The sequence below is a fragment of the Muscardinus avellanarius genome (assembly GCF_963383645.1).
Source record: "Muscardinus avellanarius genome assembly, chromosome: 3".
NCBI classification, from domain to species: Eukaryota; Metazoa; Chordata; class Mammalia; order Rodentia; family Gliridae; genus Muscardinus; species Muscardinus avellanarius.
In genome coordinates, this window is record NC_137788.1 from 21,705,403 (window position 1) to 21,848,378 (window position 142,976).

General features: G+C 50.8%; 1 protein-coding gene across 1 annotated transcript; it reads right to left on the minus strand.

Moving 5' to 3' along the window:
* Positions 1–34,941: 34,941 nt before the first annotated feature.
* Positions 34,942–95,296, minus strand: SLC9A1 (solute carrier family 9 member A1; the record flags this gene model as incomplete). Its single annotated transcript, XM_080692104.1, has 12 exons — positions 34,942–35,279; positions 35,789–35,861; positions 36,578–36,679; positions 36,824–36,938; positions 37,107–37,280; positions 37,372–37,442; positions 37,864–37,953; positions 39,107–39,309; positions 41,285–41,502; positions 42,483–42,733; positions 46,154–46,614; positions 94,942–95,296. The coding sequence occupies 12 exons, from the start codon at positions 95,294–95,296 to the stop codon at positions 34,942–34,944; spliced, it is 2,451 nt and encodes an 816-aa protein (XP_080548230.1).
* Positions 95,297–142,976: the final 47,680 nt, after the last annotated feature.

A 142,976-nucleotide genomic window follows, 5' to 3' on the forward strand; every position in this document is an offset into this window, starting at 1 on the left:
GTTATTTCTTATTTGGAAACAGGGTCTTGCTAAGTTGCCGAGGCAGGCTTTGAACCTGCTATCATCCTGTCTCAGTCCCCCAAATACTGAGATTACAAGCATGCACCACTATGCCCGGCTCGCACTTATTATTTCTCTGTGATTATCCTTCCTAGATTCTGATACCAGTGTAGGGGTCTCAGAGCCACTTAAAATGTGGTTTGGCTGGGCTTGGTGGCATATACCTGTAATCATGGTACTTGGGAGGCTGAGACAGGAGTAAAGGCAGCCTCAACAACTTAGCGAGATCCCTGGTTCGTTCTTTCTTTCTTTCTTTCTTTCTTTCTCTCTCTCTTTTTTTTTTTTTTTGGTGGTATGGGGGATAGTAACCAGGGGCATTCTACCTATGAGCTACAACCCCAGCCCTATTTTTTTTTTTTTTTTTTTTTGGCGGGTCTGGTGATGGAACCCAGGGGCATTCAACCTCCGAGCTACACCCCCTGCCCTATATTTTATTCTTTATTTTGAAACAGGTTCTCACTAAGTTGCGGAGGGCCTCACTAAGTAGTTAAGGCTGTCCGAGAACTACGATTCTTGGGTTTCAGCTTCCTAAATGCTGAGATTACAAGCATGTGCCACCACGCCCGGCTCCCCAGCCCAATTTTTTATTCTTTATTTTGAAACAAGGTCTCACTGCATTCATTGCAAAGGGCCTCACTAAATAGCTGAGGCTGGCTACAAACTGTGATTCTCCTGTCTCAGCCTCCCAAATGCTGGGATTACAAGCGTGTACCACCACACCCAGCATCCCTGTTTCAAATAAAAAAATAAGGGCTGTTAGTGCAGCTTGAAGGCAGAATGTCCCTGGGTTCAATCCCCAGTACCCCCCCCCCCCAAGAAAAAAGAAAAGAAAGAAAAAAAGAAAAGGAAAAGAAAAAAACAAAAAGTGGTCTAAGAACACTAGCTTCAGAATCACCTGGGAAGCCGGGCGTGGTGACGCACGCTTGTAATCCCAGCACTTGGGAGGCTGAGACAGGAGGATTACGCAGCTTCGAAGCCAGCCTCAGCCACTTAGTGAGGCTCTCAGCAACTTAGTGAGACCCTGTTTTCAAATAAAGTATAAAATAGGTCTGAGAGCAGAGCCCGGAGATAGAAAGCCCCTGGGTTCCATCCCCAGTACCACACACACAAAAAAAGAATCACCTGAGAAGAGTGTATGAATAGGTCCCAGGGGCAGGGCTGGGAAGTTGTCTTCCAACCTGCTCCAGGGTAATCTGAATACACAGCAAAGCCTGAGGACCACCACCTGAGCGTGTTTAGCTGCAGCCTCATCCGGCCCCTGAAGTCCCAGAGGCTTCTAGAGCCAAGTCCTCATCCTGCCCCTTCCCCTCTCCCTCCTCCGGCCACCGCCCTAGCCTAGTCCCAGCACCATCCGCTGAACCTCTGTTCCTTCCTGGCAGGAGCCCGGCCCCTGGACAGTGTCCGTCTCTTCTTTTGGTGCTATCTCTTCTTTTCTCTTACTTTCATTTTTTTCCCTGTTTTGATTCTAACACTTTTTTTTTTTTTTTTTTTTTTTTTGGCGGTACTGGGGTTCCTGGAAGCCCTTCTACCTCCGGGCTACACTCCCAGACCTATTTTATATTTTTGAAACAGGGTCTCTTACGCCAGCGCGGCTGGCTTCCAACCTGCGCGATCCTCCTGTCTCCGCCTCCCAAGCGCGGGGATTACAAACCTGCGCCACCACGCCCGGCAATGAGACCCTATTTTATTTTATTTTATTTTTTATTTTTTTATTTTTTTGGTGGTACTGGGGTTCCTGGAAGCCCTTCTACCTCCGGGCTACACTCCCAGACCTATTTTTACATTTTTATTTGGAAACAGGGTCTCCTAAACCAGCGCGCGGCTGGCTTCGAACCTGCGCGATCCTCCTGTCTCCGCCTCCCAAGCGCGGGGATTACAAGCGTGCGCCACCACGCCCGGCTCTAACACTTATTTTTAAGTTTATCATTAAAAACTCTTTTGTGTTTACATAAACAACCTGAAACTCCTTTTTGGAACTGGGTGGTGAATAACCAAATAAGGTAATGAATTTCCAATGTCTCTCATACTTGGGGTTATTAGTCCCCGTGCAAATGGGCCTAATGAGCATTGCACTGGGATTTTTAATTATCCTTAATGAGCTTCCAAAATTCATGGTGCGTAAGAAGGTGAGGTTGAGCGTTACTCAAATGGCCCATGAGTCAGGCCTCCTGGTGTGTACGACCTGGCGCTAACCCTTCCCACGCGGACTCTGGCCCCGGCCATGTGACTTGTTTTGGCCAGTTGGATAGCAATAACCGTGACACAGAGGCCCCGCAAGTACTTCTGCTTTGGGGTCTCCTGGAGCCAGAGTGTGAGGAAACTGAGCCCAGACTTTCTATCTTCCGTGAGGATGAGAGGCAGGTAGAGGGGAGGTCTAAGCAGCCCATGGTCCCAGCTGAAGCCAGCCCATGGGCATTCCTCTAGCTACAGGCAGCTCCACAAATAACCCCGGGGGGAGGGGGATCAGCAGAAGAGGGAGTCAACCTACAGAATCATGAGTCATGGAAATAATAAATCGTCACTGTGTCTAGCCCTAGTTTTGTGTGGTTTGTTATACATTAGCTATACATTAGCGGCTAAATGGTGTGGGGTCGCAGTAATAATCACCAAATAGTGTTTCCTTTTTTTTTTTTTTTTTTTTTTTTTTGTGGTACTGGGGATAGAACCCAAGGGCATTCTACCTCTGAGCTCCGTCCCCAGCCCTATTTTTTTTTTTTATTCTTTATTTTGAAACAGGGTCTCACTGAGTTGCAAAAGGCCTAAGTAGCTGAGACTGTCCGCGAAGCCATGATCCGCCTGTCTTAGCCTCCCAAATGCTGGGATTACAAGCGTTCGCCACCACGCCCAGCTTAGTTTCCATTTTCAAACAGGGTCTTGCTAAGTTACCAAGCACTGGCTTGAGACTGGGATCCTCCTGTCTCAGCCTTCTAAGTGCTGAGATTACAGGCCTGTACCATGGCACCTGGCAGAAGCAGGGACATTTTTATCCATGGGCTTGCAGAGGAGTCTGTACTTAGCATGGCTCAGCAGTACTGCCACAGGCAGCAGCCCAGTTGGGGTAGCTGCTTATCCTAAAATGCCTTTTTTTTTTTTTTTTTAATTAGAGAGAAAAATCCTTCCCAGAACCCCCCATAGACTTCCCCTCCTGTTTCACTGGCCAGAACTGAGTCACATGCTCCCTCGCACCCAATCACCAGCAGAGGTGAGTGAGAACAGATATGATTCTCTTTGACCAGTCATCCGATCCTCGCCCTCAGGGGTAGATGGATGCCTAGCCCTCTCACCTGAACAAAACAGGCTTGCTTTTAGCCAGGAAGCAAGGGTATGCCCCTCGGCAGAACCCAGGCCTTGCTAGAGCCTGCCAGCCCACTGAGATGAAAAGAAGGTTGGCTCAGATCCTGTCCCTCACTCTCTACAAGACTTCTGCAGTTTCTCAAGCTTGCAATTGTGTGGCTCGGGTTTCCTGCGTCGGCTGGATTTTAGCAGCTGTTCTCATTATTTCTGCCCTGGAATCGACTCACACGCAGGAGGCAGCCATTTCTTTTCCCAAGAAACCTTGAACAGTAGGCTGCTCTGTGAGCAGAATCCCACTGGTAGTCTGCGGGCCTGGGGAAGAGGTACTGAGCTGCCTGGCATGGATGATGGAGGGACTGGGACATCCTAGTCCCTAAGGGCTGGTTTCTTCCTCACTCATCCCGCGCCCGCACCAGCAGAGCTACCAGCTCCCCTCTGCCTGAGGTCCTCCTTTCAGCCCCCACTGCGGCCCCATGCTCCCAGCTCCTGTGTGTGATGCCAGCGCCAGGGCTCTGCCAAGCACTCTTCTCCCCAGTGCCTGCTGCCAGGCTGCCTTTGCCAGGCCAACACCAACAGGACCTTATGACAAAAGGGCTGTTTATTTTGTGATACTGGGGATTGAGCCCAAGGATGCTCTATGTATTAACTACATCCCCAGTCCCCCTTCTTTGGTACTGGGGATCGAATCCAGTGACATTTTATCTTTGAGCTACAACCCAGACCTTTTTTTCTTTCGTACTGGGGATGGAACCCAGGGACATTCTATCTCTGAGCTACATCTTGAGCCCTATTTTTGTTCTTTATTTTGAAACAGGGTCTCGCTAAGTTGCAGAGGGCCTCACTAAGTAGCCAAGGCTGGCCACGAAGCTGTGATCCTCCTGTCTCAGCCTCCCAAGTTCTGGGGCTACAAGCATACGCCACCACTCTTGGCTCCTCCCAGACCTTTTTTTTTACTTTTTATTTTGAAACAGAGTCTTGCAGGCCAGGCATGATGGCACACAGTTGTAGTCCCAGTACTTGGGCGGCTGATACAGGAGGACCACAGGTTAGATTACAGCCTCAGTTAGTAGTGAGACTCAACCTAGTGAGATCCTGTTTCAAAATAGCTGGGAGGTATAATGCCCCTGCACTCAATCTCGAATAACACACACACACACATACACACACACACACACACACACACACACACACAACCAGGGTCTTGCTAAGTTGCTGAGGTTGGCCTTGAACCTGACATCCTCCTGTCTTGGCCTCCCAAGTGGGATCTGAGGGTGATCCAACTGTGGCATCTGTCACCCCACTGATTACCGGGGTTGCTTAGCTGATCTGGCTGGCTGGGTGGGTGTCCCCTTCCTCCCTTACTGCCCCACGTGCTTCCCTCCCAAAGTTGCAAGCTTGGTCAGTTGAAGAGGAAGGCCTTCCCTGATAGAGGAGGACCATGCTCCAGTCAAGGGTTTACTTGTAGTCCTGCTCCCTCCTACAGCCTCCAAACAAGCTCTCCAAGGGCCTTATTGATTTATTTGCATTTGCTTTTTGTGGCACTGGGATTGAACCCAGGGGTGTTCTACCTCCAAGCTACACCCTCAGCCCTATTTTATTTTTATTTTGAAACAGGGTCTCACTTGGTTGCTGAGAGTCTCACTACTTGCTGAGGCTGCCCTCGAACCTGTGATTCTCTTGTCTCTGCTTCCCAAGTACTGGGATTGCAGGCGTGCACCACCACACCCACCTAAGGGCCTTTTATTTAATGAAGCAGGTTCTGCTCTCCTTCAGAGGAAGCTGTAGTTATAAATAACAACAGCCCCCCTCTGGAGTCCTCTAGGAACGCTGGAAACTCAATTTCAGAATGAGGCTCAGGCAAGCCAGGCGTGGTAGCATATGCCCCAAATTTGGGAAGCTGAAATAGGAGGATCACAGGTTCAAGGCCAGCCTTGGCAATTTAGCAAGGCCCTCAGCAACCTAGTGAGATCCTATTTCAACCCAAAATGTAAAAAGGGCTGGGGTGTCGCTCCGAGGTAGAATAATGCCCCGGATTCAGTCCCCAGTACCAGAAAAAGGTGGAGACGGTCACCTTGCTCGCATAACTCCTCAGAGTCCCTGGGAGGTCAAAGAAAAGAATACAGTCGCTTTTGCTGAATCCCAAATGGTAAAATCTCACTGTTCTACAAAGGATTATCCTTAAATTTTCTACATTTCTGTCCCCCAAGCTGGTGCCTCCACCTCAGACACCTTGGCACTGATAAGTTGGGTCTTGTACTCGCGTGACTTTGTGTCACATGACCTCTGCACGGGCAGGGGGTAACCCCCGCGAGAATTGGGCGTTCCCGCGAGTAAACCCCCATCTCATGAGAAAGGAGAGCCCGCGTCCTCAAGCTTCGGACAGGTGTGCGGGCCCCACGGTGCCTCGCCCTGATCCCCCGGAGAGCCGTGCCATTAAAACTTTACATGCCACGTGTACCGGACCTCTCTCGTGTTTTTCACACTCCGCCATACTCACTTATTTTTTATTTTACTCGCATAATTTTTAATTTTACTTAAGAGGCACCTCGGTGGCTCACTCCCCTGGCCTCCAGGCTCTCTGCTCCTGGTTCACAAACTTCAGTGATTCCCTTAGGAGCCTCCTGTGAGATTCCGGGGATCTAAAGAAGCAGAAGGGACCCTTGCCCTATTTCACAAAAGCCGTTCCACCTTCTAGACTCTGACTGGGACCAGAACAGCTTGGCCCGAAGCCCAGTCAGTCTTATCTAGGCCTCTAGAGGCAGAGTCCTGCCCCAGCCCCCAAACCCCCAGCAACTTAGGTGTTTGTAGCATCAGCCCCAGGCCTTGGCTGACTCCAAGGAGCACCCCCACCCACAGGTGGGCTCAGCCCAGTGTCCCCAACATGGGGGACTCCCACGGCTGCCCTGTGCTGCTCCTTCTGCCCAAAGGTTTGACCACAGGCGGGACCAGAGCCCAGTGGCTCAGCTGTTCTGGTTGCTCAGGGCAGGGAGGAAGGAGCTGCACGGAGGAGAAAGGAAGGGCGGCAGCACAGGGCCTGAGAACTCGAGTGCGGCCCTGGGCTGTAAGAGCAGGAGTGTGTCTTCTCCTTTCCCTCTGCACAGCGTCTTGAGTAAAACCTCACACACAGCACAGCTCACACCACAGCTGAAAACACAGCTCACACCACAGCTCAAACTAGAGCTCACACCCACCGTTCACACTAGAGCTCGTACCAGAGTTCACACCATAGCCCACACCACAGCTCACACTGTCGCCTGAGCCTGGGGTTGCGCTGGGCAGGGAGAGATGTTTTCCAGCATTTGACCTTCACCTCCAGGGCAGAAATAAAGACAACAGCCTCAGGAAATCAGCAGATGCTGGGAAGCCCCACTGAGAACATGTGGCCACAGCTGGGGTTTGCATACATCTTCTTCCACTCTGTGGGGTGGAGCCTGCAGCTGGAGTCTGAGTTACAGACTTAGCCCTTTCCAAACCTCGGTTCTCAAAGCTCAGCCGCGGGACCAGCACCATCAGCAGAATGTGGGCACTTGTGAGAAATGCAAATCCTTTCCCCCCACCCCAGATCTTCAATCAAGCTTCTGGGGAGAGGTCCAGAAATCTGTGTTTTAACAAACCCTCAGCTGACTCCGATGCACTTGCCGCTTGAGCCCCGCGGGTCTCTGCTAACGGACTGATTGGTCCAGGTGTCGTGTAACCTGGGCATTCCCATTCTCTCTGCCGGTGTTCATTTGGAGCAGGCGCAGGACCCCATTCTGGTCAACAAGACAGAAACAGGTTTGTGGAGAGACCCCCACCCCTGACAGACAAGAGAGCGGCGAGGAGGCGCACTGCCTTGTCCTTCATCATTGCACGCTGTTAGAGGCCGTGGGGCAGGGGGTTAGAAGTGGGGCTCCACAGCCAGGCTGAGGGGTGCGCCTCCTGGGATGGAGAGCAAGGAGAACAGGACAGACAATAGCCATCAGAGCAGTTGGTATTTACCAAGGCCTTTCATAGCCAAGCCCAGTACAAAGCGCCTCACAGTGTCCATCACCCTTCTTGTGTGTTTTGGGGAGGCACTGGGGATTGAACCCAGGGGGGTTCTACCTCTGAGCTACATTTCCAGTCCCTACCTTTTTTGGAGGTACTGGAGACTGAACTCACGCTATCTACCTCTAAGCTACATCCCTAACTTTTTAAATTTTTTTTCTGTTTTATGGTACTGGTGATTGAACCTAGGGACATTCTACCTCTGAGCTATACTTCCAGCCCAATTTGTGTGTGTGTGTGTGTGTGGTACTGGAGATGGAGTCCAGGGGCATTCTACCTCTTAGCTACACCCCCTCACCCAACCCCCTAGCTACACCCCCTAGCCCTATTATTCATTTGGCGCATGAAACCCGGGAGGATTTTTTTTTTTTTTGGTATATTTTTTCCCCTCTTTCTGACCACAGGACTCTCCCACCGCCGGTCGCCAGTCGCTTGCCCGTGAGGTCCCCCAGTGGTGCTGGCTCGCAGGCACAGCCCTGCTCGCTGCCGCCACCTTTGTTCCCTCCACTGCTTGCAGGCTCCGTGCAGGCGCTGATGAAACCTCCACCTAGCCGCTCGGGCCCCTGGCTCAGCCTCCACACTTGCTGCGTGCATGGCAGCTACTCGGGCCGCTGCATGCCGGGCAGCCACTTACCCAACACCTTCCTTCAGGCTCAGTGCTCCTATCGCGGCCCAAACCCCACCCGGGGCCATAGCCGCTGGCGCTGGCCAGCACTGCTCCGCTCTGCGCTTTGGCACTAGGTAAGGTCCCTCTTCCCTTGGTCAGCGGGTTCCAGCTTTTTGCCTCCAGACTTGGGTGCAATACCAGTCCGCTGGGACCCAAACCAAGCGTTTGGGGACCCTGGTCTTTCAGTCCATTGGGACCATTTGTCCTAGACTCCTGTGATGACTGGGTCATCGGTTCGAGAACCCCTGTTCCCAGATGTTTAACAGGATTATTGGGGACTCCTGTGTCCTGTTGTTTGTTCTCGCCTGGACCAATTATGGGAAGCCAAACTTCCAAAATCTCGCTACTAGGTTTGGCAGGAGAGTTATGTCCAGAATGGTTAATGGCTTGCGGTGGCCTGAGGGTAGCAGTCTAGATTTTAAGATCTGGACCGATCTCAACAACTTTTGTAAGCAGTTTGGCAAATGGTCAGAAGTCCTTTATGTTCAAGCTTTTTTTGGTGTGCATTCAGAATTTCCCCTGCCCCTACTGCCCAAGTCAGCACAAACGCCACCTGGCAGTCTTTCTGGGTTACAGGCTAACTCGCAGTTGCCCACACCAGCCTGCAGTTTTGCTAAGTCACAGGCACAGTCGCCATTTTGTGGTGACACGTGGATGCGGGAGTCTGACCCGGCTGGGTTACAGGCGCCACTTTCCGAGGACCCTGGTCCACAGAATCTCTCCTCATCACCCTGGCCACCATCCTATTCCAGGGAAGCCTCACGTTCTAACCCTCTCCTTTCCCCCCGACTGTCCTCCCTTAAAGAACCAACTCAGGAGGCTTTTACCTTCTATACCCTCTTAGATCCATCTACTGAGGCAGGATATGTGGTATTGGCAACTCATTTTATTGGGCAATCAGCCCCTGATATTTGAAAAAAATTTAAGAAAGGCTGAAGACGGTCCTCAAATTCCTATCCGAGATTTGGTGAACATGGCTTTTTAAGTTTTTAATTCCAGAGAGGAACAGGCGGAGGTGGAGCGTACACTCCAACTTTGCCTGAAGGCACATTTGCAGGCCCGAGCTCTGGTAGCTGCCTTGTGGCCAGTGGAAGAGGCTCAGCCCTCAGGGCGACGAGTGCCACCTAGGGGTGGAGGACAGCAACGACAACTACCTCTGGGAGCCTGTTTTAAAATTGGACTCAATGGTCACTGGGCGCGTAGCTGCCCTCAGCCATGTCCACCAACCAGACTGTGCCTAGCATGTGGCCAGGAGAGACACTAGAAAAGTGAGTGCCCTTGGAAAAGCAGTGAGCTGCAGGTGCCTCAACCCAGGGGGACCACCCTTCCAGACTACGCCCTGCCGCTGGCCCTACTCGGCCTGGCCGAAGACTGACGGCTCCTGGACTCCTCAAACTCGATCCTCCTTGCCAGACCAGGGTAACTCTCAAGGTAGCGGGTAAGCCAATCTCCTTTTTGGTTGCCTACTCAGTCCTTCCATCCTTTTCAGGTCCCTGTTTTCCTTTTCTGACCTTGGTACAGGGGATTGAAGGCAAGCCATCTTGTCCACGTACTACAGGCCCTCTTTTACAGCACAAAATTGCTCTGCCCGTGGCTCAGGCCGGAGATAGTCATTAGCCTAATACATAATTCCCTACATGTGGGAGGTACGGCGCTTAGGCATTTCCTAAGCCCCTTGTTTTATTCTCCTTTCCTGCAATAGCTGATTAGTAGAGTCAGTGCCTCTTGTTCTACTTGCACTGCTATTTCCCCTTAAGGAGGCCTTCGCCACTCCTTTCCTACCCACCAAATTAAAGGACACTTGCCAGGACGGGACTGGCAAGTTGACTTCACCCATATGCTGTCTCACAAAAAACTAAAATATCTTCTTACCATGGTAGACACCCCAACAGGATGGGTAGAGGCTTTTCCCTCAAAGGACAAGACGGCAAGTGCGGTGGCCAATGTTCTATGCTCAGACGTCATCCCTTGGTTTGGACTCCCTAATTCCTTATAGTCTGATAATGGACCAGCTCTTATTTCTAAGGTTACTCAACAAGTGGCACAGGCCCTTGGCATTTCTTGGAAGCTCCACATCCCATATCAACCGCAATCATCAGGAAAGGCACCTTCTTAGGGAACATGCTGACCGGTATCTTCCCCAACCTGGGACTGAAGAAGCAGCTCCACACCCTGAAGTCAAGGCTCTTAAGCCATGGGATCAAGTCCTCCTCAAGTTGCTTCAATCAAAACGTCTCCAACCACGCTGGATCGGGCCTTTTACAGCGATCCTCACCACACCTACTGCAGCCAAACTGCTGGGGGACCCCAACTGGCATCACCTTACTTGGCGAAAAAGGGCTCCGTTACAACAGCCTCATGACAATTTCTCTTGTACAGTGTTGGGGCCCACTAAGCTCCATTTTTCTTGGCATAATTCTCTTTAATGCTTTTATTTCAGCAGGTCCACTTGTTTACATAGTATGGAGCTCTCCCTCTCCGGATGCCAGACAGCCATAAGTATTAAACTCTAAAATCTGTTACTGATGCTCCTGACCCAATAACATGTTTTCCATTTGACCAGACTGACCCATACCCACTCACTGCTGAAAAGAGTGGTGAGTGTCTCTTAGGGAAAATGCCGCTATTACATTAAGGATTCTGGTCTAATGAAGAAAACTGCTAAAAAGGGTGGTATAAGTCTCTTTCTCAGGAAAATGTTGCCGTTATATTAATAAGTCTAGTGACAATCTACTTCATATCTAGAAATGCTCCAAGGGCCAGCAGCTGCTGGGCTCCTTCCCTTCCAGGCAAGGGCCAATAGCTGATGGGTTCCTGCCTTTCCCAGGACCCACTCCAATGATTTGCCTTTTCTTTTAATAGCTCTCATCTGTTAAAGTATTTGAACATGCATTACCAAGCTATCCAGCGTAACCTTCGACTCCAGCTGCAGCCATGCTCCCACCTGCCCACTTCCAAAGGACTCGACCTCTCCCGGCCAAGGGGTCCCCTGTGAAGTCCCCTGACAGCAGGAAGTAGCTTGGACTTGGTCTCCGCCCTTTATCACCAAAAGGCATGGATGATAGGTCGGGTCCCCCTCCCACCATGTGGCCCCTTGGCGGGGACAGGAGGCAGGACCCTGGAAGCCAGAAGCGGAGATATTGCGAGACTCCGGGTGTCATGAGACTCCAAACATCGCAAGACAGACTCCAGAGGTCGCGAGACTACAGATGTTATGAGAGAATCGGCATGCCTATAGAACACTGGTGCTTCCGCTCCACCGTGTGACTCAGCCGGCCGGCTGGGACTAGGCGCGACTCTCCAAACGTGTGGCTTGTGGTCCCTTTCCCCACAGCCGGCTGACTCCCCGAGGGTGCCGGGTCCAAATAAAGCAGCAGCGTTTGATACCCTGGCTGGTGTTTTACCTCCTTCACGACTCGCTAGCTCCATTTCAACATTTCAGGTTCCATCCCCAGTACCGCAAAAAAAAAAAAAAAAAAAAAAGAAAGAAAAAGAAAAAGAAACAGGGTCTCACTAAGTTGCTGAGGCAAGCCTCAAACCTGCAATTGTGTCTCAGCCTCCCAAATACTGAAATTGAAGGCATGTGCCACCATGCCTGGATGCATCCCAACCTTGTTTTTTTTTTTTTTTTTTGTAGATCTGGGGATGGGACCCAGGGGCATTCGACCTCCGAGCCGTACCCCCAGCCCTGTATTTTAATCTTGATTTTGAAACAGGGTCTCACTGAGTTGTGGAGGGCCTAAGTAGCTGAGGCTGTCCACTAACTGTGATCCTCCGGTCTCAGTCTCCCAAATGCTGGGATTATAAGCGTGCACCACCATGCCTGGCTCCCAGCCTTTTATGTGTGTGTGGTACTGGGGGTGGAACCCAGGGGCCTTTTACCTCTGGCCTACACCTTCCCAATTCTATTTTATTTTTATTTGGAAATAGGGGCTTGCTAAGATGCTGAGATCCTCACTAAGTTGCTGAGGCTGGCTTCAAACCTGACATCCTCCTATCCCAGCCTCCCAAATACTAGGATTACAGGTGTGTACCACCACATCTTGCTTTTTAAAAAATTAATTAGTTCATTTAATTTTGGCTTTGGGGATTGAACCCAGGGCACTCTACCTCCAAGCTACACCCTCAGCCCTATCTTATTTTTATTTTGGAACAAGGTCTCCCTAGGTTGATGAGAGTTTCACTACTTGTTAAGGCTGTCCTCAAACCTGCAATCCTCCTATCTCAGCCTCACAAGTGCTGGGATTATAGGACTGTGTCACTGCATCCAGTTAAAATTTCTATCTTTTTGATAGCTTGACCATCTATCATTTATTTCTTAAAACCAATTTTATTACTCATAAAGAGAAAGAGGTGGGACAGAAGGCAGCCCTCTGGGAGCAGTTGACCCCTGTGGTGCCAGCACCAGCTGCTGTCACTGGGGCATCTCACACAGGGGCGATGGCTGGTCCTTGGCCCCTGTTGTGTGCTCACAATGAATGCTTGAACTCTAACCCCCCACCCCTCCAAGGCCACGCAGCTGCAGAGCTGAGGCCCATCCTTCCACAGAGCTGTGCTCTGCTCTTCCACAAATTGTATCCAATTCCCGAGTGGGCAAAGGTCGGACCACACTTCCTGGCCTGGTCTGTGCTGGGGTGCTGGCTTAGGGAGCCGGGGTGGGGCTAGGACAGCAGAAAGCCCTCTGATAGTTGGAATTCCTGGAAACTTAAAACACTCATTCTGTTTGTGGTGTCAGCCCATGAAACAGGAGCAGGTTCCGACTTCTCAGGCCACAGCTCTGAGCGTGTGCGGGAGCGTGGTGGCTACAGAGGGCTGCAGCTGCAAAGCCCAGCTCTGCCGTGCCCAGTCTCGACACCGAGGGCCAGGCCTGACCTTTGCGACTTTCGTCTTTGGCTGTTGGTTATGAGGTTGTCTGACGTTATCTGAGTAGCTGTCTTAGCCCAGAGCCTGACTCATGGAAGGTGCTTACTGATCTACACTTATTATCATTATTATTCAACAAGTGTCTATGAGGCATCTACTTTGTGCCCAGTACTGTGCCAACTGCAGGCCCAGCGATTGTACTGTTAGGCCCAAACTCTCACAGACATAAGAATACAGCGCAAGCGACGCCCGGCGTGGCGGTGCACACCTGCAATCCTAATACTTGGGAGGTGGAGACAGGAGGATCCAGCTTCCAGGCCAGCCTCAGCAATCTAGCGAAGCCCTCTGCGACTTACTGAGACCCTGTCTGAAAACAATAAATTAAATAGTGGTATAGCTTAGTGGTAGACCACCCCTGAATTCAATTTATAAACACACACACACGCACGTGCGCGCGCGCACACACACACACACACACACACACACACACACACACACACACACACAGAATTTAGCAGAAGCAGGAAGCCAGAGCTAGAGCCGGGCGTGGTGGCCACGCTTGTAATCTCAGCATTTGGGAGGCTGAGACAGGAGGATCGCGGTTCACAGACAACCTCAGCTACTTAATGATGCTCTCTGCAACTTGAGTGAGTGAGACTCTTTTTCAAAATAAAGAATAAAAAATAGAGCCAGGCATGGGGGCGCATGCTTGTAATCCCCGCGCTTGGGAGGCAGAGACAGGAGGATCGCACAGTTTTTTTTTTTTTTTTTTTTTTTGGTGGTACCGGCGTTCCTGGAAGCCCTTCTACCTCCGGGCTACACTCCCAGACCTCTTTTTACATTTTATATTTGGAAACAGGGTCTCCTAAGCCAGCGCGCGCGGCTGGCTTCGAACCTGCGCGATCCTCCTGTCTCTGCCTCCCAAGCGCGGGGATTACAAGCGTGCGCCACCACGCCGGGCAATCGCACAGTTTTGAAGGCAGCCGTGCTGGCTTAAGAGACGCTGTTTCCAAATAAAAATATTAAAAAATAGGTGCCTGGGAGTGTAGCCCCGAGGTAGAAGGGTTTCCAGTAACCTCAGTACTACCTCCAAAATAAAAAATAAAATAAATAATAGGGCTGAGGGTGTAGCTAGGAGGTAGAATCCCCCAGGGTTCCATCCCCAGTACTGAAAAAAAAAAAAAAAAAAGGCAGAGCTAGAAGTGCCCCAAGAACAAACAAGAAGGTACACGGGATGTAGGGGCTTAAGTGATGGGGGCATCTAAGCAAGACTTCCCTTGGCCTCGCTCATGGGGTGCCCCGCTGACACCAGGTTTATAATCTTCAGGGCAGCACCCGCGCGTCCTCCGGCTGGCAGGGCCCGGCTCTGTCGAGTGCTGGGAGCACCGTGCCCAGGTCCGGGAAGGAGCGGAGTCTGATCTGAGCTAAGCCAGGTTTTTCCCTTCTCTCTGGCCTGTGAGAATGTGAGGAACGTAGGGAGTGAGCAGGCAAAGTTAATCTATCTTTCTTTCTTCTTTTCTTCATTTATTTGTATCGGGGATTGAACCCAGGGATGTTCTATCTCCAGCCTACACGCTGGTCCTTTTTATCTTTTACTTTGGAATGGGGTCTCACTAAGTTGCTGAGGCTGGCCTTGAACTCAAGTTTGAGAGCCTGTAGTCGTTTTCTTTTTCTTGTAAGCCTCAGGGAGCTCAGGAGTCCATTTTGGTCCATTTTGATGCCGTGGGTAGAATGAATGCAGGAGGGACTGGGGGGGGGGGCTGGAGGGCTGTGGGCAGGGGCTGTGCCCGAGGGGGTGCAGGGCAGCTCTACCCCTGGGCTTCCTGGGTTGGGGACAGCAACCCTCACACCCCGCCCTCCACACAGCATTCTCTGCAGGCCTGCTGGTGCCATCTGCAGCCTGGCGCCTATGGCACAGGGAGTCCCAAGGACAAGCCTCAGCTCAGGCCCTCGGCTCCAGCACATTGCTGCACCCACCCCTTGAAGCATTGTTCTTCTGAGACAGCCCTGCCTTCGCTAAGCCCGAAAGCCTCCCGAGCCACCTGGGGACCATGGGATGAGAACCAGTGCCACCTGACCTTGCCACAAAGGCAGGTGTCCTCAAGAGGAAAGGGCGCGCTGGCCAGGGACCAAGTGCAGACCCATCCCTAAGCCAGGGGAGCCGCGGGGCAGCTGGCTCATTCCCACAGTCCTTCCTTGGCCTTCTCAGCTGCCCCTCCCTCCTCCGGCACCTTACATACTCATCCCTAGGCCCAGCTGACCGAGGGCTGAACACTTGAGACTGCGCCATGCTAAGAGCTTGGGGGAGCCGGGCGCCATGGCTTTCAGCTAGAACCATAACAATTGGGAGACTGGGGCAGGAGGATGAAGATTCAAGGCCAGCCTTAGCAACTCAGCAAGATCCTGTTTCAAAAGAAAAAAAAGACAAACAGCTAGGGTGTAGCTTGTAGGTAGAATGTCCCTGAGTTCAATCTCCAGTACCACAAAAATGAATAAATGAATGAATAGGGCTGGGAATACAGATCAGTGAAAGAGTGCCCCTGGGTTCAAGCCTCACTGCGTGTGTACGCGCGCGTACATACACACACACACACAGCTTGGTTGATGCTCACAGTAATGGTGCCAACCAGAACTAGGGGGCGGAAGTGCTAGCAGGCACTGGATCCTTGTGAAGCCGGAGCCATCAGGGAGCAGAGCCACCGGCCCCCTAGTGAGGAGGACTGGGCGGTGGAGTGGGGTGAACTCTGCCCGCGGCGCAGCGCGAGCCAGTGTCAGCGGTGGCCTTGGGACCCGGGATCTTGCCTCATCTTCAGGCCCTCATTTTGGGGGTGGGGGGACTTGAGCACCAGCACTGCCCCCTCAGGGACAGGGAGCCACTGGCCCCACTTGCTAGTTGCCAGGCAACCCAGGCTGAGCCTGCAAGGTCATTTCTCAGACACCCCTGAGCTTCCGCAGCCTACGAACAGATGGTGCCGTGTGAGCCGGCCCGGCACCAGGCGAGGAGGAGCCTCCCGGGCGAGCCTGCACCTGCAGCCTCTTTGTCTGGACAGAGAGGTGCCCTGACCTCAGGCTGGCCCAGAGGGCGGGGCCTCGGGAGGAGGGAGAACGGAGGATTCGTGACTAGGTGCAGGATGGGTGCTGTGTGACCAGACTCTCAGAACAAGCCTGGGTTGCAGAAAGCATGCTTGTCCGAGCCAGGCCAGAGTGGTGGTGCACGTGTAATCACCGCTTGGGTGGCAGAGACAGGAGGACCACAGGTTTGAAGCCAGCCTCAGCAACTTAGTAAGGCCCTCCACAACTTAGTGAGACCTTATTTATTTATTTATTTATTTATTTATTTATTTAGTGGAACCCAGGGGCTTTTCTACCTCCAGGTCTCACTAAGTTGCTGAGAGCCTCACTAAGGAGCTGAGGCTGGCTTTGAGCCTGTGCGATCCTCCTGTCTCAGCCTCCCAAGTGCTGGGATTACAAGCGTGGCCACCACGCCCGGCTTGTGAGACCCTGTTTTAAAATAAAAATATAAAGTAGGTCTGGAGGTGTAGCTCAAAGGTAGATGACCCCTGGGTTCCATCCCAAGGAGAGAGAGAGGGAGAGAGAGACTGCTTGTCCCTCATGACTGTTCACTAAAGGGGGCCCTAGAGGAGGCACCTTTAGTCATCAGGTGCCACTCTGTGCCCTTCATCTAGACAGGACCTGGAGAAGATTTGAGAAGGTCTCCTTTCCCAGCCACAGCCAAGTCTTGCCTTTGGTCTTTCTCTTTTGATTTTTTGGTACTGGGGATTGAACCCAGGGGCATTCTACCTCCAAGGTACACCCAAGCCCTTTGTAATATTTTTGTTTTGATTTGAAACAGGGTCTTGCCAAGTTGTTTGAGACCCTTGCTAAATTGCTGAGTCTGGCCTCGAACCTGCGATCCTCCTGTCTCAGCCTCCCAAGTACCGGGATTACAGGCCTACGTCACCACACCCAGCCTGCCTTTAGTCCTTGTAATTGTAATGAGACTTAAATGTTAGAATCAGAGACCCAGGCCGGGTGTGGTGGCGCAGGTTTGTAATCCCAGCATTTGGGAGGCTGAGACAGGAGGATCGTGGTTTGTGGACAGCCTCAGCTACTACTTAATGAGGCTCTCTGCAATTCAGTGAGACCCTGTTTCAAAATAAAGAATAAAAAGTAGGACTGGGGGTGTAGCTTGGAGGTAGAATGCCCCTGGGTTCCATCCCCAGTACCTAAAAAAAAAACAAAAACAAAAAAAAGAATAAGAATAAGAGACCCAGACTGTTCATGGGGCTGTTCCCGTCTTTTGTTCTGATTTAAGCAGCAGTGCTAAGCAACACTCGACTTTTATCCCCAGAAGCAGAACAGTCGGAACGAGGTTGAGACTCTTACTGACTTGAGGCAGGTGCTCGGGGTGCCCTGTATGACTTTCTCACCTTATTTGAGATACAAAGAGCCTTAATCTCTTAATAGATGCATTAAACAGCAAGCCAGCATTTTTTTCCCCTGGACAAGGACAAATTCCCTTAAGGATTCTGCAAACTCCACACGTTCTCCCCCCTTGTCGCAGTGCGTATAATTTATCTCCTGGTATAACTTGCTTAATGGTCACAGTTTGTTAATTCCATCTGCTCCCTAGAGGAGGCCGGAATGTTCCATGGTGGTCCTGGGTGCTGAGAGTCTCAGAAGCCACAGCTGCTCCAGGACCTAAATCAATGTGCTCAAAAGGCCAGAGATCCGGGAGGCCAGCGTGGAGGCTCGGCTAGGCCTCCACGGCTTGGACTCACCGAAGCCGGCCTGGCCACCAGCCCCTCAGGCAGCCGAACCTGCGCCCTGGAGGCTCGGCTGTCTGCAGCCTGCCGGATTACACCACGGCCTTCCTTCCTGGAAGTCAGTGATCTGTGCAACCACAGGAGAGCCCTTGATCGGGGTTGGATCTGCTTGCCCAGACGCCCTGGGTGGCTCTGCTACGGACTTCTTTTTTTTTTTTTTAATTTTATTTTATTTTTAAATTTATTTTTTATTGGTGCAATGTATTCATACATCATAGTGGTATAAAGAAAATACTTTTGTAGACATACATGCACATCTCGCCCAGTTAGCCCCTACCACGATCCCCACCCCATTCCCTCCCCATCCCTCCTTCCCGCGCTTGGCTTACTGGTTGACATCTAGTATTATAGCAATTTATACAATATTAACATTGATAATCTCACATAACAGTTTCATTTGTCTGGTACCAAACTTTTGATGACTTAAAGATAACATTTCAATATTTCTTTTTGCTTTCTTTCTTACCAGAGAATATTTTTTTCTTTCTTTTTTTTTAGGTGAAACTATCATACATTTATTTATTTATTTTTCAGAAAAAATCTATCCTGATATGGAATATGGACTCTAGATACCCAAAACAGTCTCAAAGAAGAACAAAGCTAGAAGATGTATATTTTCTGATTTCAAACCATATAAAGCTACAATAATTGAAACAGTGTAGTACTGTTCTAAAGGCAGATATATAAACCATTGGAGCTAAATAAAAGCCTAGAGATAAATTCTTCCATACATTGTCAAGTTATTTTTGACAAGGTTTCCATGAACTTTTGGTGGAGGAAATACTAGTCTTTTAACTAAATATTGTTGAAAAATAATAATAAATGAAAAGAATAAAATTGGACCCTTACCTAACACATATACAAATATTAACTCAAAATAGATAAAAGACCTAAATATAAATCTTAATACTATAAGCTTTTAGAAGAAAATCTGGGTCATAAAACCTTACAACATTGAAACTGGAAGTGATTTCTTGGATATGATTTCAATGGCACAGGCAACAAAAGAGTAAATAAACTCCCTAAAAAATAAAAAAAATATTGTATATCCAAAGACAATGTAAACAGAGTTAAAAGTTACTGATCCTCTTCCAAGAGTTCCTCCTATGACCCATTTCTCCCTAACTCTCACATATTAGGGAATGCTACGGACTTCTTGACCCCATCAGCAGGTGCACTGCGTGGCCTGCTCGCCCGCTGAGAAGCTCGGTGCGGGATGAAGACACGGGACACCGGGCAGAGCCCGCGGCCTCGCCGTTCTTCCCTCGCACCATCCTCAGGACCAGGGGCCTTCTGTGGGGCTGATGCCCGGCGGTGGGCCTTGTCTTGGTGTGAGCCGAGACACACCCCCACCTCGTGTGGCCCAGGTGTTGTCACCACCTAGACCCGGAGCCAGAGGTGAGGGGTAGGAGGAGTTAGGGGCTCAGAGCAGAGATGCGCAGGGCAGGGAAAAAACGGGACGAGGATTGGAGCAGACTTCCAGAGAAGACACCGGAGCTGCAGGTGCTGCCTAGAGCCGGCCTCCACCCCAGGGCTTCACTCAGACTCCCTCAGTCTCCAGTCGGGCGGTGAAGACGGCGCAGAGGCACAGGCTGCTGTGCGAGGCAGTGACGTCCCCAGACGCGTGTGCACTAGGGGAAGGTTTCCAGGCGGAATCAAACTCCTATGCGCAAGACTCCACACTGTTTTCCACTTCCAGGAACAGACCGATCCAAAGCAGTTTCTGGAACTTGACCTCTTATCATGGTCTTCTCTTAAACCATACCCCCACGGTCCTAAATAAACCTCTTCTATTTTCCTATTTGTGCTTTCCATTGGAAATCCTTTAACAAGACTCTGAGAAGCCCAGTGAGATCCTGTTTCAAAACCAAAAATAAAGCCAGGCGTGGTGGCGCACCCTTGTAATCCCCGCGCTTGGGAGGCAGAGACAGGAGGATCGCGCAGGTTCGAAGCCAACCGTGCGTGCTGGCTTAGGAGACCCTGTTTCCAGATAAAAATGTAAAAATAGGTCTGGGAGTGTAGCCCGGAGGTAGAAGGGCTTCCAGGAACCCCAGTACCACCAAAAATAAATAAATAAATAAATAAATAAATAAATAAATAAATAATAAAAAAAATTAAAAATAGGGCTGGGAGTATAGCCTGGAGGTAGAAAGTCTCTGGGTTCCACCCCCAGTACCACAAAATAAAATAAAATAAAATAAAATAAAATAAAATAAAATAAATAAAATTAAAAAAGGGTTGGGGGTAGCCTAGCATGTTGGTACACATCTGTAATCCCAATACTTCGGAGGCTGAGACAGGAGGATCGCAGGTTTGAAGCCAGCCTCAGCTACTTAGTATGGCCTTCTGCAATTTAGTGAGACCTTGTTTCAAAATAAAAAATAAAATAGGCCTAGGGGTGTAGCTCAGAGGTAGAATGCCCCCGGATTCCATTTCCAGTACTGAAAAAAAAAAAAAAAAAAATTGGAGGCTGGGAGTGTAGCTCAAAGGTAGAATGTATGTACCTGGGCTCAATCCCTAGCACCAAAGAAGAAATGTATTAATTTTGCATAAATTTCCAAATATGTTTGGGACAAAGTTCTTCATAAATAATATATTTTTATTTATTTATTTTGGTGGTACTAGGGTTCCTGGAAACCCTTTAACTTCTGGGATACACTCCCAGACCTATTTTATACTTTTTTTTTTTTTTTTTTTTGGTGGTACTGGGGTTCCTGGAACCTTTCTACCTCCGAGCTACACTCCCAGACCTATTTTATATTTTTATTTGAAAACAGGGTCTCTTAAGCCAGCGCGGCTGGCTTCGAACCTGCGCGATCCTCCTGTCTCCACCTCCCAAGCGCGGGGATTACAAGCGTGCGCCACCACGCCCGGCCATAAATAATATCTTTAGTTTAAAAACTTGATTGCAAAATATAACTCACACATAGAAAGGTGCATAGAACATAAATGCATAGTATAATGTGTAATTACAAAACAAACATCTGTATTCACCACCCAACTCAAGAAATGGCAGATTGCGGGCACCGCAGGGATCCCATGCCCTCCTTTCCCTAGAGGGTAATCAAGCTTGTGTTTTTATGATAATCTCTGCCTATCATTATGGTTTTATGGTTTTTATACTTCATCCATGCTATATAACATAATTTAGACTTTCTGTTTTTGAACTCTGTGTAAATAGAATCTCAACTTTTGCTTTTGTTCACTTAGTATTGGATTTACACTCTCTATCCATGTTGTTGTGAATTTTTTCACTGCTGTTTTTTCACTGCTGTTTAATATTCCATAGCATGATTCCAAAAATTTTATTTATCCGTTTTATTACTGATCCACATTTGAATTGTCACCAGTGCAGGGCTGCCAAGCACTTCTACTGTGAGCGTTTTGCACACATCTCCTGGTTCACGGCACGCGCACTGCCCAGGGCATCCTCCAGCTGAAGTGGAGTGGTGTCTCTGGCTCCTGCAGCATGAGTGTTTCTGGTTGTTTTGTGGTGCTGGAGATTGACCCCAGGGCATTACATGTGGTAGACAAGTGCTCCACCACTGAGCTACATTCCCTGCCCTCGCTATTTTTATCTTTATTTATTTTGTGTGTGCGAGTTTCTGAGGATTGAACCCAGGGACATTCTACTTCTGAGCTATGCCCTCAGGCCTTTTTATATTTTATTTGGAAACAGGGTCTTGATGGGTTGCTGAGGGTCTTGTTAAGTTGCTGAAGCTGGCCTTGAACCTGCAATCCTCCTGCCTCAGCCTCCCAAATGCTGGTACTACAGTACAGGCATGCACCATCACAACTGGCAATAGTTCACATTTTATTTTATTAAAAAAATTTTTTTTGGTGGTACTGGGGGTGAAACAAGGGGCTTTCTACCTCTGGGCTATGCCCACAGACCTATTTTATATTTTATTTGGAAACGGGGTCTCACTAAGTTGCTGAGAGCCTCACTAAGTAGCCGAGGCTGGCTTCGAACCTGTGCGATCTTCCTGTCTCAGCCTCCCAAGCGCGGGGATTACAAGCGTGTGCCACCACGCCCGGCAATAGTTCACATTTTAAACTATTAAAAAGCACAATTTGTTGAAATCTTTGGGGCTTAGAATGGTGTTTCTTTAGAGAGCATTTGCATTTTTCTATCAGGTGCTTGGAGCCTTGTAAGCTCAGGACCGTTTTAAACTAAAATAGATCAGTAGATCTGAGGTGCGTGGAGGGTAACATGAGTGTGGAAAGCAGTTCTATGAGAGGAAACAGTAGGATGCGGCTTCTCAAGGCTGAGTTTTCTTCCTGTCCTTTGTGGTACCCTTATGCATTTCCCCAGGGGGTGAGGGATTGGTTTCTTCCAGTTCACATGGGGCGTGTGACCCTTCTGGGTCTCCTGTGAGATCCCCATGTATTAAGTTCTGGACTTTGCCAGCCTGCCCGCCCTGAAGCCTCTGTGCTCCTGGCTGCGGCCTTAGGGAGAAGCAGCTGTGCACCTTGAGAGGGAGCCGCTCTTCCAGAGTCAGCGCTGGTCCTTAGCTCAGCTGGCTTTCCAAGGACTTGTTGGTTGGTAGGAAGGTGTTTGGGAGGCTGAGACCGGAGGTTCGCGGTTCGCGGACAACCTCAACTACTTAGTGAGGCCCTCTGCAACTCAGTGAGACCCTGTTTCAGAGTAAAGAATAAAAAATTGGGCAGCGGGTGTAGCTCAGAGGTCAAATACCTCTGGGTTCCATTCCTAGACCTGCTAAAAAAAAAAAAAAGGAAGATGTTTTCCAGGAACTGCACTCTCAAAGACTTCTGCACTAGGATGCTAATTGGCAAAGTAGTTAAAAGCTAAAAAGACCTTCCACATTCAAAAAATAAATGATTAAAACAGGGCCAGGTGCCACAAGCCTGTGATCTCAGTACTTGGGAGGCTGAGACAGGAGGATCACAGCCTCAGCAAAAGGTAGAATGCTCTGGGGTTCAATCCCCAGTACTGCAAAAAATAAAAACGGTTGGGGATGTAGCTCATAGGTAGAATGTCCCTAGATTTTATCCCCAGTACCATAAATAAAGGACAATGACTTTTTAAAATATGACCAGAGGCTGGGCGTGGTGGCACACGCTTGTAATCACAGCATTTGGGAGGCTGAACTGGAGGACCGTGGTTTGTGGACAGCCTCAGCTACTTAGTGAGGTCCTTTACAACTCAGTGAGACCCGGTTTCGAAATAAAAGAATAAACAATAGGGCTGGAGGTATTGCTCGGAGGTAGAATGCCCCTGGGTTCCATCCCCAGTACCACAAAACAAAACAAAACAATAAAATATGACTAGAGTTGGACTGAGGGTGTAGTTCAGTGGTAGATCACTTACCCAAAGTGTGTTCCTTCCCAGCACTGAAAAAAATAAAACTAAAACCAAAAACAAACAAAATACCTACAATAGATTGCCACTAAAAAAATGAAAAATGAGCTGGGCGTGGTGGCACACGCTTGTAATCCCAGCATTTGGGAGGCTGAGACAGGAGGATCCAGGTTCACAGCCAGCCTCAGCTACTTAGTGAGGCCCTCTGCACTCTGCAACCCTGTTCCAAAATAAAGAATTAAAAAAAAAAAATAGGGCTGGGAATGTAGCTTGGAGGAGGTTGGAGGTAGAATGTCTCCTGGGTTCTATCCTCAGTACTGAAAAAAAAAAAAAAAAAAAAAAGAAAAAAAAAAAAAAGAAAAGAAAGAAAGAAGGAAAGATAACACCGAAGTCTTTCTGGTGGAGACTTCTACAACCCTGTTTCAAAATAAAAAATAGGGCTGGAGAAGCCGGTTGTGGTGGCTCATGCTTATAATCCCAGTATTTGGGAGGCTGAGACAGGAGGATTGCACAGGTTTGAAGCCAGCCTCAATTACTTAGTGAGGCTTTCAGCAACTTAGTGAGACCCTGTTTCCAAATAAAAAATACATAAGAGGGCTGGGGGTGTAGCCTGGAGGCAGAAGCCGCCAGGGTTCAATCCCCAGTTCTGCGGCATCTCCACGTGCCCTCTCCTAAGTGGACATGGGCTTCCTGTTCCTCAAACCTGCTCTCTCTCTTCCTCATCTCACCCGCCTGGGGACTGGAGCCAGGAACCTGCTTTCCCCTCGCACCCCAAGGTCAACCCAGGAGAGCCCATCAACCCTCCTCTAATCCACAGCGTCTGCACCAGGCACTCCATCCACCAGTGCCCGGCACCATCGCATCTTCCTGCACCTCTGCTCCAGCTCCCAACTCCCTCCTGCATTCCAGACCCCCGTGGCCCATTCTCCTTACGCCCAAAGTGATCCTTGAGAGCATAAATTCAGTAATTTCCCTTCTTAAATCATCTGCACAATTCTCAATGCGGGTCAAGGCCGGTGCAGTGTGACCAGTGCTCCTCCCGGGCCACGCCCCCTCGCTCTCCACACCCGGGCACCCCTGGCCTTCTCAGCCTTCCCCAGGCCAGTCCTGTCCACCGCTGACCTAACACCCGTCTCCCCAGCACTCCGTGGCTTCCCTCGGCCAGTCTCCCTCTTCGGCCCACAGTCGGCCCTCAGCTCACTTAGCACATGGCATCTCAAGTCCTGTGCACCCCAGCACAGCACCCCTGTTACACCTTTGCAGGGATGAAGGACTCATGGGGAGTGGACCCTATGCTAATGCAGGGCAGAGCCGGCTCCCAGCAAGCGTGTGTGTGTGTGTGTGTGTGTGTGTGTGTGTGTGTGTAACTGGAGATTGAACCCAGGTTCATTCTACCTCTGAGCTACGCTCTCTAGCCCAATTTTATTTCCTTTTGGAAACAGGGTCTCACTAAGTTGTGGAGGGCCTGCTAAATTGCAGAGGCTGGCTTCAAATCTGGGATCTTCCTGTCTCAGCCTCCCAAGTACTGGGATTACAAGCGTCTCCAAGCCCAGCTCCCAGTAAGCATTTATGATGTCACCTCTGGGGCAGGTGGCTAAAACTTTTTTCTTTTTTTCCTTTTTTTTTTTTTTTTTGTACTAGAGAATGAACTCAGGAACTTTCTACCCCCAAGCTACCCCTGCAACCTTATTTATTTATTTATTTATTTATTTATTGCAGTACTGGGGATAGAACCCAGGGACATGCTACCTCTGAGTGACACCTCCTGCCCTATTTTTTTTTTTTTTTTGAAACAGGATCTCTCTGAGTTGCAAAGGGCCTCACTAAGTAGCTGAGGCTGTCCAAAAACCCATGATCCTCCCGTCTCAGCCTGCTAATGCTGGGATTCCAAGCATGCGCCACCACGCCTGGCTCTGGCTCCCATTTCTAGTGTTCAGTGGCACAACCTCTGCTGTCGGTGGAAACAAATAGGCTGAGGCTCTTGTCAGAGCCCTGCCCTCTGCCAGGAGCAACCCTCCGTCTGCGGCAGAGGCTAGGCTGAAGCACACCAGTCACCACACCATTTCTGCTAAAATTCACACACAGCAAAGCGGGACCACAAGACAGGCTGAACCTCGGGGCTGGGGCTGGCTGCTGGGCCTGGAGGGCTGGCCCAGGGACCCAGGGCAGGTGGCCTGCTGAGGCAGTGAGTCCAGTGGACGGGACACACTGGCCCACAGGGGATCTGGAGCCTGGTTCCACAGCCCCTTCCCGTGCAGAGTGCGGCACACTGCGGCCTGGAGAAGGATGTCTGTGCTGAGCGCCGCTTTCCTGGCGCTCACACCAGGCTCGCACCGGGCCTGTGACGGGCGGGAACTCAGAATGGCTGTTACCTGAGGCTGGGCGTGAGCGTCTGCCTCAGCCGCGCTTGGTGGGGGCAGCTCTGTGGCCTGCTCTCCACACACACACACACACACACACACACACACACACACACACACATTCATCACATACACACAGGGCACATACAACCATACCACATACACACCATACACACACACTATACACCTCATATACCACACACACACTACATACCACATGTATACATGACACACACCACACACACCAAACACACGGCACCCACGCGCACCCACCCCGCCCCGCGCCCCGCAGGGCAGCGCTCTGGGCTTGTTGCTGAATGCACAGGAGCAGCTGAGCCTCGGTTTCCTTGTTGATGAGATGGGCATCGAGTCACACACTCCCCTCACCAGTCTGTCCCCACTTCACCTTTCTGTATTCTGTGCTCGGCCAGGAGGCTGACCTTTCCCAAGCCCGCAGCTCTCACAAGTTCTAGGGCCTTCCCTGGCTCCCAGGTGGAAAGCGCTTCCTGCTGCGGGAGGTGCTTGGCCTGCCTCGCGTGGTCCCTTCGGCTGCGCCCCTGCTCTGCAGGGTCCCTTCCTCAACCCTGCCCCATTGCCCCATGAGTGTGCCCCGTGACCCAGCGCCCGGCTGCTCCATAAAGGCACGAGAGCGGCCTGGGTTTTGGGGCCCCGAGGGAAGGCTGGGCTGCTCTCGGGTCCCCATGGGTGCGTGGACACACTCCTGGGTGGGGCTGGGGACGGTGGAGGTCTGTGCACACGGCGGTGTCGCGGTTACTCACTTTCCACCCAGCAGCGGCTTGTGACAGGTGACTAGTAAGATGTTGGCAGATTGAGTGGCTGCGGCACTTAGTCACTATGGCGACAACAGTGACTAAGAAATAGTGACAAAGACCATGGCGTGGGCTTCTGACTACATCTGATTGCCCTAGAAACGCACACAAAGAAAAGGACGGATTGAAAGCCTTGAATTCCCAACTCGGCCCGAAGGTGGAGATTCAGAAAGGCCCAGCGTTCCTGCGGTGCAGCTTGGAGATAGATAGCCCCTGGGTTCAATCCCCAGAACCCAAACCAAAATCACACACACACACACACACACACACACACACACACTCTCTCTCTCTCTCTCTCACACACACACACACACACACACACACACACACACACACACACACACAGAATGGGACCCCAAGACATGGGGTGGGACCACATGGATAGATCTTGGAACATCAACACCCATTATCTTCCTTTGGAAGGCTGCACTGCACCCCGCCCTGCAGTGAGGAAGGCGGTCTTTCCTTGTGTAAAAGTTGTTCAGTGGCTTCACTCGGGGGCAGTTGCTTTGCAAAGGGACACTGGATTCTCCAGGATGCACCCATCACCTCTCCTGGCCTCCAGGCCCACAGAATCAAATCCCGACATAGCCCTGTTGCCGGGCGTGGTAGTACATGCTTGTAATTCCAGTACTTGGAAGGCTGAGACTGGGGGATTATAGATTCAAGACCAGCCTCAGCAAGTCAGGGACGCCCTCCACAATTTAGTGAGACTTGGTTTCCAAATAAAACAGGACTGGGATGAAGTCTGAGCAATGCTGAATCCCTAAAGAAACTTCACAGATCAGCGCCACCATCACGGAGCCTGAGTTAGAGGGCAGCCCTGCCTATCCTGTCCCAGTTAGCCCACCTATTTGGCTGGTGTCAAAGCCAGCCGGCCTTGGGAAATAACTCCAGGTGACTGGAAAGCTATGCCCCAGCCCTTTTTATTTTGAAACAAGGGCTCATTGAGGCTGAGTCTCCTTAAGTTGCTGAGGCTGGCTGTGAACCTGCGATCCTCCCGTCTCATCCTCCCAAGTACTGGGATTACAGGCATGTGCCACCATGCCTGGCTTGATACAGTCTTTGATCCCAGATGCTTAGTGGTTCCCCTTCGTGTAGCAGGGACAGCAGTAACCTTGTCCCGGTCCCTTGGGGACTCTGCTGATATCTATCACAATATAGCCCAAGGGTCCCAGTTCACACTGACACAGCTCAAAGCCCGGTGTCGGCCCATTACACTGGCGATATGATAGTAATCCGTGAGCAGAACACTGGACAATCTAGATTCTTCATGAAACATGTTTGCCAAAGGAAGAGGAATAAATCTCACAAAATGTTAGGGGCAGCAGGCATGAAGCTTCGGGGATCCAGTAGGCCAGGGCAAGTCAGGATCTATTCTCTACAGTGAGAAACCAGTTGCTGAACCTTATGCTGAACCCTGTAAAGAGGCACAAGATGGGCCTTTGGGTTTTTTTTTTTTTTTTCTTTTTCTTTTTTTTGCGGGTCTGGGATGGAACCCAGAGGCATTGGCATTCGACCTCTGAGCTACAACCCCTGCCCAATTTTTTTATTCTTTATTTTGAAGCAGGGTCTCACTGAGTTGCAGAGGGTCTCACTAAGTAGCCGAGGCTGTGCGGGAACCGCGATCCTCCGGTCTCAGACTCCCAAATGCTGGGATTACAAGCGTGCGCCACCACGCCCGGCGGGCCTTTGGGTTTTCAAGGCTGCTTTAGCCATCGGCTGGAAACCCGTGAGACTCTGGGTTTTGAGTGAGGCCGGGAGCAAGAGAAGGCGCTGAAGCAGGTGTGGGCTACAGCACGCTGCCCTGTCGCGTGAGCATTGGGACTGGGGAATGACCCTGGCACAAAGTGAGGCCGTGTGGACAAGCCCCGATACGAGACTCGCGGCCCAGCTGCAGACCCTGAGGCTGGGATCCAACTGTGCCTTCTTCTGCCAATAGCCATTCTCCATCCCGAAACCCGCTCACACTGAACCCGACAGAGACAGACGCCTGCCTGCGGGGCGCCAAGTGACTCATGCAGCCGGGACTGGAGATGACCTGACCCACCTCACGCTAAGCCGGGCGCATGTGGGGCCCTTCTGCTCTCACAGCGCGTGTGCGTGAACCGGCCAGAGAGCTCCAGAAGGCACGAGCAATCTGCATAAGCAGGTGGTTCAGATTCCCTGGTACCACCTCAGTCTCCCTCCAGCCGCACTCGGCAAAGCTGCTGTGACCCATTAACGCAGAGCAAAAGACACCTGCACGGTGCGTGTTAGCAGCACCACAAACGCCACGACTGGCCCGGTGAGAAACTTGGCCAGCTACTGCTGACTCTGAAGAGGGTGGGGGCTTCTAGTAGCGGGACTGGGCACAAAGCAGATTCCCACTAGCGCCTCCCAGAAAGGAACGCAGACTTGCCAACATCCCAGTTTTAGGCCAGAGAGACTGTTTTAGATGTCTGAGTTCCAAAGTTTGTGGTCATCTGCTCCAGCAGCCACAGGAAATGAACATACATAGGCTGGACACATTTCCCTCGCCACACCCGACCTGGCTGCCGGCCTTGCCGAGCGCCCAGGTCGTCAACAGCAAAGGCCAGGCCATTCCCGGGGCCCCCAGGCCTTCCGACAGTTCTGTGGGCCCAGGCCTAGTTTCGTATACACTAAGACTCGTCTTGCCTTTTTTCACTGTCACTCTTTCAAGAGGGCAGGAGGAACCTTCTAGAAGCTACACGACAGGGCACGGCAGATGGAGTACTGAGGACGTGAGAACCGAGCTTCTGCGGGGCGAGCCAGGCTGTCAGAGGATGCGTCTCATCATTTTTGTTTTGAAAGGCACTTTCATTAAAATGTTATATTTATATTAACATGTAATGAGTTAATCTGCTTTATTTATTTATTCATTTATTTTTATCTATTTTTGTGGCACTGAGGATAAAACCCAGGGGCAGTCTACCTTTAAGCTATACTCCCAACCCAATTTTATTCGTTTTTTTTTTTTTTGAAGATTTAAAGAAGTTTATTAGAAAGATAGAAATACAGAAAATAGAAATACGGCCCCATGCCAAAATGGCATGAGAGGGTGACTCGAAATGAATACACCCTCATTCGTTTTATTTTGAAACAGGGTCTAACTAAGTTTCAGCGGGCCTCTCTAAGTAGCTGAGGCCATTCACGAACCTGCGATCCTCCTGTCTCAGCGTCCCAAATACTGGGATTACAAGTGTGCATCACCATGCCCCACTTAATAATTGAAAGCTTTGTTTTTAATTTATAATCTGGCAGAATTGATGGATATATCACATACAAACAAATATCCTGTAGGATCCTTAACACTTTCTAAGTGTGAAGAGCTACTAAAATAAAAAACAATTTCTGGGCCTGATAGTACACACCTGTAATCCCAGTACTTGAGAGGCTGAGATAGGAGGATTGCAGGTTTGAGGCCAACCCCAGCAACGTTAGCAAGGACCTCAGCAACTTAGTGAGATGAGACCCTATTTCAAAAATAAAAAGGAGTCAGGCATGGTGGCGCATGTTTGTAATCCCAGTACTTGGGAGGCTGAGACAGGAGGATTGAAGGTTCATGGCCAGCCTCAGCTACTTAGTGAGGTCTTCTGCAATTTAGTGAGACCTTCTTTCAAAACAAAGAATAAAATACATTGCTAAAGGTATAGCGTGGAGGTACAATGCCTCAGGTTCCATTCCCAGTTCCTAAAAAATAAAAGGGCTGGGGGTATAGTTCAGAGTTAGAATACCTCTTAGTTCAATCTCCAATATTACAAAATAAAATAAAATAATAAAAATAAAGCAGGGCTGGGGGTGTAGTTCTGAGGTAGAATGCCCCTGGGTTCAATCCACAGTATCACCACCAAAAAGAAAAAAAATTGAAGCCAGGCTTCAATTCAAACACGGGGTGGTGGCACACACCTGTAATCCTCATACTAGGGAGGCTGAGACAGGAGGATCATAGGTTCAAGGACAGCCTCAGCAACTTAGTGAGGCTCTCAGCCACTTAGTAAGATCCTGTTTCCAAGTAAAAACTAAAATAGGGCTGGAGGTGTAGCCCATAGGTAGAATGCCCCTGGGTTCCGTCCCCAGCACCACACACACACACACACACACACACACACACACACACACACACACTGCTGCCTTAGAGGGAGCAGCGAGCCCCAAGGAGCACTCTGTGGCACCTGGTGCTTCCTCATCTCAATGTCCCTCTGCTATCCCGCCTCTGGCCCACCGCCTTATCTCATGGCAAAGGATGTCCAGTGGTGGACTCACCCGAGGCCCACACTGGCCCTACACTGTGCCCGGTCAGTGCCAGTGGGGAGCCAGCACCTTGTTGCTGGTGGGCAAGAGGAAGTGTTTGCCTGAAATCAGCTGCCATATCCACCTCGCAGAGCCAGGATTCAGAAGTCTGGACTGCGCGTTGACCTGGGAGTGTCTTTGCACTGTTTTTCCAAATTGCCCACTAGAGGGATTTTTGCCTCCTGTCCCCTGACTCTGTGTTTAGGGGGTCGAGTCCCTAATACCCCAAAGGGAAAAGAGTTCTAGGGAACCCAGATATGGTTCCTTTAAGTTGGGAGTGTCCCCCCTGGTCGTTTTGAACTCTGTGTGTTGCTTAACCAAAAGTGAGCGAAGGGGTCAGCCAGGAGGATGGTTAGATTGAATTACCAGAAGGAAAATAATAATTCCGGCCACACAAGGGGGAAGGGCAGGAGGACTATCGCTGGGACCCAGGAGACTCACCAGCTGCCTGCTCGTGCTCTGAAGTCCTGTAATGGTGCTCAGTGGGAATCGGGCAGCCGCATGCACATCAGAAGAAGCTCAACAATAAAGATCTGGGACGTCCTGCCAGATACCACCCTGCCAGGCCGAGAGGAGCGTGGAAGGGGTGGGCGAAGGGCGCTGGGACTGCTGCCTTAGGCTTCGACACCAGCTATGAAAATGGGGGCCACTGTAGGTTTCTGCTATTTGTGTCCCTGTTGTCCCAAAGACTAACAAAAAAATTTTTATCCCTGGGGACTGAACTCAGAGTCCAGAGGCATTTTACCTTGAAGTGATTTTATTTTGAAACAGGGTCTCAAGAAATTCCTGAGGCTGGCCGCAAACCTGTGATCCTCCTGCCTCAGCCTCCTGAGGGAGGAGCCCTTCCCGGTTTGGCTCCTTCACCTTGTCTTTTCAGTTCTGGGGTTGTACCGTTTTCCTATGGTGAACCCCACGAGGCCCCGTCCCTGGTAGGTCCCCAGAATCCTGCCTTTGAGTGTCCCAGGCGCCTCCTGCTGGGACACTCATGTGGGAATGCAGTGTGCCCCTCTGCAAAGTCCTGGCACAACTCACTTCAGAGCCTGAGAAACAGCTCCTTCTCAGGTGCCAGGCGGGGAAAGAGCTTTCCAGGATGCCAGGTTCCATGGCTGCAGGTGAGCCCAGGCCCCACTGCCCTCTGGTGGTCAGTTTGCAGAACTGCACCTCAGGGGTCTAACTTCAGCTGAACTGAGCCCTTAGAGGCAGCTGAGCACATTTCAGGGGTTACTGTCCCTTATTTGACAGGTGAAGACACAGGGCTGCAGTGACTTTCCCAGGTGTGTGTGGTGTGTGTGTGTGTGTGTGTGTGTGTGTGTGTGTGTGTGTGTGTGTGTGTTACTGGAGACAGTGACTTTTCTAGCTCTGTGTGTGTTATTGGAGATCAAATCCAGGGTCATTCTTCCTCTGATCTATACCCCAGGCCTATTTTACTTTATTTCAAAACAAGGTCTATATTATGGAGGGCCTCACTAAGTTGCTGAAGCTGGCTTTGAACCTAAGACCATCCTGTCTCAGCCTCCTAAGTGCTGGGATTACAAGCATGCACCATCATGCCGGGCTTGACTTCTGTAGTTTAGGGACCAAATCTTTTTCTTTTTTTTTTTGCACTGGAAATTTAATCCAGGGGTATTCTAACTCCAAGTTATACCCTCAGCCTCCCCCCCCCCTTTTGTGGTACTGGAGATAGAACACAGGGGCATTCAACCTATGAACTACACCCCTATTTTATTCTTTATTTGGAACAATGTCTCACTAAGTTGCAAGGGGTCTCAATAAATTGCTGAGGCTGTCCTCAAACCTGCAACCCTTCTGTCTCAGCCTCCCAAGTTACTGGGATTACAAGTGTGTGCTACCACATCTGGCTACCCCCAGCCCTTTTTTTTTTTTTTTTTTTGGTGGTGGTACTGGGGTTCCTGGAAACCCTTCTACTTCCGGGCTACACTCCCAGACCTATTTTATACTTTTTTAAATTTGGAAACAGGGTCTCCTAAGCCAGCGCAGCTGGCTGGCTAACCTGCATGATCCTTCTGTCTCTGCTTCCCAAGCGTGGGCATTACAAGTGTGCGCCCAGCTAATTTTTTTTTTTAAATTTTGAAATAGGATCTTACTAAGTGCTGCAGGCCTGAGTTGCTGAGGCTGGCCTCGAACCTGAGATCTTCCTGTGTCATCTTGAGTACTGGGACTACATACATGAGCCACCATGCCAAGGACCGAAACCTTAACCATGGGCTTCAAGGCTCCGTCCGTGTCTCCTCTGCTGCCACTCTGTCCACCTGGAAGCCTTTCCCAGGTCCCAGATGCCCACAGCTGCAGCGCCTGTGAGATCATTTGGAAGTTCCCCGAAACCTCTCTACCTGGTCACCTCAGCGCGTGTCGGCCTTCTCTAGGGGATCCGTGCTCGGGAGCCCGCTTCCTGTGGCTCACGCACACTGGGTCTTCCACGGTCATGCTTCTGTACTAGGCTGAGCGCTCTGAGAGCAGGTGCCTCCTGCCTTCTCCCCTCCCCTTTTTTAGGGTAGAACCCAGAAATAGTCTACCTTCAAGCTACGCCCCAGCCCTGTTTTATTATTATTTTTTGTGTGGGGGTTTGGGGATGGAACCCAGAGACATTGGACCTCCAAGCTACACCCCCTGCCCTATTTTTTATTCTTTATTTTGAAACAGGGTCTCACTAAGTTGTGGGGGGCCTCATTAAGTAGCTGAGGCTGTCCACGAACTGTGATCCTCCGGTCTCAGCCTCCCGGATACTGGGATTACAAGCGTGCGCCACCATGCCCGGCTCTTATTTTTCTTTTGAAACAGGATCTTGCTAAGTTGATGAGAGTCTCACTACCCGCTGAGGCTGCCCTCGAGCCTGTGAGCCTGCGGTCTTCCTCTCAGCCTCCCAAGTCCTGGGATCACAGGTGTGTGCAGCCACGCTGGCTTCCCTGCCATGCCCCCGGGGCCTGGTACGCGGCAAGGACCACACCAGCAGCTGATGTGCTTAAGCACGCCTGTGCCGGCCTTTGAGCACGTTCCTCTGGTCCCCCTTCCTGAAGCCCCTCGTCCCCAGGAAGCAGTCCTGGACTCTATCAAAAACTCACATTGATTTATTAGAATATGAAAAAGGTTCCGTTTCTTTGTACAGGCGGCAGAGCGGCGGCGGCTGTGGTGCTTTGTACATGGTTGTCGGCGTCACTTTGCATGGCGACTCCTGCCCAAAACAGCACTTGTGGACAGATGGGCTGAGCACCCATGGCCCTGTCCCTGGAGAGGGACACTCTGACTATTGCACGATCCTGAGGGGAGAGCGCGGGGGGCACCCATCGGCCTGGGCCGGGCCACGGGGGCGGTGGGTGAGGAACGTGTGCTGTGAGCCAAGGCCCCTGGGCCAGGGCTCTGTCCACCGCAGCAGCCCCGGCCGGGCAGGAGACCCTCGGGGGCGTCCCCCAGGCTGGGCTCTGCAGCAAGCTGGGTCTGCACGTGAGGAAGAGGATAACGGTGGAGTGGGGGAGTAAGAACAGATCAGCAGAAACCCAAGGTTCCCAAGAGCAAGACGGAGGCTGGGAGGCCGAGCCTGTGACAACCTGGAAGATGGCTGGAGCCACCTCCAAAGTCAGAGCCTTGGGCAAGAGTTAAGAGCCCAGCGGCCAGGCTGAGGAGCAGCTGGGGGAGGGTGTGAGACAGACAGGCATGAAGGAAGAGGGGACTCTGGAGCAGGAACAGGGTGAGGGGCAGAGCCCTGGCTGGCCAGGCGTTCTCAAACGCCCTAAAAACAGGAGTGTCTCTGTGCAAGTAGACTCGTACGTAGAAGTGCAGACAAACAAAACATATATCGGCAGCACGTTCTAGAGCCCTGGGCAGTCCCTCCCCCAGCAGCAGCCCTAGAAGGGCCCAGTGGTCCCCATCGCTGGAGTCCACTGTCCAAAGCGCCCCAACTCCCGGCAGAGTTCAGACACGCGCCTGGCATATGGCAGGAGCGGCGGGGACTGCCACGGGGCGCCAACCCCTCCCCCGGCAACGTGTCTGTGCCCCTGGCGCTGGCCAAAGGCAGAGGCCTGAGCTCGTCCCTTCCCTGGGAGGACCCCAGTGGAGCCAGGGGCTCTTTGGTTAGAAATGAAGATTGGTCTGCAGGAGGGTGAGGAGCGGAGGAGGTGGCCCTGGTCCACTTAGGGAGCCTGGATTGGGCTGCGGCGGGGCCTGCCTCACCACCCAGTAGTTCTGCCAGGTGGGTGGAAAGACAGTTCCGTTGGGGGCTGCTTCCCGGGAGGCAGGGGAAGCCGTGCTGCGGTGAGGCATGGGCCCAGCTGCCATGCGTGCAAGGGCAAGGACCCAGGCCAGGCAGGGCGAGGGGCGCCCTTGGCTCCCCACGGCCCCTGCTCTGGTGGAGTCTGTGGGATGGGTGCTGCCTCCAGACCTGGAGCTACTGCCCCTTAGGGATGAAGGGCTCCCCTTCCCCAGGCTCGGGGTGGGGGCCTGGGTCACTGAGGCAGCGCTGTATCCTCTGGGAGCTGGGGCTGTCGCTTGGGCCAGGAGTAAAGACGTCGTCGGTGCCTGGGGATGAAGGCTCCTTGGTCCGCATCATGATGACCCCGTCCTCGTCCTCGTCTTCCTCGGCTAACCTGGCTGGATCGCGGCTCAGCCCCAGGACCTTGCCCTTTAGTTCCTCGTTCACCAGATCCACGGACTCGGGAGACTGCGGGGAGGCTGGGTCGATGGTGATAACTGGTAGGTCTGCCTTCGGCTCATAGGCTAGTGGGTCTGGGGACGAGAGGCAAAGGCTGGGTCCGGCAGGCCTGCCTACGTGCCTGTGCCGCGTCTCCAGGGGGCCCCTCGTCCACACCAGTAATTTCCAGAGCCTCCCACGAGTGCAGCCACTCCAACGTCCCCAGCTTCTCTCGCCTCATACCTCTCCTTGGACCAGGTGCCCCACGGTGTCCCTCCACAGGTGGAGAACATGGGCGCCTCCCCAGGTCCGGCCTATCCCGGGGCCGGGTCTAGGTCTGCAAGAAGGCCTGCCCCGTCCCCTCACCAGGTGCACCGTTGGCCCCCAGCTCCTGTCACAGCGCCCACCACGAGCCCCTGGGGATGCAAGCAGGGCCGTTCTGCCCCTCCATCACCTCCTAGCCTTGCCAGAAGGACGTGGCCCCCGGCTTGGGAAGAGGGAGGAGGCGAGCGAGGAAGCAGCCCCCCACTGGCTCCGAGGCCCCTTCCTGTGGGGGCTTGAGCTTAGGAGGTGGAGGCACAGGGCGCCCCGCTCCAGGCCTTACCTGAGCCGATGCGCGCCCGTGACATGGTGGGCGAGTCCAGCTTGTGCGCTGGCACCGTCAGGTAGTTGTTGATCTGACAGAGAAGAGACTGGTGAGCGCGGGCGGCCGGGCGCGAGGAGCCCCCCTAGACGGCAGCCGAGGCCAGCAGTCCCTCAGGGGGCTCCTTCTTGGGCCTGCACCAGCACCCACGCTGGCATTTTAGGGGCCCTCGGGGCTTGTCCAAGGCTCTTAAGCAGTGTGACCCCCCACCCCCAGCAGCATCAAACATTCTTATATTGCCAGCTTCCAGCTCCAGCCCACGCCGGCCCCTGAGGGTCCAGACCAAAACGCCAACTCAAGGGAGACAGCTGGGCCCTGGCTGGCCCGCGGGTACCTCCCATCTAACATGGCACAACTGGCCTGGCTTCCACCCTGCTTCAAACCTTGTTTCTCCCTCAGGATCCCCGACGGCAGCTCGGGAAGCTGGAAGGCCTGACACAACCCTGCTTTTCCACCTCCCTTGGCCCCGCCTCCAACTGGTGACGGCATCTTGTTAGTTCTACTTCCTGTGTCCCCTAAACCTACCCCCTTCTCCCCCTCCCCTGCCACGGCCCTAACCCAGAGCATCCCAATCCCTCCACGTTACTCCCCTGGGGTTAAGCCTAAGCCCTCACACCAGGGACAAGCCCCCTCCGACCGACTCCTCTCAGTTGCGAGAATGAACACATCTTCTCGGGAGGGCTTGGTGGAACACTGCGGGTACAGGGGATTCCCCCCAAAGGTGGGGGCTGGCTCTGGGGAGGCACACACCTTCTGCTCCAGCTGCCGGGCCTTCTGTCTCCGGAGCAGCATCTGGTTCCAGGCCTCCTCATAGGGGTCAGCTACCAACGTGTGTCTATTATAGGACCGCAGCTGTAGGAGTAAGAGATGTCAGGGCAGGCCCGGAAGCTGGGCCTGGAAGACGAGGGCCAGGGAAGCGCTGGGGAGCGTGCAGGGCCAGGCTGCACATGATGGCCGGGACCCTGGTGTGGGGAAGCTGGGCGGGGCAGCCCTCACCCGCTGCCTGGTCTTCTGCAGGTTGTTCCTCAGGATTTTGCGGATCTCCTCCTCCTTGTCCTTGGACAGAGCGGGCAGGATGCGGTCAGAAGGCACAGACTTGGGGTTGATGTTCCTGGGACAACAGGGCGCACCTTAGCCCCCTGCTCTTGTGGCCGTGGAGCCCGCTGGGCTGGGCCCGGAGGCCACACTGGGGATGGCCCAGGCGGCTCCAGGGCCTCATGCTCTTTGCGTGGCCCGGAAGACCCCCACCCATGCAGGGCGACAGCGCCGCGGTACTCACTGTATGGAGACGGTGGAGACGGCAGAGGGGATCTTGCCCATGCCCCCGCTCTCCACCAGCTCAATGGCCTGCTTCATCTCCATCTTGTGGTAGAAGGCGATGAGCTGGGGCTCCTTGGAGCGCTCGCCAGCTATCAGACACTTCTTCACATACTTCTTATTAAACCGGTTGATCCTGGTGGGGGAGGAGAGAGATGGATGCGGCCAGCTCCTGGGCACGGGACGCCCAGGCCCTGGGAGACCCTCCCTCCAGGTCAGTCACCTACTTGTCCTTCCAGTGGTGGTGGCCATAGTGACCACAGATGTCCTCGATGCCTGTCAGAAGGTGGTCCAGGAACTGAAATGGGCCCAGGGGCAGGTCAAGCCTCACTACTGGGCTCCTGCCCTACCCAGACCTCTGACCAGGACCCCACACCCGGCCTTTCACCCCAGCCGCTTCTCCACTTAGCCCAGCCTGTAGTTCCAGGAGAGGCCAGGAGGCGGCGCCCACGCACCACTCATCCTGAAGCCCAGTGGCCTGACTCCATCTCTCTTCTCCCTCTCTCTCCCTCCCTCCCTCCCCCTCCCTCCCTCTCTCTCTCTCTCTAGGTGCCAGCTGAGCCCCATCCCCAACGCACTAGTTGGAACCCAACGCCCGGGGCAGATTCCAACTAGAGAACTAGAGGCAGAGATAGCTGCTCACGCCACAGCTCCCCGCAGCGAGCCCCTGGCCTGGGGCTGAGGGCCCGCCCCATGCTCCCTAGCCCCTGCCGCGGTACCTGCGTGTGGATCTCCTCGTTAATGGAGCGCTTCGTTTCCTGCTTTTTCTTCACAGCCAACAGGTCTACCAGGGGCCGGATGGTCATGCCCTGTGGGGGCAGTGGGTGTCAGGCTCTTGGGTGCTGCTACCTGGCAGGGGGCAGCGCAGCCTCCCCCTCCCCCAGGGCCCCTGTGGTGGGCGCCTCTCTGCTGGGGTAGCCCCTAGTCTCCCAGGGGTGCCTGACCCCCCCCCCCTTTTTGTGGTACTAGGGATTAAACACTGAGGAATCTATCACACGCTATCCCCCATCTTTCTTTCTTTTTTTTTTCATTTAACTTAATCTGGAACAGGGTCTTACTAGGTTGCTGCAAATATTGCTAAATAAAACGGCTGAGACTGGCTTTAAACATGTCATCCTCCTGTTGCAGCCTCCCGAGTCCTGGATTACGGACATGGCCACCAACCTACTTTTCTTTCACCTTTTAAAGGACAGAAAATACACCCAGCCCCTGGAGGGTTCCCTGTATTTTTCCTCTTGAGAAGGCAAAGATGTGTCCCATCTTGGGTTCTGTGGAGGATTCATGCCAGGAAAGACAGAGGGAATGGGAAAGACATGGAGACAGACCCACCCGAGGTCAGAGCCGGGCACAGCAGGACACGCGCCCCACCCCAGGCTATGCTTCCTCGGGGACGAGGGGCTCTGGGGAGAGGCTATCAGCTAAGCCTGGGTCATTGAGGTGCCCAGAAACACTGCCCGACGGCTGGAAGGATTCCAGGGGACATCCAGCCTCGGCCCCTCACCTCGCAGGGCAGGTAAAGGCGACAGAGCTGGGAGGCTCTTTCCCAGGGTCAGCCAGCACGCGGCAGAGCAGGGTCTGACTCCAGGCCTCCCGCTGCCTGGCTCAGGGACCCGTTGCCCAGGCCCCGCTGCTGTCTCCTCTTACAGACGCAGAAGCCGAGCTCCAAGATACCAAATCACTGAAGCCCTGCGTGAGCTGCGGCAGAGGCAGATCCGGGCCTGCAGACGCTCCCGCCCCTCAGTGAGCCGGGCCGGGCAGGTTCTGATCCCGCACTTCACAACCACTCTGTTTGGCAATTCTCACTTTTATGCCTGAGGAGACTGAAGCTGCAGAGGGGGGGTGGCGGCCCCGGCCAGAGGCTGGGACAGATCCCACAGCCCTGTTTCTAGTGACACGCCTTCCTCTTTCTACTGCAACAGTCGGGGCCCCCAAGGCCAGCGCTTGCCCAGCCAGCCCCAGCACCTGCACGAAGACGGTGAAGAAGATGACGGTGATGATGGCGGTGAGGAACAGGTCGCACATGGGGAAATGCTTCTTGTCCAGGAGGTAGCCCAGGGAGAAGGCGATGGCACCACGCAGGCCCCCGTAGGCGATGATGAACTGGTCCTTGGGGGTCAGCTTCACGATGCGGAACTTGTTGATGAACCAGGTGAGGCCCAGCACGCCTGCAGGTGGGGGAGGAGGGGCAGGCTGTCCCCAGCACGTGCACATCCAGGGAGCCTTCACCACCAAGCCACCCAGTCACTCATCCCCCGGGCCCTCAGGCTAGGGCACCCAAGTCCCTCAACACAGTGGCTGGGTAGATCCTTCAGGGGTTTCCTGGCTGGAGGCTTGGGAGACATCGCAGAGGCCTCCAGTGGCTGCAGGTCAGGAGGGGGAGGGAAAAGATGACATGAAATTGGTCACAAGTTGAAGCTTGTTAAATATGATGGGCTCGTGGGGGGTTGTCATCCTATTCTCTTTTCTGTCTGTTTGACCATAGTAAAACATTAGCATTTTCCCTAATAGAACATTTTATTTATTTATTTATTTTGTGTGGTACTGGGGGGTGGAACCCAGGGGCTTTTCTATCTCTGGGCTATACTCCCAGACCTATTTTATACTTTATTTGGAAACGGGGTCTCACTGAGTTGCTGAGAGGCTCACTAAGTAGCTGAGGTTGGCTTCGAACCTGTGCGATCCTCCTGTTTCAGCCTCCCAAGCACTGGGGTTACAAGCGTGCGTCACCGTGCCAGCTAGAACATTTTAAATGTGACTGTGTGTGTGCGCACACACAGGGTACTGGGAATTAAACTTGAGGCATTCTACCTCTAAGCTATACTCCCAGTCTGATTTTATTTCTTATTTGAAAACAGGGTCTCATGAAGTTGTAGAGGGCCTTGCTAAGTTGCTGAGGCTGGCCTTTGAACCTGTGGGCCTCCTCTCTCAGCCTCCCAAGTACTGGGATTACAAGTATACACACCAGGCCTGGCCCTAATAGATTTTTTTTTTTTTTTTTTTTTTTTTTTTTGTGTGGTACTGGGGATGAAACCCTTCTACCTCCGGGCTACACACCCAGACCTATTTTTATATATTTTAAAATTTGGAACAGGGTCTCTTAAGCCAGCAAGGCTGGCTTTGAACCTGCGCGATCTTCCTGTCTCTGCCTCCCAAGTGCGGGGCCTCCCATGGCCAGCTAATAGAATGTTTTAAAAATGCGGACTGGTTCTAACCTCAACCCACAGAATTAGAATCTCTGGAGGATCAGGATCAGGAACAACAGGATTTTAAAAAGTACTCCAAGTTGTCGGTTATGGTGGTGTAGACTTATAATCTGAGTATTTAGGAGGCTGAGACAGGAGGATCACAGGTTCGCAGTCAGCCTCAGCAACTTAGTAAGGCTGTCCGCAACTTAACCCTGTTTGAAAATAAAGAATAAAAATGGGGCTGGGGGGTGTATCTTAGAGGTAGAATGTCCCTGGGTTCAATCCCCAGCAACATACACACTCACACAAACACATAAAAAGTACTCCAAGTAAAAGAGACTCCCAACCAGGCTTGGGACACAGGCCCAGCACTTGTCTCAAGGGAGGTGAGTGAGGTCCAGAGAGGGGCAGTGGCCTGACCCGGGAGTGGGTGAGGGGCCCCTGGCACGCAGGAGTGGAACCTGGGCGGCCCGGGGCGGTGAAGGCTGGAGCCACAGGCAGCTTTGTGAGCGCTCTACAGTATCTGTGCTGTGACAGCCTAACACGGCTCAGGGTCACGGACCCGCCTCAGGAGACCAGCAGGCTCAGAGTCAGAGGGTCTGAAAGACCCCTTCACGTCCTCTCCAGGGATCAGACTCACTGTGAGCCCCTCAAGGGTCCACTGTGACATTAGCAATGTAGAGAGGAGGAACAGGAGCCGCGTAGGGCCCCTCCAGCACTGTACCACACCCCCCGCGGCCAGACTTCCACACGCTGCAACATACATGCGCGCACACCAGAGCCCAGATCCTCCACATAATGCCCCTCTCACACACACACTAGAGCCTAGCCCCTCCACACACCGCAACACACACTGTACCAGATACACACCCCGCAGCCCAGCCCCTATAAACATACACACAGCCTTCCCACACCTCAACCTCCACCCAGGCTCGAGGCCCACGCCCAGCCTCACCCAGCACCCGGGCGATGAGGCAGAAGAGCAGGGTGCTGATGACGAAGGTCCAGTTCCAGTGGTGGGAGCCGGCCACAGTGGAGACGCCCAGGAAGATGAAGATGAGGGTCTCGCTGACGCTGCTCCACATCTTGAGGAAGTACTTGATGGTGGTGTGGGACTTGTGCGAGATGTTGGCCTCCACGTAGGGCCGCATCACCACCCCCGAGGCGATGACTCTGGGTTAGGGAGAGCGGGCGGCAGTGAGCGGCAATTCCAGGGGCGGGTGGTGCAGGATGAACGGTGACTGTTCACTGAGCCCCCCTCGGGCTGGCCCCTGCCCTCATCTGATCCGCACATTGACCCCGCAGGGCGGGAGCATCCTTACATTTTCCAGGTGAGGGCTCTGACGTGTGGAGAAATAGTCACCGCCCACTGTCAGTGCAGCAGGCGGAGGTGCTGAGAGGGCACCAGGCTCTGTCCAACTCCAAGGCCTGTGCCTTCTCCCACGGAGAGGATGACACACTCCATGGGCCCTAGGGTTATTCCTCCAAGAGTGACCTGTTCCCCCCCACAGTACACGAGGGTCCCCACAGGGACTTTGATCTAGGGGGTGGCCCAAGTCCTCCCAGCCGGGCACTCACAGAGCTCAGCTCCTGCCGCCAGGCTTCCTCCCTGAGGCCCAGAGTCCCGCTCAGTCGTGCTGGTCTTCCCAGCAAGGCCCTTTGGCCCTCACTGCCTCTCCACACTTGCCCACAGCACAATGGAGGCTCAGGACCTCTGACACTCGGGCTGGGAAGCCCCTCTGGGGGATGTGGGGGAGGGCACATAGGAGCCCAGGTCTGCCTCCAACAATGGGCTCCCTCTGAGACAAAGGGAGGAAGTGGCAGGCTGAGAGCTTCCAGGGCTTTTAGCTGGGCAGCCCCGTTCTGCCCGCTGTGCCCTGGACTAACCCTAACACAGGCCACTCCTGCCTCATCTACTCCAGCCTGGAATTCCCCCTCCAGATTCCTGAACCCCGCAGAGCCCGGTGGAAGTGCCTTTCTTCTAGAAAGCCTCTGAGGACCCTGATCATTTAAATGGCTACCAAGCAGGTCTGGAGCCAGGAGCTCCTGTCTCCTGCCAGCAGCTAGAGGCTGGGACCTGGGGAGCTCCCTTGCAACTCGACACGCTGGCCATCTCCCCTACCACGCCTATGGCCCGCTGCGCCCGGACTCACGCCATGATACCCGACAGGTGGAAGATCTCGGCGGACAGGTAGGCCATGTAGCTGTAGAGGAAGACGAAGAGCGGCTCGATGACGCGGATGTGGGACGTGAACCGGGAGGTGAAGGCGGCGATGACCCCGTAGACCACGCCCACAAACACTCCGCCCAGGGACACCACGAAGAAGCTCAGGAAGCCGAGGACGATGTCCACAATGCCCACACGGTCGTAGTTGGCAAACTCCTCAAAGAGGTGGTACAGGACCTGGGGAGGATGTGCAGGCTGGTGGGCGGGAGGACGGCGGTCCCCGGGGCCGCTCCCACCCCCGTGGACCACGGCCAGGAGAAGAATCCACATGGTAGCAGAGAAAGCATCAGTACCGAGCAGGTGCTCAGGACCTTGGCCGGCCGAGGGGCTGCCCGGCCTGCGGCACGTGGCACTGGTCACCAGCACGTGCGATGCGGCTGGATCCCCATCCCCGCTGCTCCCTGGTATGTACAGGGCCAATTACTCAGTACCCCTGTGCCATAAAATGAGTTCAAAAGAGTACCCAAGTTACAGGGCTGTCGTGAGGATTAACTTAGTGAAGGTAAGTGCTTAGAACCATGCTGGTGCAGTGTTGGGCACTACTGGTGCCATCAAGCCTGCCTCTCTCGCCGTTTGACCTTGCACAAATCACTCTCCTCTCTAGATTTCAGTCGTTCCTTCAGCACAAAGCAGGGAAGTTCAGACAATCAATTAGCATTGGATTTCTTTTCTTTTCTTTTTTTTTTTTGGTGGTACTGGGGGTGGAACCCAGAGGCTTTCTACCTTCAGCCTATACTCCCAGACCTATTTTTTATATTTTATTTGGAAATAAGGTCTCACTAAATTGCTGAGAGCCTCACTCAGTAGCTGAGGCTAGCTTCGAACTTGTGCAATCCTCCTGTCTCAGCCTCCCCAGCTCAGGGATGACAAGCGTGCGCCACCGCGCCCGGCTTGCATTGGATTTCTTAACCTCTGAAAATACACACGTCCAGGCCACACCTAACCAAACTCTGGGCAGGGCTGAGAAATCTCTGCCGACGAGCCCCCAGGTTCAGATGCCATGGAGCTGCAGGTCCTCTGAGGCGTCCCATCTCCTGGTCAGGGACACCGAGGTCTCAGACATCTGGGTGGTATTGTATATACTCTAAAGCCCTTTGAACCATACTTGACAATTCACAGCTTCTGGAGGGAGGCAGATCAAGGATGCCTCTTTCCTTGCTAGATGGAGGCTCAGAGAGGTGAAGCAACATGCCAGAGGCCCCAGCCCAGCACCAGTGGGACTGGGCCCAGAGTCTGTTCCCTGATGGCAGAGCTCCCCGGCAGTTCGGCTTCACAGTCCCACTCTCCCCAGCACTGCGGCTGCTTAACCAAATGAGTCTAGTCCTAGGCAGCTCTGCCAGGGAGCATCTAGGGAGTTTCCAGGCCTGCTGGGCAGGGGGGAAGGGCCTGAGAAGCTATGAGCAGGAACTCTCTAAAGCCCCAGCACCCGAGCAGTCTCGGGAGGCAGGAGGTCTTGTGCATGCGGGTGAGCTGCACCCAGTCATGAACCTGGTCCAGTGCCTGGCAGCTCAGAAGCAGCTTTACTGTCTGGGAGATGGGGCATTCATTCACGCCCGGAGCTCCAAGAAAGGCCAATGTGGGCCAGGCCGGAAGGGCAGATGCCGGGCACTTGGTATGGCCTGGCCCACAGCCGTCTGGGAGACAGGGCGGGGCGCCAGCAGCAGACAGCCTCGTCAGCAGGTGCGCCCTCAGCCTGGGCTGCCCCGAGGGGGCTCATGGGTCCTCCCGCTCTACCACTCGGTCCGGCAGGGTGGGTACCGAGGGCCAGGGACCGTCAGTGCAGGGGAGAGGCGGCGTGGCGTAGGCCCGTGTTGGGCTGTGCACTAGGCTATGTGGACTTCCCCCGGCTCCATCGCTTGTCAGCTGATGGGCTTCTCAGTGCCTGTTTCTTCATCTGAAAACACTGGGGTGATGTAGGGAGTGTCTGTGGGATTGATGAGGCCACACACACCAGGCAGGACGCGCTCAAAGGCCGGCAGCCGCCAGACCAGTTACCCACTTGGCACAGCACAGCCTCGGCTCCTGGTAGTGGCCACTTGCACGCACACCTGGGTCCTGTGGGTGCCTCTGGCTTCACAGACACCAGCGAGCGAATTCTGTATGAACCCGGGGAGGACAATGGGCTGGCACTGCAAGCCCTGTGCCACGAGAAGGGAAACTGAGGCTCCTGTGACAACCCGGGGCAAGAGCTGTGCTGGAGGAGACAGGATGGAGGCCTGGGGCTCTGCCCTGCCCTGAGGAGCCGGTGAGGGGTGGGAGGAAGAGGACGCTGGGGCCACAGCAGCCAAACACCACGGCCGTCTCTCCTTGGAGGTCTCTTCCTGAGGCTGGGTGACCAGGCAGCATGTTTGAGGGACCGGGCACTGCACACGTCCTTGCATTCTCCTGTGTGTGCAGCTGCCGTCTGTGGGCTCCAGCTTAGGAGGGGCACCTGTTTCCTGAGGAAACCCGCAGGAAGGCGCGTTTGGCCTGTGCTGGGGTACCTGTCCTCTCTAGGACCTAATGCTCTACCACTCTGCAGCTCTCAGAGGCGAGGCCCAGAGAGGCAGAGTCACTTGCTGAAGGTCACACAGCAAGCGGCTCATCACTGGAACTTATCCCCTTCCACACGTTTGAGAGGCAAGGTCTCTCTCCACAGTCTCCACCCAAAAGCTCCGCACACACCACATTTTAACTTACAACTGAAGAGTGGAAAGGCCCCTCAAAGATGAAGTGGGCTGTAAAGAGGAAACTGAGGCACAAGGAGGATAAGTAATTTGGCCAAGAGTACATCAAAAAATAAGTCAAAGAGAAAGCCTGACCTAGCAAGGACAGAAAGTCGAGCCTTGAGCAAGACAGACCTGATTCTAGCACACTGGGTCAATTCTTTTTTTTTTTTTTTTTTTTTTTTTTGTGGTACTGAGGATGGAACCCAGGGACATTCTACCTCTGAGCTACACCCCCAGCCTATTTTTTTATTCTTTATTTTTTGAAAAGGTCTCACTGAGTTGCAAAGGGCCTCACTAAGTAGCTGAGGCTGACCACGAACTACGATCCTTCTGTCTCAGCCTCCCAATGCTGGGATTACAAGCGTGCGCCACCACGCCAGGCTCTTGGATCAAATTTTAGTTCTATTATGCCCTTTTGTGTGCGGGAGGTAGAAGGGAATTAAACCCAGGGACATTCTACCTCCAAGCTACGCCCTACCCCTTTTTACTTTTTTTGTCTGGAAACAGGGTCTCTCAGTAAGTTGAGAGGATCTCTCAGGATCTGAGTCTCACTAAGTTGCCAAGGCTGGCTTCGAACCTGTGATCCTCCTGTCTCAGCCTCCCAAGTATTGGGATTACAGGTGTGTGCCATCATGGCTGGTTGGTTCTATCACATTCTAGCAAGTTATTTAACTTCCTTGAGCCTGTTTCTTCCTCTGTAAAACGAGAACGCTGCGTCTCTCAGGTTGCCCTGGGGATCACATGAGAACCCTCGCGGACACGGCGCTGGGCACACGGGGGCGCGAGCTGCCCTTAACCGTGTTTGGTGGCTCTGAGCGAGTGGCCGCGGGCCGGGCCTGGGCTCGGGCCCGTGTTCTGCGTGCGTGTGGGCGCGGCCCGGCCCCCTCACCACAGTGACGGCGTCGTTGAGCAGGGACTCGCCGAAGACCAGGATGTGCAGCAGCTCGTTGATGTGAATCTCCTCGAAGACCGCCAGCACGGCCACCGGGTCCACGGCCGAGATGATGCTGCCGAAGAGCAGGGTGTCGAGGAGGCCGATGTTGTTGATCTGCTCGCCGCCCACCAGGCACACGGCGTACATGAGGCCGCCCATGAAGAAGGAGTTCCACAGCGTGCCCACCACGGCGAAGATCAGGATGGTGCCCAGGTTCTCTGTGAACTGCCGCAGGGGCAGGAAGTAGCCCGCGTCCAGGATGATGGGCGGCAGCAGGAAGAGGAAGAAGACGTCGGACTGCAGGAAGGGGGGCGTCTCGCCCACGCCCTTGATCAGGCCCCCCACCAGCAGCCCCACCACGATCAGCAGGCAGCTCTCCGGGACGATGTTTGAGATGGTGGGGATCACATGGAAACCTGCGAGGGGCGAGAGAACGGGAGGCCGTGGGCTTTCGGGGGAGTCAGAACAGAGGCGGGGGCAGGGCGGGGGCCAGGAGGGCGGCTGGCCAGAGGTGCACAGGCTTGGTCTCAGAAGGCCGCTCTGTTGCTCTGAGCCTCGGCTTCCTCGCCTGTAAAATGGAAGGACAATACCAGCTTCACAGGGTTGCGGTATGAAATCGGTGACGGGGTTTTTCAAGTGCTTTTCTCAAAGGATATTCCCATACATTCTCGGTCACCAAATCTTGGAAAGCAACAGCTCCGTCTGCCTCGAGAAGGCAGGAATTACAAATTGAGTCTCAAGGCGCCAGTACCTAAGGCTGTCACCTTCACCTGGACCCGGGGCATCTTTCCAGACCCAGGTTCGGGAGATGGGCTTGAGCGCCCCACAAAGAACAGCAGTCTACCGACTCTGCGGAAGGCGGCCAGTTCCCCGCCGTGGAGGTATTGAAGCCGAAGGCAGACAACAGATGGTGACGTGCATGGGAGATAGAAGCAAGCACAGAAACACCAAAGAACATCAGTGCGGGAAGGAACCCAGGAACAGTAAGGCCTGGGGTCTGCAAACCTGCCGAGTGGAGTGCGTGCAGTGACCTCCAATCCCAGGCGCAGGTGGCAGATGTCTGTGTGTAATCGCGCCATGCTTTCCTGCGGAGGCGGCGGAGCTGCGAGACAGGGCTCTGAGAAGTCGGCGGCTATCAGCCAGCCAGGCATGCGAGACAGAGCCTATCTGCCACCCTGTCTCGAGCCCCACCCCACCCACTCTAAAGATGGGACAACTGAGGCTAAAAACCAGGAAGGGATTTGCCCAAAGTCACGCAGCAAATGAGTAGCAGAACAAAGAGGGGACGCAGGTCTGGCCTGCCAGTTTCCATCAAAGAGTAAGTGTGTGTGTGTGTGTGTGTGTGTGTGTGTGTGTGTGTGTGTGTTGTATGTTTACTGGGATTCAACCCAGAGAGAGGCACTCCACCTCTGAGCTACATCCCCAAGCCCAGCTAAACTTCATCATTCTGAAATTCAGGCTTTCCCAATCTTAGTCCAATAGAAGCATCTATGGGTCCCTCTGCCTGGGACCCACCAACCATCTATCTCCACAAGTTGGTCACAGCCAGCATCAGCATGCCACTCCATTGGGGCCCACCTTGGGACCCAAACCCAGATCTGGGAGGCAGCAAAAACCCTGCCAGAGAGGGCCTCTCCAATGCCAGGTTTGGTCAGAGCCCCAAGTTTGCTGAGTTTTCTTTTCTTTCTTTCTTTCTTTCTTTCTTTCTTTCTTTCTTTCTTTCCCTTCCTTCCTTCCTTCCTTCCTTCCTTCCTTCCTTCCTTCCTTCCTTTCTTTCTCTTTCTTGCAGTACTGGGGATGGAACCCAGGGGTATTCTACCTCTGAACTATACCTCTAGCCCTATTTTTTATTCTTTATTTTGAAACAGGGTCTCACTGAGTTGCAAAGGGCCTCATTAAGTAGCTGGGGCTGTCCCTGAAAAACAATCCTCCTGTCTCAGCCTCCCAAATTTTGGACTAGAGTGGGGAGGTGGACAGAGAAGACCTAGGCATCCAGCTGCATACTGAGCCCCCAGCTGTGACCTGTCTGGCCAGGCTTCTGTGCCTATTGCCTGGGCCCTTGGGAAGGAGGGAGCCTTCCTCCCCATGGCCAGAGCCCCTACTCCTCTTGGGTGCTAATCTGGGCAATGCCACCATGGCTACAAGTCAAGGCTCACACTCAAAACTTCATCCAGGCCCAGGCTCCAGCCACAGTGCTAAACTCGCAGGAGACACTCAAAATGTGCTGGGAAGCCAGGTATGGTGGTGCACGCTTGTAATCCCAGCATTTGAGAGGCTGAGACAGGAGGATCATGGTTCACAGCCAGTCTCAATTACTTAGTAAGGCCCTCTGCAACTTAGTGAGACCCTGTTTCCAAATGAATAAAAAATAGGATTGTGGGTGTAGCTCAGAGGTAGAGTGCCCCTGGATTCTGTTCCTAGTACCGCAAAAAATGTGCTGGGAAAAAACATATCTCCATTCCAGGCTGGGTGTGGTGGCACACACTTGTAATCCCAGTACTAGCACAGGTTTGCAACTAGCCTCAGCCACTTAGTGAGACCCTGTTTCAAAATAAAGAATAAAAAATAGGGCTGAGGGTTTAGCTCAGAGGTAGAATGCCCCTGGGTTCCATCTCCAGTACTGCAAAAAATAAAAACAGACCTGCCCCCAAAGTCGCCTCTTGCTGAAAAGCCCGCCCCACACCCAGTCTTTGGAGAATCCTCCAGTAACACCCCTCATCCTGCCGGCAGATGCGCTGGGAAGGGTGAGGGCACGTTGGTTCCAGTCCCTCTTGCTGCAGAGGGTACAGCCCAGACTTTCAGGAGTGCCTGTCACCTGGTCTTGCCTGTCTTGTTCTCCCCACACTCCACCCTTGCCAAATGAGTAGTCCTTGGTCTGGTCACTTTCTCTGTCACCATCACTGCACCTCCACCCCAGGGTGTGGCTGGCCCGAGTGCTTCAGCCTCCTCCTCCGGGTAGTGTTCCGCCCACCCATCCACCCAGGTCAAGGCAGGATTCGCTCTCTCGGCTCCTCTGTCCTTGGCACCACTGAGATCAGGCAGCCAGGCAGGAGTGTGAGACAGGACCATGCACCGTACTCCAGAGCTGTGCTACCCTGACCCTGAGGGGAGATAGGAAGGCAGGGAGTTGCTGTACTGGGGTCCTAAATGCTCCCCAAAGGTCCATGTTCTAAAGGCCTGGTCCCAGGGTGATACCACTGGGAGATGGAGGATCTTTAAGGGGCAGGGCCTAGCGGGAGGTCACTAGGTCAGGGAGTGTGTCCTTGAAGGGGACTGTGGGAGCGCTGGCCCCGCCTTGCTCTCTGCTCCCTGGCCTGTGATGGAATAGTTTTGCTGCCTCACCACAGGCCCAAAGGAATGGAGCCAATCATGGACTGTGGACTATGGGCCAAAATAAATGTTTTTCTTTTCCTTTTTCTTTTTTATGGTTCTCGAGATTGAGCCTAGGGGCATTCTAGCTCTGAGCTATGCCCCAGCCCTTTTTTATTTTTATTTTTTGTGGTACTGGAGATGGAACCCAGTGGTATTCTATCTCTGAGCTAAACCCCCAGCCCCATTTTATTCTTTATTTTAAAACAGGGTCTCACTGAGTTGCAGAGGACTGAGAATCTGTAATCCTCCTGTCTCAGCCTCCCAACTACTGGGATTACAGGCACGCATCACCAGGCTGTGCTAACATTTTTCTCTTTATAATTTGATTGTCTCAGGTGTTTCATTATAGTGATGGAAAGTAGACTAATACAGCCATTTAGGGAAGTAGAGTTCTTGGACCCTCCTCAAGTCTCCCACACCCTGCCCAGGAGTTATTGTTTATTTATTTATTTATTTTTTGGTGGTACTGGGGTTCCTGGAAGCCCTTCTACCTCGGGATACACTCCCAGACCTATATACATATATATATATATTTTTTTAAATATATATATATATATTTTTTTTTTTTTTTTTTGAAACAGGGTCTCTTAAGCCAGCACGCTGGCTTCGAACCTGGCACGATCTTCCTGTCTCCGCCTCCCAAGTGCGGGGATTACAAGCGTGCACCACCACGCCCGGCTCCTACCCAGGAGTTAGCACCAACAGCTGCCTTATGAGAAGGCAGAGTCTAAACAGAGAGCCTGGACAGGCAGATGGAAGCTCCTACCTTCATCTACAGGGAAAGCTCAAAAAAATGCCTCCCACCCTCTGTGCCATTCACCGGCCCATCGCAGAGGCCCTGGCCTAGGCGTGTCAGGCGGTGGTCAGGGGGCCAGAGACAAGTCAGCCTTGGGGTCCTGGGGTCTTGCCTCCATGCTGGGCCTATGTCAGGAGCCCGGGGATCCCACCCATCTCCGTGCCCTCTCACCACACCTGGCTCCCCTCAACCTGGCGTGTTGAGAGGCCTCTGGGGATGTGGGCTGGGAGAGGGCGTGTGAGGCAAGCCAACGCAGTAAGCGGAGGCTGTCCCAGACTCAAGCGCCAGTATTTCCTCTGGGCTGGGCTGTGCTGGGCACTGGGGACAGTGAGGTGGCTCAGGTTCAGAGCCTCCCTGAGGAGCTCAGGAGCTGAGCTCATGCTTTTCCAGACCACGGGACTGCCGCCACAGGGGAGCAGAAAGCTGGCACTCTTTTTTATTTTTTGGTGGTACTGGGGAAGGAACTTTTCTACCTCCGGGCTACATTACCAGACCTATTTTATATTTTATTTGGAAACAGGGTCTCTTAAACCAGCGAGGCTGGCTTCGAACCTGTGTGATCCTCCTGTTTCCACCTCCTAAGCACGGGGATTACAAGCGTGCGCCACCAACCCGGCAAGCTGGCACTCTTATGGGACACATGAGCAACTGCAGTTCTGGGGCGAGCTGGACACGTCCTGCCCGGCCACCTAGAACTGCATCCAGAGCCTCCCGAGCAGCAAACGGCATCTCTTCTCCTTAAGCCAGCTCCCAGGGTGCCCGTGTGGAGCCCTGTTCCTGCTGCAGCCCCCTCCCCCAGCTTTCTGCTTGGTCCAGCCTCCCAGTGACCAGCAGGAGCTCTGGCCTAGGGCTGGGCCCAGGCTGCGGGGGAAGGCCTAGATTGGCTCTTGGCTTCTTGCCCATGATAGCAGCATATTACTGGAAAAGTGAGGGCGAGTGGATCGTCAGAAGGAGGCTCCTTCAGCACCATGGAAAGGAGGAGCACCTACGGCCTACTCTAACTTGTCCCTTTCCCAAGGCCTAGACCCCGCCAATCATCCCACCCTATATCCCTGAAGAGTCCCCTCAAAATACAGGAAGCTTGCTGACACCAGGTGTGCTGTAAAAGGCAAGGGAGAATGGAGGGCTCCCTGGTGTCCTGACAAAAGCCCAGCACTGAGGTGAGTTCCCAGGATGCCGGGAAATGAGGCAGGACTTCCAGGGCTCAAACTTGCGGCAGAGGTGATGTCCGTAACCAGGATGGAATCGAGGTGGGGCAGAAGCAGTTAGACTCGGGTCTAGAGACCCGAGAGCCGGACAGAGGTCAGAGAGCATTTCATTCTCCATTACGTGGTCAGGGAAACGGAGACCTGAAGAGAGCCAGCGACCTGTTAGTGGTCACGTGACCAGCCCCACCACAAGAGCCCCGATGTTTCAAGTCCAGAGATCTGCCCCAGCCACAGGCGCCCTGTCCTCCAGGAGCAAGGAGGCAAGCAGGTGAGGAATTCAGCATCTCCAGCCCTGGCACAGACCCAAGTTCAAGGCCGGCCTCCCCTGGAGGAGAAGGGGCTGGCTGAGAGATGTTTCTCGTTCCATGCGGTGTAGGTGGCAGTTTGAACACGTGTGCGCACACACGCAGGGGCGTGCTGACAGACACCTGGGGTCGGTGCGGGCTCCCAGCCCCTCTGCAGCTGCTCTGCCCTTGCCTGTGAGAACGTCTCATCTACGTCTCTCAGATCATCCCCATCTGCGAAGACTGGCACAGAGGAGCAGGCAAGGCTGCCCCCACGGCACCCTCGGTTGCCAGGGTGACCCGATACTCCCAAGCCCACTTCCCACAGCCCTCCCCTGGCCCGGAAGTCAAGGGGGCATGAGTAAAGAGGGGCCTCTGAGACCCACCAGTGCTGGGGCACTAGGGACCTCGGGGGGGGGGGGGCAAGGGGCTCTGCCGCCCTACTTCTGGACCTGAGGACTTCCCTGGGCTGCAACTCGGCCAGGTCCCGAGGGATTCCTAGTTGCACAATGATTCCATTTCTCTAACTCCCTCTTCAACTGCCCCGGCAACCGGCCTCAACTACAGATAGCAACGAAAGGTAATACCTCACAATGAGAGCCCAGCAATCCAGTTTACAGCGTGCATGCCGACTCTTTAACTCACTGGCTCCTCACCCAATTTTTTTTTTTTTTTTTTTTTTGCAATACTGGGGATGGAATCCAGGGGCATTATACCTCTGAGCTACACCCCCAGCCCTATTTTTATTCTTTATTTGGAAACAGGGTCTCATTAAGTTGCAGAGGGCTTCACTAAGTTAGCTGAGGCTGGCTGCGAACCTGCAATCCCCCTGCCTCAGCTTCCCAAATACTGGGATTACAAGCATATACAACCATGCCCGGCTCCTCACCCAATTTTTTTTTTTCTGGTATTAGGGATGGAACCCAGAGGCATTCTACCTCTGAGCTACAACCCCAGCCCTATTTTTTATTCTTTATTTTGAAACAGGGTCTCACTGAGTTGCAAAGGGCCTCACTAAGTAGTTGAGGCTGTCTGTGAACCAGGGTCCTCCTGTCTCAGCCTCCCGAATGCTGGGATTACAAGCGTGCGCCACCACGCCCGGCTTCCTCATCCAATTTTAAAGTAAGAAAACAAAGCACAGAAAGGTTAAGCCACTTGCTTAAAATCATAGCTAGTAACTGGGATTCAAAACCTAGGGAGTCTGGTTCGAAGCACATGTCCCTAGCTACTCACTGCATTATCTCTACTTTTATCCTTGTTTTGTTTCCAAGGGAAGTGCCTGCAAAGGGCTGAAGAGGCCCAAAAGCAGCTCCCCCAGGTCCAGAGAAGCCATTTCTCTTCCTGAGCCCTTTCTTCTTCTCCAGGGAAGGCTCCCACTGCTCCCACCTCCCCCAGCAGCCTAGTGCAGTCCTTCTGCCTCTGAAGCCCACCCCTCCCGGAAGCCCTCTGGAGTTCACTCAGCTGGCAGGGTCAGGCCTTCCTACCAACGCTTAGAGAAGCTGGTCGGAATAATATATTGAAATTTCTTCCTACCATCGAGCTCAGCCTTGAGGACCAGGGGGAAAGCTACGCTGAACTGGCAGACCCAGCCACGGCCCCAGCAGGTTCCCAGCCAACTGCAGGAGACAGGCAGGGCGCCAGCCACCCTGCCTTGTGTCGCCACCACCCGCAAGCTGCTGTCCAACCCGGGCGGGCAGTCACCAGCCAGCGGGTCATCAGTTTTGCCACTTGATAAATGACTTCTTGTCTGGAGTACAAGAAGTGATAATAACCAAACAGGCCCGGGCGGTGGCCACGCCTATAACCCAGCTACACAGGAGGCCGAGGCAGGAGGACCGCAAGCTCCAGGTCAGCCCAGGCAGCTTGGTGAGACCCTATCTCAAAGTAAAATTTTAAAAGGGGCTGGGGACTGGAGGACATTATGCTAAGTGAGATTAGTCAGTCACAAAAAATAAGAAATCAGATGCTTTCCCTAATATGTGAGAGTTAGGGAGAAATGGGTCATAGGAGGAACTCTAGATGAAAAAGGAAATCCTATAGAGGAGCAAACAAGACAACCTAAAGGAGGAGAAAGGAGGGGGGAAGAAGGAAAATCTCTAAAACACACAATGTACTTAAACATATCGAAGCCAACCACTAAGCCAAGCAAGGGAAGGAGGGACGGGGAGGGAATGGGGTGGGAATTGGGTAGGGGTTAAATCTGTGATGTGTACATGTATGTACACACAAGTTTTTTACCCCAATATGATGTATGAATATAATGTACCAATAAAAAATTTTTAAAAAAAGGAATAAAAAATAGGGCTGGGGGTAGAGTTCAGAGGTAGAATGCCCCTGAGTTCTGCAAAAAATAAATAAATAAATAAGTAGTGCAAATAAATAAATAAAAATAAACAGGACCAAAAAAAAAGGGGGGGGCTGGGGTCAGGCAAGGTGGTGCATGGCTGTAATCCCAGTGCTTGGGAGGCGGAGACGGGAAGATCAGGTTCAAAGACAGCCTTAACAAGATAGCAAGACTTGCAGCAACCTGCTAAGACCCTGTTTCAAAACAAAAAATAACAGGGGCTGGGGGTGTAGTCGGAGGCAGAACGCCCCTGGGCTCAATCCCCAGTGCCACAAAGGGGCGGGGGCTGGGGATGCTCAGTGACAGAGCACTCCCGGGTTCAGTCCTAGAGAGAGCGCGTGTGCACAAGCCTTTATCTTCCAAAAAGTCTAGCACAGTAGCCTGCACGTAGCAAACAGGCATCTGGGTAATGAATTCATGAAAAACAAGGAGAGAAGACAAACAGGCCGGCTGACTTCCCAACACGAGGGCTGTCGTGAAGACTGAATGAGATGGCGTGTGTGTGTGTGTGTGTGTGTGTGTGTGTGTGTGTGTGTGTGTGTAAAGCACTTGGTGCAGTACTGCTGTGCGCGTCTGGTCTCATTCCCACTCTGTAACCGGGGCTATGATGCCACCTTCCAGAGCGGCTGTGTCACTGACGTAATTTAATTAGACCTCCTGGTCCACAGCAGTTAATGAATAATGCTTTTTTAAAAAATGTAATCCAACAATGCCCACTCAGGGCTGCATGTGCCGTGCTCTACTTGGAGACACAGCCTCCAGCCTGGGTGAGGACAAAGGCCCCTACGGTGTACAGTATGGGTGCGAGGGCTGGGCTGGGGCTCGCAGCCTCCTCTCATTCCGTCTCATACCCTGACCCCCATCCGACAGACGAGGAGGCTGAGGGTTCAGGGAGGTGAAGTGCCGTGCCCGCGGCGCCCGGGCTGGGAAGCGCGGTCATAATTAAAACCTAGTCTCCTAATTGCCAGTTCTTTTGTGCCATGCCGCTGCAGTGAAGACTAAGCTTGTCAGGATCAACAGGAAGAGAATTTGAGTCTGCAAGATGCCTCCCCCACAAGAACAGCCATAAATAAATCTGCTCGGAGTACCTGGGCAGGAGCCGTTCCCATCTCCAGAGTCAGGCTCTCTGTGTACCTCCTCACATTCCCCAATCAGCTCCTCTGTTTCTTGCTTGTTTCAATCCAAATTTCAGGAATTCCTACTAGGTTGGGGAGACAGAGTCCCACCCCCCACCCAGGACCTTCAGGCCTGGATGGGAAAGGAGCAGAAAGGTACCTGGATACGCCCGCAGTAATGTGGGACCGCTGGGGGTTAAAGAAAGCTGGGGTGGGAGGACCCAGGTTCCAGGCCCAGTTCTGCCCTCCAGTAACCATGAGGTGGCAGAGATGACTGATAAAAGATAGGTAAGGACGTGGAGCGGTGCAAGGAGGGGTGGCAGAGTAATCCACAGCCAGGTGTCTGGCGAGGGAGACAGTTCCGGCCCCGCACGGTGGTGGTGCCAGGCTGCAATGGAGGCTGAGACAGGAAGTCACAGGTTTGAGGCCAGCCCCAGCAAATTAGCAAGACCCTTAGCAACTTAGAAAGACCCTGTTTCAAAATTTGAAAAAGGACTGGGGGTACAGTTTGGAGGTAGAATATCCCTCGGTTCAATCCCCGGTACCCACTCCCCCAACCCCCTAAAAAAGGATGTATCAGAGGCAGGTGTGTTATAGTCAGGATTTCAGGGTCAAGCACCTCAGCACTGGACAAGCCCCCTCACAATCTAGAGTCCCTCTCTTGCCAGACCCTTCTCTTCTCACCCGCCTACCTCCATCAACCCCAATACCACAAGTTCCCCAGCCCCACAGTAGGAAGGGGTCACCTTGAGCTTCTACCAAATCCAGATCAGGTGTTGCCTCCTCTGGGAAGCCTTCCCTGCACCCCACGCTGGGCCAGGAGCTGAAAGTTCGAGCTGTGCGGGTGCTGTGAGGCCCCCAGCACACAGCCCGCTGCCCTGGGCCCTGCAAAGGTGACCCCAGGGAGAGAGACCATGGAACAACGGGAGCTTCCTGCAGGGCTGGAGTCTGGTCTCCAGCGTGAAGCAAGAGTGAAACTCAAGTGCCTGGAAATGAGGCCAGGCAGGCCGTGGAAGGACCTGAGGAAGGAACTGAACTGCCCCAGCCTTCGGCCCTGAATGCCCCCGACCCACCCTGCAGCCACGTTCCACTGCCGCTGGCCTTAGCCCAGGTGCTCTAAGACCCACTTCAATACCCCTGCCCCACTGTGCAGCAGCACTTTTCTCGGGGTCCACAGGACCTCCCCAAGCCCCAGAGCTCACCATAAACCCAAGCTGAAAGAACCCCACCGAGCCCCTCCCCCGCACGCAGTGAGGCGAGGATGACTCACCCAGGGGAGGGAGGACAGGGACCAGGACAGCAGTAAACAGTGTGTGTTGACAAGAGGAGGGACAGCAGGCAGCTGTGGCCTCTGGCCAGGGAGTGGCCGGTGGGGGGTTGCTTGGAACAGGTGGGATAGGGCCTTAAACCTTAAACTCCTGGTCCTCGGCGCTGGACCTGACCTCTGGTGGGTGACCACGTGATATGCACTGGCTCTTGTTGATTTTCCCAGAATGGAAATATATTGTTTTGGTGATTTATTTATTTATTTATTTAGTACTGGGGATTGAACTCAGGGGCATTCTACCTCTGAGCCACACACCCCCAGCCCTATTTTTTTTTTTTTTTTTGGTGGTACTGGGGTTCCTGGAAGCCCTTCTACCTCCGGGCTACACTCCCAGACCAATTTTTTTATATCTTTTATTTATTTGGAAACAGGGTCACTTAAGCCAGTGAGGCTGCCTACGAACCTGTGCTATCCTCCTGTCTCCACCTCCCAAGTGCGGGGGTTACAAGTGTGTGCCACCACGCCCGGCCCCTCAGCCCTATTTTATTTTATTATTTATTTTTTTGTGCTGCTGGGGATGGAACCTAGGGGGCATTCTACCTCCGAACTACACCCCCAGCCCTATTTTTTATTCTTTATTTTGAAACAGGGTCTCACTAAGTTGTAGAGAGCCTTACTAAGTAGCTGAGGCTGGCCGCAAACCCAAGTCCTCCTGTCTCAGCCTCCCGAGCACTGGGATGATAAGCGTGCGCCATAATGCCCGGCTATTCTTTTACTTTGAAGCAGGGTCTCTGTAAGTTGCAGAGGCCCTCAATAAGTAGCTGAGGTTGGCTTCAAACAAGAGCCAACGGTGGCATGTGCCACCGCACCCAGCTTGCTTTGTGATTTTAAGCAAAAACCATGGTCATTTAATTTTTTCCCTAATAGTCTATGTCATATATAAGAATCACCTGCCAGCAACCCTCCCCCTCCCTTTTGCTCTACCCCCGCCACGGCCCACGCTCCCGTCCAGTTCACATCCACATCCTTAAGTTTGTTATGTGGACTATAAACTCTTCTGTACCTCTAGTTTTAAAATTACCCGTAAATGGAAGTTTTGCCATAAAGAAACAAAAGATGTTTGAAAAGACATACACTGTATACACATTTTTAAATAGCCATGGGCCCCCCAAATGTATGTGTATATGTATTTTATTTTCTTTTGTTTGAAGTGCTGGGGTTTATGGGTCTCATGCATGCTAGGGAAGGGCTCACCCACTGAGCTACATCCCTAGAACTTAATACGTACAATTTTGGTGTTTTTATGTATCAGTTAAAGTAATTTTGTGTGTGTGTGTGTGTGTGTGTGTGTGTTTTCCTGGGGATTGAACCCAGGGTCATTCTACCTCCAATATACACCCTCAGCCTCATTTTATTATTTTTTTTAAATTTTGAAATGGCCTAAGTTACTGACAGCCTCACTATAGTTGTTGAGGCTGGTTTCAAACCTGCAATCGTCTTGTCTCTGTTCCCAGGTACTGGGATTACAGGCATGTACTACCATGCTGACTAAAAATAAATTTAATTACAAAATTATGGCTAACAGTCAAATTGCTTCTGTGGGGCAAGGACAGCTCTAAGCACTTTACCACTGTATGTCACTTAATTATCTCAGCCACCCTAAAATAGTCAGTACTATTACCATCTCCATTTTAAGATACATAGAGATGGTCAGAGTATGACCACTCACTTGGCCCAGAGAAACGCAACCAAGGCTACAGAACTGTGTTTCGGAGGCACCTGCGGCGGGGCTGGCCCATCCCCCTCCCGCAGCCAGGCTTAGGTCTGGCCTTGCCTGTCCTCCACAAGGGCATTAGGGTGAAGGCCGGTTTCCCACGCCCCGTGTCCTCTCGGGAGCCCAGGCGGGCCTTGCCTGTCACTGGCAGTGGCGCCTCGGGACCTTGGCCTCTGGTCTCTCTTTACCTTCACCTAACTTGGTAGCACCGCTGGCATTAAAAAAATCTAAATAAGCTGGGTGTGGTGGCGCACACTTGTAATCCCAGCATTCAGGAGGCCGAGACAGGAGGATCACAGTTTGCAGTCAGCCTCAGCTACTTAGTGAGGGCCCTTTGCAACTCAGTGAAAACCCTGTTTCAAAAAAAAAAAAAAAAAAAAATAGGGCTGGGGGTGAAACTCAGAGGTAGAATGCCCCTGGGTTCCATCCCCAGTAACCCCCCAAAAAATCTAAATGACATTCCTGGCAAAGAAGCCCCTGCTTGGCTCTCCAGAATGTAAACACAGAAGGTTGGAGCTGGAAAAGAGCTTAGGACTGATCCAGTGGCAAGAAAGGGTCCTTGGATTCCGGAGGCCCTGGTGTGTGGCTCCCTCCCCACCCCATGCTGTCGCTGGCCTGTCCCTGCCTCCTGAGCTGCTCTCAGGACCTGCGGCCATCTCAGGAGCTCCAGGGCCAGTGTGCTCCATACCTGGGGTGTGCCGAGGCAGAGGAGAAACAAAGAAAGAGTTTCCCTTTCTAGAAACTTTAGAGCCATGGGAAAGCTAGATTTTTCTTTTCTTTGGCGGGGGCAGGGAGTGAGGAGGGTCTAGTGTACGAAATGCAAATTTGAAAGGAAACTAAAATCAAGTTTACCGAATATCTGTTGTTCTTAATGTCTCTTCCAGCTGAAAGTCGTTTAGCCTAGAAGCATAATGATGTATTAAATCCATTGTACGTAACCTGCTCAAAATATCATCATGCTTGGAGATAGAGAGGTGGGGTGTAGAGAGGTGGCAATAGAAAGCAACACAAAGAGAAATCCTACAATTTCCAGGACAACTGCCCTGGAGAGTGAGTCACGGTGTCCCATTTTCAGCTGCGATGCGGAGGGGGAGGGGCAGAGGTGGCGCTGGCCGGGTGGGGACTGGGCCCTCCTGCCCCCCACCCAGCTCAGTCGGCTTTGCGGGGTCTGTTTCATGCTTTGCAGTGTCTGTGGACGGTGATAAAGAAGGGGTGCCAGTCACCCCCCAACATGGCCATTTTGGTGACTTAGAGGACAGAGGTTGGCGGGGGCCAAGAAGATAGGGAGCTTCCCAGAGGGGGTTTGGGGACAGGGGAAGACGCAGGAGCTGAGGGCTCCTGACAGTGGCTCTCCTTTCTCCGTCCCCAAACCCGCCTCCTTGAGTTGCTCAGGGTCCAGCCGGGCACCAGCTGGCCTCCTTTCTGCCTCTCACGTTCCACATCCAACCATGGGCAGAGCTGCTGCTCTTCCTGCTAGATGCCCGCCCGCCCGACCCTTACCACCTTCTCTGCTAATGCCTAGCCACTGCAGGGCAGCATCCGCATCTCCTTGGATCCATCTCCCTAGGCCATCTCCTCCGGTCCACCTCCTTGTCCACTCTAATCCCCAGGCACTTCCTATGCCGGCCAAGAGTGAACTGTTTTTTGGTGTGTGGTACGTACCATGGATGGAACCTAGGAACATTCAACCTCTAAAATATACCCAACCCCCGTTTTATTCTTTAGTTTTGAAACAGGGTCTCACTAAGTTGCAGAGGGCCTCTCAAGTTGCTGAGGCCGGCTGTGAACCTGCGATTCTCCTGTCTCAGCCTCCCAAGTACTGGGATTACAAGCCTGCACCACCACACCTGGTGAGAGTGAATCTTTTAGTAGGTCAGATGCACTTTTGAAAGGGAAGGAGAAAACCCCGCGGAGACTTTCCCCACATGTAAAGCTCCCCTCACTCTACAACCAGCTTTCCCGGCCTCCTTCCTTTTCCTTGAGCATAAATGTGATTCCACGTGGGGACCCCTCTACCACCCAGGGGGATGGCAGCCTCCCTCCTTCCCTTACCTCCGGACCACCTCAGGGAGGTCCTCTCCTGCCCCAGCCCTCCCCCTGTCTTTCCCAGGTGGCTTTGTGAGGGGAGCTCCCCGGGGCGGGTGGGACAGGTGGATCTGGGGGCAAGAGCTGGGGCTCCTGAGGGGTGGCTCTCATTTCCTCATCCCCAAGCCTGCTCTCTCTCAGCTGCTCAGGCCCCAGCCTGTCTCTGTCACTGTTATGTCCCTGGCACCTATGGCACACAGTAGGCCCACGGCTGCTATCTACTGAATGGATGACTATCTCCTGCCTCATCTCTGTCTCAGGCTATTGTGAGGGGTCAAAATACGAAAGCACCAAGCAAGCCACAGACCCCGTCAGGATGGGCCAGCACTGGCCCGGCCCCCGAGGCCTGCACAGCCGGACAGGCAGACGTTGGAGGGGTCGGTGCACACCAGACGCCAGCTGGTTGGTCTCCCCTCCAGACCACGGCAAGTTCCTCCCGCAAGCAAGTAAGGCCGCTGCCCTACTGCCTCTGACTTTTCTGCACTGAGCCCAGAGCCGGGTGCACGGGTGGAACAGACTTGGTGGCTGCGCCTGGTTCTCATCTGAAGGTACTCTCCAGCATTTGGCACAATGCACGTCCATGCTAAACTCCACCTGGGTTGGCCTCCACCTTGAAGAAGGTGAGCTGCGGCACGGGGAGGCAGAACGGGGCAGGGAGAAGACTGCTATGGAGAGCAGAAGAGATAAGGCTGGAGAGGGAGCCATCACTCAGATGTCTTCCTCCTCACAAGGTGGACAGCCGACGACGAGGAAGTGAACTCAGAGGACTCCAGAGACACACCAAGGTCACGTGGGTGGCAGTGGAGCCCCATCACCACCCCAGACCTGACGACTCCCAATCTAGTGCTCAACCAGGTCTTAAATATGCTATGGGGCAGGGGAATTCATAACCAGCCCGATGAGCCGGCAGAACTTCAGGGCTCTGACCTGGGAGTGATGCGGAAGTCCTGCCCACAGGCACCTCAGGGAGGAAGTCATGGGAAATATCACTGGCCACCCTGGGGTGGGACAGCTGTCCAATGGCTAGCATTAAGTCTAGGCTCAGCAGTCGGGCCTCTGCAGGATCCCAGCAGGATGGGCCAGCCCTGCCCTCTCTCCTCCAGAAAGCTACCTTCAGAGGGATGCAGGGGTGGGTGTAGCGGCACAGGCCTATAATTCCAGGGGCCCAGGAAGCTGAAACAGGCCAGCCTAGTTGAAGACCCAAGTTGAAGGCCAGCCTTGGCAATTTAGCCAGACCCTATCTTTAAAAAAGAAAGAAATTAAAAGGCTGGGGATATAGCTCAGTGGTAGAACACCCCTGGGTTCAATCGCTAGTACCAGGAGGAAAAAAAATTATGTACCTTAAGTTGGAGACAAAGAAACCACTCAACTAAGGCCCAGCCCCATCTCTGCAGCCCCACCCCCAGGCCCGCTGACTTCCACCCACAGAAGTGGAGCTCAGCGCCCTGTCCCCGGCTTCGCCAATTTCAGGTCCAGCCTGGCCACTGTCATCTCCAGGGCACCGAGGGAGGCTGAGGGAGGCGGAATCCCTCTAAGCCCCATGGAACAGGTTCCTTGTCACTGGTCAAACTTCCTTACAGGGACCATGAGTAGAGGCCACCAGAGCTGTGGCCAAGGCAGGCTTTGTAAAGGCCGAACGTGTAGGTTCTCGGAAGCCCTCGGCGCAGGGTGCCTGCGGTAGGGTGGCAGGGCTGAGGCACCCACCTCCAGGCAATGTCCCTGAAGTTGCCCACACACGTCTGAAGACAGGCCAGCTGGCCGAGCCCCAGGAAGGCGGGGGCACAGGGTGCATGCTTGGAGGGCCTCCCCTGCCCCTCTGCCTCGCCCTGGGGGCAGTTTGCCACTCACACCTCTATGAGCCAGGAGATGTACAGCACGTACAGCGTGGACAGGAGTGCTGAGCATGCTCAGAGAAGGCTGCCCTTTAGAGGACACTGCAGAAAATGACGCGGACACGGCCAGCAGAGGGCCTTGGTCCCCAAGCCAGGAGGCCCCAGGGCTCAAGACCTCTTCTGGAGCAGCAGAGGGGAACAAGAGGCCACAGGAGACTAGAAGAGGCAGAGCCTCCAGGACCACACAGTCTAGCCTCTTCTTCACAGACATAAAGAAGAAAGCCCAGAGAAGGTCAGGGACTGGCTGGGGCCACCAGGCAGAGGTGGCAGAGCCGGGAGTCAGTTCAGGACGAGCTCCCTGGAAACTGTCCTTGCCTAGAAGATGGATCAACCCTCACACCACATCCCCCTTGTTTTAACTAACCTTCACAGAGCACTGGACCTCTGGTACCTTGCATACCTTAACCTCCTGTTTCTCCCGCAGCTCTCTGACACATTACCTTCCTCATTTTACTGCTGAGGAGACAGAGGCAGAGAGTGGTGAAGACTCAACGACCCCCCCCTCAAAAAAGAGACTCAACCTGGCCCCGCAGCCTGGGGTATTTCTGACTGCAGAGCCACGGCCTCCAACTGCTGCCGGCAGCTCTGCACCCCGGCTCTGGCCTGTGCTGAGTCGATGGGCAGTGTGGGAGGAGGAGCCGGGGCCACTGCCTGCTCTCTTCCTCTTTACCACTGGCCCTTCCGAGACCAGAACTGCACCGACGTGCGGTGGTCGTGTGCCCTGACGGGGGAGGCAGGAGCCGTCTAGAACCTTAGTGAGGGGGGGGTAGACCTTGTGACAGCACCTCCCAGGCCCAGGTCAGCCTGTGGCTCTGCTTAACACCATGTGGGCTGTCCTGGGGGACACTGCTACACCCCACACGAGAAGGGAGCGCTGCCGCCAAGTGCCGCTCTGTTAGCCGCAGCAGTGCCATGAGGCAAACATTACTGTTTGCGTTTTCCAGTAAGACAAACAGGCTCAGAGACTGCAGAACTTGCTCAAATGACAAACAAGCCGTAAGCAACCAAACTGGTCCTGGATCCCAGGATTGCTGGACTCCAGAGGCCAAGCCCTGCCCTCCAGGCCTGGTGACTGCCTCCTGCTCTCACTCTGGTCCTGCGGGCCCAGGTTCTGGAAGGAGAGCGGCTGGAGGTGGGAGCCCCTCTGTGTGGAGTGGAGCGCAGAGGGCCAAGGGGCTGAGGTGAGAGGCCGCCTGCCTGTCTATCCGCCTGCCAGCTGCCCCACCCCCGGAAGCAATCATGCCGTGCCCAGGAAGGAGATAAGGAACCCTTTGTCAGCATCTGCTTCCTCCTGCTCTGGCTGACTGCTGGGCCTGCACAGGGCCCATTGTGTGACAAGGCACCAGCAGGCTGCGCACGCCTCCCCACGGCAGGGCAGGGCAGGGCCAGAACCCATGGTATCAGAACTTGGGCAGCAGCCGCTGCTGGGCAGGACGCAGAGGGTCTGAGACTTGGGCATGTTACTCCACTGGGCTTAGTCACCCAGCTTCCTGTGAGAGCGCAAGGATGTGGATGCTAGTGAGAGCTGGCCTCTTAGTCCCCACGCCTACCACACCCATGTCACAGGTGAGGAGGCGGAGGCAGGTGCTCAAGACCACCTGGCTAGTAAGTGTGGGGCCACGCTGACTCGAGAGCCGGCCAGGCCCACCCTGCGGGGCATGTCTCAACAGTCCCTCATCTGTACCACTGAACAGGATTCGGGTGGAAATTTCCTCAGTGCTCCAAAGGTAGACATGACTCCGAACGCCCCCCGGAGCAGTTGAGGCCTCACTATGGCAACAACAATAGTTGTTGTTAGAATGGAAAGAACACTGTTCCTCAATGCCAGTACCTCCGGCCCTCATCTTTCAGAAGGTTCTAAACCTCAGCTGGGTGTGGTGGTACATGCGTGTAATCCTAGCATTTGGGAGGCTGAGACAGGAGGACTGTGGTTTGAGAACAGTGTTGGCTACTTAGTGAGGGCCTTTGCAACTCAGTGAGACCCTATTTCAAAATAAAAGAACAAAAATTATGGCTGGGGCGCTGGGCGTGGTGGCGCACACTTGTAGTCTCAGCATTTGGGAGGCTGAGACAGGAGGATCACGGTTTGCAGCCAGCCTCAGCTACTTAGTGAGGCCCTTTGCAACTTAGTGAGACTGTTTCAAAATAAAGAATAAAAAATAGGACTGGGGGTGCAGCTCAGAAGTAGAATGCCTGTGGGTTCTACCCCCAATGGCACCTTTTTTTTTTTTTTTTTTTTTGCAGGTCTGGGAATGGAACCCAGGGTCATTCCACCTCTGAGCCACACGCCTAGCCTGATTTTTTATTCTTTATTTTGAGACAGGGTCTCACTGAGTTGCAGAGGGCCTCACTAAGTAGCTGAAGCTGTCTGTGAACTGCGATCCTCCGGTCTCCGCCTCCGGAATGCTGGGATTCCAAGCCTGCGCCACCACGCCCGGCCCCCAATGGCTCTTTCACCCTAAGGTCCTAGGATTAAGATCATCCAGTTTCACCACTGCCCTGTGTAAGTCAGTGACCTCTCTGGAGCTGGAGGTCCTGGTTTATAAACTGGAGATATCTCTGCCACCTCACAGGGTCAGGTGAGGGCAGACCCCACGGGGGTGGGTGAGCGGGAAGAGGTGCGCCCCTCTCCTAGTGCGGGCTTTCTCTCATCACCACTCACTGCCCCAAGCATGTGTGTCACTGTGTGACCTCGCCCTGAAAGTAGATACCAGGCTCTCCCCAACCCCTCCCTGGGCCAACAGGGCGCTCCCAGGCGGGCCCTGCCTGCTGCCTGGTTATCACGGCCACGGCATTTTCACAGTGCACTGTGGCGTCGAGCAGGGCAGGAGCCGGGGCGTGGGAACCGCTCCCGCCACTGCGTGGCTGGTACCGAGCAGGGTGGCCAAACACCCCGGAGGCGCAGGGCCCACATGGGCGGGCACTGTGTAAAACTTATCATGCCACAGGCTTCCTGGAGCAGGTGAGTGCGACACAGGCCCCAGCCATGCCCCTTGGTTTGTTTCCGGATTCTGGACCTCAGCCGAGGCCATAACCGCACAGATCTGCGGCCCCCTTCTCTGTCCTCTTGGAGAAGCTTTGAGGCCAAAGGCTTAGAAGATCCAAACACACCGAGCCAGAAGCAGCCCAGGAAACCACTCAAACCCAGACCTGTGGCACTGCCTAAAAAGCCAGGGAGCAGAGTCCAGGCCTGACTTCTGGGAGGGGGAAGCTTGGCCCAGGCCTGGGGTATGTCAGGACAGGGAGGGGCGACACCCTCCCAAGCCCCCTCTGCTCTGCCCTCTGCTTCTCTGCCTTCTCCCAGCCCGGGGCAGCCCCCTCTGCCTGAGAGTTCTAATGGCCCCAGGGCCTTGGCTGCAGACCGAGGCAGGCCAGAGACTGGAGGCTTGGACTTCTCTAAAGTGTCCTTCCGCCAGGCGTGGTGGCGCACGCTTGTAATCCCTGTGCTTGGGAGGCGGAGATAGGAGGATCGCGCAGGTTCGAAGCCAGCTACGCTGGCTTAAGAGACCCTGTTTCCAAATTTAAAAAAATATAAAATAGGTCTGGGAGTGTAGCCCGGAGGTAGAAGGGCTTCCAGGAACCCCAGTACCACCAAAATAAATAAATAAATAAATAAATAAATAAATAAATAAAATAGCGTCCTTCCTCCCTAAAGGAAAGAAAGGGTCCGAGTTCTCCAGGGACCCCAGGGGCCCAGGTGTAGCAGTGCAGGCTCCTGGGAGTCAGCACCTTGGTTTGTTTCTGACTCCATTATTCGCAGGCACTGTGGCCTTCCTTGGGTCACAGTCTCCTCACGATGAGGTGATGGGGCTGGCCAACTTCTCAGAGGTTCTCCAGCCCTGAAACCATGGCCTTACATGGTAGCTAGTGCACACACATCACTTTCGTTTTGTTTTGTATTTTCACATACATTTCTCTCATTTAAACCTAGTGACATTGAGGTGGGTATGTGTTCTAAAACTTTAAATGGGAGAAAACCAAAGCTCAGGACATTGCAGCCCAAGAGCACACAGGCAGGAGCAACAGGGCCAAGACCTGCTTCCAGCTCTCTGGAAGGCAATGTCTGACTCCACATGGGGAAGGCCGGAGGAAGCCGCTCTGCCGGCCAGGTAGAGGGCCTTGAGAGAGTGGCTCAGAGGCTTATCCCAGCCCCCCCAAACCAGGGGCAGAGGGCCTGAGAGACTGGCTCAGGGGCTCATCTGAGCTCCCCCACCCCCACCCCGTACCAGCTCCCAGCATGCAGATTTTTTTTTTTTTTTTTGGTACTAGGGATTGAACCCAGGGGAATCTTACCTCCAAGCTATACCCCCAACCCAATTTTATTTTTTATTTTGAAACAGAGTCTCACTAGGTTGCTGAGTTTAACTACTTGCTAAGCCTGGCCCCAAAACTGCAATCCTTTGTGTCAGCCTCCCAAGTACTGGGGTTACAAGCGTGCCTCGCCACACCTGGCTCAGGAAACTCTTTTTAAGCCAGGTGTGGTGGTTCATGACTATAATCCCAGTACTTGGGAGGTTGAGACAGGAGGATCTCAAATTTGAGGCCAGACTGAGACTCAGCAACCTAGTGAGATACTGTTTCAAAATAAAAATAAAACAAGGCTGGGGTGTAGCTCAGAGATAGAATGCCCCTGAGTTCAATCTCTGGTAACACACACACACACACACACACACACACACACACACACAAACACACACACACACACTCTTAATTAAAAAATAAAACAGTTGCAGCAGCACGTTGGTGGCCCACACCTATAATCCCAGTACTTGGGAGGTTGAGATGGGAGGATCCCAGGTTCAAAGCCAACCTTGGCGATTTATTGAGGTGCTCAGCAACCTAGTGAGACCCTGTTTTCAAATAAGAAATAAAATCAGGCAGGTGTAGCTTGAAGGTAGAATGCCTCTGGGCTCAATTCCCTAGTAATCTTCCTCCCAAAAAGACAGTTGCAAAGGAATATGGATATAAAAACTAAAAAGTTGATTTTACGGTTGAGAGTATATGAGTAGTTACATGAGCATGAGAAGGTTAGATGGGAGAGGGGGAGACAGAGAAGATGGTTACTGGGTACAAGGCTGTAGTTGAATAATGGAATAACTCCCATTATCTATAGCACAAATCTATAGCACAAAGATAGTTTAACTATAATTTGTAATAATCCAACATTTTAAATAATTATTTTTTGTGGGCCTGGGGATGGAACCCAGGGGCATTAGACTCCGAGATACACCCCCTGCCCTATTTTTTATTCTTTATTTTGAAACAGGGCCTCACTAAGTAGCTGAGGCTGTCCGCGAACCGCGATCCTCCTATCTCAGCCTCCAGAATACTGGGATTACAAGCATGCACCACCATGCCCGGCTTGTAAAAATACATTTTTAAAAAGTATTGATAGCATGCTTGTTTTTCTATCAACTATTTTTTATTAAAAAGTTCACCCCATCGCAGAGAAAAGTCAGCCAGACACACTGAACCATTAAGAGCGTTTAGCCCAAGGAGCAGGTTGTAAAAAGGGATATGACTTGCTTGCTTGCTTTAATATTTATGCAATATTTGAAGTTTTTCTTTCTTCCTCTATCAGGAGAAGAAAAAAGAAAAAAAACAAAACCTGGCGGGGAATTTTTCTGAGCACCTGCTCTGAGTCATAATTCAGTATTAAATGCTTTACTATAATAGATTATCTCATTTAATTCTCACAAAAACCCTACGGAGTGTAAGAATGCTCAGAGCAGCTTTCTTCGTAATTGTTTTTTAAAAAAGGGAACCGACTCAAATGTCTACCAACAGGAGAATGAGCCAACTGCGGTGCCTTCATACGAGGCAAGACGGGACCGGAACAGAAAGAACAAATCTCAGGTACGCGCCCACAAAGAGGAAGCCCACAGACATCTGAGCGAGGGGAGCCGGACACAAAGGGGCCCCAGGTTTGTGACGTCACTTACACGACGTCCAAGACCAACAGGGTTAGATGGCGGGACAGTCGTTACCCCAGGGACTGTGGGGGTAGAGACTAGAAAGGCCACGGGGAGGCTCAGGAGGTCCAGAGATGCTCTGGATTGTGACCTGAGGGGTTATCATGGACGCAGACACTGTGAAGACGCATTGAGCTGCGCACTTTAAGATTAAGGTAAATTTGAGTTTCTAAGGTATAATCTATCCTCATGTGGTCTCTATGATCTTGGATGTGTGCCACTACGTACTGAGACGGTCATGCTGAACAATTTAAATGGTAGTTGTTTCTGTATGCAGTAGGCTGAATTATTTTGATAAACTGCTTAATTTTTGGCTTTTTTTTTGTTTGTTTGCAAGTCTGGGGATTGCACTCAGGGACATTCGACCTCCGAGCTACACCCTCTGCCCCATTTTTATTCTTTATTTTGAAACAGGGTCTCACTAAGTTGCGGAGGGCCTCACTAAGTAGCTGAGGCTTTCTGCAAACTGCAATCCTCTGGTCTCAGCCTCCCAAATGCTAGGATTACAAGTGTGAGCCACCATGCCCGGCTGGCTTTTATTTTTTAAGTTGTATAATTTCTTATCTTTTCTTTTTTTTTTTTTACTTTTTTCTTTGGTGGTACTAGGGATGAAACCCAGGGGCATTCGACCTCCAAGCTATACCCTCCCAGCCTTATTTTTTATTCTTTATTTTGAAACAGGGTCTCACTGAGTTGCAAAAGGCCTCACTAATTAGCTGAGGTTGTCCGCAAACGTGATCCTCCTGTCTCAGCCTCTGAATGCTGGGATTACAAGTGTGCGTCACTACACGCTTAGTTTATTTTCTTAGTGCATAGTTTATTTTATTGCAAAATAAAAATGTAATATAAAAGCTTTAAAAAAAAAAAGAAACCAGATGTGGTGGTGCACGCTTGTAATCCCAGTACTTGGGAGGCTGAGACAGGAGGATCACACAATTCCAAAGTCAGCCTCAGCTACTTAGTGAGGGAGGTTCTCAGCAATGTAGTGAGACCCTGTTTCCAGATAAAATATAAAATACGTCTAAGAGTGCAGCCCGGAGTAGAAAAGCCCCTGGGTTCCATTACCAGTAACACACACACACACACACACACACACACACACACACACACACACACTAGTTAATCTCAGTACTTGGGAGGCTTAAACAGAGGATCACAGGTTCGTGGCCAGCTTCAACTATTTAGTGAGGCCCTCCACAACTTATTGAGACCCTGTTTCAAAATAAAAAATAAAAAATAGGGCTGGGGGTGTAGCTTGGTGGTAGAATGACCCTGGGTTTGATACTTAACAGGTTGGATCCCTCCCCGCAGGGGCAGGACCTTAGAAAAGGAGGAGACTGCTGGGTGATATCTATCGCGAGACAGGCCATATCGCAAGAAGGGCGGAGTTTCCACACGTAGACCCACCCACAAGACCTAAGCTTTAAAAGAAAGGGCATTTCCTTTCCAGCGACGATGGAGGAGCTCAGAGGTCTTTAGGACCCCCCCCCCCAGAGAAGACCGTATTAAAATTCTTTTTGGTGCATTATTGCGCCTAAAAAACTTAACAATACTCAGTTCCACACACACAGAAAGGATTAGCTGACATTATAGTAGCTCCTCAATTTAAAAAATGGTGGGGAGATGTGATCGGGACAGTGGGGATTGAACCCAGAGACATTCTACCTCCAAGCCATATAACCCCCCCCCCAGCTATTTTGTTTTATTTGGAAACAGAGTCTCACTAAGTTACTAAGAACCAGCTGGGCATGGTGATGCACGCTTGTAATCCCAGTACTTGGGAGTCTGAGACAGAAAGATTGCAGGTTCACGCCCAGCCTCAGCAATTCAGTGAGGCCCTCCACAACTTAGTGAGACCCAGTTTCCAAATAAAAAATAAAACAGAGTTTGGGATATAAACCGGAGGTAGAATGCCCTTGGGTACAATCCCCACTACCACAAACAAACCAAACTAAACAACCCAACATGGGGATGAGAATTATCTGCAGAAAAATGACACTCATAGGTCAGGTTATCAGCCTACGGTCCCAGAGCTGGCAGAGAGTGGAGTTGGGACTCCAACCAGATATGTTGGACTCTGGTGACCTCAAGCTATCAGGCTACACTGGCCTGACTGCCCAGGAGGAGGCCCTGCATCTCACTTGCAGGGCGGCCCGGCCCCTCTGGAGGCGGCCTCCTCCTGGGATCCCACCGTTCATCACTGGCCACTGCGGTTCAGTCGCTAAGCGGAACCAGGCTCCCAGAAGCATCAGCACGTGGAGCTGCTACTTAGCCAGCGATAAAACAGGCAAAAGTCAGGCCCACACTAAAGCTTTGGGTCTGTGGACGATGGGACAGGAGGGGCTGCTCTGTGCATGAGAGGGTGCCCAGTCATACCTACCACTTGTAACAGGCCCTGTCCCCTACAGATGAGACTTCCTTTCCTTTCTTTTCTTTCTTTGCCATCCTGGGGATTGAACCCAGGGGCATTCTCCTCCGAGCACCACCCCCAGCCCCATTTTTTACTCTTTATTCTGAAACAGCCTCCCTAAGTTGCAGAGGACCCAGTTGAGATTGGCCGCGAACCTGTGATCCTCCTGTCTCAGCCTCCTAGGTACTGGGTTACAAGCATGCACCACCATGCCTGGCTCCCAGCTATATTTTTTTTTATTATTTATTTTGAAATATGGTCTAAGTTGCAGAGGGCCTCGCTAAGTAGCTGAGAATGGCCGCAAACCCTCGATCCTCTTGTCTTAGCCTCCCGAGCACTGGGGTTATAAGCGTGCGCCACCATATCTGGCTTATTCTTTATTTTGTTTTTTGTTTTGATTTTGTTTTGGTGGTACTGGGGGTAGAACCCAGGGGCTTTTCTACCTCCGAGCTATACTCCCTATTTTATACTTTATTTGGAAACAGGGTCTCCCTAAATTGCCAAGAGCCTCACTAAGTAGCTGAGGCTGGCTTTGAACCTGTGCGATCCTCCTGTCTCAGCCTCCCAAGCGCTGGGATTAAAAACGTGCGCCACCACGCCCAACTTATTCTTTATTTTGAAACGGGGTCTTGTTATGTTTCAGAGAGCCTCACTAAGTAGCTGAGGCTAGTTATGAACCTGGGATCCTCCTGTCTGGGATTATAATTGTGCACCACCATGCCTGGCTATGAATGAGATTTCAGATGGAAAGGGCCAGGGCCTTCAGGCCACCTACCAGCTAAGCTGCACAGCTGGCCTGGGCTTGACTGGGACACCAGGCCCAATGACTCACACTTCCCATTAGGACCCTCGCTCCTACTGACCCAGAGATCAGGGCCAGGGGAGCCACAAGTAACGCCCCTGCAGAGCCACCTGCATCCTGCTTTGCCTTCCAGCCCAGCTCAGGCTTCCCTCCTTCTCCCTCCCCCTCTCTGGGGGGAGCCACCTCCTGCTGCTCGGCACCGTCCCCCTCCCCTGTTACATCCTCTCCACTCGCCCCCAACTCCCACACAATCCCTGTCCCAAACCATTTCCTGCAGTTTCCCATCTGATCAGTTTCTTAGGAAGGATAATTATCCAAGGAGGGAGGAGGCGGAACACACTTAGAGCCAAGAACGCTGGGAGAGAACTTCATTTAGTCCATTCTCCACCTGCCAGGATGGCCTTCGTCCTAAACGCAGGCCAGTCACAGTCATAACCCCTACACCACCAAAAACACCACCCGCAGCAAGAAGTCTGCGCTCTCTGCACCCAACGTGAGGCCTCCTTGACTGGGCCTGAGGTTCAGTCGTTGTCACCAACAGTTCTAAAGCGGCGGTGTTGCCGAGCTCCGTCTGTCACCAGGGCCCACGCCGCATTGTGCTGCATCGCTGTGCCATTTTGACTGCCTGTGTCACAGCTCGCGTGTTCACGCGTCTATCTCCCACAACAGTACCAGCGCCACAGGGTGGGAACCACCCACACACAACCTGCCTGAGCATAGTAGGTGCTCAGAGGCAAGCTGAAAAGGTGGGGCACCAGGGAAGCCACCTTCTCCTCCGGAGGGGACAAGCACCCTTCCTGAGGGAACTAGGGAAGGTGGGGGAAAGAGGGCCACCTCCCCCACCACAGAAGTGCCGGGGCTGGGGATGGGGCAGGCTGGGCTCAGCTCAGGTTCTGCCACCACTGCACCCCGCAGCTCTTGGGCAAGTGGCTTCCGTTCTGGGCCTCGGTTTCCTCCTTGGTAAGATGAGGGGATGGGCCGGGCTCTGTCACCACTCACCTAACACTCGTGGGCCCTTCCTGCTAGGTACCCTCCCGACCATACTCATTTACCCTCCACAGCTGGCAGGGACAGAGGGGGTCCAGGCCGCAGCAGCCAGGACTTTGGTTCCCAGCCATTATACTTTATCTGATCCATTATACTTTCTGGACTCTATGCTCGTGTGTGTGTGTGTGTGTGTGTGTGTGTGTGTGTGTGTGCGCGCGCACGCGCGTGTGTGTGTATGGTATTAGGGACTGAACCCACGTTTCTACCTCTCAGTGACACCACCAGCCCTTTTTTTTTTTTAATTTTGAAACAGGATCTTGCTAAAGTGCCAAGAGTCTCACTATTACTGAGGCTGGTTTAAAACCTGCAATCCTCCTGTCTCAGACTCCCAAATCCTGGGATTATAGGAATGCGCCACTGTGCCCAGCTCCCACGCTCTATCTTTATCATCTGTCCTGGATCTAAAATCAGACTCTGATTCTAGGCCTGTCCTTCCCTAGCACCACAACAAACCCAGGCCAGGACCATGGGGTGCAGCTGCAAAGAGGCATGTCCAGCTCTGTACTGCCACGCCTCCCACATGACAGGTCTGGTGACCAGCTGTCTGCAGACCAGCCCTGGACCAGCTGTCTGCAGACCAGCCCTGAGACAGGGCAGGGGAGGGGATGGCAGTAGGAGCCCCACAGAGCCGGGCTCCCCACTCAGCACCCCTACCTCCCGTGCCCCGTGGCTTCCTGCTCTCCTCCTTGGTGGCTGCCCTCCTGGGCGGGCGCTCCCACCCCACTCGACCTGGTGGGGAGCCTTGATCTGCTGTCTCACACACCAGGCCGGTGCTGGTGGCAGCGACCTGCTTTGCTCGGCTCACTCTGTGGCCAGCCCAGCGCCCAAGCCAGCTGACTTCCAGGCTATCTGTGCACCCCTCCGAGTCCAACCACGTCACTCTGCTCAGAAGCCTTCACTGGCACCACGTGGCACCTAGCATGAACTCTAACAGCCCACCTAAAGCCCACGGGCCCCACATGGTCTGGCCTCTGCCTTCCTCTCCATTCTCACTCCAAGCTTTACTTTTTTTTATTTTTTATTTTTTACAGTATTGGGGTAGAACCTAGGGGCATTCAACCTCTGAGCTACACCCCAACCCTATTTTTTAGTATTTATTTTGAATTAGGGTCTCAGTGAGCTGCAAAGGGCCTCGTGAAGTAGCTGAGGTTGGCCTCGAACTGCAATACTCCTGTCTCAGCCTCCCAAATACTGGGATTACAAGCGTGTGCCACTACGCCTGGGTTTCATCCCAGTACCACAAAAAAAAAAACAAAAAGGTGTGAGCCATGCCGTACATGGACACACACCTGTGATCCCAGCTAATGGGGAGGCTGAGGCAGGAGGATTGCAAGTTCTAGGCCAGCCTGGGCAACTTGGCAAGACCCTGTCTCAAAATAAAAATAAAAAGGGGCTAGGGATGCAGCTTGGTGGTAGAGTACCCCTGGGTTCAACCCCCAATACTACAAAAGAAAGAAAAACGGTGTGGTGCACATCTCGCCTGGATTTCAGCCCAAGTTCACCAGGAAGCATCAGAAAGGTTTTTAGCAGGGAACACCATGTTCTGGTTTACATCTCCACCAGCTCCCTCTGGCTGCTCTGGGGACAGCTGATTACAGGAGCTGGGCTGGGAGAACAATCAAGAGGCCGCGGGCGTCACCAGGAGACACATGGCCTGGCAGGGACAGCAGGTGGGGGACTGAGGCAAAGGGCCCAGCCGTGGCTGCGATGGCCACGCCCCTACCAGCCTGCGCCTGGCCGAGGCAGCGCCCCTCGGGCCAATCTGGCCCAGCCTACCTGCCCAATCTTACCTCTCAGTGACCCCCAACCCAGACACCCACACACCCACTGCCTAGAGCCTGGGCTGCTCTCCTCTCACGGGGTCTGGCAAAGGTTCCTGCACCAAGGCCTCTGCTGGCCACTCTCCCCGGCCACATGTCTACCCCTCCCTGGGGGCCTCCTGTGATTTGAGCAGCAGCATAACAGACACCAAGCATTTAATCAGCCCGTCTACCTTCCCCAGGTAACTAGGGTGGGTACAGGCAGAGAGAAGGTGGTCCTGAAGTGAGAGGAAGAGGCACCGTGCGGAGCCTTGGCACACAGTCGGGCGCTGGCTGGCGAGGCGAGGCTCCCTCCCGCTGCCTGCACAGCCCCCCCCCCCCAGGGCTGCGCTCACTCCGCCCAGCCAAGCAGGTGATGAGGTAAGCCTGGCGGAAGGGCTGCAGCGTCCCAGTGGGTCTCAGAGCCCAGGGCGAGGGTTCTGCGTTACCTCTGGCCTGCATTATTCATGTCCCTGTGCCTTTCTCTAGTTCTCCTCTGCAGGTGAGCCGAGCAAACTCCTGCCTAACCTTTTGGACTCAGCTCAGAGCTCCAGGCACCTTCCCAGGTCCCCCATGCACAGCCCCACATGCGCGGGGGGGGGGGGGGGCTCTGTGGGCAGCTAGTGCGGCCCTTCGCAGCCCAGCACTAATGCCTGTTTCCAAGGCAGCCTCTCCCTTGGGGCTGGGATTGGATTTATTCACGTCTCCATCTTCAGCACAAATCAATGTTTGCTCAGTTTCTCTCTGCCCCTCCCGACTAAAGACCCAAATCAGACACTATAGCTCACCGTTCCCAGGGCCGGTGGAACAGCCTGCCCTAAAGCTCTCCAGCTCACATACGAGAGTCAGCCCCAGTTGCTCAACTCCGCCCTTATCTCTTCCTTCAGTGCTGTGAGACTGGCGGCGGCTCTGACTGCTGGCTTCTTACACTGCGTCCAGGGCTACACAGAATCTGCTTCATTTGACTGGGGAAACTGAGGCTCAGGCAGGAGGATGCAGCTAGGATGTGGCAGAACCTTCTTCCCTTAACACTGGCACAGCTCACTCATCAGGCACCACAGCTGGGCCTATTTTTAAAAGCCATTATCTGTTCTGCAAAATTGAGTGCTTTTACAGCTACGTATCAGGTTGTCATACAGTATTATGCTTTGTTCATTAAATATTCGAACGCAGCCAAGTGTGGCGGCGCACGCTTGTAATCCCAGTACTTGGGAGGTTGAGACAGGAGGATTGCAGGTCTGAGGACAGCCTCAGCAAGCAGTGAGACTCTCATCAACCTAGCAAGATCCTGTTTCAAAATAAAAATAAATAGGAATGGAGGTGTGGCTCGGAGGGAAAATGCCCCTGGGTTCACCCCCAGTACCACACACACACACACACACACACACACACACACACACACACACACAATTCCAGTGATAAGTCTCGCTACTACAGCTAGGTGGTCTAACAATATAAATGTCAAGTGGGAAAAACAGCACAGGGCTTGGAATGAGCAGCGCTGTCTAGCTTCAGCTGGATTACAGTCAGGCTATATGATTCCCGGGCAGGTCCCCAAACCTTGGATTTTATAAAAAAGGGAATAACAAGAGGGATGTAGTGTGCACTCCTGTATTTCCAGTACTTGGGAAACTGAGATAGATTGATCACAGATTCACAGCCAGCCTCAGCAACTTAGTGAGATCCTGTTTAAAATTTAAAAAGGGCTGAGGGTGTAGTTTGAAGGTTGAATGTCCCTGGGTTCAATCCCCAGTACCCCCCCCATCCACAAAAATGAATAAGAGCATCTCCCTGGAGGATTTCTTGGGGCCTGGGAGTGTAACGAGGTGGGAGAACACATGCCGAGCATAGGTGAGGCCCTGGGCTCAATCCCCAGCACAGGGGAGGGAGGGGAAGAAAGAGGCTCCCTAATACCTTAGGGAAATGCTCCACCACAGAGGTGCACTCATTGAAGATCATCCCTTTGCTTAGCACGTCACTGGACACGCAGCAGGCCACCAAGAAGTCTTGCAGAACGATTATTAACTTGTTGGGGGGAAAAGCCAATGTTTCTCTTCCTCCTGATCCTAAGAGACACCATTGATTCTGTGCTCTGAACGTGCCAAACACACTACACATCTTATACGGGAGCTGCCTCTGCATCCTTCCGAAGTCCCTGCCAGAGAAGCGTTACCCCGTATTACGGGTGATCGAACTGAGCCTTGAGGGTCCCCCACCTGCCCAAGGCGATGGAGCCACAAAGTGCAGGTGCTGAGGCTGAGCCCTCTGCTGGGCTGCAAAGCCTGTGTCCCCGGCAGCCAGGCCTGTGCGTGTGTTACCAGAGGGAACTGCTCCGGGACATGCTTCTGCAGCCCAGAGGCCCTGCCCTAGGCAGAAGCTCCTAGACACGTCCAGTGAGCTCTCCCTCCAACATTTCATGAAGACCTAGCCGTCCTCCAAGGCCTTTCACCTTCACTTCAGCCTGCCCCAGCCCACCAGGGAGGGAAGTCTCTTTCCTTGCTCCCATGGAAGGCCTAAGTTGCTGAGGCTGGCTGATAATCTTCAGTCTCAGCCTCCCAGGCACTGAGATTATAGGTGTGTGCCACCACGCCCCAGCTTTTTTTTTTTTTTTTTTTTTTTTTGGTACTAGGAGCCGGACACGGTGGCACATGCCTGTAATCCTAGTATTTGAGGGGCTGAGACAGGAGGACCCCAGGTTCAAGGCCAACCTCGGTAACTTAGTGAGACCCTGTTTCAAAAAAATAAAATAGGAGCTGGGCGTGGTGGCGCATGCTTGTAATCCCAGCATTCGGGAGGCTGAGACAGGAGGATCGCAGTTCATGGTCAGCCTCAGCTACTTAGTGAGGCCCTGTGCAACTCAGTGAGACCCTGTTTCAAAATAAAGAATAAAAAATAAACTGGGGGTATAGTTCGGAGGTGGAATGCCCCTGGGTTCCATCCCCAGTACTGCAAAAATAAATAAACAAACAAACAAACAAATAAAAAAAATAGGTCTAGAAGTACTGCTCAGAGGTAGAATGCCTTGGGTTCAATCCCCCCTCCCCCAAAAAAATGGTACCGAGGACTGAACCTCTGAGGTATACTCCTAACCCATTTGTGTGTTTCAGACTGGGGATTAAATCCAGGGGCATTCTAGCATTCTATCTCTGAGCTATACATCCCCAGTCTTTTAATTTTTTTATTTTAGTATTTATTTATTTATGTTACTAAGGATTGAACTGAGGAGTATACTACCTCCAGGCTACACCGATCCTTTTTATTTTTTATTTTATGGTACTGGAGACTGAACCCAGGGGCATTTATCTCTGAGTTATAACCTTAGCCTTATTTTATTTCTGTGGTACTGGGGATTGAACCCAAAGCCATTCTACCTTCAATATATATACCTCCAGCCAGATTTTTTTATTTGGAAACAGGGTCTCCCTAGGTTGATGAGATTATTATTACATTATTATTGTTGTTGTTTTAAACAAAGTCTCACTAAGTTGTAGAGGGCCTCACTAAGTTGCTGAGGCTGGGTGCACACCTGCAATCCTCCTGTCTCAGCTTCCCAAATACTGGGATTACAGGTGTGCACCAACACACCTGGCTCTTTATTTATTTATTTTTTACTTATTTATTTACTTTTTGGTTGGTCTGGAATGGAACCCAGGGGCATTCGGTCTCTGAGCTACACCCCTGGCCTATTTTGTTTTCTGTATTTTGAAACAGGGTCTCACTAAGTTGTGGAGGGCCTCGCTAAGCTGAGGCTGTCTGTGAACCGCGATCCTCTGATCTCAGACTCCTGAATGCTGGGATTGCAAGTGTGTGCCACCACTCCTGGCTATTTTTTATTTTGAAACAGGCTCTTGCAAAGTTGCTGAGGTCAATCTTGCTAAATTGCTAAAGTTGACCTCAAACCTGCATCCTCCTCTCTCAGTCTCCCAAGTACTGGGATTACAGGCAGACACCAACATGTCCTTCTAAGTCCCATCCACTTTCTGCTTGACTGTTCTGTCTCCATCCCATTCCTCAGACCAGTCCCTAGGCTCTGTAAGAGAAGCAGTTCTTCATCTTTATCTTTGTATAGCCAGGCAGGGCAGGCTCAGTGAAAGAAGGGTGCCTTCCCCTCCCCCAGCTAGCAGTAACCTCAGTCCCTGGGGCTTTGCTCAGCTAGGTGAGTTGGCCCCACCCCATACTGGCATCCTGCCTACCTAGTATGGCATCCAGATTCCTGTGGGCCCTGGCCCGGTACCCAGGAGATAGGATCTTGTTTAATGGCGAAAATGCTATAAAAAGCACAGCACCCAAGATCAACACTGGCTTGTGATAAACTACTAGGCCCGAGGGATCGGATGGGTGAGGCAGAGCCTCTGGGCTGGCTCGGGGTCCGGAGCCCTGACTCGGTTCTGCTGAAAGGACCAGTGTGGCCAAGACCCAAGGGGTTCCGGGCTCCCTCACAGGTACCCCAGGACGGTGCCCTGTTTTAGGCCAAAAGGGTCCACTGGTAAAACAGATTTGCCAATACAGAGACACCAACATCCAGGCCAAAGACCACAGGACCCCTTCTCTTGGTGCACTGCCCAGGTCCTCCTGTCTACAGCCCCCTGAGCCGGGCGTGGGGGCGCACGCTTGTCATGCCCGCACTTGGGAGGTGGAGACAGGAGGATCGCTCAGGTTCGAACCCAGCCGCGCTGGTTTAAGAGACCCTGTTTCCAAATAAAAATATAAAAAATAGGTGTATGGGAGTGTAGCCTGGAGGTAGAAGGGCTTCCAGGAAACCCCCGTCCCACCAAAAAAAGAAGAAAGAAAGAAAGAAAGAAAGAAAGAAAGAAAGAAAGAAAGAAAGAAAGAAAGAAATAGAGCCCCCTGAGTTAATTAACAGAACAGGAAGAAGCTGACCTCTACCATTAGTTCAGATGAGGCCCAGGGCCAGCCCTCTCTGGGCCTCAGCTGGAAACCAAGAGATCTCCAGTCTCCCTTTGGGCCTTGGCCAGGGTCTGTGAGAAGTTGCTTTCTACCACTAACCTTGCAAAGTTATAATATTTTATACTTTTGCCGGGCATGGTGGCGCACTATTGTGATCCCCGCACTTGGGAGGCTGAGACAGGAGGGTCAAAGCCAGCCTCAGCTACTTAGTGAAGCTCTCAGCAACGTATTGAGACCCTGTTTCCAAATAAAATATAATGTGGAGTATAGCCCGGAGGTAGAAAGCCTCTGGGTTCCACCCCTAGTACCACAAAAAAAAAAAAAAAAAAAAAGAATATTTTATACTTTCACTCCCAGAAGCAGGGTGAGGGCAGAGAACGGGATCCCTGGTCCACGAAACAGCAGAGACTAGTCAGGGCTCCCTAGCGTGGCCCCTTGGGCCTGCCCTCCTCGGCCCCGGTGCTGTCCCTAAGGTGGCTGCTTCCCCTCACAGGGCCTCAGGTGTGATTGGGCCCCAGCCACTTCAGGAAAAAGGGCAGGAGGCCTGAGTCACCACCGTGGCAACCAGCAGACCCAAGGGGCAGAAGGAAGCCTGTTCCTGCCCTGTTGCAGCGTGTAGGAGGGGCCTGCTCATAGCTTTGATCCCGCCCCAGAAAAGCTTTTTCCTAATTGTCATTTGACTTCTCTTCCCTCAGGATACAACCTGCTTGTCCTGACAGGGCCCATTCCCTTGCCTCCCAGGTAAGGTACTCCCCAGGCCCCAGGCAAACCCACTCATCCCAGGATCGGAATCACCTTGCCCGGGAAGCCATCCCAGATCAGCCAGCCCTTAACCCTTCCTCAGCTTCCCACAGCACCAAAGGCAGACGCTCTGAACTGGAGCATCTGTGGCTACGAGGGGCCTTGTTCCCCCTGACAAACCCCACAGGCCATTCTGGAGGGACCATGAACTCCACCATGGACTCCCAGCGAACCTTAGAAACCTAGATCCCAGCACATCAGGTCGTCTAGCCCATTTTCTCATCGAGGCTAGAATCCCTCAGCAACCCCTCCAGTCTCCCCTGGCCCACCCCTCTAGACCTCCTCCTTCCAGAAGCTTCCCTCACTCCTCCTCCTCCTCCTCCTCTTTTCTGAGCTCCCACCATCCCAGCCTGAGCCACACAATTTCCCTCTGTGCTTTCTCCCTTGTGTGTTCTCTGACTTCCCCTATGGGCCCATTTCCTCAATCCCATCACCAGGAGCTAGAGTTAGAGATGACTGTGAATCTGTATTACAGAACTCCGTGCTTCTGAAGACAAGGGCTCCATAAGAGTGCTGGCCCACCCGCAAAGAAGGGGCCATGGAGTTCCCCTTCCAAGTGCCTCACAGTGAGCCTGGGCCTCCACAGAGCAGGGCTCCCCCAACTGGCAAGCCTTCCTCCTAAGCAGAAATCCTCCAGAGCTGCTCTCTTTTTTGGTGCTAGAGACTGAACGCACAGGGGTTTTGCCTCCAAGATTCACCCCCAGCCCTTTATATTTTGATAAGGGGTCTTGCTAAGGTGCTGAGTGTCTTGTTTAGTTGCTGAGACTGGCCCCAAACCTGCAATCCACCTGTCTCGGCCTCCCAAATACTGGGATTACTAGTGTGTACCACCAGACATGGCTCCTAGAGAGCTTCTCACAGAGAAACCGACAGGGAAACTGACTCAGGGAGGAAAAATGACTGACCATAATCTGTATTCAAGACAGAGACAGAGCAGGGACCCAGGTCCCTAATTCGCTGCCTAGAGCTCTTTTCTTTTATATAAATGGCATCATGAAGATAAATCTGCGCTCAACTGCACACACAGTTGCATGCTCATATTTGCAGAGAATTTTATGAAGAAATACAGGAGCCAGCCGTGGTGGTGCACGCTTATAATCCTAGCATTTGGGAGGCTGAGACAGGAGGATCACTGTTCATGGACAGCCTCAGCTACTTAGTGAGGCCCTCTGCAACTCAGTGAGACCCTGTTTCAAGAAATAAAACAATAAAAAATAGGGCTGGGTGTGGCTCGGAGGTAGAATGACTCTGGGTTCCATCCCTAGTACCACAGAGGAAAAAAAAAAAAAAAACAGGAAAAACACCAGGGGCGGTGGCCCATGCCTGTACTCCAGTACCTGGGAGGTGAGATTGAGACAGGAGGATCACAGGTTCATGGACAGCCTCAGCAACTTAGTGAGGTCCTGTTTCAAAATAAAATAGAGCTGGAGGGCCTGGCGTGGTGGTGCACGCTTGTCATCCCTGCACTTGGGAGGCGGAGACAGGAGGATGGCGCAGGTTCGAAGCCAGCCAGCCGCACTGGCTAAAGAGACCCTGTTTCCAAAATAAAAAAGTATAAAGTACGTCTGGGAGTGTAGCCCGGAGGTAGAAGGGTTTCCAGGAACCCAGTAACCACCAAAAAAAACCAAAATAGGGCTGGAGGTGTGGCTTGGAGGTAGAATGTCCTTGCGTCTAATCCCCAGTAGCAAAACAAATAAACAACAACAACAAAAAAAAAAAAAAACAAGAAAAGTCAACAGTGGCTGTATCTGTGGAGTAAGACAGTCAGGGTGGTCATGGAGATGAGGGAGACTTTTACTTTTCACCTCGATTCCCTTCTGTACTGTTGCTGGGTTTTACTTTGCTGTTTTCTTGTGTTATTGTTTTCCTACCATGATCATGTTTTATTTGCATACAAATAAATCTACCAAAGCCGGGCGTGGCGGCACACACGCTTGTAATCCCAGCATTTGGGAGGCTGAGACAGGAGGATCGCGGTTCGCGGACAGCCTCAGCTACTACTTAGTGAGGCCCTTTGCAACTCAGTGAGACCTTGTTTCAAAATAAAGAATAAAAAATAGAACTGGGGGTGTCACTCAGAGGGAGAATGCCCCTAGGTTCCATCCCCAGTACAAATCAATCAATCAATCAATAAATAAATAAATCTACCAGCCTAGCAAAGTGCCACATACATGTAATCCCAGAGGCAGGAGGCTTACAAATTTGAAGCCAGCCTTGGCAACTAAGCCAAGTTAGTTAGTATCAAAATAAAAAAATAAAAAGGGCTGGGGGTGTAGCTCAGTGGTAGAGTACCCCTGGGATTGGTTCAAGCCCCAGTACCACACACACACACACACACACACACACAAAAAAAAAAAAAACCTATCACAGAAAGGAGATTCTGGCCCCAGTCCAACCCAACACACTTAAAAACAAAGATAGCCATAAGTAAACCTGTCCAGGTACGACTATAAATTAACAAGATTGCATTCTTATACAGTTTATGGCCTCTTGTCTCATTAATTCACAGCCACAGTGCGGTTTATAGCTTGAGGAATCTTTTCAGGAAGTTTAATTCAATTAGGGCTCTCAGCAGCTCCCTGAGGAAGCACTGGTATCTCACTTTTACTTACACAAATCGAGGGCAGACCAAACAGACCCAGACCTTCCCAGAGAGACCCCGCCCGGCCGAGATGCCCTTGCCCACCCTCCATTAGAGCGGGCGGGGAGGGTAGGCGCACAGCACTTAGGCACCGGCTGGCGCCGGAGGCTTCACTCCATGAGGGTCACTTTCGGTTAAACTCCCTGACCTGGACAATTTAGCCCAATGCCAAAGAACCTCTGGTCCCATTTCTCCCTTCCCTCTGCGCAGTCAACCTGGTTTCCAGTCTGCACAATTGTGCATGAACCCTGCCTACACGTGAAGTCAGTCACGTGCTGCTCCATTCATTCATTCCCCCAGTATTTGCAGAGCCTTTGCCCTGAGCCCTGCGCAGATAAGAAGTGAAGGCGCAGGGCGGGGAGGTGCTAGCTCAGTGGTACTTGCCGAGCATGGGTGAGGCCCTGGGTTCATCTCCACCAATGCAAAAAATCAAAAACAAGGCCGGGCATGGTGGCCCACGCTTGTAATCCCCACACTTGGGAGGCGGAGACAGGAGGATCACACAGGTTCGAAGCCAGCCTCAGCTGGCTTAAGAGACTCTGTTTCCAAATAAATATAAAAAATAGGTCTGGGAGTATATAGCCCAGAGGTAGAAGATCCCTGGGCTCCACCCCCAGTACCACCAAAAAAAAAAAACAAAACCAAAAAAACCCACAAAGGCCCTGTCTTCAAGAGGCTTACATTCTTAGGGGAACTGGGCACTAAGTATAACTTGCTTATCTATTTCTTCCCTTCCTCTAAGACTTGGTCACAGTTCACATCCTCAGAAAGGCCTTCTCTAACCACGCCAGCCCTCGGAGACTGCCCTTTCCAACTGAGCTTGGCCTCTGCCAGGAGCCCGCCCAGCCCTCAGCACAGATCCGGGCCTTGTCTTGTCTTGTCCCATCTCATCTCGTCCTGAACAGACCGGTAGCTGCTGCTGAGCGGGGCCTGGGTTTCACTCTTCTTAGATCCCAAGGGGCCTGCTGGCTGATGGCAGCCGCTGGGCCTCTTGGAACCCGGCTCTCACTTAGCTGCTCAGTTCTGGTTGGGCAGCACAAGACACGGCCTTCTGGAGCTTTACCCGGCACGCGGCAGGTGCTACGGAAGCGTTGGCATTCTTGTTTGGGTGAACTTGTGGGCTCTGTCTCACACACAGCTGTGATGTCACCGCTCTGGCTTCGGTGCCTGGTCTCCAACAGGCTCAGCACTGTGGAAGAGCCAGCCTGTGCTTAGAGGTAAGAATCCCCAGGGCCTGGGAGGAAGAGAGCTTCTCACCCTCAATCTCCATCAGAGCTTCTCACCCTCAATCTCCATCAGAGCAGGTAGATAGGTCGGACCTGTCTTTGCAGGAAAGAGCCTGCTGGGGTGATCTGGGGAACTCCTGACGCTGGCCAAGTAGTAGTAGGATTCGGGGCTCAAGACTGTCCCTGCACGTTGGCTGAGCATTAGGAAGAAGGAAATGAAATGAGCATGATTCCAGGGAAGGGGCGGCCCACTGATCCGGGCTCGACCCAAAACTCAGTTCAGTTAAAATTAGATTAGACCATAAGATTAAAAATACCCACATATAATCACGGCCTGCCTTAAAGTATCAGTTGATGTTTATTGGCATCTAAAGAGACGGTCTGGCCGGGTGCGGCGTGTGCAGACAACCTTGGGAGACACGTCTGACTCAGACATTCGCAGGGGGAGTGAGAGCTGCAGAGGCGCCCACACAGGGACGGATGACTCAGGAATAACCCCGGGCCGCTCTGCTGAGCGAGCCTTCTCGGCTGCCTGGGGTGGGGGGAGGCTGGCAGCTGCTTATGGGCTGCCATTCACAGGGCCCCTCAGCACCAGGTCCCTGATGCCCTGGTGGGTTTGTGAACCCCACCGCTTCTGAGACGGGCTACTTCTTCACTGTGGGTCTTGGAGTCCACAGTTCTTTTCCCCCAAACTCAAGAAGTGATGCATAGCAAACAACCTTCCCAGTTCGGAGTGAATATGGGAAAAGTTAAATTTCTCAACTGCAAAGGCCCTTGAAGTGGCGCACAATGAAAGGAACCTGGGATCTGAAGTGACACAGACTTGCGCTTAAACCCTAATATTTTCCAGCTATGTAAGAATCTGACAGACTCTGAAACAGAAGCTTAATAAGTAGCAGCTATTAAGGCTGAGGCTATCGTGGTAGACTGCTTAGCGTGCAGGAGCTCTGGGTACAATCCCCAGCAAAAAAAAAAAAAAAAAAAGCAGCAGCTGATGTAATTAGCAAATACTTAACAGGCTGGGCATAGTGGCACACACCTGCAGTCTTGGCTACGTAGAAGGCTAAGGTGAAATCACTTGAGCCCAGGGGTTTGAGACCAGGTTGGCATCATAGAGAGACTACATTTAAAAAAAAAAAAAAAAGGCCAGGCATGGTGGCACAGGCTTGTCATCCTAGCATTCAGGAGGCTGAGTCAGGAAGATCGCGATTTACGGCCAGCTTCAACTACTTAGTGAGGCCCTTTGCAACTCAGTGAGACCCTGTTTCAAAATAAAGAATAAAAACTAGGGCTGGAAGTATAGCTCGGAGGTAGAATGCCCCTGGGTTCCATCCCCAGTACCACAAAAATAAATAAATAGCCGGGCATGGTGGCACACGCTTGTAATCTCAGCACTTGGGAGGCTGATACCACAGGATCGCGGTTTGCTGACAGCCTCAGCTATTTAGTGAGGCCCTCCACAACTTAGTGAGACCCTGTTTCAAATTAAAGATTAAAAAATAAAGCCAGAAGCTGGGCGTGGTGGTGCACACTTGTAATCCCCGTGCTTGGGAGGCTGAGACAGGAGGATCGCACGGGTTCGAAGCCAGCCTCAGCTACTTAGTGAGGCTTTCAGCAACTTAGTAAGATCCTGTTTCAAAATAAAATATAAAATAGGGCTGGGAGTATGGCTTGGAGATAAAAGGCCTCTGGGTTCCACCCCCAGTACCACACACACAAAAAAATAATAATAATAAAATAAAGCCGGGCATGGTGACGCACGCTGTAATCCCAGCATTTGGGAGGCTGAGACCAGAGGATCGTGGTTCATGAACAGCCTCAGCTACTTAATGAGGCCCTCCGCAATTCAGTGAGACCCTGTTTCAAAATAAAGAATAAAAAAATTGGGCAAGGGATGTAGCTCAGAGGTCAAATGCCTCTAAGTTCCATCCCCAGACCCTCAAAAAAAAAAAAAAAAAAAGATTAAAAAATAAGGCAGGGGGCATAGCTTGAGGTTGAATGCCCCTGGGTTCCATTCCCAGAACTGCAAAATAAATAAATTAATTAATTAAATGAATAAATAAATAAATAATAAAAAATAGGGCTGAGGGTATAGCTCAGAGGTAGAATGCCCCTGGGTTCCATCCCTAGTACCACTAAATAAATAAATAAATAAATAAATAAATAAATAAATAATAAATTAGGGCTGGTAGTGTAGCTCAGAGATAGAATGCCCTAGCTGGGCGTGGTGGCTCACGCTTGTAATCCCAGCATTCTGGAGGCTGAGACCCGAGGATTGTGGTTCGCGGACAGCCTCAGCTACTTAGGTGAGTCCCTCTGCAACTCAGTGAGACCCGGTTTCAAAATAAAAAATAAAAAATAGGGCAGGGGGTGTAGCTCAGAGGTCGAATGCCCCTGGGTTCCATCCCCAAACCCGAAAAAAAAAAAAATTAAAACAAATGTTTAACAAAAATATTGCCAATCAGAGAACAGGGCTCAGAGAAGTTGTGCCTTGCCTAAGTTCACACAGCTGGGCAGTGTAGAGCAGAAAGCAGTGCAGAGATATAGCTCAGGAGTGCAGTGTGTGCTAAGCATGTGAAGCCCTGGGTTTGAGCCCCAGGACCACCCCCCCCAAAAAAAAAGAGCTGAAACCAGATCTCATTTTCTTGCTCTCACACCCCATCCACTGTAATTCACTTCCCCACCTGTCAACACTTTGAGAGGAAGGAGCGGCCCTCCATTTCAGAGGCTTGCTGTTGCACTGACAAAGGGAGAATGATAGTCCCAAGTCTGGCTCGGCCCTCACCTTCCTTCTTCATGAAAATGCAGGCAGGTGTGCTGGAGGGGAGGTAAAGAACTTGGAGCTAGCCCGGCGTGGTGGCCCAAATGCTGGGATTACAAACGTGCGCCACCATGCCCGGCATGGCACACACTTGTAATCTCAGTACTTGGGAGGCTGAGACAGGAGGATTGCAGGTTTGCAGCCAGCCTCAGCTACTGGTGAGACTCTGTTTCAAAATAAAAGAATAAAATAGAGCTGGGGATATAGCTCAGAGGTAGAATGCCCCTGGGTTCTATCCTTAGTACCGCAAAAAAGAAAAAAAGAAAAAAAGAAGCTGGGCGTGGTGGCGCACGCGTGTAATCCCAGCATTCGGGAGGCTGAGACCGGAGGATCGCGGTTCGCGGACAGCCTTAGCTACTTAGAATCTCCGCAACTTCATGAGACCCTGTTTCAAAATAAAGAATAAAGAATAGGCCAGGGGGTGTGGCTCAGAGGTTGAAAGCCCCTGGGTTCCAAAAAAAAAAAAAAAAGTTGGGGAGGCTGGGATGAACCCAGTGTGGTGGCACTCTCCCAGTACTTGGGAGGCTGAGACAGAAGGTTCATAGCCAGCCTCAGTTACTCGGTGAGGTTCTCCACAACTCAGCAAGACCCTGTTTCAAAATAAAGAATTAAAAAAAAAAATGGGACTGGGGATGTATAGCTTGGAGGTAGAATGACTCTGGTTCAATCCCGGTTTTGCAAAAGTAACTAATTAATTAAAAATAAAATAAAATAGGGCTGGGGGTGGACCTCAGAGGTAGAAGAACGCTGAGATTAATCCCCAGTACCACACACATACACACAACAAAAGGGCTTGGTTATAGTTGGGAAGAAGAGTTCAATCCTCCTGAGTACAATTTGGTTTTTGTTCAAACCATAAAAAACAAAACCTGGGGAGCTGAGCTGGCCAGGGCTCCAGAACACCAGCTCCCTCAGCCCCTTTTCCCCATAGGAGGGCCCGGTGTCCCTCCTGAACACCACCCAGGTTGCCATGCAAGCGTGCCTGGTCATTTACTGTCCTCAGAGCCCTTTGGGTCTCTGGTTCCCCTTGATTCTTACAGTAACCCAGTGTGCTGCCAGGCAGGAAAGAGGCCGGGCTTTGGGTTAGAAGTCCAGGACTGTGTCCTCTGCCAACTGCTAAGTTCCCTCAGGCAGGTCATAGCCTAAGACTCGGTTTCCTTAGATGTAGAAGATCAAAATTAAATCCTGTACATGCAAGTGCTTTGGAAACAAATTACAGCACTAATGAGAGTTACTACTAAACTTCTCCTGCCTTGAAGGGCTAGAAAAAAGTTGTGCCACCTGCTCCCAACACAGAGGCTCCTTCTCAGGGGTTGCTGCTGGGCCCTGAGGGTAACCAAAGGCACCCCAGTTCTCTTCCTGCCTAGGGACAAAAGGTCAGTCACAAGGTTAGTAGCCCCCCCCCCCCCGTAACTGTCAGTCCCCGGTCCAAGGAGGAAGGAGCAAGCTCTGGCCAGAAGCTGGGAGGCCACCGCAGAGGTGGCAGGCAGCATCGCCACGGGAGAACAAGACGCGGGCTCAGCCTGGCTGCAGGATCTGTGCGCACCCATGCAGTCAGGGGCAGAGGACGGGCGGAAGGCCAGGCGCGGGACACCTCCAGCCTTCCCAGGCAGGGAGCGGGCTCCGGCTACAGGCATCTGCCCATCCCAGAGGGAGCCCGCCCGCCCCTGAGTGCAGGTGCAGGGAGCCGGGCACAACTCTGCGCATCTGCTGAGGGCGGTGAGAGGCAGGAGAGGCAGCTGCGCCCCTCGGGAGGCTGGGCCAAGACTCCTACAGAAAATAAACAGTTCAGTATCTCCGGAGTTAGCCCTGAGCCATCTTCTCCCCTGCAGCACAGACAGCCTTTATCTCCTAGGATTTTGATAGGGATTAAATGAGATTACTTTTACCAAGTGCCTGACACTACTCTGTAGACACTCAATAAGTGGTAATTATTATTAAAACACCCCCTCCCCAACAAAGGAGATGTCACAGGACAGGCTAGGCCTAAAGCCAACGCTGAGGATACACAGTAAAAGAGAGGGTTGAGGGGACAGAGGAAGAGTGACCGCTGTGGCTGGCAAGACCTCCAAGAGGGAGTGTATGGTGTAGACCTTAATGTCCCCCAAGGCCCATGTGGTAAAAGCCCCCAGAGTGATGCTACTGGGAAGCTGGGGAACTTCAAGAGGCAGGGGCTAGCAGGAGGTGTTTAGGTCACTGGGGTGTGCCCTGGAAAGGGCTGTGGTCAAGCCTGGTGGTGCACACCTGTAACCCCAGTACTTGGGAGGCTGAGACAGGAGAATCACAAGTTCAAGACCAGCCTTAGCAACTTGGTGAGACTCTCGGCAACCTAGAGAGACTCTGCTTCAAAATGAAGAACTAAAAAGGCCTGGGGTATAGCTCAGAGGTGGAACACTCCTGGGTTCAAGCTCCAGTATGAAAAAGAAAAGGAAATGGACTGTGAGATCTCTGCCCCTGCCTGTCTCTTGCTCTGCCACCCACTCTCGCCATGATGTGCTGCCTCACCACATACCCAAAGCAACAGGGCCAAGTGATCATGGACCGGGGCCTCCAGAACTGTGACCTGTGACCAAAATTAACCTTTTCAGCCACACACCTGTAATTCCAGTGATTGGGAGGCTGAGACAGGAGGATTGCAGGTTTAAGGACAGCCTCAGCAAGTAGTGAGATTCTCATAATAGGGCTGAGAGTACAGCTCAGAGGTAGAATGCCCCTGGGTTCAATCCTGTCACACACACACACACACACACACACACACACACACACACACACACACACCAACCTTTTCTCTTTATAAATTGATTATGTCAGGTGTTTTGATATAGTGACAGAAGTTGATTAACACAAGGAGGAATCTGACGGGTCCTGAAGCCACTACAGCGAACTCGCCAATCCCCAGTTGGTCTCAGAAGGTGGAAACAGTATCTTCACCTCGCCAATGAAGCAAGTCAGGTTCAGAGAAATGAGGAGCCTGAGCTCCAGGGTCTACAGTCACACGGTACCGAGAGGCAGTGTCTGGGGCACAGAGCCAGGGTTTCTGGCCACCTGTTTCTTTTATACTAGAGCTGGGTGGGCGGGACGGGCTGAGAACGAGGCAAAGCAAGCCTCGTGGCGCGCACTGAATGAAGTCCAGGCCACCTGACACCTGCGCCCCCGCACTCCTGGACACAACCTTCCTCCGCCCCGCTGACCCCCGCCCACTGTCCTGCAGCCAGTCGGCTGCTCCCCAGAGAAAAAGGCCTCCTCCTTCCTTTTAGAGAGTCCCATCTGGGCTTCTTGAGATCATCTCAAGGTGACCTTTAAGCTGTTTCTTCTTTTCTTCTATTGAGAAATGGGAGAGGCAAGTTCTAGTCTCATCTTTTCAGGAAACCAGTTGCTGGGCCCCAGGTCCATGCATGTGGCGTGGGCAGTAATGACCTTATTTCCCCTGCTCACAGACGACTTCTGAGGAGGAAATGGCAGGATATACCTTGCAAAGACCAAAACCAAAAAAGCTATAAAATGTTAAGGGACAAAAGAAGCCTTTTTTTGTCCCTGGTCGGGAAACAAGATGAATACCTGCTTTATGGGTTTCTGGGCCCGTTCCAGGAGTTCCAGGTCAGGAATATGGACAAACAATGTGGGGGAACTGCCAGTGGCGAGCTGGGTTACAGTGAGCTCTCCCTGCAGCCAGTACTGCCCGGGAGTCAGCGGGACAAAGCAGAACTCATGCAGGAGCCTAACCACAGTGTGTGTGGGGGGGCCCGGCCATCCTCACAGTTCTCCAAATTGTCCAAAGCCCAGAATTCCTGACTGCTAGAGACAGAGAGAAAAGGACCAGAGAAGGAACTAATCCACGTCCAAGTTAGAAGAGTACCCAGAGACGTCTGGTGTGGAGGGCCACGCCTGTAATCCCAGGACTTGGAAGGCTGAGACAGGAGGACCAGAGGTTCAGCAACACAGCGAGACTCTGAGAACCCGCTTCAAAACAAAAGTCAAAAGGGCTGGAGGTGTAGCTTGAAGGTGGACTACCCCTAGATTCAATCCTTAGTACCACAAAAAGAAATAAAAATAAAGCCAGGCGTGGTGGCACACGCTTGTAATCCCAGCATTCGGGAGGCTGAGACCGGAGGATCACGGTTCGCGGACAGCCTCAGCTACTTAGTGAGGCCCTCTGCAACTCAGTAAGACCCGGTTTCAAAATAAAGAATAAAAAATAGGGCAGGGGGTGTAGCTCGGTGGTTGAATGCCCCTGGGTTCCATCCCCAGACCCGCAAAAAATAATAATTAAATAAATAAATAAAATAAAAATAAAAGCCAAGCATGGTGGCACACTCTTGTAATCCCAGTACTTGGGAAGCTGAGATAGGAGGATCAGATAGGTTCGTGGCCAGCAATTTAGTGAGGCCCTCTGTAACTCAGTGAGACCCTGTTTCAAAATACAAGAATAAAATAGGGCTGGAGGTATAAATCAGAGGTAGAATGTCCCTGGGTTCCATCTCCAGAACCACACACACAAAAATAACTAAATAAAAATAAAAGAGAGAACCCAGAGGTTTCTATTACTCTAGAACAGCAGCTCCTAACCCTGCTCCTCCCACACTGCTATCTCCAAGCGTCTCCTTTAAGGCTCTGCTCCAAGACTAGGACGGCAAGAACACTGCACCCAGCACTTTCCATTCTTACAGGAGGGGTACCTTGCAAGGGGAACAGCTGCCACAGATGACAGAATGAGGGCTCCAACGTAACTCCTGCCCACGCTGGGTGTTGAGAGCATCTGCAAGACCCTGAAATAAGCTTCCAGGCTCTTGAGTATCTGACAGTGCAGAGGGAGCTGGTCACAGCCCCCAGCCCTACTCCCCAAGGCAGCTGGTACCAAGGCCCCGGAAGAGGTAGCTCAGGTCAAAGAACAAAGTCAGTTGGATACACCCCAAACCCTGAAGCTTTAAAAAGTACCCCCCAAGCCAGGCGTGGTGGCATACATATGATTGTAATCCCAGCATTTGGGAAGCTGAGACAGGAGGATCACAGATTTGAGGTCAGCCTCAACAACTTAGTGAGACTCTGTTTCAAAATAAAGAATAAAAGATGGGCATGGTGGCTCATGCCTGTAATTCCAGTACTTGGGAGGCTGAGACGGGAGGATCGCAGGTTCGTGGCCAGCCTCAGCAATTTAGTGAGGCTTTCAGCAACTTAGCGAGACCCTGTTTCCAAATAAATATAGGGCTGAGTGTAGCTCAAAGATAGAATGTCCCTGAGTTCAATTCCCAGGTTCAAAAATTTTAAAAAATTTTTAATTAAAAAAAAAATAGGGCTGGGAGTATAGCTTGGAGGTAGAATGCCCCTAGATTCAATCCCCAGTACCACACACACACACAAAAGGACACACAGGCAGCCCCTAGGTTTGACAGACTTGTGTCCTCTAGCCTCAGAGGAAGGCTGTAGGAGGTAGGGAAGCATTGCCCTAGCTGGTTAAAAAACTCAGAGGCAGCTGTTGATCTGTGAGCACTGCATGCATTAATTGATGTCATCATCACATCGGCAGCACTATAGCTAGATATCACTATCCCCCCCAACCCCAATGCTGGGGATGGAACCCAGGGTTTGCTCATGCTAGGCAAGGGCTCTATCGCTGAGCCGCACCCCCACCCCTTATTTCCCATTTTACATGTGAGGAAACTGAGGCTCACAGACTGTAAATGGCAGGGTAGTAGTTGAATTCCACACTGCAATCTCAGTTCTACATTGCAAAGGTAAAGGGGTGAAAGGAACGGGCTTGCTCTTCCACCAACTGAGCAGGCCCAGGAGGCCTTCCAGCCGCCTTTCCCTCCACCCGCTTCCCCAGGATGGCCGGATGCTAGGGTGCCTGTTTTCAGAGGCAAAACAAATAAGTTAAAAAATAAAAATACGGCCGGGCGTGGTGGCACACGCTTGTAATCCCCGCGCTTGGGAGGTAGAGACAGGAGGATGGCGCAGGTTTGAAGCCAGCCGCGCGCGCTGGCTTAAGAGACCCTGTTTCCAAATAAAAATGTAAAAATAGGTCTGGGAGTATAGCCCGGAGGTAGAAGGGCTTCCAGGAACCCCAGTACCACCACAAAATAATTAATTAATTAATTAAAAAAATAAAAATATGCCTTACCAAGTCAGACACACAGATCTTTGGAATTGCAAAGGAGATCATAACCAGGCTTGTTTTACAATGGGGAAACTAAGGCCTAAGGCTGAGTGGCTTGGCCAGGGTTTCCAGAGTCAGGGGAATAGCAGAAATGTCCAACCTGGAGAGGACTGCAAAGATGGATTGCTGGGTAGGGACACACGATTGCCCAAGGTCACCAATGGAGGAGAGAGGAGGAGCCAGGTCTCCTGACTTCTGGACTGATATTCTTAACATGGCACCACCTCTGCTCTCCAGCTGCCCAGGATCCCAGGCCCAGTACTCTGGTGGTGACAAAGCAGGTCACATCTAGCATGACCTCATTAGGACAAGACATATCAGGCTGCCCAGGATGGAGTCTCTGTGCTCATGCTGTTGTCCCACAGCAGGCATGGACACCTTCAGTGTATGGGCCTGTGCCCAGTGCCCTAATACCATGCCAGGTAGAGTGGGAGGTGAGGGTGTTAGATCGAGGAGGCAATTTATAGACAGCACTTGCGAGGTCTCTCTTCCCTGTCTCACATAGGCAAATGATCACTTCAGTTTCTTAAAACAAATTCAGACACAAGGCTTCATGGCTCAACTGATATGGTCACACAGCAATTAAAATTCTTGCCCATTTTACAAGTAAGGGAGACCTGCAGAAAAAGGCCTGAGCTGCTCAAGGTCATGCATGTGTGTCAGAATCAGTACACACGGTTCCCCTGGACCAGCCCTTGATTTTCTCCAGGAAGCTGGCTGCCGTCAGGATATAGGTGCTTATGGCCCAGCTCCATGGCCAGCCCCACCACTGAGGCTGGCTCAGCACCAAAGCCCTGCACCAGGAAGCCAGCTCCTGGATCTATCAAAACAGAGGCACCGGTTCATTCCTGCAGCATGTCCCGGAGCCTGCCTCACACCAGACTGGCATCAGCGCCGGGCTCCTGCATGTCCTTGGGATAGCTGTGAGGCTTCCTGCCAAGAGTCACAAACTCCCCAAACCCAAAAATCAGGCAGAGCCCCAGGACCTCATGGCTCCCATGGCAAGCTAGTGGCAGGCTAGAAAGGCAGAGACAGCTAGCAAATCCCCCCAACCCCCGGGCACCTCTTCTAGGGTCTTCTGGTCTGTGCAGGCTCTGGTGAGCTCCACCAATCACCCAACAGAGCAGGGGACCCAGGATGGGCAGTGAGCCCACTTCTCCGGAAGGGAATGACTTTCTTGTTCCTTCTCCCAAAAAAGAACATTTCAAAGTCCCTTCAGACCAGAACACCCTAGCCCTTCTCCCTGTACCTCTCCTACTTGAATGAGTGGCCAATGTCACTGGTCGGCCCAGACAGCACCTTGAAACACAGCTGGGTGCCAACCTGGGGTGAGCTGAGGTCGGACCAAACCTCAATCTCCTCCATTCCCTACCACCCCCAAAGCAACTTTCAGAAATTACCAAAACTATATAAAGGATGGCATTTCTGGACAGGAAACTGACTCAGGGGCTTCTAACAAGCTGGGCAGCCAAAGCCAACAGATAACATTCTGGGGATCAGGAAGGTAAGACTATGGGGACCCCTTGTGTTTCACATGTTAAGTCTCCAGCACCCATGTCTCTACTATGCCCAAAACTCAGACCAAGTAGAAATAGACTTCATCCTGGAACCCCCTCCCCATAAGCAGGTAAACATTGTACTGGTGGCTCTTGACAGAGCAGAAAGTGCCACCTGCTAGACGACAGTCCTCTCTGTCTTCACAGCCAAAAGCCTGGCTCCCCTCTGGGTCGGCCCAGCCACAGGAGACCTGCCAAGCCTGAAAGCCTTGCCAAAGGTACCTAGTATCAGAGGTGCCCCATCCTTGAATCTTGTTCTCTCCTGTGCACGGAGCTGGTTCCAATCTTGGGAGGCCTCAGACCAGAGGCCACAAAACTGGAGTCTGAGAAAGACCAAGATGGCAGGGTGGAGGCTGCCTACAGTACAGTAGTTCAGACCCTTAATTCTGGGCAGCCTCAAATGGTAAGGGATGGGACAAGACACCCACTTGTTTGGTGGCGACGACAGCATCAAGCAGGCTGGACTTACCTATCTTCATGAGACAGGCCAGCAGGATCCAGAGAGAGATCTCGAAGGGCGTACGCACGTGGGTGTAGTCGATGCCCAGGACCGGAAAGATCTTTCTTGGCTTTGTATCATGTTCGGTGACAGAATGGTTGACAGGGCGGCTCTCTGGATGGGGGGCCTCTGGTGGGGCCGTGGTGACATCCCCAATCGACCTTTCCCTTGGTGGCTCGGACCCTCGGATGGTGCTGGCAGTAGGGCTAGGCTGGAGGCCATGGCTCCTGAGAACAGGAAGCAGTCCCACCAAGGCAACCACCACCAGCAAGGAGGGGAAGATCCGAGGAGGAGAGAGTCCCCAGAAGCCAGACCACGGAAGCATGGCGCTGCTCCCTCCGTCCAGCAGGCCCTGACCCCTTAGCAAAGTGGGAGCACGAGCGGGGGCATAGGTGGTCTGCAGGTGGGAAGGGAGTTGGGCAGTCTCTAGGAAAAGTTCATGTTTAGAGAGGTATTTCCACGCAGGCTGTCTTCTGGGGCAGAAGAGGGAAGCTGGATTTGCAGTCTGGGACTCCCTGAACAAGGTCCCAGGAAGGGCCACGGAAGAAGACCAAAAGGTCTAGAACTCTAGGCCCCCGAGAGACTGTGCCCGAGTGCCGGGGAAAGGGGCGGGCCAGGCTGGACCCCGGCAAAGGGAAGGAAGAGGAAAGGATGGGACCTTCGGGGGAGGGAAGTGACTGAGGCGCTGGGACTCGGCTAAGGGAAGGGGTGGGAGCCTGAGCTAAAGGAAGGGGGACCCGAAGGGGCGAGAGCCAATCCAGGGAAAGGAAAGAGGGGGCTGGAAGGCCAGCCAGCGAGGAAGGAGTGAAGCGGGAAAGAGGCCGGGGGCTTCCCCACCCAGAGGAGGGCCGGGGTCCAGGCGCGCCGGGCTGAGATTCCGGGGAAATGGAGGGAGGCGGAAGGCGGAGGCAGGCGGCCTGGCGGGAAGGCGCCTCGGTGCCGGCTGGGGGCGGCTCGCGATGGGCCAGCAGCAACACGCCCCTCCTGGCGACCCCGGCGCGGCGCGGCGTGCCGCCCCGGCCCAGCGGCAGCTCCTGCACTGGCAGCGCCAGGCCCGACCCCGACCCCGGCCCCGGCGGCAGCGGACTGATGCCTGGCTGAGCCCGGCGCAGCCATTTATAGGCACCAGCGAGCACCGGTCGGAGCGGGCTAGAGGGACCTGTCAGCGCCCGCGCCGCGCAGCGGCCCCTGTCGCCGAGGGAGGGAAGTATCGCGGAGGAAGAGGAAGCCTACTCAGATGGGAAAAAAAAAAAAACTGAATCTTCAGAGATTCCAACGCGGTTGAAAAAGAAAACAACACTATTTACGAAGAGCTTTCACGTCCACTTTCACAGTCTCATGAAGCCTTCCCAGTAACCCTGTGAAGGACATACGTATCTAGTTACCATATGACCTTGAGCAAGTGTGTGTGTGTTGGGGAGGGGCTTGTGATGGAACCCAGGGGCCTTCTACCACTGAGCTATACCCCAACCTTTATTTTTTTATTTTCACTTATCTATTTTATTTCTTTTCTTTTTCTTTTTTCTTCTTTTCTTTCTTTCTTTCTTTCTTTTTTTTTTTTTTTTTTTTTTCAGTCCTGGAGATTAAATCCAGGGGCATTCTACCTCCAAGCTCCACCCCCAGTCCTATTTTTATTCTTTATTTTGAAACAGGGTCTCACTAAGTTATGGAGGGCCTCACTAAGTAGTTGAGGCTGGTCAGGAACCTGTGATTCTTCTGTCTCAGCTTCCCAAATACTGGGATTACAAGCCTGCACTATCACACCGAGCTACCCCAACCTTTTTTACACTGTGTGTGTGTGTGTGTGTGTGTGTGTGTGTGTGTGTGTGTGTGTGTGTTATACTGGGGATTGAACCCAAAGATCTTCTACCTCCCAGCTGTCTCCAGACCTATTTTTGGAAACAGGGTCTCTCTAAGTTGATGTGTCTCACTACCTGCTGAGGCTGTCCTTGAACCTGTGATCCTCCTGTCTCAGCCTCCCACCACATCTGACTTTAATTTTTTATTTTTGAAACAAGGTCTCACTAAGTTACCCAGGCCAGCCTACAACTGCTGTCTTCCTGCTTCAGCCTGCCAAGTACTGGGATTAACAGGTGTGCACCACCATGCCTGGCTTTGAGCTAGTTACTTAAGACTATTTGACAACCTTCTCATCTGTAAAAGACACAGTAGTAATACCTCTATCAGAGTAATAATGTGATAAGTAAGTGAGACAATCTATGTAATGTAAGTAGAATGCACACTGGGGCTTTTACGTGGTTCCAAATTTTACAGATAGAAAAATAGGTGAAGAGAGCTGGGTGTGGTGGTGCACACTTGTAATCCCAGTACTTGGGAGGCTGAGACAGGAGAATATAGCAGATTTGAGGCCAGCCTCAGCTACTTAGTGAGGCTCTCTTAAACTTAGTGAGATTCTGTTTCAAAATAAAGAATAAGCCAGATGTGGTGATGCACGCTTATAATCTCAGCATTCGGGAGGCTGAGACCAGAGGACCATGGTTCGCAGACAGTCTCAGCTACTTAGTGAGACCCTCTGCAACTTAGGGAGACGCTGCTTCAAAATAAAGAACAAAAAATAGGGCAGGGGGTGTATCTTAGAGGTCAAATGCCCCTGGTTCTATCTCCACAAAATAAATAAATAAAGAATAAAGAATAAACAATAAAGAATAAAAATAGGGCTGGAGGTGTAGCTCAGAGGTAGAATGTCCCTGGGTTCAATCCCTAGTAACAAGAAAGAAAGATAGAAAGAAAGAAAGAAAGAAAGAAAGAAAGAAAGAAAGAAAGAAAGAAAGAAAGAAAGGAAGGAAGGAAGGAAGGAAGAAAAGAGGGTTCCTTAGCTCTAGTTGAGTACTTGTATTAGTTAGCTAGGGCGACCTTAACAAAGTATCACTAACTGCTGCGGTTGAAACAACAGAAATGTATTCTCTCAGTTCTGAAGGCCACAGGTCTAAAACCAAGGTGCAGGCAGGGTATGTGTGTGCTGAGGGCTGAGAGAATCTGTCCCCAGCCTCTCTACTATCAGTGTATCGCTGGCAACATTTGGCCTTCCTTGATTGTGGCTGTATAACTCCAGTCTTCAACTAAAGTCCTTCCCCTGTGTCAGTTGCCAGGTCCAAATTCCCCCCACCTTTTTTTCCCCCCAGAACTAGAGGTGGAACCCAGGGACCTTCTACCTCCAAGCTACATCTCCAGCCCTATTTTTGATTCTTTATTTTGAAACAGGGTCTCACTAAGTTAGGGAAGGCCTCACTAAATAGCTGCAGCTGGCCATGAATCTGCGATCCTCCTGTTTCAGCCTCCCAAGTACTGGAATTACAACTCCGGGCCAGCATACCTGGCTTCAAAATTCCATTTTTATAAGGAGTTCTGTGGGGATTGGATTGAGATCCACCTTAATGACATTATCATAACCTGATTATCTTCAAAGACGCTTGTGTCCAAATAAAGCCACGAGCACAGGCACGGAGCTTAGGATTCCAACTTCTTTTGGACAGACACAATTCAACCCCTAACAGTAGTGGCGCTGAAATAGAAACATATGGTGATGGTTTGAACTGGTAACGTTCAGGAGATCATGGCTGTATGGTGGAATCTTTGGAAAGCTTTTTAAAAATTGCTGTAATTAGATCATTTCTACTTTTTTTCTGCCACCAAATCCTTAGTTTTTTGTTTGTTTATTTAAGTCTTCTTACAGCTGGACAAGTAACCCTAGTACTTAAGAGGCTGACACAGGAGGATCACCAGGCTCTAGGTGATCCCGCCCAGTACCACACACACAAAAGAAGTTACAAGGAGGCAGTTGTTTTGTGATAACTCCTTGAACGCTCCTGGTTTGTGCACCTTTCTCTAGGTGTATTAAAATAACAACAGTGAAATGAGGGTAACGGAAAATGAAAATATTAAATTGTATTCCCCTAGTGCACATTTTTCAGGCATAGGTTCAACCACCTAGGAGATAACAAAAGATCAGGAAAAGCCTTCAGCGGAGGCCGGGGGCTTGTGAGATCTGGGAGCCAGAGGAGGAAGAGCATGAGGTCAGGGATGGGGATGATGACCGCACGGCGGATGACGACCGTGGCCCAGGTATTCAACCATCTGAGTCCTCTGCCTAGTGAGGGCTCTGTGTATATTAGCGATGATTCTCATTCCCACTTCACAAATGAAGAAAAGAAGGCTCAGGAACAGGAGTCCATTTTCCCAAGGTCACGGAGCAACTAGGAAGCTGATCTAGGATTAAGTTAGGCTTCTAATATCTGAGTCCAGTGCTCTTTCAAAAAACCACAGATTCAACCGGGCGTGGTGGCGCACGCTTGTAATCCCCGTGCTTGGGAGGCAGAGACAGGAGGATCGCGCAGGTTCGAAGCCAGTCGTGGGCACTAACTTAGGAGACCCTGTTTCCAAATAAAAATGTAAAAATAGGTCTGGAAGTGTAGCCTGGAGGTAGAAGGGCTTCCAGGAACCCCAGTACCACCAAAAAAAAAAAAAAAAAAAAGCCCACAGATTCAGTGTGGGAATAAAGAGAAGGGAGAAAGGTGGGGTTAATGGAGGAGCCTGAGACCTGCAGTCCCTCCAGTTCATGGTGCATTTTGATCTTGCCCTCTTGGACTCTCGGCCCAGTTCTCATTGAGTCCTTGGAGGCCAGCCTGGGAGGTAGCAGATCTCTGGAGGACCAGGAAATGCCACCCCTGAGATCCTCGAAGGCCTAGAGAAGGTTATAAAAACACAGTACCAGGAAACAGTCCTTGGGAGACCACTCCTGAGCCGACCTGCGGCTAAGGTGGAGTCCCAGGGAGGGGGGCTCAGGCGAGTGGGCATCCCGCACCCACCCCTGCTCAATAGTTTTAACACCCAAAGGAAATCAGTCTGTTCTACACTTCCCGTTCCCCGTGCCAAGGGGCAGCAAGAGCACCTCCTCATGAGGCCGTGACGAGCATGTCATCCAAGCAGCCCGATGCCCTTGGATCCTTACCCAGCAGCACCAGGTACCATCATCGCATCATTATCTTTTTTATTTATTTTATTTTATTTTATTATTATACTAGAGATTGAACCCAGGGGAACTGTACCAATAAGCTACATTCCTAACCCTAGTTTACCTTTTTTTTTTTTTGGTACTGAGGATGAAACCCAGGGGCATCTACCTCTGAGCTATACCCCAAGCCCTATTTTTTATTCTTTATTTTGAAACAGGGTCTCACTGAGTTGCAAAGGGCCTCACTAAGTAGCTGAGGCTGTCTGCGAACCCGGATCCTCCTGTCTCAGCCTCCCAAATGCTAGGATTAAAAGTGTGCACCACCATGCCCGTTTTTATTCTTTATTTTGAAACAGGCTCTCACTAAATTGTGGAGGGACTCATTAAGTAGCTGAGGCTGGCCTCAAACCTGTAATCCTTCTGTCCCAAGTACTGAGATTACAAGCATGCACCACCACAACTGGTTTAATTATAGACTTAATATAGCCAGGTGTGGTGGCGCATGCTTGTAATCCCAGTATTTGGGAGGCTGAGACAGGAGGCTCTGGGTTCGCAGACAGCCTCAGCTACTTAGTGAGGCTCTCAGCAACTTAGCGAGACTCTGTTTCAAAATAAAGGGTAAAAAAATAGTACTGAGAATGTAGCTTGGGGATAGAATGCCCCTGTGTTTCATTCCCCATGGTACAAAAATAAATGAATAAATAAAAATTAAATAAGATAGGGCTGGGGGAGGGTATAGCTCCAAGGTAGAATACTCCCGGGTTCAATTCCCAGTAACACACACACACACACACACACACACACACACACACACACAGCCGCAGATTCAGTGTAGAATAAAGAGGAGGAAGGATGCATATTATGTGTGTTAAATACATTATCTTATTAAAGGTGACCAGTTAGGATGCATTGTCAGCTGGGGATGTGGCGAGATAAGTGGTTGCCTAGCATGTGCAGGGCCCTGGGTTTGATTCCTGACACCACAATAAATAAAGTAAAAGAAATACTGCACTGTTTATCATCTTTTTGCGCACACTCTTATGCTTTGGCCACTGCAGGCCGCACCGCTCTTACTCAGAGGCACGTCTCTGCGGAGCCCTCCCTCTGCGGGTCCAGGAAGCCTCAGGATTCCCGGACTCTGGGTGCCATCTCCGCCTGCTCCGGCCGTGACTGCTCCCCAAGACCCTCCGTGAACCCTTGTTTCCAAACCCAGATGCAGGGGATCATTCCCTGGAAAAGCCAATGTCCAGGAGACAGGTTTTGGGGAGAAAGAAAGGCTTTATTCTGTGGCCAAAGCCCGGAGACGAGGGAGCTTTACTCGTGTGTCAGCCTTAGGCTCCAGGGCTTGAGGGATTACAGACACAGGATAGGAAACGAGGGAGAGGGACAGGCTAATCCGGGGGTGGGGGTGGATATTCATGTCTTTTCTGGGACTAGGTGGGGATCTTCCAGGAACTGGGATGCCCCGTCTTGTCATTCTCTTCTAGTCTGCTGCTAACCTGCAGGTCGGCTGATAGGAATCTTTAGCTTTACAGGAGGGTGGGGAGAGAGGAGACGAGTCCAAGTCAACTTAACCCTATATTATAGTTTGGGAGAAAACATATCTCCAGTGACGCCTACGTGCAGTGCTGAGCAAAATCTGACCCAGACTATAGAAGAAGAAATGCCAAGCGCACGTGTGTGTGTGTGTGTGTGTGTGTGTGTGTGTGTGTGTGTGACTGGGGATTGAACCCTGGGGCATTCTACCTCTGAGCCACACCCACAGGCTTCTTTTTCTTTCTTTTTTCCTTCTTTCTTTCTTTCTTCTTTCTTTTTTTTTTTTTTTTTGTTCTGAAACAGAGCATTGCTTCATTGCTGAGTCCCTCTGTGACCTTCCTGTCTCAGCTGCAAACCTTTTCATTTCACTGGACATCTGCAGGCCCAGGGAAAAGTCAGTGTTGTCAGCAAAAGTGTCCTTTAGGTTCCCAAACAGTAACCTAGGCAACTGCTATCCTCATAACCCTGTTGTCACCGGGTATGGTGGCTCATGCTTGTAATTCCAGTACTTGAGAGGCTGAGACAGGAAGATTGCAGGTTCAAGGCCAGCCTCAACAAGTAGTGAGACTCTCAAGCCCTGTTCCCAAATAAGAAATAAAATCGGGCTGGGGGTATAGCTCAAAGGTAGAATGCCCCTGGGTTCAATCCCCAGTACCAATAAATAAATAAACAACCCACACATCAGAGGCATGATCCACAGCAAAGCCAGTGGGGGCCCAGCTATATAACCTCCAATATTAATTTTTTTTTTTTTTTTTGCGGGTCTGGAGATGAAACCCAGAGGCATTCGACCTCCAAGCTACACCCCTTATTTTTTTATTTTTTTTATTTACTTTTTTTTGTGGTGCTGGGGGTGGAACCTGCTTTTCTACCTCCATACTATACTCCCAGACCTTTTTTTTTTTGTGGTATTGGGGATGGAACCCAGGGGCCTTCTACCTCCAGGCTACACTCCCAGACCTATTTTATATTTTATTTGGAAACAGGGTCTCTTAAGCCAGCACGGCTGGCTTCGAACCTGCGCCATCCTCCTGTCTCAGCCTCCCAAGCGCTGGGGTTGCAAGTATGTGCCACCACGCCCGGCTCCCAGACCTATTTTACACTTTATTTGGAAACAGGATCTCACTAAGGTGCTGAGAGCCTCACTAAGTATCTGAGGCTGGCTTTGAACTTGTGCCATCCTCCTGTCTCAGTCTCCCAAGCACTGAGATTACAAGCGTGCGCCATCATGCCCGGCTCCTTTATTCTATGTATGTATGTATGTATGTATTTATATATGTATGCATGTATGTATTTGCAGGTCTGGAGATGGAACACCGAGGCATTCAACCTCCGAACTATACCTCCTGCCCTATTTTTTATTCTTTATTTGAAACAAGATCTCACTAGGTTGCGGACAGCCTCACTAAGTAGCTGAGGCTGTCCATGAACCACGATCCTCTGGTCTCAGCCTCCCGAATGCTGGGATTACAATGCTGGGATTACGTGCGCCAACATGCTCGGCTTTTTCTTTTCTTTTTTTGTGTGATACTGGGGGTGGAATCCGGGGACTTTACTACCTCCAGGCTGTACTCTCAGACCTATTTTTAATACTTTATTTGGAAACAGGGTCTCACTAAGTTGCTTAGACCACACTAAGTAGCTGAGGCTGGCTTTGAACCTGTGCGTTCCTCCTGTCTCAGCCTCCCAAGCTCAGGGACTATAAGCGTGCGCCACCACACTCGGTACAAAATTTTTTTTTTTTTTTCACGTGGCATGTAAAGTTTTAATGGCACGGCTCTCCCGGGGATCAGGGCGAGGCACCGTGGGGCCCGCGCGCCTGTCCGAAGCTAGAGGACGCGGGCTCTCCTTTTAAAGGCATGCATCTCGCGAGATGGGGGTTTTACTCGTGGGAACGCCCAATTCTCGCGGGGGTTTCAGCCCCTCCCTTGCCCTGCAGAGGTCATGTGACACAAAGTCACATGAGTGCAGGACCCAACTTAACATTCCGGCCTTTTGATGGTAGGGATAATGGATGACGATTGGACCCTCTAAGCTTCTTCCTGCTGTCAAGGGGCGTCGTAATGGGCCCCAGGCCGGGAGGAGTCGGGAGTCCAGTCCCCCAGAAGGGGGTGCAGGTGGGTGCATAGCTGCAGTGCGAATTGGAGGTTACCCTGGACAGCTTAGTGATGTGCGCTTGAGGAGGCTTGAACAGGCAAGGGCTATTAAAGAAAAAAACAAATCATGAGATTGAGCAGGCGACCAAAAAGGAGACTGGCTTACTCAGTACCTGGAGAGCTACCCTGAGCTGGCAAAGAGGATGGAGGTTGAGGGATCCAGGAGCCATCAGTCTTCAGCCAGGCTGAGTAGGGCCAGCAGCGGGGCCTGGTCTGGAAAGGTGCTCCCCCTGTGTTGAGGCACCTGGGGCTCACCCTTTTCCAAGGGCACTGTTTCAGTGGGCCTCCTGGCCACACGCCGAGCAGTCTGATTGGTAGGCGTGGCTTTGCCCCACTTGAGGCAGGCTCCTGGAGGTAGTTGTTGTTGCAGTCCTCCACACCTAGGTGGCGCTCCAGAGGGCTGAGCCGCCACCGCCAGCTGAAGGGCAGCTACCAGGGATCTGCTTTTTGGCAAAGTCGGAGTGTACGCTCCATTTCCGCCTGTTTCTCTCTGGAATTAAAACTTAGATGCTATGTTAAGGTTCTGTCAGCTGTGACGGACCTATACTCACAAAGAGCGCGTCCCGGGGCTGGTGTCCGGCAAGAATGGCAACGCAGACTCCCCATGGGCAGAGGGTGTCGCCCCAGCCCCGGCCCGGCGTTTCCCACAGCACCTAGGGCACGCCCACGCAGGCCGCCCAGCAAAATTGTAGTCTGGCGCGGGCCAAGATGGTGACTGTGACATCACCAGGCAGCGACTACGCGCCATCACAAAATGGCAGCTGGCGGGAAAATAAATGGAAGCTGATGGGGGAGAGCATTTGGAGGGATACCAGACCACTTAGAAAAGTTCCTAACTGTTCCTGGGCCACCACAACCTATTTCCCAACTCGTATCAAGGCAGACAGGCTCTCAGGGCATCTGCTAGTATAAAGGTTCGACTCCCCATAATTGGTTCACGGGCGGAAACGAAGAACAGGAAATGGGCGTCCCCGATTTCCCTGCTCAATCGTTCGGAAACAGAGGTTAAGAGATAGGGAAGAACGTCTTCATTCCTTCTCAAAACTGGAGGATGACCTGGTCATCCGCAGGGTGGTCCCAGTGGACCGGGGGACAATGGGTCACCAAGCGCTTGGATTTTGGGGTCCCAGTGGACCGGAAGACCCAAGTCCGGAACCCGCTAACCAAGGGAAGGAGGCAGTTTACCGGAGTATAGTGTTGTCGGCCAGCGCTGGCTGTGACAGAAGCGCTGAGAAGCTGCTGGGGGTGCGGTGGAGCCAGGGCGCGCGGATGCCGGTGGCTGGTGTGGACGGCACTGGCGGCTGGCGGGATCAGTGGGGGCGCGCAGGCGGCATGGCTTGCCGGGCAGGCGGCGTGGAGACAAAATGGCTTCCAGGCACGCGCCAGACGCTGAGGCTGGGCCCCGAGGAGCACCGCCAGTGAGCCTGGCTCGGGGCGGGTGGGGCAAACCGGCCAGAGGTCCCGGCGGTGACCGGAGAACCAAGCTGGAACGGTGCTTTAGGAGGTCCAAGCGGCAGGCAGAGGTCCTGGCCCGTGCCGGAGGTCAGCAAGTAGAACAGGTGCCAGCATCACCCAAGGAGCCTGGCTCCGGGCGGGTGGAACTAGCAGCCTGGCGGCCGGTGGAGCCTGCACGCCCCGGCGGTGGTGGCTGTGGCCGCGGTGGCAGTGGAAGATGGCCTCCGGTGCTCCAGAAGAGAGCACGTGGGCGGGAAAAGATGGCCACCGGCTCTCAGCAGAGCGCGGGGCCGAAAAGATGGCCGCGAGCTCTCAGCAGAGCTCGGGGCTGGAAAGATGGCCGCGAGCTCTCAGCAGAGCCCGGGGCGGGAAGAAGGCCGCCGGCTCTCAGCAGAGCGTGGGGCCGAAAAGATGGCCGTGAGCTCTCAGCAGAGCTCGGGGCCGGAAAGATGGCCGCAGACTCTCAGCAGAGCCCGGGGCGGGAAGAAGGCCGCTGGCTCTCCCGGAGAGCGCGGGGCTGGGGAAGAAGGCTTACGGTCCGGGCAGGCATGGGGCGGCAGCGGCGGCAGTGGCGGGAGCAACGCCTGCAAGCGGAGCGCTGGTGTGGGACCTCACAGTCAGCTGCTGGCGGGTCGGAGAGTCCAGGGCTCAAAAAGAGAGTAAAAATAAAAAGAGAAAACAGAAAAAAAAAAGGAAAAAAAATGGGGAGGGACCCAAGAGTTCTCCCGGTTCGGCACCAAATGATAAGTAAAATAAAAAATTAAATGCGAGTAAAATAAAAATAAGTGAGTACGGCGGAGTGTGAAAAACACGAGAGAGGTCCGGTACACGTGGCATGTAAAGTTTTAATGGCACGGCTCTCCCGGGGATCAGGGCGAGGCACCGTGGGGCCCGCGCGCCTGTCCGAAGCTAGAGGACGCGGGCTCTCCTTTTAAAGGCATGCATCTCGCGAGATGGGGGTTTTACTCGTGGGAACGCCCAATTCTCGCGGGGTTTTCAGCCCCTCCCTTGCCCTGCAGAGGTCATGTGACACAAAGTCACATGAGTGCAGGACCCAACTTAACAGCTGAGACAGGAGGCTCTGGGTTCGCAGACAGCCTCAGCTACTTAGTGAGGCTCTCAGCAACTTAGCAAGACTCTGTTTAAAAATAAAGGGTAAAAAAATAGTACTGAGAATGTAGCTTGGGGGTAGAATGCCCCTGTGTTTCATTCCCCATGGTACAAAAATAAATGAATAAATAAAAATTAAATAAGATAGGGCTGGGGGAGGGTATAGCTCCAAGGTAGAATACTCCCGGGTTCAATTCCCAGTAACACACACACACACACACACACACAGCCGCAGATTCAGTGTAGAATAAAGAGGAGGAAGGCTGCATATTATGTGTGTTAAATACATTATCTTATTAAAGGTGACCAGTTAGGATGCATTGTCAGCTGGGGATGTGGCGAGATAAGTGGTTGCCTAGCATGTGCAGGGCCCTGGGTTTGATTCCTGACACCACAATAAATAAAGTAAAAGAAATACTGCACTGTTTATCATCTTTTTGCGCACACTCTTATGCTTTGGCCACTGCAGGCCGCACCGCTCTTACTCAGAGGCACGTCTCTGCGGAGCCCTCCCTCTGCGGGTCCAGGAAGCCTCAGGATTCCTGGACTCTGGGTGCCATCTCCGCCTGCTCCAGCCGTGACTGCTCCCCAAGACCCTCCTTGAACCCTTGTTTCCAAACCCAGATGCAGGGGATCATTCCCTGGAAAAGCCAACGTCCAGGAGACAGGTTTTGGGGAGAAAGAAAGGCTTTATTCTGTGGCCAAAGCCCGGAGACGAGGGAGCTTTGCTCGTGTGTCAGCCTTAGGCTCCAGGGCTTGAGGGATTACAGACACAGGATAGGAAACGAGGGAGAGGGACAGGCTAATCCGGGGGTGGGGGTGGATATTCATGTCTTTTCTGGGACTAGGTGGGGATCTTCCAGGAACTGGGATGCCCCGTCTTGTCATTCTTTTCTAGTCTGCTGCTAACCTGCAGGCCGGCTGATAGGAATCTTTAGCTTTACAGGAGGGTGGGGAGAGAGGAGACGAGTCCAAGTCAACTTAACCCTATATTATAGTTTGGGAGAAAGTGACGCCTACGTGCAGTGCTGAGCAAAATCTGACCCAGACTATAGAAGAAGAAATGCCAAGCGCACGTGTGTGTGTGTGTGTGTGTGTGTGTGTGTGTGTGTGTGTGTGTGAGACTGGGGATTGAACCCTGGGGCATTCTACCTCTGAGCCACACCCACAGGCTTCTTTTTCTTTCTTTTTTCCTTCTTTCTTTCTTTCTTCTTTCTTTTTTTTTTTTTGGTCTGAAACAGAGTATTGCTTCATTGCTGAGTCCCTCTGGAACCTGTGACCTTCCTGTCTCAGCTGCAAACCTTTTCATTTCATTGGACATCTGCAGGCCCAGGGAAAAGTCAGTGTTGTCAGCAAAAGTGTCCTTTAGGTTCCCAAACAGTAACCTAGGCAACTGCTATCCTCATAACCCTGGTGTCACCGGGTATGGTGGCTCATGCTTGTAATTCCAGTACTTGAGAGGCTGAGACAGGAGGATCGCAGGTTCAAGGCCAGCCTCAACAAGTAGTGAGACTCTCAAGCCCTGTTCCCAAATAAGAAATAAAATCGGGCTGGGGGTATAGCTCAAAGGTAGAATGCCCCTGGGTTCAATCCCCAGTACCAATAAATAAATAAACAACCCACACATCAGAGGCATGATCCACAGCAAAGCCAGTGGGGGCCCAGCTATATAACCTCCAATATTAATTTTTTTTTTTTTTTTTTTTTTTTTGCGGGTCTGGAGATGAAACCCAGAGGCATTCGACCTCCGAGCTACACCCCTTATTTTTTTTTTATTTTTTTATTTACTTTTTTTTGTTGTGCTGGGGGTGGAACCTGCTTTTCTACCTCCGTACTATACTCCCAGACCTTTTTTTTTGTGTGTGTGGTACTGGGGATGGAACCCAGGGCCGTCTACCTCCAGGCTACACTCCCAGACCTATTTTATATTTTATTTGGAAACAGGGTCTCTTAAGCCAGCACGGCTGGCTTCAAACCTGCGCCATCCTCCTGTCTCAGCCTCCCAAGCGCTGGGGTTGCAAGTACGCGCCACCACGCCCGGCTCTCAGACCTATTTTACACTTTATTTGGAAACAGGATCTCACTAAGTTGCTGAGAGCCTCACTAAGTATCTGAGGCTGGCTTTGAACTTGTGCCATCCTCCTGTCTCAGCCTCCCAAGCACTGAGATTACAAGCGTGCGCCATCATGCCCGGCTTCTTTATTCTATGTATGTATGTATGTATGTATGTATGTATGTATATATGTATGCATGTATGTATTTGCAGGTCTGGAGATGGAACACCGAGGCATTCGACCTCCGAACTATACCTCCTGCCCTATTTTTTATTCTTTATTTGAAACAAGATCTCACTAGGTTGCGGACAGCCTCACTAAGTAGCTGAGGCTGTCCATGAACCACGATCCTCTGGTCTCAGCCTCCCGAATGCTGGGATTACAATGCTGGGATTACATGCGCCAACATGCTCGGCTTTTTCTTTTCTTTTCTTTTTTTGTGTGATACTGGGGGTGGAATCCGGGGACTTTACTACCTCCAGGCTGTACTCTCAGACCTATTTTTAATACTTTATTTGGAAACAGGGTCTCACTAAGTTGCTTAGACCACACTAAGTAGCTGAGGCTGGCTTTGAACCTGTGCGTTCCTCCTGTCTCAGCCTCCCAAGCTCAGGGACTATAAGCGTGTGCCACCACACTCGGTACAAATTTTTTTTTTAAGTGAATAAGTAAATAAATAAATGGGCTGGGAGTGTAGCCAAGAGGTAACATGACACTGGGTTCAGATCCTAATACCAATAAAATATACCTTTTTCTTTGGAATAACTTCAGATTTACAGAAAACTTGCAAAGATAGTACAGAGAGCCCCCTTTATGCCTCACCATTCTCACCACTGTGACCCCAAATACCTGAGGACCGCAATGAAAAGATTTTCATTGTGTGCGCGGTACTGGGGATGAAACCCAGGGGCATTCTACTTCTGGACTACCCTCCCCCCAGTCTAATAGTATTTTTTATTTGGAGCACAGGGCCTCACTAAGTTGCTCAGACTCACTGTACCCCTAACTGTAGTCATTGGGTACATATATTCCATTTTATGCTGACTGCCAAGCAGGAGCTACGGCGATGGGTCTTTCGGGCATAGTGGCAGGGAGAGGAGAGAGCCAGAGGTCAGAGAGAGAGAGGGTTAGAGACAGGCGCCGTAGCTGGGTAGCGCTGGGAACATCTGTACTTGGCCACACACACACGCCCGGGGGGCCCTGTCCAGCCGCCCCCTAGGGACCAACCTTGAGCTTGACTGCCTCCAGAACCTGAGGTCCTGAAAGACATTTTGCACTCAAACTATAACACCTAGAATCCCCTGATATTAACAATTTATGTTACTGTGCAAAATTTGTTAAACCAAAAAGCCAATACTGGCAAATTGCATTGATTCCACCGACTTCCCTCTTCTGTGCAGGACCCACCCAGGATACCGCGCCGCATTTAGTCCTGATGTCTCCTTGGTCTCCTCCCCTGCGACAGCTTCTGTCTTTCCTGTTCCTCTGACCCAGATGGTCTTAGGGAATATTGCTCATGTATTTTGCAGAACCTCATTTAATTTGGGTTTGCTGATGCTTTCCTCCTGACTTGGTTGGGGTTATGGGTTTGGGGGGGAAGAGTCTCACACAGGTGAAGTGGTCTCCTCACGTTATGTTGGAGGCACATGATACCCATGCGACTTTTCACGGGTCATGTTAACTCTCATTTCTTGTTTAGTACAGAGTTTCCAGGTTTCTCTACTGTAAAGTTACTATTTTTCTTCTTTCCAAACTCTATTTATTAGAAGTGGTGTCTAAGCCGGGCGTGGTGGCGCACGCTTGTAATCCCCGCGCTTGGGAGGCGGAGACAGGAGGATCGCGCAGGTTCAAAGCCAGCTGCGCTGGTTTAGGAGACCCTGTTTCCAAATAAAAATGTAAAAATAGGTCTGGGATGTAGCCCAGAGGTAGAAGGGTTGCCAGGAACCCCAGTACCACCAAAAAGAAGAAGAAGAAGGAGAAGGAGAGGTGTCTAATCTTTTCTTTTTTTTCAGTAGTGGAGATTGAACCCAGGGGCATGCTACCTCCAAGTTATGCCCCCAGCCCTGTTTTTTAATTCTTTTTTTTTTAATTTTTTATTGGTACATTATATTCATCCATCATATTGGGTTTTTTTTTTATTCTTTATTTTGAAAAGAGCTGCACTAAGCTGTGGAGAGCCTCACTCAGTAGCTGAGGCTGGCCACGAACCTGCCATCCTCCTGTCTCATTCTCCCAAGTACTGGGATTACAAGTGTGGCCACCACACCCGGCTGTGTGTAATGATTTTAACTTTCATTTCCCTGATTACTAATGATGCTGAAGTTCTTTTTACGAAATTGGCCAAAGGGCGTCCTTCCTACAAGAATCGCCTGCTCAGTCTTTTGCCTGTTTCAACTTGTATTTAGTTCTTAATCATCTCTAGGGGGTTTGGTTTGGTTTTGTTTTTGCAGAACTGGCATCCTACTTCCAAGCTACACCCTCTCAGCCCTATTTTTTTTTTTTTATTCTTTATTTTGAAACAGGGTCTCACTAAGTTGCAGAGGGCCTCACTAAGTAGCTGAGGCTGCCTTCGAACCTGGGATCCTCCTGTCTCAGTCTCCCAAGTACTGGAATTACAAGTGTGTGCCACCAGGCCCAGCTCTAGGTATTTTTATGTATCAGTTTCATTAATTTTCTCCCAGGAAGTCATAAGTTTTTTATTTATTTATTTATTTATTTTATTTATTTTTTTTTTTGGGTGGTACTGGGGTTCCTGGAAGCCCTTCCACCTCCGGACTACACTCCCAGACCTATTTTTTATATTTTTTATTTGGAAACAGGGTCCCTTAAGCCAGCACACGCGGCTGGCTTCGAACCTGCGCGATCCTCCTGTCTCTTCCTCCCAAGTGCGGGGATTACAAGCGTGCACCACCACGCCCAGCTTTTTTATTTTTAATGTCTTGTGTTATGTATCAGTTTAAAAATTGTAGCCCTGTTTACATATTGTTTCCTTTACTCTTTGTGTGTGTGTGTGTGTGTGTGTGTGTGTGTGTGTGTGTGTGTGTTGTACACATGTCTGTATACTCCTGGTGCTTGAACCCAAAGACATTCCACCACTGAACTACACGCCCAGCCCTTTTTTTTAAAAAACAGAGTCTTGCTAAATTGCTGAGGCTGGCCTCTAACCTGCAATCCTTCTCTCTCAGCCTCCTAATTACTGGAATTACAATCATGTGCCACCACACCTGGCTTTCTATGTGCTTTTGAAATTACCTTTGAATACCTAGTCATGACTCAGTCATCGTCCAATAACCATCCATTCTTGAGACTATTCCTAGGGCTCCTTTGCGGCCAATGCTAATTATTCTTCCTCCGTTCCCTTCTGGGGCCAGTTCCTACTTCTCTTTAATGCCATGAGACAAGTGCAGCCTCCTCTGTGCAGCCATCCTTGAGTCTCCGGGTGGATTCGCTGGTTGCTCTTTCCACAGTGTTTATACAACTTGTTGTCCAAATCTTTATTAAGCCAAACACGGTGGTCCATGCTTGTAATCCCAGTATTTGGGAGGCTGAGACAGGAGGATCGCAGTTTTGAAGTCAACCTCAGCAACTGAGCAAGACCCTGTTTCAAATTAAAGATGTAATAGGACTGGGGGTTTGGCCTGAAGGAAGAATGCACCTGGGTTCTATCCCGTTACCACACAATAACAACAATTTTTTTGTGTGTGTGGTTCTAGGAATTGAACCCAGGAGCATTCTACCTACAAGCTACACAGCCAGCCCCACTTTTCTTTCTTTTCTTTCTTTCTCTCTTTCTTTCCTTCTTTCCTCTTTCTTTCTCTCTTTCTTTCTTTTTTTCTTTCTTTCTTCTTTCTTTTTTTTTTTGTGGTACTGCTGATGGAACCCAGAGGCATTCTACTTTCAGGCTACACCCCAAACCTATTTTATATTTAATTTAGAAACGGGGTCTCACTAAGTTGCTGAGAGCCTCACTAAGTAGCTGAGGCTGGCTTCGAACCTGTGCGATCCTCCTGTCTCAGTCTCCCGAGCACTGGGATTACAAGTGTGTGCCACCACACGCGGCTTAACAAATCTTTATTAAAACACATATTGTACTCAATTATATTGTTGTTTGTCTATTTTTCTTACTTGATTGCTATTACTTGAGAAGAGAGGCGCTATCTATTTTGTCTGACCAAGAACTGAGCACAACGCAGCCAATGTTTATCGAATGGATAAATGAGGCCATGGCCTGGATGATTTCCTTTTGTGCCCTCCATGTCAGTGAGGTTTCCAAGAAGAGACAAATGGCTCGCTCAAATCCAGACCATTTGAAACCCAGGCATGGTGGCTCACATTTGTAATCCCAGTACTTGGGAGGCTGAGACAGGATGACTGCAGATTCAAGGCCAACCTCAGTAATTTAGCAAGGCCCTTTGCAACTTAATGAGACCTTGTTTCAAAATACAAAATAAACTGGAGGGGGGTGGCACATGCTTGTAATTCCAGTATTTGAGATTACAGGTTGAGATAGAAAGATCGAGGTTTGCAGTCGCTTGAGTGATGGAACAGTTTTATTTAAAATATTCAGCTGGGCATGGTGGCGCACGCTTGTAATCCCAGCATTTGGGAGGCTGAACAGGAGGATCGTGGTTCGCAGCCAGCCTCAGCTACTACTTAGTGAGGCCCTTTGCAACTCAGTAAGCCCCTGTTTCAAAATAAAGAATAAAAAACTGGGGTTTGGGGTGTAACTTGGAGGTAGAATGCCCCTGGGTTCCATCCTTAGTACCACAAAATAAATAAATAAATAAATAAATAAATAAATAAATAAATTATTCATTTTTTATAACTTTTTATTTTGTGGGTCTGAGGGTGGAACCCAGGGTATTTGACCTCTGAGCTACACCCCCTGCCCTATTTTTTATTCTCTATTTTGAAACCGGGTCTCACTGATTTGCAGAGGGCCTCACTAAGTAGCTGAGGCTGTCTGCGAACCGTGATCCTCCGGTCTCAGCCTCCTGAATGCTGGGATTACAAGCATGCACTACTACTCCTGGCTTAAAATATTCATATTTATAATATGCTAGGAAGTATATTCTTGGCAATTATTTGCTTTTATTTATTTATTTGGTGGTACTGGGGATTCAATCCAGGGAGGCTCTACCTATACATTCCCAGTTCTATTTTTTATTTTGAGACAGAAACTGGATAAATTGCCCAGACTTAGTGAGGCTCTCTGCAATTTAGTGAGACCCTGTTTCAAAATAAAGAAGAACCAGGTGTGGTGGCGCACACTTGTAATCCCAGCATTTGGGAGGCTAAGATAGAAGGATCCAGGTTCCCAGACAGCCTCAGCTACTTAGTGAGGCTCTTTGCAATTCTTTGCAACTATTTCAAAATAAAGAAAAAAAAATAGGGCTGGGGGTGTAGCCTGGAGATAGAATGCCCCTGGGTTCCAACCCCAGTACTGAGAGAGAGAGAGAGAAAGAGAGAGAGAGAAAGAGAGAGAGAGAAAGAGAGAGAGAGAGAGAGAGAGAGAGAGAGAGAGAGAGAGAGAGAGAGAGAGAAAAGAAGAAGAAGAAGAAGGAGGAGGAGGAGGAGGAGGAGGAAGAGAAGAAGAAGAAGAAGAAGAAGAAGAAGAAGAAGAAGAAGAAGAAGAAGAAGGAGAAGGAGAAGGAGAAGGAGAAGGAGAAGGAGAAGGAGAAGGAGAAGGAGAAGGAGAAGGAGAAGGAGAAGGAGAAGGAGAAGGAGAAGGAGAAGGAGAAGGAGAAGAAGAAGAAGAAATAGGGCTGGGGGTGGAGCTTGGAGGTAGAATGGCCCTGGGTTCTATCCCCAGTACTGCAAAATAAATAAATAAATAAATAAGATAGAATGAAGGGTGTAGCTCAGAGGTAGAATGCCCCTGGTTTTAATCCTCAGTAGCACAAAATAAATAAATAAATAAATAAATAAATAAATAAATAAATATCAATGACCACTTGAACTAGGAGTATAGCTCAAAGGTAGAGTGCTTGCCTATGACACTCAAAGCCCTGGGTTCAACCCCCACTAATGCAAGAATAAAAGAAAAAGAGGAATCCCCAGTACCACCAAATAAATAAATAAAAGCAAATAATTGCCAGGAACATACTTCCTAGCATATTATAAATATGAATATTTAAAATAAAACTGCTCCATCACTCAAGCGACTCTCAGTGCCTTTGTGATTTGATACCCACTATCATTCATCTAATAGAAATATCGGAACAAGCTCTACTTCCTCGGGCACAAATGTCGCATCATTGCTTTGCTTGGTAATGCATAGCTACATCCTGTTCCTTCTCACAGGATGTAATCCTATTGTAATATATTTTATGCTTGAAAGTCTGTTATTGATTACCTAATTAAGCCTTCAACAGAAATTTATACATACATTTATAATTTTAGAATTCTTAAAATTTAAGCATTCTACATTTCTTCTGACTCAAAGTCTCTACACTTCTAAAATAACCTTCTAAGCCGGGCGTGGTGGCGCACACTTGTAATCCCTGCACTTGGGAGGCTGAGACAGGAGGATCGTGCTGGTTCAAAGCCAGCCTCAGCTACTTGGTAAGGCTCTCAGCAACTTAGTGAGACCCTGTTTCCAAATAAAATAGAAATTTTATTTCTATTTTATATCTGGGAGTATAGCCCGGAGATAGAAAGCCTCTGGGTTCCACCCCAGTACCGCCAAAAAAATAAATAAATAAATAAATAAATAAATAAATAAATAAATAAAACCTTCTAAAGCTGGGCGTGGTGGATAAGGCAGGAGGATTGCAAGTAGAGGGTAGCCTCAGCAACTTAGCAAGTCCCTCCATGACCAAATAAAAAAATGAAGTAGAGCTGGGGGTATAGTTCAGAGGTTACAATGCCCCTGGGTTTAATTCCCAGTAGAAAACAAAACAAAGCAAAAAACCCCTTGCAGCCGTAAGTGGTGGTACGCACCTGTAAATCCAGCCACTAGACCAGCTGAGGCAGGAGGTCTCAAGTTCAAGGCCACTCTGAACAATTTAGATAGATTTCTCTCAAAGTAAAAAATACAAAGGTCTAGGGATTATAGATCCGTGGCACCCCTGGATTCAATCTCCAGTATGGTAAGAACAAAAATAAACAAAAAAGCAACAGGGCACACTTGTAACTGCAGTACTGGGAAATCTGAGACAGGAGGATCGCAGGTTAGGGGCAAACCTCAGCTAGCTAGTGAGGTTGCCAGCAACTTAGAGAAACCCTGTTTCCAAATAAAAAATAAAATAGGTCTGGGTGTGTATCCCGTAGGTAAAAGACCCCTGCGTTCCATCCTCAGTACTGATAAGTGAGGTCCCTCCCCTCCTCCACCTGATCTCATTGCGGGGACAGGAGGCGGAACCCTGGGAGCAGAGATATCGGGAGACTACAAACTTCGTGAGACCGACTTGAGATTGCAAGACTACAGATGTCGGAAGAGAATCGGCCTTCCCACACTTAGTCCCACCCCCCCAAAATACCAGCTTAAAAGCAAGATTATTTCCGGCCCGCCACATGGGTGACTCAGCGGGCCGATCTGGACTACACTCTCCAGGCAAATGGTTCATCGGTCCCTTCCCCGACCAGCTGACCTCGCCCTGAACCCCAAAGGTGCCGAGTTCTTACAGATTAAAGCAGATTTTTGTTATCTCCGTGGGTGGTTTGCCTCCTTCGTGATCTCCCCAAGACCCAAAACCCCAAGTTCAACCTTTCAAGTACCACACACACACACACACCAAAAAAGCAAAACAAAAACAAAAATAATTTTATTTTTATTTATTTATTTTTTTGGTGGTACTGGGGTTCCTGGGAGCCCTTCTACCTCGGGGCTACACTCCCAGACCTATTTTATATTTTTATTTAGAAACAGGGTCTCCTAAGCCAGTGCGCGCAGCTGGCTTCAAACCTGCGCGATCCTCCTTTCTCTGCCTCCCAAGCCGGGGATTACAAGCATGTGCCACCACACCCGGCCAAAAATAATTTTAAATAAGCTGGAATGGTAGCTGATACCTGTAATACTAGTACTTGGGAGACTGAGATAGGAGGATCACAGGTTTGAGGACAGCCTCAGCAAATCGTGAGACTTCGTCGATCTTGTGAGACCTCGTTTCAAAAAAAGAAAATAGGGTTGGAGTGTAGCTCAGAAGTATTCAGTGAGAACTCAGACTATACTCAATCTCCAGTACCACACATACACACACAATTTTTTTTTTTTTTCAGTACTGGGGATTGAGCCCAGAGGCATTCTACCTCCAAGCTACACCCAGCCCTATTTTTTTTTTTTTATCATTTATTTATTTTTGCGGTAATGGGGATGGAACTCAGGGGCATTCTACCTCTGAGCCATGCCCCCAGCCTTATTTTTTAAAATTCTTTATTTTGAAACAGAGTCTCACTGAGTTGCAAAGGGTCTCACTAAGTAGCTGAGGCTGCCGGTAAAACGTGATCCTCCTGTCTCAGCCTCCCAAATGCTGGGATTACAAGTGTGCCCCACCACACCCAGCTTTATTCTTTATTTTGAAACAGGGCCTCCCAAGCACTGGGTTTATAAATATGGGCCATCTTGCCAACGTCCTCTTTTTAATTTTTTATTGTTTTATTTTGTTTATTTTTTGCAGTACTGGAGATAGAACCCAGGGGCATTCTACCTCTGAGCTCCACCCCAGCCCTATTTTTTATTTTTTATTTTGAAACGGTCTCAGTGAGTTGCAAGGGGCCTCACTAAGTAGTAGCTGAGGCTGCCCGCAAATCGTGATCCTACTGTCTCAGGCTCCCAAATGCTGGGATTATAAGTGTGCGCCACCACACCCAGCTCCTCATTTTAATTTTCATTAAAATAAAAAATAGATTTACTTGGGCCAGGCGTGGTGACACATGCTTGCAATCCCCGTGCTTGGGAGGTGGAGATAGGAGGATCGCGCAGGTTCAAAGCCAGCCTCGCTGGCTTAAGAGACCCTGTTTCCAAATAAAAATATAAAATAGGTTTGGGAGTGTAGCCCAAGAAGGATTCCAACCCCAGTATCACACACACACAAAAAAAGATTCACTTGAGTAAAGGAAGAGTTTTATTTAAAAATAAATAGCTAGAGGTTGGAGCCCTGATTGCTGTCCTTGACACATCTGTACCATGTACCCCATGGAATCTGCATGAACCCAGCTTGAAGACTGCTGTGCCGGCAAGGGAGGAACCAACACAAAAGAGAGATGCCATATGCTGTGGGCATGCAAACAAAGGGAAACTTCTGCAGTGGGAGACAGCAGCGTGGTGGGGCATTTGAGAGCCTGAGACCAGAGGAGCGCAGGTTTGAGGCCAATCTCAGCAACCTAGTGAGACTTTTAGCAACCTAGTGAGACCCTGCTTCAAAAAACAAAAAGTAAAAAGGGCTGGGGGTATGGCTCAGAGGTAAAAATGCCCCTGGATTCAATTCCCAGCACAGAGAAGAGAAGAGAAGAGAAAAGAAAAGAAAAGAAAAGAAAAGAAAAGAAAAGAAAAGAAAAGAAAAGAAAAGAAAAGAAAAGAACACATCCATCTCCTTTTCACTGTCTAGAGAGGAGCTTGAGCTGGGCGTGGTGTAACAAGCTTGTATGCAGCTGAGAGGCTGAGACAGGAGGAGCATGGGTTCGAGGCCAGCCTCAGCTACTTAACCTCAGCTACTTAGCAATTTAGTGAGACCCTGTTTCAAAATAAAGGATAAAAAAATCTGGCTCAGGCTCAGAGGTAGAAACCCCCGAGCTCAATCCCCAGTACCACACACAAAGAAAGAAAGAAAGAAAGAAAGAAAGAAAGAAAGAGAAAGAAAGAAGGAAAGAAAGAAAGAAAAAGAAAGAAAGAAAAAAGAAAGAAGGAAAGAAAGGAGAGCAGAGGGAGATGTGGATGCTGTGAGCTCTGGCTGGTGGAGACCAAGACAAAGAAAGCCAAAGAAAAGACACGAAAGCAGGAAAAATGTTCCTAACCCTCTCTCTGCCTCCAGCCCATATAATTTCCAACTCTGGCCAGGTGTCAAGCTCACCAGCTGGAGGCACACGATGGCTTGTGGCCTCCCCCTTCCTAACCTCCGTCAGAAGCCCCAAGTCTGTAAGGAAGCAGGCTTCCCACTCTCTTAGGCTCTTTCCCCATCATGGCTCCCAGCCAGGTTTCACCCCTCAGTGAAGTCTGTTTCTTACTGTAGAGCTGTGTCCCTTTGTCCCCATAATTCCTATAGGAGGGAGGGAGGAGGCAGGCTGTTAGTTTCCCTGCAGGTCTCTAACCAGTAACAAGTGCAACTGCAGAAGGCGGCTGCCGGCCTGCGGGCTCCCTGCCTGTGAGGGGAGCCCCACCGCGTCCTCTGCTCTCCATCCACTCTCCTTGGCTGTGGGTCCCCCTCCTCCCTCATTCACTTGCGTCCTTACTACAGGACCAAGTTGTTCGCCCAGTCTGGACGAGGGTGTAGCTCAGGGGTAGAAGGAGTGCTTAACTCTTCCATATCCTGCCCCCTGGGGGGAACAGATCACCTAATCTAATCTCCAGTCTTACCAATCATGTCCAAGTCCATGGAGTGTTCAAATACGTCTGATCAGCCAGGCGTGGTGGCGCACACTTGTAATCCTGGCGCTTGGGAGGCTGAGACAGGAGGATCGCACAGGTTCAGAGCCAACCTCGGCTACTTAGTGAGGCTCTCAGCAACTTAGTGAGACCCTGTTTCCAAATAAAATATTTAAAAAATAGGTCTGGGAGTATATAGCCCAGAGGTAGAAAGCCTCTGGGTTCCACCCCCAGTCCCACCAAAAACAACAACAACAACAACAACAACAACAATAACAACAAAATATGTCTGGTCAGCCAGGTGTGATGGCGCACACTTGTAATCCCAGCGCTTGGGAGGCTGAGACGGGAGGATTGCGTGGTTCGAAGCCAGCCTCAGCTACTTAGTGAGGCTCTCAACAACTTAGTCAGACTCTGTTTCCAAATAAAATATAAAATAGGTCTGGGAGTATAGCCCAGAGGTAGAAAAGCCCCTGGGTTCCACCCCCAGTACTACACACACACACACACACACACACACACACACACACACAAAATTATGTCTGGTCATGGAAAGGGTCATTCTATAAACTACCCCTATTAGGTAGAAGTCTAACACAAACCACATACATAAGTTAGAACTGTTACCGGACGTGGTGGCACATGGCTGTAATCCAGTACTTGGCGGGAGGTTGAGCCAGGAGGATTTTTTATTTGAGGCCAGCCTCAGCTACATAATGAGACCCTAAGCAACTTAGCAAGACTCTGTTTAAAAACAAAATGGGTGGGGGGGGGTGTAGCTAGGAGGTAGAATGCCCATGAGTTCAGTCCCAGTACAAAAAATAGTTGTGGAGCCAGGTGTGGTGGTGCACGCTTGTAATCCCAGCATTTGGGAGGCTGAGACAGGAGGATTGTGCAGGTTCGAAGCCAGCTTCAGCTACTTAGTGAGGCCCTTTGCAACTCAGTGAGACCCTGTTTCCAAATAAAGAATAAAAAATAGGACTGGGGTTGTCGCTTGGAGGTAGAATACTCCTGGGTTCAATCCCTAGTACCAAAAAATAAAATAAAATAATAAAATATTTTCTATTCTTATATTAAATCATTACAGTTCAGACCAGCTTATCCTCCTGTCTCAGCCTCCCAAGTACTAGGATTACAAGTGTGTGTCACCACACCCAGCTTGAAAGTTTATGTCACAAAAAGATAGAAGATAAAGAAAAAAAAGCAAAAATAAATAAATAAATAAGATAAAGCAGCTCCTCCCCCAAAAGGGGGGATCCCATCAGGACAGTGACCCCCTATGCTCTTAGGAAGGGGGCTTTTAAACCTTACTGAAGTCCTGCATCTGCTATTTTGTGTGTATGTGTATGTGGTACTGAGGATGAAACCCAGGGGCCTTCTAGCTTCAGGCTACATCCTCACACCTATTTTTATATATTTTTTAAATTTAGAAACGGGGTCTCACTAAGCTGCTGAGAGCCTCACTAAGTAGCTGAGGCTGGCTTTGAACCTGTGTGATCCTCCTGTCTCAGCCTCCTAAGCGCGGGGATTACAAGCGCGCGCCACCACGCCCATACGAATCTGCTCTTTGATAATTGGTCAGAGTTGAGTTTGAGGGAGTCAATGACTTTTGCACAATTTTGATCTTTAATTTGAATTGTTATCTTGTGGGCTGCTGGCTGCTGATTTACTGAAGCCCACAAGTCTCTCAGCCACCTATTCATCTCCCCCAATCTTGTTGCAGGATGCTGGGTCCCACAGCCTGGTCCCAGAAACAAAGACAAGTCCATGGCCTAAATCAGATAATCAGTCCTCCTCATCCTCCTCCTCTTCCTCCTCCTCCTCCTCCTCCTCCTCCTCTTCTCTTCTATACTAGGGATTGAACCCAGCAGCAGTTTATCTCCAAGCTATACTCTCAGCCCGATTTTATTTCTTAATTGGAACAGGGTCTCACTAGAATGTCAAGAGCCTCACTACACGCCTGTGATCCTCCTGTCTCAGCCTCCCAACTACTAGGATTACAACAACTAGGATTACTCCCAGCTTATCAGGCTTCTTTGTTCACCTATGAAGACCCAGTCAGCAATCATTGCAGACCTGGGCCTTGAACAAAGACATTCCAACTTTCTTATATACTTGTCACTTAATTGCGGAAAGGAGGGAAAGTGTGAGATTTATTATACCTAGCATAAGGAAAATACAGAAAGCAGGAAAGCTGTTAAATCAAGTTGTCTCTTTCTTATCTGGCAGATGTTCTGGGAGGGAGTGGCTCAATTAACCTTTTTTTTTGGGGGGGGTACTGGGGTTCTTGGAAACCCATTTATTTTTATTTATTTATTTATTTATTTATTTATTTATTTTGGTGGTACTGGGGATGGAACCCAGGGGCCTCTACCTCCGGGCTACACTCCCAGACCTATTTTATATTTTATTTGGAAACAGGGTCTCTTAAGCCAACGCGGCTGGCTTCGAACCTGCGCGATCCTCCTGTCTTCGCCTCCCAAGTGCAGGGGTTACAAGCGTGCGCCACCACGCCTGGCTCAGTTAACTTTGAGAGGGGCGTTCTGCCTTTATCTTCCAAAGTAGCAAGTAAGAGGAACGAAGTAGGAAAATTATGTTTTAGTAAGTCTGAATTCCTAACAAAGAACAATTCTAAGGTCTTGGCTGACTGTCCTACTTCAGCCTCACAGAGGTGATGCAGACAGCCTTTTCCTTTCCTGCTCCCAGGTCCATGCCCTGCCTCAGTGGGACCCTGTTCCAAAGTAAAAAATAACAGGTGCTAGGTAAATAACAGGTGCCAGGTTTAGCCACAAAGTGATATGGTTTGGGATTCACCATAGATCCTTTTCTCAGCCCAGTATAGAAAAAAAAGAGCCAGAAAACCCCATTGCAATGCTAGAATGTTTATTGCAAAGCGAAGGTAAAAGTGCCACACGGGGGAAGTGAGCCCCCCCCACCCCCCCCCCCACCCCCGTGGGAGACTCCAACTCTCTGGACCTTAAATTTCACATCTAAATCCTATTTCCTAGCTGGGCGTGGCGGCGCACGCTTGCAATCCCAGCATTCTGGAGGCTGAAACCAGAGGATCATGGTTCACGGACAGCCTCAGCTACTTAATGAAGCTCTTTGCAACTCAGTGAGACCCTGTTTCAAAATAAAGAACAAAAAAATAGGACAGGGGGTGTAGCTCAGAGGTAGAATGCCTCTGGGTTTCATCCTCAGTACCACAAAAATAAATAAATAAATAAATAAATCCTATTTCCTATTCTTTTTTTGGGGGGGTCTGAGGGTGGAACCCAGGGACATTTGACCTCCGAGCTACACCCCCTGCCCTATTTTTTATTCTTTATTTTGAAACCGGGTCTCACTGAGTTGCAGAGGGCCTCACTAAGTAGCTGAGGCTATCCTCTAACCATGATCCTCTGGTCTCAGCCTCCCAAATGCTGGGATTACAAGGCTGGCTTCCTATTTCCTATTCTCATGAGAGCCAGCAGCTAGAACTGGCCAGGCCTCACAAAAAGCATGTCTTCATCAGCAACCCGGGTTGAGCAGTCATAGGTCTTTCTTTAGTCCTGGTCACTGTGGCCAGAATACACAGGTGGCAAGAAGAAGCTCCTGAAACAACCCAAGAAAGCAGCCCAAGCTGGGCATGGTGGTGCACGCTTGCAATCTCAGCATTTGGGAGGCGGAGACAGGAGGACTGCAGTTCATAAACAGCCCCAGCTACTTAGTGAGGCCCTTTGCAACTCATTGAGACCCTGTCTCAAAAATAAATAAATAAATAAAACATAGGGCCAGGCATGGTGGCACATGCTTGTAATTCCAGCATTTGGGAGGCTGAGACCGGAGAATCACGGTTCTCAGCCAGCCTCAGCGACTTAGTGAGGCCCTGTTTAAAAATAAAGAATAAACCAGGCGTGGTGGCGCACGCTTGTAATCCCAGCACTTGGGAGGCTGAGACAGGAGGATCCCACAGGTTCAAAGCCAGCCTCAGCTACTTAGTGAGGCTCTCAGCAACTTAGTGAGACCCTGTTTCCAAATAAATTATAAAAATAAGGCTGGGGGTGTAACCCGGAGGTAGAAAGCCCATGTATTCTACCCTCCAGTACCACAAATAATAAAATAAAATAAAGAATAAAAAACAAAATAGGGCAGGGGGTATAGCTCAGAGGTCAAATGCTCCTGGGTTCCATCCCCAGACCCGTGAGAGAAAGAAAGGAAGAAAGAAAGGAAGGAAGGAAGGTGCCTCCCTCAAAAAATGGGCAAAGAAAGTAAGGTTTTCAGGCAGAAATAAAAACAAAAAAAGAAAAAGGAGCAGAAGAAATTCAATCTGGAAAGGTGAGGTATGGTGGCCCATGCCTGTCATCCCAGTACTTGGGAGGCTGAGATAGGAAGGTTATAGATTCAAGGTCAGTCTCAGCAACTTACTAAGGCCTTCAACAAGTGAGACCTTGCTTCAAAATAAAAAGGGCTGGGGTGTAGCTCAGAAGTAGAGTACCCCTGGGTTCAATCCCCGAGAAGAAAGAAAGAAAGAAAGAAAGAAAGAAAGAAAGAAAGAAAGAAAGAAAGAAAGAAAGATAGTTCTGCATTTTCTGACTTGTTACCATAGACATGTTTTCTGTTTATTTGTTTATTTGTTTTGTGATACTGGTGATGGAACCTAGGGGCATTCTACTTCCAAGCTACACCCTCAACCCAATTTTATTTTTTATTCTGAAACAGGGTCTCGCTTTTATTTTGAAAAAGGGTCCCATGTCCAGTATAACACACACACACACACACACACACACACACACACACACACAAGAAACAAGGTCTCAATAAATTGCAAACAGCTTTACAAATTGCTGAGGCTGTCTTTTTTTGTGGCAATTATTTATTATTTTTTGTAATCATACATCACTTTGGAATACAAGACTTGAGAGGATATACAAGCACATATCATCCTATACGCCCTCATCCAATCCCCATCCCATTCCCTCCCCCTCCCACGATCCCATGCTTAATTGGTGATTATCTTTGATATAATTGTTTACACACCTCATGAATTTTAAAGAGATTCCATCTTCCCCCTTCCCCTCCCCTCTGATTGGTCATCTTAATTGCTTCTCAATAGGGCCCATTCTACTACTCGACCTCCTCCTGTTACCCCTTTCCTCCTAGTTCTTGCTAATTAGGGGAAGCATCTGGATTTTATTTTCTGTGCTATTTCTCTGTGCATGCCGCATTGCAAGTTCCCATCCCACTCTTTTTTTTTTTTTTTTTGGTGGTACTGGGGTTCCTGGAAGCCCTTCTACCTCTGGGCTACACTCCCAGACCTATTTTTACATTTTTATTTGGAAACAGGGTCTCCTAAGCCAGCGCGCACGGCTGGCTTCGAACCTGCGAGATCCTCCTGTCTCTGCCTCCCAAGCGCGGGGATTACAAGCGTGCGCTACCATGCCTGGCACAAACTCCATCCCACTCTTGACGGCCCCAGTAGTGGCCTGGCCACCCTCTGATCCCGACCTCGCTGGCTCCAGCACCGGCCTTGCCTCATGGGAGGCCCCGATCCTGGCCTTGCTGGCCCCCGGACCGAACTAACCCCTCGGCTGGCTCCTCTCCCAGCCTCAGAGGCCCCAGCACCGGCCTAGCCTCATGACAGGCTCTGATCCCGGCCTTGCTGACCCTGGCACCAGCCTAACCCCTCGGCAGGCTCCTATCCTGGTCTCGCAAGTCCCAGCTCCGTTCCTTGCCTCACAGCAGTTTCCGATCCCGGCCTCGCTGGCCCCGGCAGTGGCCTTACCCCTCGGCAGAGTCCGATCCTGGCCTCGGAGGCCCCAGCACCGGCCATACCTCAAGGCAGGCTCCAATCCCTGCCTTGCTGGCCCCGGCACCAGCCTAACCCCTCGGCTGGCGCCGATCCCTGCCTTGGAGGCCTCAGTAGTGGCCTTGACGCTGAGGCGGTCTTTAAACCTGCATTCCTCCTGTCTCAGCCTCCCAACTACTGAGATTACTGGTATGTGCTACCATACCCAGCTTTTGTATTATATGTATGTATGTATGTATGTATGTACTGGCACTAGGTATTGAACCAAGGTCAATTCTACCTTGGAGCTACACCACCTCAGCCCAATTTTATTTTATTTTTTTTGCAACAGGCTCTCGCTAGGTTAATGAGAGGTTCAATATTTGCTGAGGCTATCCTCAAACCTGCGATCTTCCTACTTCAACCTCCCAAGTAGTGGGATTACTAGTGTGAGTCAGCCACCATGCTTGGCATTATTATTTATTTATTTATTTATTTATTTATTGTAATACTGGTGATTGAACCCAGGGACATTTTACCTTCAAACTATTCCCAGCCCTATTTTATTTTTACTTGGAAACAGGGTCTCCCTAGGTTGATGAGAGTTTCCCTACTTGCTGAGAGTGACTTGGAACCTGTGATCCTCCTGTTCCAGCTTCTCAACTACTGAAATTACAAGTGTGTACTGCCACGTTCAGTTTTTTATTTTTTATTTTTATTTTTTACATTTTTTGTGTTTTATCGGTGCTTTATAGTCTCATTACGCAAATTGTGTTGACAGCGACATACATACACACACTCTATGTGCCCCCTTATGTTTTACTTTTGAAAGAAGGTCTCACTAAGTGGCTGAGGCTGCCCAGAACCTGCGATTCTCCTGTTACAGCTTCCCAAGTCCTGGGATTACAAGTGAGTGCCACCACGCCTCACTGTGGACCTGTTTTAATATACAATCAGGATAGCAATAAGTACTGGGTGCTACAGATACTTTTAAAAGAGGCACCCAATCCTGGTTTTTCAGGTAGGGGAGGCTCCAAGGAGGAAGATACACAGGAATAAATATAATTAATGTTAAAAGCAGATTTGGTTGTGTTCAGTTTATAGTTATCCTTTAAACTGTATTTACAGGCTTGGTATCCTTGTCTCTATGAACAACAGGTTTCACAATTTCAAAACACAAGTCTACCTCCCGGCGGCAATCAGCAATGGCCTGGCACCTCGACGCTCTTTTTTTTTTTTTTTTTTTTTGGCAGTACTGGGGGTGAAACCCAGGAGCATGCTACCTCCTAGCTATACCTTCAGCCCTATTTTTTATTCTTTATTTTGAAACAGGGTCTCACTGAGTTGCAAAGGCCCTCACTAAATAGCTGAGGCTGTCCTCGAACCACAATCCTCCTGTCCCAGCCTCCCAAATACTGGGATTACAAGTATGTATCACCACACCTGGCTCAATCAATGCTCACTTTTTGTGTATGTGTGCGGTACTAGGGATGGAACCCAGGGACATTCTACCTCTGAGCTGTACGCCCAGCCCTATTTGTGTGTGTGTGTGGGGGGGGGGGGATGGAACCCAGGGGCATTCAACCTCTGAGCTACACCCCCTGCCCTATTTTTTATTCTTTATTTTGAGACAGGGGCTCACTAAGTTGCAGAGGGCCTCACTATATAGCTGAGGATGTCCGTGAACCTGGATCCTCCAGTCTCAGCCTCCTGAATGCTGGGATTACAAGCGTGCGCCACCGCGCCTGGCTCAGCGCTCACTTTTCAGTACCATTCTTCTCCAACGAAACAAATCAGGAATCTTTAAAAGTGCTCATAGAACAAACAAAAAGATGAAGGCATGTCCTAGGACACAAGAGTCAACTTGAGCCAGGTGTGGCGGCGCACGCTTGTAATTTCAGCATTTGGGAGGCTGAGACTTGAGGATTGCAGTTCACGGACATCCTCAGTTACTTAGTGAGGCCCTTTGCAACTAAGTGAGACCCTGTTTCAAAATAAAGAATAAAAGCCGGGCGTGGTGGCGCACACCTGTAATCCCAGCATTCGAGAGGCTGAGACCAGAGGATCGCGGTTTTCGGACAGCCTCAGCTACTTAGTGAGGCCCTCCGCAACTTAGTGAAACCCTGTTTCAAAATAAAAAATATAAACAGGGCCAGGCTTGGTGGCGCATGCTTGTAATCCCAGCATTCAGGAAGCTGAGACCGGAGGATCGTGGTTCGTGGACAGCCTCAGCTACTTAGTGAGGCCTCTGCAACTCAGTGAGACCCTATTTCAAAGTAAAAAATAAAAAATAGGGCAGAGGATGTAGCTCGGAGGTCGAATGCCACTGGGTTCCACCCCCAGACCCACAAAATAAATAAGTAAATAAATAAATAAATAAATAAATAAAATAAAAATAAAAATAGGGCAGGCAGTGTAGCTCAGAGGTCAAATGCCCCTGGGTTCCATCCCCAGGCCTGCAATAAAATAAAATAAAATAAAATAAAATTAAAAATAGGGCTGGGGGGTGTAGCTCGGAGGTATAATGTCCCTGGATTCCATCCCTGGTAGCCAAAAAAAAAAAAAAAAAAAAAAAGAGAAAGAAAGAAAGAGAAAACAAAAACGAAAACAGGGTCTTACTGGTGCACACTTGTAATCCCAGCATTTGGAAGGCTGAGACAGGGGAATCGTGGTTTATGGACAATCTCAGCTACTTAGTGAGGCTCTTTGCAACTCAGACCCTGTTTCAAAAATAAAGAATAAAAAATAGGGCTCGGGGTATAGCTTGGAGATAGAATGCCCCTGGGTTTCATCCCTAGTACTGCAAAGTAAATTAAAACAAAACAAAACAAAACAGGGTATGGCTAAACTGCTGATAACATCACTAAATTGCTAAGGCTGACGTTGTACCTGTGATGCTCCTGTCTCAGACTCCCAAGTACTGGAATTAAAAGCATGTGCCATCATGCCTGGCTTTTTTTTTTTTTTTTTTCTTTCTTTCTTTCTTTCTTTCTTTCTTTCTTTCTTTCTTTCTTTCTTTCTTTTTCTTTTGGTGGTACTGGGGGTGGAACCCAGGGGCTTTTCTACCTCTGGGCTATACTCCCAGACCTATTTTATACTTTATTTGGAAACAGAGTCTGACTAAGTTGCTGAGAGCCTCACTAAGTAGCTGAGGCTGGCTTCAAACCTGTGTGATCCTCCTGTCTCAGCCTCCCAAGCGCTGGGATTACAATCGTGCACCACCACGCCCAGCTCCTTATTTTTTATTTTTTGCGGTACTTCGGATGGAACTGAGGAACATTCTACCTCTGAGCTACACCCCTAGCCCTGTATTTTCTTTATTTTGAAACTGGGTCTCACTGAGTTGCAAAGGGCCTCAATAAGTAGCTGAGGCTGTCCTTGAACAGCGATCCTCCTGTCTCATCCTCCCAAATGACGGGATTACAAGAGTGCACCACCACACCTGGCTTATTCTTTATTTTGAAACAGGGTCTCGCTAGTTTGCCTGAAGTCTTGCTACTTTCTGAGGCTGTCCTTGAACCTGTGATCCTCCTGTCTCAGGCTCCGGAGTACTGGGATCACAGGCGTTGGCCACCATGTCAGGCCTCCCTGCAACTTTTATGTAACACTCTGAGGAAGCTGTATTGCCACAAGCATGGAGAAGGGGTGGGAGACAGTATCAGGCCCAACTGAAATTGAAGGTTGAAATCTTTGGGCTTCATCCTGAGGCCATGGGGAGCCTGGAAGGCTGTTCAGCCAGGGTGTGGCCTGATTACTCAGTGACTCAGCCAAAGTCACACAGTTTAGCTTCCTGAGGTCCCTACAGACTCCCCTCCCCACTCAGTGCCCCTTCCTCACAGGCTTCTTTCCCTCTGGGGACCTTGTTCTGACAAGAATTAAATCCCTCATAGAAGGTGGTCTCCACCCTGACCCATCAGCTGTCTTGAGAGGCTCGGCTTTGAGAATCCCACGAGGCCTCACCTGGTCAGGGGTAGAGCCACCTTTCAACCCACCCAGCACACAGACCCCAGGGCAGGAAGTTTCAGGGTGGAGAGAATTTACGTAAAACTCCCAGAACACACCACCTCCCGGCTCAGCTCTCCTCTCACTGTGAACTGAATCCCGGCCATTGCCGGCAAAGGAGGCTGTGGAGCAGAAAAGGAGGAGCCTTCAGCTGTGAGCCGGGTCACCCGCCACTGGGAAGACTGCGCCCTCTCTTCCTCTGGCCTGCTTGGAACTGCAAACCCGTACAGTACGAAGCTGAGGGGAGGGGGTGGAACATGGGAGAGAAAAGGAGGTGAAGGGCTATCATGACACACCCTTCCTGCTTGCAATAATAGCAATGAGAGTTCAAAGCTGGAATCAGATTCTCAATCCAATGAAAGCAGTTTTCTTTTTTTTTCTTTTTTTTTCTTTTTTTTTGGTGGTACTGGGGGTGGAACCCAGAGGCTTTCTACCTCCTGGCTATATACCCCAGACCTATTTTATATTTTATTTGGAAACAGGGTCTCACTAAGTTGCTGAGAGCCTCACTAAGTAGCTGAGGCTGGTTGCTTCAAACTTGCGTGATCCTCCTGTCTCCGCCTCCCAAGCCTGGGGGGGATGGGGGGGTTGGGGGGGTGTTTACAAGCCAGCGCCACCATGCCGGCTTTTCTGCATCTCTTTTGTCCCTTTGTGGAAATACAAAGGCTAACTTTTTTTTTTTTTTTTTCAGTACTGAGGATGAAACCCAGGGGCATTCCTACCTCTGAGCTACACCACCAGTCCTATATTTTATTTTATTTTATTTTTTCTGGTACTGGGGGTGGAACCCAGAGGCTTTTCTACCTCCGGGCGATACTCCCAGACCTATTTTATACATTATTTGGAAACAGGGTCTCACTAAGTTGCTGAGAGCCTCACTGGGTAGCTGAGGCTGGCTTCGAACCTGTGCGATCCTCCTGTCTCAGCCTCCCAGGCACGGGGATTACAAGAGTGTGCAACCATGCCCGGCTTATATTTTATTCTTTATTTTAAACAGGGTCTCACTGAGTTGCAAAGGGCTTCAGTAAGTAGCTGAGGCTGTCTGAGAACCACGATCTTCTGGTCTCAGCCACCAGAACGCTGGGATTACAAGCGCACTCCACCACACCTAGCTAGGCTAACTCTTTTATGTCATACTGGGGACTGAATCCTGGGCCTCTACCATCTAGGCAAATGCTCTACCACTGAGCTCCTTTTGTTTTATCTTGAGATAGGTTTTACAAAGTTACCCAGGCTGGACTTGATCTTTCGATCCTCCTGTCCCCGCCTCCCTGAGTAGCTGTGATTACAGGCCTGCAGCACGGTGTCTAGCGAGGCTCACACTGGATAATCTGCTCTGTGCTGGGCACTGTTTGCATAATTTTATTCTGTCCTCAGAGCAAATTTATTGGTGTACCCATTTTATAAGTGAGAAAACTGAGGCTTGGAGAAGGGTTAGGGTTAGGGTTATGCAGCTGAACAGAGTTGGGAGAGAACAAAACCACTTTAAGTTTTTAGAAAATTAGAAAGCGTGGTGGCACATGCCGGGAGGCTGAGACTGGAGGATAGGGGTCCGCGGACAGCCTCAGCTATTTAGTGAGGCCCTCCGCAACTTAGTGAGACCCTGTTTCAAATTTAAAAATAAAAAATAGGGCAGGGGATGTAGCTCGGATGTAGAATGCCCCTGGGTTCCATCCCCAGACCCGCAAAAAAAAAAAAAAAAAAGAAAGAAAGAAAGAAAGAAAGAAAGAAAACTACTGGGTGCCAGGTGTAGTGGCACAAGTTTGTAATCCCAATAATTGGGAGGCTGAGACAGGAGGATTGCAGATTCTCAGCCAGCCTCAGCAACTTGAAAGGCCCTTTGCAACTTAATGAGACCCTGTTTAAAAATAAAGAATAAAAAATAGGGCTGGGGGAGCCAGGCATGGTGGTGCACACTTGTAATCACAGTATTTGGGAGGCTGAGACAGGGAGATCATCAACTACTTAGTGAGGCCCTTTGCAACTCAGTAGACCCTGTTTCAAAAAAATAAAGAATAAAAAATAGGGCTGGGGGTGTAGCTCAGAGGTAGAATGTCCCTGGGTTCCATCCCCGGTAAAACACACACACACACACACACACACACACACACACACAGCTATGCTAATCTCTGTATCTTTGCAATTCTTTTTTTTTTTTTTTTTTTTTTGGTGGCACTGGGGATGGAACCCAGGGGCTTTCTGCCTCCAGGCTATACTCACAGATCTATTTTATTTGGAAATAGGATCTTACTGAGTTGCTGAGAGCCTCACTAAGTAGCTGAGGTAGCTTCAAACCTGTGTGATCCTCCTGTCTCAGCCTCCCAAGTACTGGAATTACAGGCATGCACCACCACACCCAGCTCTGTATCCTCCCAATTTTATTATATGTGCTGCTGAAGTGAGCACTACTTTTTATTTTGAAACAGTATCTCTCTACGTTCCTAGCAGTCTCACCAAGTTGCTGAGGCCATCCTTGAACCAGTGATAATCCTGTCTCAGTCTACCAAGTACTGGGATTTCAGGCATGTGCCACCTCATCTGGTTTATAGACTTATTTCTTTGCTTAGGATCTATCTCCATCCACTAGAATGTAAATACTCTGAAGGCCAGACCTAGTCTGTTCTGTTCACTGTTCTGTTTACAGTGCCTGGATAATGGCCTGACAATTTGCAGGAATAAGAAGAGGGGAATCCAGCTTTTTTCCACTAAGAGGCTTTAGCTCCCAAAGACCCTGGGCTTCACCCAAGCACCGAGTTAGCAAGTCATTAGCTACATCCCCAGCTTTCTTCTTCTTTTGTTCTTTTAGACAATGTCTTGCTAAATTGCCCAAACTGCCCTTGAACTCATGATTTTCCTGCCTCAGCCTCCAGAGTAACTGGGATCACAGGTGTACACCATCACGCCCGACTCTCTTACCTGGGTAAACATCCTATTGAGTTGCCTGTGGCTTCAAACAAAGTCCATGGTGTTGGTGTGGCTGATGAGGCCCTTCCCCGCGTAGCCAGAGCCTCCTTTGAACCACATGCTGCCCGGTTGGACTGCTTGTAGTTCCTCAAGTGTGCCCGTGACATTGCTTTTGCCTAGAAGCTCTGGCCGACACCTGCTCATCTTCCAGGCCTCAGCCTGGATGCTGCTTTCTCTTTCTTTCTTTCTTTCTTTCTTTCTTTCTTTCTTTCTTTCTTTCTTTCTTTTTTGTGGTACTGGGAATGGAACCCAGGGGATACACCTCCAGCCCTATTTTTTATTCTTTATTTTGAAACAGGGGCTCACCGAGTTGCAAAGGGCCTCACAAGTAGTAGCTGAGGCTGTCTGTGAACCACGATCCTCCTGTCTCAGCCTCCCAAATGCTGGGATTACAAGCCTGCACCGCCACGCCCGACTGAACGCTGCTTTCTTCAGGGAGCCCTCCCTCAGCCCTTCCTCCCCGGCAGGCTAGGTTAGAAATCCTTCGTATATAAAGCCATGGATTTCCCCAACCTGGACAGCTTCCATGGTCGCCTGTTCCAATTCTCCACCCTTTTTCACTCTCCAATGGATGCCACTGCTTTCAATAATCTCTGATGCCTCCCATCTCTCAAGACCCTTCTCCCTGGGTAGGGAGGGGCACGCCTGTAATCCCAGCATTTGGGAGGCTGAGTCAGGAGAATCACAGGTTCGCAGACAGCCTCAGCAACTTAGTGAGGTCCTCTGGAACTCAGTGAGACCCTGTTTCAAAATAAAGAATAAGCCGGGCATGGTGGTGCACATTTGTAATCCCGGCGCTTGGGATTACAAGGAGGCTGAGACAGGAGGATCGTACAGGTTCAAAGACAGCCTCAGCTACTTGGTGAGGCTCCCAGCAAGTTAGTGAGACCCTGTTTCCAAATAAAATATAAAATAGGTGTGGGAGTATAGCCCAGAGGTAGAAAGCCTCTGGGTTCCACCCCCAGTACCACCAAAAAGTAAATAAAATAAAATAAAGAATAAAAAATAGGAGTGGGAGCCGGGCGTGGTGGCGCACACTTGTAATCCCCGTGCTTGGGAGGCTGAGACAGGAAGATTAGGCAGGTTCGAAGCCAGCCTCGGCTACTTAATGAGGCTTTCAGCAACTTAGTGAGACCCTGTTTCCAAATAAAATATTTAAAAAGGTCTGGGAGTATAGCCCAGAGGTAGAAAGCCTCTGGGTTCCACCCCCAGTACCACACACACACACACAAAAAAAAATAGGAACGGGCAAGTTGGCACACACTTATAATCCCAGTACGTGTAAGGCTGAAACAGGAGAATCACAAGTTCATGGCCAGCCTAAGCAACTTGTGAAGCCCTTTGCAACTTAGTGAGACCCTATTTCAAAATAAAGAGTAAAAGCTGGGCGTGTTGGCTCATGCTTGTAATCCCCGCGCTTGGGAGGCGGAGACAGGAGGATCACGCAGGTTTGAAGCCAGTCGCGCTGGCTTAAGAGACCCTGTTTCCAAATAAAAATATAAAAAAATAGGTGTCTGGGAGTGTAGCCCAGAGTTAGAAGGGTTTCCAGGAACCCCCGTACCACCAAAAATAAAAAATAAAAAATAGGGCTGGAGGTGTTACAGCTCAGAGGTAGAAGTCCCTGGGTTCCATCCCCAGTGCCAAAAGAAGGAAGGAAGGAAGGAAGGTCAAATGGATGGATAGAAGGAAGGAAGGAAGGACAAGTTGAGTGTGGTGGAGGTTTGAGGGTTTGAGACCAGCCTCAGGAATTTAGGGAGGCCCTGTTTCAAAATTAAAAAAAAAATTGCTGGCATAATAATATACGCCTGTAATCCTAGGATTTGGAGACTAGGACAGGAGGATCACAGATTGGAAGACAGTCTTGGCAACTTAACAAGACCCTGTTTCAACATAAAAAGAAAAAGAGCTGGGGGGTATAGCTCAGAGGTAGAATGCTTCTCTTTTCAATTCTCAGTTAAAAAAAAAAAGCTCAGCATAAACGCTGAGGTGTTAAGTGGATGTGAGGATGCTAATTCTTTTCCTTGGCACTGTTCTTGCAGCACCCACTGGCAGTGACTTGCCATCTGCACCCGTTGTATCCGCCTCCACAGATCTGCTCTCTCTCCCCCTGGAGGAGGGCCCCTGGCTCTTCTGACCTTTATGCATCCCCTAAATTTCAGGTGGTACTCAGCAAGTAAGTATACATGACTACTGTGATTCTTTTATTTTTATTTTTTGTGTTGCTGGAGATTGAACCCAAGGGCATTCTATCTCCGAGCTACACCACACCCCAAACCTATTTTTTCTTTAGTTTTATTTTGAAACAGGACCTTTCTAGGTTAATGAGAGTCTGTTTGTTAAGGCTGTCCTTGAACTTGAGCTCTTGCTGTCTCTGCCTCTCTAGTACTGAGGGCACAGTCCGGTGCCACCACACCCAGCAGATTACTGTGATTATAACTAGCTATTATTTATGGATCATGTACTCTGCACTAGGTACTTTACCTACACTATTTCTAATTCTCAAAACTACTCCGAGATGGGTGTGTGTGTGTGTGGTACTAGACATTGAATCCAGGGACATTCTACCTCTGAGCTACACCCCATATTTTATCTTTTGAAACAGAGTCTCGCTAGGTTGATGAGTTTTACTAGTTGCTGAGGTTGTCCTTGAACCTGTGATCCACCTGTCTCAGCCTCCCAAGTACTGGGATTACAGGCATGCACCACCACACCTGGCTTGGGTATTTTTTTTTAATCTTCTATGCAACATGAGGCTCAGAAAAATAACTTGTCCAAGGTTATGGAGTTGTTGGTACCTTGGGTACAGGGACCTTGGGAACATTTCTGGTACCCTCTTTAGGCTGAGGTTAAGAGGATTGTGGCTTCCCACCTGCTGGTTGTTCTCTGTGTCATCAGTTGTGTTCATAGAAAGAGGAAAAAATAAAACCAAGAGCCTAGTAGAGGAGATGGCTGTCATGGCGTGGGCCAGACACAGGACAGAGACTTTTGAAATGAAAGTTAAAGTTTGACTCCACTCAGCACTGTGACAAAACCCGGTTCTGTGGCTGGCAGGGGAAGAGAGGTGGCTGAAAAAGCTAGGGACGCCTAGAAGCGTCAACACTGACATGTCACCACATCTTATATGAGGAAATACATCGGTGTGGAACCTCAAGGCCAAATCACTCCCTTAAAGGGGAACTCAACTGTTCAAGGCGCTCTTTCCACCCTTCAGGAAAGAAAGGCAGGGTTCACAGTGGGCCACCAGGTGGCGCTGTGAGAGGGAGGCACACATTACCTTGTTAGACCATCTCAGAACCTCTCAACCTGAAGAATTAAGGGGGATGCGTGTGTGTGTGTGTGTGTGTGTGTGTGTGTGTGTGTTTTCCTGGGGATTGAACCCAGGGGCATTCTACTTCTGAGCTACACCCCCAGTCCTATTTTAAAATTTTTATTTTGAAACAGGGTCTTGCTAGGTGAATAAGAGTCTCACTATTTGCTGAGGCTGTCCTCAAACCTGCAATTCTCCTGTCTCAAGTACTGGGATTACAAGTGCGTGCCGCTGTGTCTGGGTTACAAGGGGATTTATTTATTTTTTTATTTTGTGGTACTGGGTATTGAGCCCAGGGGCATTCTACCTCCAAGCTACACCTTCAGCCTTTTTTCAGCCTTTTTTTTTTTTTTTTTTTTTTTTGCGGGTCTGGGGATATGGAACCCAGGGGCATTCGACCTCCGAGCTATACATCCTGCCCTATTTTTTATTCTTTATTTTGAAACAGGGTCTCACTAAGTTGCAGAGGGCCTCACTAAGTAGCTGAGGCTGTCCGCGAACTGCAATCCTCCAGTCTCAGCCTCCTGAATGCTGGGATTAAAAGCGTGCGCCACCACGCCCAGCTACTTTTTTTTTTAATTTTTATTTTATTTACGTGATCCTCCTGTCTCCGCCTCCCAAGCGCGGGGATTACAAGCGTGCGCCACCACATCCAGCCTTAATTTTTATTTTGGAACAGGGTCTTGCTAGGTTTATAATAAGAGTCTCACTTTTTGCTGAGGCTGTCCTGAAACCTGCAATCCTCCTGTCTCAGCCTCTCAATGACTAGGATTACAAGCATGGGCCAGCATGCCCAGCTACAAGAGATTTTAAGGTAAGGAAATGTAAAGGTCCAGAGATATTAGCAAGTGCCTACTTTTGGAGTCGAACCAGTACCAGGGTCCTGGGTCAGTATGAATCCAGTGTACCTACCCTTATCTGTCCATCAAATCACATCTACATATTCCCACCCCCATAGTGTGACTTTTTTTTTGTTTGTTTTTTTTTGTATGTGTGGTACTGGGGATTGAACCCAGGAGTATTCTACCTCCAAGCTACACACCCAGGCCTTTTTGCCTTCTTATTTTTTGTTTGGAAACAAGATCTCACTAGGTTGATTGAGAGTCTTGCTAAGTTGTTGAGGCTGATCTCATATCTGTCATTCTCCTGTCTTGGCCTCCCAAATACTGGGATTACAGGTGTGTGCCACCACATCCGGTTCCACAGCATGATCTTATTCAAGTAGTTGAAGTCTTTCTGACCCCCAGCCTTCCTTTCCATAGAATGGAGGATTAGTCTAGAACCCTGATTGTAACATCGCTGCCACTAGCCATGTGTGGCTGTGTGTGTGTGTGTGTGTGTGTGGTGCTGGGGATTGAATCCAGGGGCATTCTACCTCCCAGCTACACCCCAGCCCAATTTTTTATTCTGTGTGTGTGTGTGTGTGTGTGTGTGTGTGTGTGTGTGTGTGTGTTACTGGGGGTAGAACCCAGGGGCCTTCTACCTCCAGGCTATAACCCCAGCTCTATTTTTTTTTTTTTTTTTTTTTTTTTGGTGGTACTGGGGGTGGAACCCAGAGGCTTTCTACCTCCAGGCTATACTCCCAGACCTTTTTTATATTTTATTTGGAAACAGGGTCTCACTAAGTTGCTGAAAGCCTCACTAAGTAGCTGAGGCTGGCTTCGAACCCATGCGATCCTCCTGTCTCAGCCTCCCAAGCGTGGGGATTACAAGCGTGCGCCACCACGCCCGGCCCTATTTTTTTTTTTTAATATTTTATTTGGAAACAGGGTCTCACTTAAGTTGCTGAGAGCCTCACTAAGTAGCTGAGGCTGGCTTTGAACCTGTGGTCCTCCTGTCTCGGCTCCCAAATACTGGGATTCCAAGCGTGCGCCACCACAACCAGCTCAGAATCTTTGTCTCAGTGACTAACACATGTGAGGTGCAACTTGGAGATGCAGCAAGTGTTAGCCTCATTCATTCCTGTACCTCCAGCTCAGAACGCAGCCTGGCAAGTAGCAATGCTGATTCAGTGGAGAGAGAGAGAGAGACAGAGACAGAGACAGAGAATGAATGTGTGTGTGTGTGTGTGTGTGTGTGTGTGTGTGTGTGTGTGTGTGTGTATTTTTACTGGGGACTGAACCAGAGGCATTCTAGTTTTGAGCTACATCCCAGCCCTCATTTCCTTTTTTATTTTGAAACAGGGTCTCACTGTTACTAAGCCTTGCTAAATTGCTGGGTCTGTGATCCTGTCTCAGCCTCCTAAGTACTGGGATTATAAGCATGTGCTACTAGGCCTGGCATACTGCTCTTTTTTTTTTTTTTTTTTTTTTTGGCATGTGTGTGTGTGGGGGTACTGAGGATGGAACCCAGGGGCATTCTACCTCTGAGCTACACTTCTAGCCCTATCTTTTATTCTTTATTTTGAAACAGTATCTCGCTGAATTGCAAAGGACCTCATTAAGTAGCTGAAGCTATGCATGAACCACTATCCCCCTGTCTCAGTCTCCCAAATGCTGGAATTAAAAGGGTGCACCACCATGCCCAGCTTTCTCTTCATTTCTTTATGTAGATCCATAAAGGAGGTGGTGGTGGAGGAGGAGAAAGAGGAGGAGGAGGAGGAGGGGGAGGAGGAGAAAGAGGAGGAGGAGGAGGAGGAGGAGGAGGAGGAGGAGGAGGAGGACTGCAACACTGATGATTTGTGTCAGCTGTCACCCCCCACCAGCACACCTGTGCAACCTTGGAAGCCCCCTCCCAGCTCCTTCTCATGGCTGCCTGCTGCTGCCGGCTTAGTGGTCTACTGCTTGAGGAGTGGGCTAGGTTGCTCTATCGCGCTGGTCCAGCCTCAGGGTTTTGTTTTGTTTTGTTGGCCTAGGGATAGAATCCAGGGTCTTGCGGATGCCAAGCATGGTTCTACCTGAGCTGCCGTGCACGGCTACTGAGCTACAGTCTCAGGCAGGCTCTAGGCCTGGGCCTCAGACTGGAGCTTTCTCAGCATTCCTGCCCCTCCTCCTGGCATTTTGGCTGCACTCCAGTGTTAGCAGACCTCTGCTTGGCATTGCTGTAGGATCCTGGGTCCACCACGGTTTCCTGCCCCCTCCTGAAAAGGCAGAGGGTTTGGGGCTCCCCTCCCCCAGCTGCAGTGGTTCTTTACTTGTGTCTTGGGATGAGGATGTGTCCCTCCCACCCCAGACAGATGGGTTTTTCTTCTGCAACTCCCTTAGAATTAATAAAAATTTGCCCAGACCTGGCTTGAGAAGGGTTTGCTTCCACTACCCCCAGATGCCTTTGTTGTTGAAAAGAAGGGTCTGGAAAAGTTGGTGCAACTTTCTGCTCTTTTCCCCTGCTGCAGCAGCCCACTCTCTCCTGCACACCTGCACCACGGAGGGGCTCTCGTCTCGATGATCCTGATCCTAGGCTTTTTGCAGCCCCCACTGAGGGTCCGTGGTAAGGAGCTTGGAGCAAGTGCAGACTCCCATTGTGTCTGGGCCCCCATTATCTACCAAGCTGACATGCTAGCACACACTGGATTCTTTCTTTTTCAGTGCTGGGATTTATCCCAGGGCATTGTGCTGGTTGGGAAAGCAAGCTACCACTGATCTACACCTCAGAACTTATTTTATATATTTTTGTTACTGGTAATTGAACCCAGGGGCATACCTCCAGCCCTATTTTATTTTTTATTTGGAAACAGGGTCTTGCTAAATTGCTTGCTGAGGGCCTAGCTTAGTTGCTAAGGCTGGCTTCAAACCTGTGACTCACTCAGCCTCCTGGGATTACAGGTGTGCACCTCCGTGCCCAGGGTTTTTTTTTTTTTTTTTTTTTTTTAATAGGGTCCCACTAAATTGCTGAGACTGGCCTTGAACCTGATCCTTCAAGTACTGGGATTACTGGCCAGTTCCACTGTGCCCAGTTCCATCTTTTGAAGCAGAAGAGGCAAGGATCTAAAAGAACAGAAATACTGCTGTGGCCATTTTTGGAAAACACAATCTGCCACAGTGGGAAGAGTGTTTCAGTGGGAGAGAGTGCTTGTGAAAACGTCTTCCTGTGAGAGAAAGCAGGGCCCATCTGAGGGTACCAAGGCGCCCAGTGAGGCTGGCGTGGAGCCAAGAGAGAAACTGAAGAAGAGGCCAAAGCCTGGAGACCAGAGCACACATGCTTGCCTTTAATTTTTGTGTTTGCAGTACTGGGTGTGGAACCTAGGACTTTACGCATTGCCAGGCAAGCACTGTACTACTGAGCTGCACCCGCAGCCTGAGGAGTTCATCATCTTATGCATGTACTTATTTATTGATTTTTGTGGTACTGGGGATTGAACCCAGGGGCATCCTACCTTCGAGCTACACTCCCAGCCCTATTTTATTTTTTATTTTGAAAAAAGTTCTCACTAAGTTGCAGCGGGCCTCATGAAGTTCCTGACGCTGGCTTTGAACCTGCAATCCTCCTGTCTCAGCCTCCCAAATACTAGGGTTACAGGCATTGGCCACTGTGCCTGGCTGGAATTTATCATCTTAACAGCTATAGTGCCTCCTCTCTGTACTGAGCTTTACAAGAAACAAAATGTGTGAACTGAGGAGGGAGGCGATGTAGGGGGGCAGGTACCTAAAATCACAGACATTTTAGGCACCATATGGCTAACATGTAATTTTTATTTATTTATTTATTTATTTATTTATTTATTTATTTATTTTTGCTCCTGGAGGTTGAACCCAGAGGCATCTTACCTCCCAGCTACATCCGAGCCCTACTTTATTTTATTTTTTGAAACCAGGTCTGGCTACTTGCTGAGCCTGTCCACAAACCTGTGATCCTCCTGTCTCAGCCTCCCAAGTACTGGGATTACAAGTGTGCTCCACCATGCCTGGCTTAGTAACTAAGTTAATTAACTGGTTTAAGCATAAAAGGTAACGCAGTGACTCTCATAATTAAAAATTTCATGGGCAGCGGGGCATGGAAGCACATGCTGTAATGCCAGTACTTGGAAAGATTGCGGGTTTGAGGCCAACTTTAGCAATTTAGCAAGACTCTGTTTTTTCCAAATAAAAATTAAAATAGTTCTGAGGGGCCGGGCGTGGTGGCGCATGCTTGTAATCCCCGCGCTTGGGAGGCAGAGACAGGAGGATCGCGTAGGTTCGAAGCCAGCCGTGCGTGCTGGCTTAGGAGACCCTGTTTCCAAATAAAAATGTAAAAATAGGTCTGGGAGTGTAGCCCGGAGGTAGAAGGCTTCCAGGAACCCCAGTACCACCAAAAAAAAAAAAAAAATAGTCCTGAGGGTGTAGCTCAGAGGTAGAAGGCCCCTGGGTTCAATCCCAGTCTCCAGCACGAAATCATTTAAAAAATTTTTAGGATTAGCTGGACATGGGGGCACACACTTGTAATCCCAGCACTTGGGAGGCTGAGACAGGAGGGTCACAGTTTGGAGAGCAGCTTCAGTAATTTAGTGAGGCTGTCCACAACTTAGTGAGACTTTGTTTCAAAATAAAAGAATAAAACATGACTGGAGAGTAGCTCAGAGGTAGAATGTCCCTGGGTTCCATCCCTAGTAAAACTACACACACACACACACACACACACACACACACACACACACACATTTACTAAAGCTGAGGACCATACCAAGCACATAGTAAGTCTCTGATAAATGTTAGTATTGTTGACAATACCCAAATCATAAATTTAGTAGATGATGGCTCTACCATTGGGCATGGTGGCACACACCTGTAATCCCAGTACTTGGGAAGCTGAGACAAAGGGATTGTAGGTATGAGGCCCAGCTTCAGCAATTTAGCGAGATCTTGTTTCAAAATTAAAAATAAACGCCAGGTGTGGTGGCACACACTTGTAATCCCAGCATTTGGGAGGCTGAAACGGGAGGATCCAAGTTCACAGACAGTCTCAGCTACTTAGTGAGGCCCTCTGCAACTCAGTGAGGCCCTGTTTCAAAATAAAGAATAAACTGGCTGTGGTGGCGCACACTTGTAACCTCCACACTTGGGAGGCTGAGACAGGAGGATCGCACAGGTTCGAAGCCAGCCTCAGCTACTTAGTGAGGCTCTCAGCAATTTAGCGAGACCCTGTTTCCAAATAAAATATAAAATAGGTCTGGGAGTATAGCCCGGAGGTAGAAAGCCCCTGGGTTCCACCCCCAGTACCTCTCTCTTTTGCTGGTATTGGGGACTGGACTGAACCCAGGATCTCAGGCATGCTGAGCATGTGTTCTACCGCTGAGCAATACCCTCAGCCCATAGCCCATTTGTTTTGTGCAAATATTATATAGTCTGAGAACTAGAAGTTCAGAGAACATTACAACCTTTCCATTTACCTCCTCGACTAAATATTAAGTGTATACCACATTCTGTTTAGAGTGGCTCCTTCTAATCCTGGCATGGTGGTGCATGCTTGTAATCCCAGTACTTGGGAGACTGAAACAGGAGGATCTGGGTTTGCAGCCAGCCTCAACTACTTCATGAGGCCTTCTGCAACTTAGTTAGACCCTGTTTCAAAATAAAGAATTAAGGAGCCAGGTGTGGTGGCGCATGCTTATAATCCCAGCCCTTGGGAGGCTGAGACAGGAGGATCACACAGGTTCAGGTTCGAAGCCAGCCTCAGCTACTTAGTGAGGCTCTCAACAACTTAGTGAGATCCTGTTTCCAAATGAAATATAAAACAGGTCTGGGAGTATAGCCCAGAGGTAGAAAAAACCCTGGGTTCCACCAAACACACACACACACAGACACAGACACAGAATTAAGAGCCAGGCATGGTGGTGCACACTTGTAATCCCAGTATTTGGGAGGCTGAGACAGGAGGATCATAGTTCGCAGACAGTCTCAGCTACTTAGGCTCTTTGCAACTTAGTGAGACCCTGTTTCAAAATAAAGAATAAAAAATAGGGCTGGGAGCTGGGCGGGTGGTGCACCCTTGTAATCCCGCACTTGAGAGGATGAGACAGGAGGATCGCGCAGGTTCGAAGCCAGCCTCCACTGGCTTAAGAGACCCTGTTTCCAAATAAAAAAATATATAAAATAGGTCTGGGAGGTAGCCCGGAGGTAGAAGGTCCTTGGGCTCCATCCCCAGAACTACAAAAAAAAAAAAGAAAGAAAAGAAATAGGACTGGGGGTGTAGGTTGGAGGTAGAATGTCCCTGGGTTCCATCCCCAGTACTGCCAAAAAATTAAATTAAATTGCCGGGCGTGGTGGCGCACGCTTGTAATCCCTGCGCTTAGGAGGCTGAGACAGGAGGATCGCGCAGGTTCGAAGCCAGCTGCGCGCGCTGGCTTAGGAGACCATGTATCCAAATAAAAAATATAAAAATAGGTCTGGGAGTGTAGCCTGGAGGTAGAAGGGCTTCCAGGAACCCCAGTACCACCAAAAAATAAAACAAAATAGAAATAAATTAAATTTAAAAAGAATAAAAAATTGGGCTGGAGGTATAGCTTGGAGGTAGACTGCCCCTGGGTTTAATCCCTAACACCACACACACACACACAAAGGAAACAAACAATAGGACTAGGGGTGTAGCTAGAGGTAGAATGACCCTGGGTTCCATCTGTAGTACTGAAAAAAAAGAGAGGGGGGGCTTCTAATTCCTTAGTTTCTTCCTCCTCCTCCCTCCTCCTCTTTTTTTTTTTTTTTGTCCAACAATTTTTTGGGGGGTGGGTCAGCCTCCTGAATGCTGGATTACAAGCGTGAGCCACCACACCTAGCTAAAAGGGGTTCTTTTTTTTTTTTTTGAATCGGGGATCGAACCCAGAGCACCACACCTGCAAAGCAGGTGCTTTGCCACTGAGCTACATCCCAGCCTTGGGCAACAACTTAGTGAGGTCCTCCATAACTTAGTGAGACCCTGTTTCTTTTCTTTTCTTTCTTTCTTTCTTTTTCTTTTTTTTTTTTTTTTTTGCAGGTATGGGGATGGAATCCAGGGGCATTTGACCTCCGAGCTACACCCCCTGCCCTATTTTTTTTTCCTTTATTTTGAAACAGGGCCTCACTAAGTTGCAGAGGGCCTCACTAAGTAGCTGAGTCTGGCCACGAACCGCGGTCCTCCTGTCTCAGCCTTCCGAATGCTGGATTACAAGCGTGCGCCACCACGCCCGGCTTTATTTTTCTCCTTTTTGTTGCTTTATAATATACCACTGTATGAATAAATGCCTCCTCTATTTACCCATTCTACTATTGGTGG